Source organism: Mauremys reevesii, linkage group 6, assembly GCF_016161935.1.
Source record: "Mauremys reevesii isolate NIE-2019 linkage group 6, ASM1616193v1, whole genome shotgun sequence".
NCBI lineage: Eukaryota > Metazoa > Chordata > Testudines > Geoemydidae > Mauremys > Mauremys reevesii.
Window position 1 is genome coordinate 92415420 of NC_052628.1, and position 144179 is coordinate 92559598.

General features: G+C 41.2%; 2 protein-coding genes across 2 annotated transcripts in view; one reads left to right on the forward strand and one right to left on the reverse strand.

The window, feature by feature from the left end:
* The first annotated feature begins 7800 nt into the window (after positions 1-7800).
* Positions 7801-74579, forward strand: TMC1 (transmembrane channel like 1). The gene is made up of 20 exons (XM_039542791.1): positions 7801-7806; positions 8832-8910; positions 10570-10948; positions 17026-17166; positions 29430-29520; positions 31093-31174; positions 36389-36495; positions 38195-38293; positions 42866-43008; positions 51544-51688; positions 53780-53974; positions 59007-59186; positions 59912-60064; positions 61637-61765; positions 66374-66441; positions 68496-68735; positions 70496-70621; positions 72562-72640; positions 72748-72871; positions 74305-74579. Exons 1-20 carry the CDS (start codon positions 7801-7803, stop codon positions 74577-74579), a joined length of 2841 nt encoding a protein of 946 aa, XP_039398725.1.
* Positions 74580-99775: 25196 nt separating this feature from the next.
* Positions 99776-144179, reverse strand: part of ALDH1A1 (aldehyde dehydrogenase 1 family member A1) — a 48557-nt gene continuing 4153 nt past the window's right edge. Inside the window, exons 2-13 of the mRNA XM_039543910.1 lie at positions 133917-134021; positions 126319-126459; positions 122359-122488; positions 121236-121297; positions 119844-119972; positions 116679-116792; positions 113987-114089; positions 113079-113263; positions 106277-106441; positions 104524-104681; positions 102979-103053; positions 99776-100351 (exon numbers count right to left, since the gene is read on the reverse strand). Coding sequence (XP_039399844.1) covers positions 100279-100351; positions 102979-103053; positions 104524-104681; positions 106277-106441; positions 113079-113263; positions 113987-114089; positions 116679-116792; positions 119844-119972; positions 121236-121297; positions 122359-122488; positions 126319-126459; positions 133917-134021 — 1440 coding nt within the window. The 3' untranslated portion in view covers positions 99776-100278. The remainder of the gene's footprint in view (positions 100352-102978; positions 103054-104523; positions 104682-106276; positions 106442-113078; positions 113264-113986; positions 114090-116678; positions 116793-119843; positions 119973-121235; positions 121298-122358; positions 122489-126318; positions 126460-133916; positions 134022-144179) is intronic.

Below are 144179 nucleotides of genomic sequence, written 5' to 3' on the forward strand. Positions count from 1 at the left end.
CCCTGTCTCCCCTTTTTTTAAATTACTAGTGATATTTGCATGGACCAGCGTTTTTATGCTTGTGAAGTTCTTTTTTCCTTCTGTTTATTCCTGTCTTATTTATACGTTAGCATGTTTGTTACTTTCTGAGTAACATTTATGTAAAAAAAAGTTTAGTTAAAAAAATGGTTTCCCAAAACAGGTCTAACAAGTTTCATCAGTTTCACATTCATCAGGCAGAGCAGTTTAGGTCACATCTACATGGTGTAAAAGCATTGCAATAAAAGTGGCTTAAGCTGCTATCAACTGCACAACACACATACAACTGCTGCCCAAACATTTTGCAAGCAGGGGATGAGGGTTTTTTTTGCTTTGTCTAGTATCTATTTCTGTGAGATAGGTGAACTCTTGTTTTTGCTTCCTACCATGCCTGCCCTGGGAAAACTTCTGCTAGAGCTGAAAACTGGCCTGAGACCAATATGAGAGCCCTGCATGGGACATGGAATGATGAGGTGTTCCAGGTGGAGCTCACCTACCTGATCCACAAACGGCAGGTCTCCAGCAAGGTGTCACAGAGTTTGGCGAATTGGGAATTGAGTGTAGTGCTAACCAGTGCTGAGACAACATCAAGAGGCTGTAGAACCAATATAATAAAAGACCATTGTCAGGGCTGCTTGAGTCACTGGCACCTCCATCTTGGGCTATTCTATGCAGAGCTTGTCTCCATCCAGGCAATCATTCCAGGTTGTTGCTGCTTGCGTGGGGTAAGGGTGGGGCTGATGAAAATTGCCAAGAATCAGGAGGAGAGAGCAGACAGAGGAGTATGACTGAAATGAAGATGAACTATCACAAGATGAGAGGACATTGACATAATTAACTGTCTTCAGACTGTAAGCTTTTTAGGCCAGATACTGTCATTTACTCTATGTAGCCAAACTGAAGGATGCTCAGTGTTTCAACAATTTCCAGAGGAGTCTTGATGACAAACTGACATCCCACGGACTATTGATCAGTACTGTAACCAAAAAGTGGGACCAGTTCAAGCAGATAGTGACTGACACAGCAATAACATCTCTTGGACCAAAGAAAAGAACACATCAGGATTGGTTTGATGAGAACCAAGAAGAAATATGCTCAGCACTGGAAGTAAAAAGAAAAGCCTTTATTGAATGGCAGAATGACCCCTCCTCAGTCTCTAAAGGGACTATTTCAAGTACCTTCAGAGCAAAACACAGAAAGACCTCCGTCAGATACAAGATAACTGGTGGGAGAGCAAAGCCAAAGAAATTGAGCACTATGCTGAGACTCACAACTCAAAGATGTTCTTCAGTGCTATTAAGACTGTCTATGGACCTTCTAAACTAAGGACCACCCCATTGCTCTCATCAGACAAAACAACACTGATTAAAGATAAAGAAGGCATCAACGAAAGATTGTGAGAACACTTTAGCAACATTCTCAATAGACCATCAACCGTGAATAATAATGTCCTCAATGAAATTCCACAACAACCTGCTCTGACAGATCTTGACTTTCCGCCTACTATAGATGAGATTAAGAAAGCTGTTAGCCAGATGAGTTCAGGAAAAGCTCCTGGAAAAGATGGGATACCAGCAGAGATATACAAAGCAGCAGGTCCAGCAGCACTAGCAGCGTTCCACAGCGTGATCATCAGCATCTGGGAGGATGAAAACATACTACAGGACCTCCGTGACGCTACTATTGTCTCTCTTTTCAAAAACAAAGGCAGCAAAGCAGAATGTGGAAACTATAGAGGCATATCCCTCCTCTCCGTTGTTGGGAAGATCATCGCCCGCATCATCTTGAACCGCTTAATAGCCAGTATTTCCGAGGCAAATCTACCTGAAAGTCAATGTGGTTTCCGACCTGGCCGGAGCACAGTCGACATGGTGTTTGCTGTCAGACAAATACAAGAGAACATTGAACAGAATATGCACCTGCATGCTGTCTTCATAGATCTAACAAAGGCGTCAACAGGGAAGCCCTTTGGACCATTCTAACACGACTTGGCTGCCCAAGAAAATTTGTCCAGATTATACACCTTTTTCATGACAGCATGACAGGTGAAGTATTGTCTGATGGAGCCACATCAGCCCCCTTTAACATCACCAATGGTGTGAAACAAGGATGTGTTCTCGTTCCTGTCCTATTTAACCTGTTCTTTGCATGTGTAAGCGGGGGAATGGTCCTGCTATTGTGGGGAACTTTCCTGGCTTCTGCACTACCCCGGTAAAGTGGGCTAGTGAAAGGATCTGAGTCCTCGCTCCCACTTCCTTTACCCAGAGGCCTCCCTGCCCTTGAGGACTCCCCTTCCACTCTCCTGTCTGGCAGAGTCCTCGTAACCCCAACAAGGCTGGGCCCAGGATTCCTGGGGGGCTCGACCCCCAACCCTGCTGTGGTCACCTAGTACAGGGGCTAAGGTGTCCCCACTCCGGGGTACTCTGTTTGCACTGCACACCTCCCTGACCCACTGATCACATCATACAATTTAAAGCAAATACAAGTTATTTAATGAACACTTAATTTAAAAAAAGAATAAGGAAAAATGGGAAAGGTTAAAGGAAAACACGTTATGCTGCTCTGTGGCAGGGAACATCACAAACAGTGTCTCTGGAATGTCAGGGCAGTTCACAGTCTGTTCCTTGTAGGTCCCAGGCCTCCTTCTCAGGCCCTGGCTGTGCTGCAAGGATGCTGCGGGTCGGACACTTGCTCTGGCAGTGGCCACACACTCTCAGGCTCTGGGTGGCAGGACCCTTCTCCTCAGCGTCACCTCCGGCCTGTCAGGGTTACGATCCCCCTCCCAGTCTGGCCTGCAGGGCCTCTTGGCTGAGGTATCTCTCTGTGCTGGGCCCACTGCCCGGGGTCCCCCTCGCTCTCCCCAGCTGCTCACCGCACCCAGCTCCAGACTGCCCCAGCTCCAGCTCCACTCTGCCTCAGCACGGCTGCTGCTGCTGCTCTGACTTCAGCTCCCTGGGCTGCTTCTCTGGCCTCTCTGGCTCCAGTTGCTACCGCTCTGCTCCCAAGGCAGGGCTGCTCTGCAGGCTGCTTCCGTGACTCTGCTCTGAGCTCTCATCTGCTTCCTGGGCTGCTTGTCTGACCCCTCCGGCTCTGGTTGCTGCAGCTCTGCTCCAAGGGCACGGCTGCTCTCTCTGGGCTGTGCTCTGGCTTTTTGGGCTGCAGCTCCGCTCCCATTAGCTTAGCTTGGGGCCCTGCTCTCTCCTTAGCTCGGCCCCACTCCATCTGACTCAGACAGTTCCAGCTCACATGGAGGACGGGGCCCCCCTGGCCTCCTGACTCCTTGATTAGCCTGCCCGCCCTGTCAATCAGGCTGTCCTGGAGCACTGGCCTCTCCACATTGTTCCTGGAGACTGTCAGTCTCAGGCTCCTGATTTCCCATCGACCCCTCCCTTTTTAGTGCTGGGAGCTAGCAACCAAACACCCCCACTGAATGTTAGTAAGGGGGCAACAGTCCCCTTACACATGCGTCCTTAACCGTGCAATGAAAGATCTGGACCGAGGTATATACTTGAAATACCGGCACGATGGTTCACTTTTTGACCTCCGTCGCCTGAATGCAAAGACTAAGACAGTGCAGAAACTCCTTCTTGACGCACTCTTTGCCGACGATTGTGCCCTCATGGCTCACACTGAAAATAATCTTCAGCACATTGTCAACAAGTTTGCTGAGGCCTCGCAACTCTTCGGATTAACTATCAGCCTCGGAAAGACAGAAGTTCTTCATCAACCTGCACCTGGATCAAATGCTTCTGTCCTGAGTATCTCCATTGACGGCACTAAGCTTAAAGTAGTGGAGAACTTTAAATACCTGGGTAGTGTCTTATCCAGTGATGGATCACTGGATAATGGGATCAATGCACGAATATCCAAAGCAAGCCAGGCACTTGGCTGTCTGCGTGTCAAAGTTTTAAACCACCACAACATCCGAATGTCAACAAAACTGCTTGTGTACAGAGCTGTTGTTCTCTCATCTCTTTTGTACGGGTGCGAAACATGGACACTATATAGGTGTCACATCAAGCAGCTTGAAGCATTCCACATGTGCTGCCTCCGCAACATCATGAAGATCCACTGGCAAGACAAAGTGGCCAATCTCGAGGTCCTCAAGAGAGCCCAGATGACCAGCATCGAAATGATGATCATGAAGTTACAGCTACGTTGGACCGGTCATGTCAGCCGCATGGATGCCAACAGAATCCCCCACCAGCTTCTGTATGGTGAGCTCTCCCAGGACATCTGGCATATAGGTCGTCCACGGAAACATTACAAGGACACCATCAAAGCCAATCTGCAGTATAGCAGTATCAAACCTAGGGACCTTGAGGACGTCACCAGCGACAGAACACAGTGGCGTACAACAGTTAGAAATACCTGCATCACCTTTGAGGAAGACCACTGCCGGCGTCTACAAGAGGCACGCGAACGATGTCACAGAGCATCAGCAGCGCACAATCCACTGACCGCGAACTTCCCACGCACCATCTGCAGCAAAATGTGCACCTCTAGAATTGGCTTGTACAGTCATCAGAGGGCACACCATGAGACCAACAATAGATGATCTGCACAGATTTGTCATCATCGGATCAATGGACTACCAAGAGAGATACAGTGCTTGAGACAATGGATACCTAGCCTGTCTGAGGCCTCTGGGTGCTACTATAATAATTATGATTAATAATAATAGACACATTGTGTGTTCTATTTGATGTCATTATGCCTTATTGCCTTTTTTATTTGTTTGTCCTTGAGGGAAGAAGAATCCCAGAACTAACAATGCCAATACCATCAGTGTAGTACTGAGATGTTTCTTCAAAGAGCTAGTAATAGGTATCCATCTTCATTTGGAAATTTATCAGCCACTCACCATCACCTCATCCAACTATCATCCCAAGATAAAATAGAGGCCTCATCCAGAACCCACTCAGGAAACATTCATGGATTGAAAGAAGGCAAGGTCGGTGTTCAATGCCTGCCTGCTGCACCAGTAGATTATCTTACAGCTGATCCTGGGACGTTGTGCTAAGGGGAGTTATAAGCACTGTGCCCATTTACTGAAATACCAGGAGCTCTTATCTGATCTTGAATTCTGCCTGTAACACTTTCCAATCTTCAGCAGCAATGCAACTAGTCAGGGGAAGCAGCGTCAAGAACTGTCACTTCTGCTCCAGGGTAGGGTCTATGTTGGTGCTCATGTTGATGATGACACTGACTGCACCTGAGAATTCTGGGGTATTAACAAACAACTCTGATATCCTTTAACTCCAAGAATGTTTCACTATGTGGAAATTCTTCTCTCTTATCCCAAGACTACTTATTTTGCTTAAGAGCCTTTGGTGAGGGACCCTGTCAAGGGCTTTCTGAAAGGCCAAGTACACCTATGGAACTCGTTGCCAGGGGATGTTGTGAAGGGTAGATGGTCAGGGACGCAACCCCATACTCTGGGTGTCCCTAATTCTCTGAGTTCCAGAAGCTGGGACTGGATGACTAGGGATGGATCATTCAATAATTGCCCCGTTCTGTTCATTCCCTCAGAAGCATCTGTCACTGGCCACTGTCAGAAGACAGGATACTAGGTTAGATAGACCATTTGTCTGACTCAATATGACCATTCTTATGTTCTTATCTAGTGCAGAGAAGGCCAGAGTGTTTGGAATGAAGCACAATAATGTGTAATTCCAGAAAATATAAAAGGAACTTGTGATAATTTGTCACTTAAATGTTGCTACAATGATTTCTGTTGCACAGTAAATTTGTTCTTTTTTAGAGGGTATCTTTAGGACAAATGGATTTAGCAGGTTTGCAAGGTCTATTTCTGCAGAAGAATGAGGTCATGGAGGCAGCAACTACCTTTCAATCTAATGCTATAAATTGTCGGCTTTTGCAAAAAAACCCAAGATTGCGCAGGGTCTGCACTAAGAACTTACTACTCTTGCAGTTGTGTGATCCATTCTAATCCTCTCTTTGCACTTCCAGGCTAATACAATGCTTTTTCTCACCTCCTTTCCACAGTAATATCCACTTCCATTTGTCTTTATGTTTTTTTCTCTGTTTGTTGTTTAAAATCCGTTATTTAGCACTTTTACTGCTGGCCACATAGATAATCAAGCATGTAAACACGTTGACTTTCTATTATTTGGAAGACCATGGCCTACCTCCTCCTTCCACTCCCCAGTCGGAATGATGAGTGATCCTATTATTTAGTGCAAACATATTGTCTTGTCCGATATGCTGGATTCGGTTTAGCACATTTATTACCTTATGCCACTATATTTAATTAAATTCAATAAATTACTTTCTATTGCATTTAAGTTGCTATGCTGCATAGTGCATTGTTTTTATTTGTACCACATATAATGTTAATTTCTGCATGATATACTATTAGCTCCAGCCCATGATTCAGAATATATTCTAACCCCTCAGCTGTTTGCTTACTGTCTGCACTCATCAGAATCTGCAGTAAGGCCAAGCCTATATCATTATAATGCTTCCTTGGGAATTTCTCTTTGGCTGGAGGAGCTCAGTAAAGGAATTAGTTGCAAATAAAAGACCATGAGCTACTGTTGCATGCAACGTATCTTTTTAGAGATGTCTGTCTTCGTCATTGCAAGCTCTCAATGGCGATGTAATGATCTTTTTCAAATGTAGATCCAGTTACTGCCAGCAACAGAAGGCATATGTCCAGGCCGAACAAAAGAGCACTTATTTTCACATCCCACTGATGATATTGCATGATTAAATTTTTGCATAATCTTAAAAAATTATTATGCAGATGTTGTGCAAATGACAGAAAATTACAAAGATGTTTTGTGGAGGGAATTTAAATTTTGTGCATACATTCCTGTTTTAATATGCCTGTCAAATAATGGATAATAACCCTTTCCATGTTAATACATGGACAGAAACAAGACTTTTTGTTGTTTCTTGTTTACAGCTCTACATATTTTATCATTTTTTGATTTATAATCTCCTATCTCAGCAAAGCTAAGCAGCAATGCCTGATTGTTTGGTTTCAATTTTCACTGGATAAATTAACTTTTACATCATCGTTTAAGAGGTCACAAGCTGCTTAATGTGAGTCCATGACAGAAACTGGGGTGGGGGGGGGGAGGGGAGCCATTACAAGAGCGAGGAAAAGTGAAAAGGCACACAAGGAAGTGAATAATTATGATAATTTTAGTTTTCTCTTGACTGAAAGGTTGTTTTAGAAAAAATGAGTTGTACAACTTACTGTAGGCTTACTGTCCTGACTTTATAGGGAGAAAGTTAGGTAGCACATGTCTGAAAATATATGATATATAGAAACTGAATAACAACTGCATAGTTATATTAATGGACAATATTTCTTAATTTCCTCCTTAACTCTTTCCCACCACATATCATCTTATACATTCCACCGGCATACCTCAAGCCCTCTCCCTCATGCTTCTGGGCCTCCAGACCCAGACAGAGACACCTTGAGAACTTTTCAGGGAGCCGGCTGCAATCTTCTCCTCTTACACCAGTAGAAATCTTTCTGAGGGAACATCACTGGTTGACACTAGTTGGCCAACACCAGGTCACCACCAGGTCACCAAATAGCTCTTTTCTTCAGCTGAACTTCTTTGGAATTAAATACATAGGGTTCCCTACCACCACCACCACTGGTTCAAAGTGCCCCAGATTATTTGGGATATACTCCTGGTTAATTGTGGCTAGCAGGTACAGGATATCTCCTGCTCTACTCATTAGTAATCAGTATTAGAGTGGTGTGAATAATTTGACTAGAATGACAACTCCCATAAAATGAAGGTAGGTTTGTGTGTTCTAGATCTCGCCAGGAATAATAAACCCAGTTCTGTAAACATTTAGGTAACAGGCTACATAACATTTGTATAACTATATATCCACACCCTCCAATCACATCTCAGTAAACAGAGCAACTCAACCAACCTCCTCTATTCATTATAACCAGTGCCCATAAGTGCCCCTCTCTCATTAAGTCAACCATCAGCTTCCTCCCTCACTGCATTACTGGACTCCCTCAGACAGTAACACTGCAGCCATGCCCCTCCACTTAGGACCAGGGACCCCACTCCAACCTAAGTATTGTTGTCCTGGGAGTGGAAGGAGGCTAGGGGTCCTCTCCCTGGAGTCTCCACTCTCTATCTCGTCTCTTGGGGGCTATGAGGTAGGGCAATTCCCTGTCCAAGAAAGAACAAAAACATTTCTTGCCACTTTGCTTAGAGTTTTGAATTCTAAATCTGAAGCTTCAAAAGAAACTCCTTTCTCCTCTTCTGGAAACCTCTATCCATCAGCTATGCTGCTACTCCTAACTTCCATTCCGCCTCCACTCAGTTTTACCAGGAAATGGCTCTTTGTTAAAGCTTGCAGGTTATCTTAGAAGATTCCAGAGCGCTAGTCACTGCTAGTCTTGCACATTTTTAAAGGAAGTTTGAGAATTGCCCAGGGAGGCAGCACTTTTTTCATTTTCCTTCTGCTTTCTCCCAATCAGGAGGTTGCTGCTGGTTACCTCATCTCTCCATGAAACTTGTACCTCTCACATCCTCCATATTCTTTTCTATTTGAAAAAGAAAAACACACTTTTTATTATCACCATTCTCAGCTCCAGTGCTCTGGCCAAAGAAAGGAGTGCCACATGCCACTGTGTTGTTCATACCTCCCTGGTTGTACTCACTAAAATATATATTCTAAAACTTCAGTGTTCCAGTATGTTGGGTTTATGTAACTAAGACCCCAAATATGACACATTCAAGTCATTTCTAAGCATATATTTTAAAAATGTCTTTAATAACTATTCATCTTTCAATGTACAGCACAGTATGATTTCTTTCCTAGTGGGCATTGAAGTTGACAATGAAGAAGGCAGCGCAGCTGAGAGCGAAGATGACGACAGCAAAATAGGTAATCAGTGATGGACAATTTCAATTCTACATTCAGACAATTTCTTGTTGCAGTGCATGACACGAGATGTGGAGGCTTAATCCAGGTCCTGTTCGGCAGGTCTCCACTTAACCAAATGACTGTTTTTAGTGAAGAGACTCAGGCTGGGTTTAAACTAGTCATCTGAAGTGAAGAGTTCTATAGCCTACTACCATTCTTTTGAGACATCCTGAGCCCATAGTTCATGAATTACTGTAATCATGTTTTGACTGTACTACACTCTGAATTTCATGTTTGAACTAATATATTTGGAAAATAACTCCAGTGGTTGAAAGGCAGCAGGGAAGTCTATCAGCTAGGGTGATAATATAATGAACTTGGTATCTTAACCTGTCAGGGGTATAGGATTGTGGTGAGCTGTAATGATAGAATCATAGAAATGTAGGGCTAGAAGGACTTTGAGAGGTTATCCAATCCACCCCTTGCACCACGACAGTACAAGTATACCTTGAACTTCCTTGACAAGTGTTTGTCTAACCTGATCTTAAAAATCTCAATGACAGTGATTCCAAAATTTCCCTGGAAGTCTATTCTGGAATAGCCTTCCAGGGAAATTTTGGAATCACTGTCATAGCTTAACTATCCTTATAGTTAGAAAGTTTTTCGTAATATCTAACCTAAATCTTCCTTGTTGCAGATTAAGCAGATTACTTCTTCAGTGGACATGGAGAAAATTGATCAATGTCCTCTTTATAACAGCACTTAACATATCTGAAGATTTATCAGATCCTGTGCTGGGAATCAGGGGGTTCAGATCTGCTCCCAGCAGCACCACCTGCTGGTGGTACTCTGGGATATGTCTTCCGGCAGTGAGAGGCAGTGGCCACTTTACCCTATTGTGAGAGTCATGGCAACGTCGCCCGTTGGCAAGAGTCAATGGCTGGGATCAGGGAAACCTGGGACCTCCCTGCTCCACCGGGTTCCAACCCAGGGCCCAATGAAGCAGTAATTAAAAAATGTGCGACCTAAGGGGCAGGCGCCCCTACATCTACTCCCTGAGCCACTTCCTACCCCAGCTTCTGTTCCTCTATTGGTGCCACTGGTTTGCTTGTGGGTCTCTTCTGAAGCGCTCTCTGTCCATGCTCCAAAGGGTCTTCCTCTCGCAGCCATGACTTATCATTGCCAATCTCCACAATTGATAGGCTTGTGGTGGCTTGGCGTTGAGGACTGGGCCCAGCCACCTGAAGCCTCAGTGGCTTCTTGGCAGGAGCCTGCAACTGTCCACCCACACTGAGCCAAACTGTTCCCTTTTGAGCTTAGCCTCCACTGTGAGCACACCAACAGGGGCAGCTGGGCGAGGCTTTCTGGGCCCAGAGCTGCTCCTTAATCCTTACTTCACCAGTGTAGGTTCATACACCACCTCACATTCCCCACTCAATAGTTTTCTTTTCTCAAGAATAAACATGCCCAGTTTTTTTAATCTTTCATCACAGGTCAGGTTTCTAAACTTTTTATCATTTGGTTATGTCATGTGCAGCTACAGTATATCATGCGGATAACATAAATTCTGTACGTGTGTGTGTGAGAGAGAGAATTGCTGGTACTGATACACAATATTAACTTTGTTTTTGTCTGTCCCTCCCACCTCCCATCATGATTGTGAAGATGAAGAAGAATCTGAAAAAGAGAAGAAAGTAACTGCCAAAACCAGAAGAGGAAATGCCAGAGGGAGAGCCAGAAAGGATTCAGAGGAGGAAGAGGAGACGAGGACAGCTGGGCAACGCAGACAGAGAAACAGGAGAGCACAGAGGAAACAGGCTGGGAATGAGGACAGTGATTCTGATGGGGAATCCTGCAAAAACAAGAAGAACAGAGCAAATCAGATATCCAAGCAGCAGGAGCCCAGTGATGATGGAGAAGACAATAATAAAGGGGGCAGAAAAGGCAAAGGCAAAAATGAGACCAAACAGGAAAAAAAACCTGACGAGAAAGGGAAAAAGGAGAAGGACAACAAGAAAAAGAAGGATAAAAAGAAGAAAGGTTCCTCAAGGTAATTATTTATGTAATCTGAAACCTACTGAATTTATGGCTATAGTTATGAAGTACCCACAGCCAGCACAACTCCCTTAGCTATGAGAGCCAGTTTTTCAGAAAAGATCAAGGTCAGAGTTTCAGGGACTCAGAACCCACAACTGAGGCCAGATTTTCAAAAGAGCTCAGTTCCCACAGCTCCCATTGTGACACGTAAGGCCAGATTTCCAAGAGCCCATCGCAAGGCATGCTGAGTTATTTTGCAAACCAGTCTACTTATTTAGGTGCTTAAATGGAATCTGAACTCTTCTGAAAGTTGAGCACCCAGTATGGGTGCTGAGGCTTCTGAAAATTCCAACCTTTGTGTTGTTCTGCTAGCAGCCTTGATGCTCTCATTCTTCCACATTCTCTCTCTACCACCTCATGCTTTGTGTTTTTGAATCACATTATTTGAAAGGAACCACCCCCTGGGAAGAGTGCATCATGGAGCAGATGGAAATCGATACATTTACACAGCTGGGAGAGATATTCCACTTCCCTCATTTTTACATTCATTATAGGTGTCGGTGCCCCCAGAGACACCCCAGAGGAACACAGCAGGAATCATCAAAGGAAAGGAACCCATAATGTGAGGCATGTTGTCTTGACTCTCATATTAATTTGTCCCCGAACGCATTTCAATATGCTGCTACTCCATTTCCCCCACTTTTTAGCATTCCTAGAATTTGTCTTTGATCCAGCTCTTCACTATGAAATCCATTATAGCATTATCCTTCCTTTATGTGGTTTCCTGCACTTAAATATATTTTACTAAAATCGTATTCCTGACTGTGCCAATTTATATTCTTCTGAGTATTATTCTTGTCTTCTATTATGAACGTTAAATAGTTATGATAATAAAAAAAGACCCATGGAAAAATGTAAAATTGAATGAAAACAGAACTTTTTGGACTGGATGATAAAGTTCAGTAGAGGAGGATATATTCATTTAGGCTAATTAATTAGAAACATTATACAGGATAGGACATTGCTCACGGGGATAGCAAGGATAACATTTGAGGAATAACTAAAGATAGTTATCTATTCCTGGAGGTACATCAAGAACATTGTCTCCTTAGACAGTAAGTGGGACAACTAACAAGATCACTTTTCCAACAAGCTATTGTAAATAAGGTATGAGCTCTGGGACACCAAGAGTAGAGGGGCTGTCTTTTCATCTGATAGCAGAAACTTATGAGGTATGTCACAAAATGACATCTTAAAGATTTAAAAAAAGTAATTGTAAGAAAGTTGAAATGAGTTAAGGGAAGTTTTTTAAATGACTTATTGTTTAGACAATTCCTTACAACATCAACAAAGGGTGTTTAAAGGGTGTTTGTTTTGATAGGCGAGCACAAATAATGTACAAACAAAGAATGATGTGCTGATGATCAGTCTGACTGATTTAATTCAGATGGAGTATTTGCAAACCTTGGGGGAGGAGGAGAGGCCGGAAGCTATGAGCTCTTTAGTATGTGCATGTGGATTCATCACAACAAAGCCAATCTACTGCAATGGTCCCCAGACTGTGGGGCACGCCCCTGCTAAGCACGCGGAGGAACATTGGTGGGGGCGGGGGGACTTGGGCCAGCCCCCATGGTGGGCGGAGAGGGAACATCACCCAGTTCTGCTCTGTCCCCCCAGCTCTGCTCCAGCCCTGCCCCTAGTCGCAGCTCTGGCCCCGGCCTCGGCCACCAGCTCCTGGCCCTGCTCCCGGCCATGGCTCTGCTCCTTGCTGCAGCCCCAGTTGCAGCCCCACTCCTGGCCACAGCCCTTGGCCCCAACTTCAGCCCTGCTCCTGGCCTTGCTTCCAGATCACGGCTCCCAGGGAGGCACGGATCAGGGAAGGGGGGAGTGACCAAAAAAATGTGGGGACCACCGACCTACTGATTTAAAAGTGATGTATTGCTTCTGGCTTTTCAGGCAGAGTGGATAAGCATGCTGAAAGAAAATAAGATGTTAGGAATGAAAAAATAACAAAGGAAAAGAAAAGCATAATGAGGAACCTTGGAGCATCCACTGCTAACTTTTTGCCATGTTGTGCAATTATTTGTTTTCCCTGTCCATATTTTGTCCATGATAAAGACCTTTCACCTCAAGATTACTTAGATTCCTTAGCAGCCTCCTGTGAAGGACCTTGTCAAGGTCTTTTTGAAAGCTCTGAAAGCCTTTCGTCTGAGCTTGTTCATTATTATAGGGCCAGATTGTGATACTCTTATATGGAATAGCACTTTATGAGTAGTCCCACTGATTTCACATAAGCAGCATTTAAACTGGTTGTAAATAAAAATAGAATTCAGATCTCTTGGTTCCAAAAGTAGAGACCTTATACTTGATCTAAAGGAAAATTCTGACAGTTTTGGACCCAAATTATATTTTTTTAAATGCAATTTAAGTGTAATCAAATTGTTTCACAAAACAGTTTGATTTCAATTAAATTTTTGATTTTTTTATGACAAAATTCCAAATAGAAGAGATGAAACACAATTGTTTGGCTTTATATTGAATTTTGTTTAAAAAAATATTTTTTTGGTTTTGAGGAAATATTTTTTTTAACCAGTGCTAGGTCTGACATTACATCATATAAAGAGAAGCGGGACAAATAAAAGCTTTAATATCTATTTTATTCTGCCTTGTTTGCAGTGTCTCTTTCATTTTGTACAGCATCCTTTCCTCACTGGCTCCACAGTATCACGATTTATTTCTCATACTCCCACACACATTCCTCTCAGAACTAGCTACAACACAACACATAGATTCCCCTGTGTCAACGGGAACTCTCCTCAGCTGCCTTGGTAAGAAAGGTTTCTGGCTGCCTTGTGCTGCCTCGGCTGGAACAGGGGCAAAGGATTTAGCCCCTTTATGATAAATAGTATAATATTCAATTCCTAGTCAGTCCTTCTGTTGTTTTTTGTTTTTCAAAGAGTATTCCCTTGCATTAGGATTCAAGTGCCTCATGATGGTATCCATGAGACATCTTACTTTTGATTTTCAGTACATTGGCCTAGGTCTTTATATAGTTCTTCCACTTGCTCATCTCAACACCAAATAATACATATGTCTGATTGGCTTTCAGCAAGGCTCTTTCTGTCTGCAGAGGTTTGTTTTCAGCAGTGGGATTTTTTTTGTGACACATTCTTGCTGAAATGTTATGGATGATGAGTATAAGTTCTTTAACATTCAGCTCTCTTTAGTATGTAGCATTTGATTCTTTAGTAATTGTAGGCTCCTGTTTTTCTTTTTTTCCGACTCAGTCTAATGCTTCTCTTACAGTCATCTCAAATGCTGTTTTTATATTCTTCCCACATAGCATTTGTTACCAAAGCTAGAGCTGGGTGAGGAGTGAAAAAATATACGCATTGATGTTTTCTAAAAAGAATTTCACTTTGACTGTGCGGGTGTAACTTTTTATTAGCTTTTCATGATCATTCATGTTGGCTAATGTTTTGGTACAAGTATTAATAGAAAGCACATTTTAGGTCAATAACTGAGGTCTGGTTATTCACACAAATCATGGCATTAGCAAATGGAATTTGTTTTGAAGGTAAATCGAAGAAGTTTATAAATCCTTGGTTATCCAGTCAGGGAACAGAAACTACATTATGTGACTTAATCACACAGCTCAAATATCAGATCATACATATCAAGCATTCAAAGATGTAATGGCAGGAAGCAATTTGCAAACAGTCCATAGGCTAAACTTTGCATGAACAAATCATTTCTAAAACTAATTCAAATAGCAAACAATTTCCTAAAGACTTCAGTCCATTCACAGAACATTCAGAACAGGAAAAAGAGCTAAAATTCACTGGATACATTTTTTTGTAAATTCCTTTAGTTGTTATCCTCAGCACTGATTTGTTCACTGAGTTCAACGATTTTTAAGCATTTTCCCCAATGCCACTGCTGCAAAAAATGGTTTCTGTCATACTGATGGTTATCTGTTTGTAGTCATATAAGGAAGAGCAGTAGGTAGTTATTGTCACAGTTCAGGGCAATTGCACCTGTATTTCTCTCTCATGATCCTTCAAGGGCACCACTCTAGGCTCCCAGCTCCTTAGCAGTCACCTCTCTGAGGCAGAGACAAATGTCTCTCTTCCCACTCTTGACCAGGGTTTTTCCAGGCTGCACAGTTTCCTGCCTTCACTGTGATATCCACAGCAAGCCAGACTACCTAAACAGGCCAGCACCTGCACTTTACTTTCTCTTCATAGGCTATGGACACTTGTAACTGCCTGCAGTTATATGTTAACACACAGGTTTTATAAGCACACACATTTATTCTTAAGGCGAAAGCATTACAGAGAAAAAATATTAAAAACAATTAAACACATGCCAATAGCTTGCCTCAGAGATCATCTCCCCCAACTCCACCAAGAACTCTGATAGAAGTCACCCCTTCCAACCTTCTAGAAGGACTGGGGGCCACCCTTGGACAGAAGGTTCTGTCCATTTGCAGGATCAGAAAGAGTATGTTTAAACTCAGGCTATTTATCCAAAAGTCCATTCTTTGTCTGTTGGTCTCTAGAGAATCTAGTGTGAACTAGTATATGCGAGCTACCCAGGAGGTCGTATCTCTCTGCGGGGTTGGGGAGTTACTGAGTTGCCTGGTTGATTTGCCTTAATCACCACACACTGTTTTTTGTTCCTGGTAGAGTTCTGGTAGCCCTTCCTTTTGGAGTAGAGCATAATCATACTATCAACCATGTAGTTAAAATAATGGACCCCAAAGATGGGTGCAGTATTTGTCACATATCCCCCATAGAAAAGATACATACAATCCTGGCCCATAATAATACATAAGCTTAACACCAAAAGGTCTTTCAATGATATTTCAGGAAATTGCCATATCTGTCACAACTATCTTTAGCCATGTTATCCAGTCATGTAGTGGAGGGAATATTACTCAACCCAGTCCCATATCCAGAACATTCTGAGCTACCCACTAACAGCATGGTATCAGCCTAGCTTGACTGTGATAGTGCATCTGGATTTCTATATAATTGGGGATGGCCCACTGCAATGATGTTTGCATCTTCATTGGGTTTAGGCTAGGGTTTAAATTTAAGTTTGATTCAGGGCTAGGTTAGGGGTTTGACAGTGCTGCAATCTCATGACATTTTGCCCCTAAATAGCAGAAGTCACGTGAAATTAGCCGATCTTGTGAGAGTTCTGAGATATGTAAATTTGCAAAATCAATTTCTCATGAAAAATTTTCATACTCTCCTGTGAACTGGTGGTGTCACAAGATTTTGGCCACGTATAAACTGGACCCAGAAATAAAGCCCCTTTGGAACCAAAGACATAGGGTGGGGCTGAAATCCAGAGATTAGAACACAACACTCCCTCCCCCTAACTGTAAAGTGGTTCAGATCCGAGATTCCGGTTTTAGCCCCTCTCTGTATAAAGCATGCATAATTTAAAACGCCATAGGCTCTGCCTTTTTGTATTAATAAGAAGATGGATGGTGGTCATTATTGCAATTTAAAGATCAGAGTATGACTAGCCCTGTTCAGGTGTCGGGGAAGATTGAGTGAGGGTATGGCTCTTCCTACTCCAAACTAGCTAATAGAGATGAGCCTTCACAGGGGAGAAATGGCTCTCTCAAAACTGCCGTTTGAAAAAACAACTCCCTCCTCTTGGTTTAAACAGTCTTTTAAAAAGAACGTATACAATGTTCCGAATTGGGTTTCCTTACATGAACCTTTGCATCTAACAGATTGGATTACCCTTGAGGAGCAGATCTCTTGCTCTCTCAAGGCCTGATCCACAGCCCATTGAAGTCAATGGAAAAATTCCCACTGACTTCAGTGGACTTTGGATCAGGTCCTACAGCTCTGTCTCTGTCATAGTCCAGCTCAGTTTCAGTACTTCAAGCTCCAAATACTTCATTTTGGGTTCAGGGTTACGGAAATTCAAGTTCAGAGTTATAGCGGCAAGACACAGACCTAGAGGATCAAGTTAAGGAGTTAGCACCAAACATCTGCTTCAGTGAAAACTTCTATTACCCTCACGTTTTTAAACTTACTGCATTTATCCCTCCATTTTTGTTTGAAGCTCTGACTCCGACTCTGAAGAGGAGCCAATTACGGAGGAGGAATTGGCCAAGCTGAAGGAAGAGGTAGAAGAGAAAAAGAAACTAATTGCCACATTACGAAACAAACCATGGCAGATGAAAAAGAAACTAGACGTCCTGAAGTATGATCTGATTCATAATGAATAACGCTGTCACTGTGGTGTTTGTACTGTATATTCTTGTTGTTTTTCTCAATTTTATCTTTATTTCTATATCTGTTGAACTTCAAGCAGCCCCAGAGATCAGGCTCTTTTTTTCTCTGAAAGCCCATCCTTGGGACTTAAGTGGCATTGTGTGTCAATGCTCCTTCACCTCCTTAGATCTGGGGTGAAAATATGAAGGAGTCAGATCTGTATTGTAGGATTCCATTACCCACCCTGATCAGACCTTTCTGATCATGATAGTTTCCCATCAATTAGAAAGGTCACTATCTTTGGAGCTCTCTTGAATGCCATATGATGGCTTGGGTGCTGTAATTTTATCATATATTTCAAGATTCGTGGAAAATTCTCTGTCTCTTAAATTGCCAGGGAAATGAATGAAAATTTAATTGAATTTGGGAAAAAGAAAACATTGGGAACATTTTATGCCTTTTCTTGTACGCTGTAGGCACAAACTGCCTTTGGCCTTAGTGAATGTCACACTTCCATTTTCACCAAAGCAAAAAGGTTGTTTTCACTAGCAAATAAGTCTCCAGTGGAAACAAATGCTTACAATCAAAACAGATGAGACGGACACAGGGTGGGGGAAGGGATGTAACAAGCAGAGAGAACAATGTGATGGCAGCAAATGTCATGTTAGTTCCACTATATTTTTTTTTTTGGCAGGGGGAGAGGGGTAGTTAGTTAGAAGGGGATCAGCTAAATGGAAAGAAAAGTGGAGAGGGGACATTGAAGGGAAGGGGGTGAAAGTAGACAGGATAGAGAAGAAGGTGGTAAAGGGGCAGGTGAAGTGACTGTGAGGGAGGGTCAGGATTGGAGCAAACAGCCAATTGGCACAGGCCAGAGAAAGTCCAGTCAAACCTATACAAAGTTCTCAAAATATCCAAACATCCCTACTTTGGCTGCTTCTAGAGTTTCCGGCTGGTTGTTCCGCTTCGTAGTTTTTCTCCAAGGTCACATGGTGAGGGGAAGAGACAGGTGGCACCACCTGGGCTCTAGTGCCCTCAAAGTAGTGGGGGCCTGCCCTGGATAGGTTTAGAAATCCAAAGGAGGCTGAGGTGGCCGCAGCTGGGCCCCATTTTCTCCTCTCCCCTCAATGCAGCAGCCCCTGCTTTGGCTGCTTAGTTTGCTTAGCAGAAATTTATATAGTTCCACTCAGGGTATATAGTTTTGTTTCCATGCCCACTTGAGTCTGTTTCACTGAGACAGGCCTGGGTCTCAGGTATTTTCTCTTGAAACAATCTGAAAAATTCATCTGAAAAAGCTAGAATGTTTATGCCTTGGCTAAACTGGCAAAACACATGAAATACTGATCTTTCTGTTAGAAGCAATTTGGCCTGGCTGAGTTAAGTGACATTTTGCAATCCAGAAGTCAATGCAATTATGAATGAAATGAAATGAACAATCTGCTTCCCTAGGAAACTGTGCAGTGTGCTTTTGTAACCTGGTTTTCTCTGTGCCTGCCAGCCTTCCCTCTCCCTGCGCCCTCACTGACTGCTGGTAGCGTTCTGCCAGTATCTTCCAGGAAAGGGCTTTTGGTTCCATGCTTTTGACTAAGGGCTCCAGGCAGGCACTTCTGTACCCATATAGGTTCCTCTGAATCTTGCGATTCATTTTTCTTCTTTTGGGAATCACCAGCAAAGCTATGCCAGGTATCCAGTACTTCCAAATTATCTTAAGTAAAGAATATTTTGGTCCATAAGTACCTACTACATGGGGAACAGAAATTTGATAACAGAGGGATTTTCAATCTAGCAGAAAAAGAGATAACAAGATCCAATGGCTGGAAGTTGAAACTAGACAAATTCAGACTAGAAATAAGGCACATATTCTAACAATGAGGGTAATTAACCATTGGAGCTACTTCCAAGGGTTGTGGTGGATTCTCCATCACTGGAAATTTTTAAATCAAATTGTGATGTTTTTCTAAACGATCTGCTCTAGTTCAAACAGAAATTAATTCAGGGAAGTTCTATGGCCTATGATATACAGGAGGTCAGCCTAGATGATCACAATAGTCCCTTCTGGCCGTATAATATATGAATTTGTGAATTCAGAAAATGGAGACAAATTTCAGAAAAATCAAAGTTATACAGAATACTCTTTATCTAGTCTAGGACTATAGAATCCTCACCTAGATAGGATAAACCATATAGTTACAATCTTTTAAGCAGGAACACAATTTTCATCTGAAAATTCAGTTCTCTCTTCCAGCATTAACACTGACATGCTCTCTCATTTTATTTCCATGACCCTATAAAATGTAACTGTCTGGGGACAACTAGTGCACCTTTTTTACAGTGAGGGTATTAACCACTGTAATAATATACCTAGGAACGGTGCAGATTGCATCATCTGAAGTCTTTAAATTAAGACTGTATCTTTCTAAAATATATGCTGTAGCTCAATCAGTATTTAAGGGCTTGATGGAGGATCCACTTGCTGAATTTCTATGGCCTGTATTATGCGAAAGGTCAGACTAGATGATCATAATGGTTCCTTCTGGCCTTAAGACCTATGGATCTATGAACTATGTTGTGACCAGGTCCCCTGACTCTATTGCTATTGTAGGGTAGGTGAATATGCTATCCAGTGTCTGTTAAATACCTCTCAGTGTTTCTCTGTGGCTTATGCCCCTTTTTTTTGGTACTCCGGCTGTGGGATTTTCAGTTAGACAAACACTGAGCTCTTTTAAAAATCCCAACCTGGATAGTCTTCTGATGTCTTTTGATGTTATGATTTCAATTTTTTAACCAAGATATTCTTGTTCATTTAACAATTTTAATTACACCTCTACCCTGATATAACGTTGTCCTTGGGAGCCAAAAAATCTTACTGCATTATATCAAACTTGCTTTGATCCACCGGAGCGCGCAGCCCCACCCCCCGGAGTGCTGCTTTACCACTTTATATCCAAATTCATGTTATATCGGGTCGCGTTATATCAGAGTAGAGATGTATATATAAATTAGTTTAGTTACTTAACTTTAAAATTAGATTAGTTAAATTATTCTATTTTTGCTATCCAGACTGGAAGACTGGAAATGTATTAAACTTCATTTTCTCATATCAAAAGGTTTATGTGAATACACAAATATGTACCAATGTGTTTTCTTGTGTCTTTCCAAAACAATGGTTTCTTTTGTGCTGTGCTAAACACACAGCTCTCTTTGAAGTAGGCTTAGGAACATTTTAATAGCTAACCCCAGAAAATATCAGAGTTCTAAGTGGAAATGACAGTTCTTCAGATCAGTTCTTTATACTGAAATGTATTTTTGTAAACCAATGAATAACATTTGTTACCATCTAGCTACATCAAATACATTCCAAAAATAGTTACAATTTATACCAGGCAATCCTACTTTAGATTGTCACTGTTATGTATAGAGATTCATATCTCAGCTCAGCAGAGAAAAAAGAAACAAAAATTAGACCTTAAAAGCTAATAACCAGGCCACATTTTCAAATGAAGGTGCCTAAAGTTAGGCATCTAAATCTATATTTGGGTCCCTATGTAAGTGTCTTGATTACACTGAAATCAATGGAATAGGTAGTGAGTGCTCAGCACCTCTGAAAATGAAGCCAGTTATTTAGGTATCAAAATATGGACCTACTGTAAAATTTCCCAGAAGTGTCTAAATCCCATTTTCAAAAGTGACTTAGGCACTTTGGAGACCAAGTCCCGTTAACTTTTAATACAAGCCTTAGACCTTGTTTACTCACAGTTTTTGTACTGCTTTAACTATGTCACTTTAGAAACCAAAATATTTTTGAACACATGTTGATGTGAAGGTGCTTACATCACCAGAGCTTACTTGTGGGGTGGAGGGGGTGGGGGAGGGAGGAGGGAGGGAAGAAGGGAAGAAACATTATGTAGACTGGCTAAAGTCATCTTTGAAAATAAGTCTTAGGCTATTTAGTAACTTAGGTGCTTTTGAAACTGTTACCTCTAGGTACCTACTTTTAATAATCCAAGTTTGAGAATTCTTAGATTTTAATTTTTATTAAATTATTTCCTCCATCCTTCCCCTGGCTCTTCTCTGAGCAGCTGTACCATCTAACTACATGAGCTGGGAGCGGATTGGTGCAATTCATATCAAATAATTGTTACACAAAGAAGAAGCTGTGTACGCGCCAATGCTCTATAGTTAGAGGGAGGCAAGCTGTTCCATTGTGCTTTCTCCAATCTCTACAAAGTGAGATTTCATTGGAGGTTGTCTCACCATTCTATCAGTTTCCTTTGCTTCCATTTTTCCTAGGGGAAAAATCATTAATGCAGAGGCTTTAGTTATACTATCATGACAGAGTTAGAGTAATAAGTGAGCATCACACTGACCAGAAAAAGTGATCAGATTGTAAAGAATTTCATTCTGTTTTAGAAGGAAGTGTATTGTTTTATTCTTTGCTCTTTCATTTTGTTCTGAAAAATGTATGAACTATAAATTTTTAATATGCAGGTGCAGAATTAGAATTCACATACAAAGACACTTACACTTATGTTAAGGTCTGGCTGGCTTACACCTACAAGGGAGAAGTATAATAGGTTGAAATGTCATTCCTAACTTACACCCTTGTGCCTAGCATTATGCACCCCACATGGCCCTGATTTTTCTCTCAAGATCCATGTGTGGAGGGGACCTTCCAGCAGGCAGAGCTATCCCTGCTTATGATGAATTTGGGGTTATAAATTTCTGTAGCATGGCTCCCCAATCTTCAGATCTCACAGACAACTTTGCATAAGTCTGAGGATTTGCAAAGCGGGAGGCGGCAGGCCAAGGATGGGCATGGAGGAGGAGGAGGAGATAGAGAGAGTTTGTGTGTGTGAGAGAGATACTGAGAAACAGATTAACATCATCCTTCAAACAGCCTCATAAGGAATATTCATGCTGGGATGTCGGTAAGAGCCTATGTAAAGGCTTTGCTTCTTGGGAATCTCAAGGGATCCATAGTGGGTGGCTGAAGCTTCTGCTTAATCTATTTGAGGGCAAAACTTGCCCTTTGATGGAATGATCTGTCCCTTGCCACCCCTTCCTCTATTAATCCCCGCTTCCACAAGTTTTTCTTCTCAACAGGGTGGGGGGGAATCTGACCTATATGGTATGTAAGAGCACAGTTCTCAGTTACCTGGTAGAAGGCCATATTATCTGGACTACCTCAGCATAACTGAAGTAGGAAAGGATGCTGATTCAGCCTTTCTCTGAATTTCCTGGCTTTAGTGAGATTAGACATTTTGCATTTCCTTCCTCCCTTTTCTCGTTTAACTACATGGGCTTTTTCTGGTTTCAACTGGAGTAGGACAAACCATTATTCCAGGATGTGCACTACTCCTTTTGCTGAGTGTAATGTCTAGGACAGAGGTCAGATGGGACCCTTTGGGGAATAAAGCACTTTGTTTATCCTAGGAAAGTTGTAGCATGGGCAGTGTCTGTATAAACTTCTCCAGTTTACCAAGCCAGTGTGCATTAATTCTGAACTGGAGGGCGAGCAGCTGAGGATTAGAAGGTAGGGCAGGCTGTCTTCTGTCCTCGCCTCTTTTTTGGGGGTGGTATTTTCTGTGATATAGACTCTTATCCTCTGGGAACTGGTCTGAGACACCAATATGTTTCACAAAGGCTACTCCAATGGTAATGACCTTCAGTTCCTATCTACTGAACTGCATTTGGAGAAAGTTGAACCTACAATTGATGCTTATAGAGATAGAGATAAAATATTATGGGCCAGATCTTTGGATGGTGCAAGTTGGTGTAACTCTATTGAAATTTACACTGATTTACACCGCCTGAGGATCTGAGACTTATGGGTGTATCCATATCTATCCAGCTACCTTGTTTTTCAAGCTAATGGTTCTTGGTCCTGGGTTGATAGGACCACATTTGAAAAGTGGGCTTCTGTATTTGGTTCTGGAGTACAGTTCCAATTCTCATTATTGACATGGATCAGTTATATTTTACACACACAAAGTATGCATTGTATAATCTACCGAGGTAATTAACTGCTATATAGTCAGATCTACTAGCATTCTCTTATTAAATTACCATGGAATCCTGCAATTATACAATAGCATGCCATGCAACTATAATTCTCCCTTGTTTAAAGTTCTTACTAAATGTAAAAGCTACCCAATAAAGTTAATACCAATGTATGAATTACAATTAAATGAATGACAACAAAATATGAAGGAGATGTCAGGCATAGATCAAGCTTGTATCATTCACAAAGTAGCTTCAAATAAATATGGAATGCAAAGAGAATCACAAGACAACTTGGGAGTGGCTGTAGGAACAGTGACAGTGAACAAAGGATATTTGTGAGGGCCCCTAAAACATAACTGGTTCATATAAAATTAAAAGGAGGAGGGAGAGAATCTTCAGTCTGTACCAAGGCTGGATTTACACCTTATACACCCCTAGGCACAGCATCTTCAGTGCCCCTCCTGCCTATAGCTGCCCTTCGTGTTTCACACCGTTTTAGAGAGGTCAGGTGCCCCTAGAATGCTGACGCCCCTAGGCATATGCCTACTGTGCCTAATTGGAAATCCAGTCCAGGCTGTTCCCAGAATCCTGCAACGGGGGAAGTAGAGACCAGTTGCTGTGCTGGGATCTATAGGCACTGAGCTTGGTTCCATTGAAATCAACAGTAACGCTCTCACTAACCTCAGCGGAAGCAGTTCAGTACCCACCTGTGAACATTTTTTTCAGTGGATTATTTCTAAATAATAGGGGTAGGTGGAAAGGTGGGTGGGAGGGGAGTGTTTAGACTTTGTCTTTTTTTCTCCAGTTGTTTTACTTTCCAATCCAGAGTAGCCATAAAAATAGATTTTTTGTAACAGAATATTCTATAAATGCAGCATGACAAAAAAAAACCAATCACAAACTACTCTGTGAGATGAAGAAGATTACGTTCTTCAGCTATTATCTTCAGACCCTCCCAGATCTGTTGTTATGAACTTATTGGCAGCCACCGAAACCAAATTAAATAACACTGTAGTTCGTCCATTATTGAGCCACTTTCCAAGATAGCTGCCACCTGGCAACAGTTGTGTTGCTGTCAACTTTTAGCCAGTCTTTTTAAGGCTTACTTGGAGAAGTCCAAAGTGATCAATATTAATAGGACATTTCTTTTTAATGACTTTTTACATGTTGGTGACTGAAACCTTCCTGAACTGTTGTTGAAAAACGTGAGCTATCCACTTGAATCCTGTTCACCAGCAGCAACCTCTAAGTGCTGTAATACATCCTCTACTTTGTACATGCTGAACTGCCCTACATGCAATATACCTAGCACTTTGGAAGCTGCAACCTCATACCTAGGATTAATAATTAACCTGGGCTACTTAAGGGCAATACTACCTGGCTCCATGAAATATTTATGAGCTCCTTATGTTGGTAATTAGATTAAGATGTTTTTTCTCAACCAAAAAAGCTCTCACAGTTAGCTAAAGGGGTACACTTTGGCCTATCTTGCGCTATAGATAATTTACCTATAACATGATACCAGTGATTACAAAGCTCACTTTCATCTTTCAGTGTTGTTTTTGACACTTCCTCATTTTTGTGAGGTTCTATCACTTTGCATGTAGTGTGTGATATTTTTGAAGATGCTTCTCAAAAATGTGCAGATGGGATTTAATAAACTGTTGTAATGATAGGACTGCTCTTCCTCTGCTTCTCACTTTTCTTAGCACAAAGTGCAGAGGCGTGTGATGATTCTCCAGGGATGTACAAATAAAGTTCTTATTCTCAAAGCTGAGAACTGAGGTAAAGAGCATTTCAAAATATGCTTAGGAAACAATAATGTGCATAATATACAAACATGTAGAGGACAGGGAAATACATTTATTATCTGTGTACTCACCTGATGGTTGCATGTTGATTTAGATAATGGCATAGAGAGTACACTTATAAAGTTTGTGGATAATACCAAGCTGGGAGGGGTTGCAAGTGCTTTGGAGGATAGGATTAAAATTCAAAATGATATGGACAAACTGGAGAAATGGTCTGAAGTAAATAAGATGAAATTCAATAAGGACAAATGCAAAGTGCTCCATTTACGAAGGAACACTCAGTTGCACATACATACACAATGGGAAATGACTGCCTAGGAAGGAGTACTGTGGGAAGGGATCTGGGGGTCATAGTGGATCACAAGCTAAAAGCAAGTCAACAGTATAACACTTTTACAAAAAAAAAAAGGCAAATGTCATTCTGGGATGTATTCACAGGAATGTGATAAGAAGACATAAGAAGTAATTCTTCCATTCTACTCCACACTGATTAGGCCTCAACTGGAGTATTGTGTCCAGTTCTGGGTGCCACATCTCAGGAAATATGTGGACAAATTGGAGAAAGTCCCGAGAAGAGCAACAAAAATGATTAAAGGTGTAGACAACATGACCTATGAGGGAAGATTGAAAAAATTGGGTTTGTTTAGTCTGGAAAAGAGAAGACGAAAATGATTATCATGTCCCCTCTCAAAGTACATAAAAGGTTGTCACAAGGAGGAGGGAGAAGAATTGTTCTTCTTAACCTCTGAGAATAAGCAATAAGCAATGGGCTTAAATTGCAGCAAGGGAGGTTTAGGTTGGACATCAGTAAAAACTTCCTAACTGTCAGGGTGGTTAAGCACTGGAATAAATTGCCTAGGGAGGTTGTGGAATCTCCATCATTGGAGATTTTTAAGAGCAGATTAGACCAGTGCTTCTCAAAGCCAGTTCTCCGCTTGTTCAGGGAAAGCCCCTGGTGGTCTGGGCCGGTTTGTTTACCTGCTGCGTCTGCAGGTTCGGCCGATCGCAGCTCCCACTGGCCGCGGTTCGCCGCTCCAGGCCAATGGGGGCTGCAGGAAGGGCGGCGAGTGGGAGCTGCGATTGGCCGAACCTGCAGACATGGCAGGTAAACAAACGGGCCTGGACTGCCAGGGTCTTTCCCTGAACAAATGGCAGACCGGCTTTGAGAAGCACTGGGTTAGACAAACACCTGTCAGGAATGGTCTAGATAATACTTAGTCCAGCCATGAGTGCAGGAGAATGGACTAGATGACCTCTCAAAGTCCCTTCCAGTCCTATGATTCTATATTTAGAGCCAGCCAGGACACAGGAAGTTTAGAAGGGAGGGGGGGAAATTTCCTTAGTTTCTGACTTACAAATCACCGAGGGCCTGACTTTGCTCTCACAGCAAGTAAATCAGAAGTAACTCATTTTAATTCAAGGGTGTAACCCAGTAAAAAGCCATTGAGTGTCTCTGGTGGAGGAGGGATGAGCAGGAGCAAGGAAAAAAACACTTTGCAGTAGCTATTTGATAGCTGCAGCATCACATGGGGCTTATGCTTTCCTTATTAGTTTCCTTGAATGCAACTGCACACATATTCTCTGCCTCATCACCCACAGGCCCTCTTTCAAGCTCTGCTCCACCACTAGATGTGCTTGTCATATCTTTTGTTAAATACTGCAGTGGGAATTTTTCATGGAATTAAATTGTTATTGAGGCTTGCACTCAACTACCAATTAAATAGGGACTTGAAATTAGTCATGCAAGTATTCCTATTCCTGGATGCAGCTGGGCTGCGGCAGAGCACAGAATGGCTTCTCTATAGGTTTTCATGTGGCAGGGCAGGGTGCCCCCCATGAGGATGTTATTCACTGGGTCTTCCTAAAGCTGTAATGACTGTACAAGAAAGCTCATTAAAAGCCAGCTATATCCAAACCTGCACTGCCCACTCAAGGAGAAGGCACATATGTAGAACATCAAGTGTAACTTTGACACATAAAGTGCTTTCATTCTGACAGAAGATGGCAAGGTTCTTCCATCTACCCAATAATACCATGTGATACGTATTTCCTTTCATTTGCTGCAGAATGTATGAGAGGCTTTTGAGTGGTTCTTTAACAGGTATGGTGAGTGCTATCAGTACTGTATTCAAGTGCCTCATACTGTGCAAGGGTATTTAGATTACGATAGGCAGATAGTTCAGTGTTAAATATACAGTTGAGCCCTGTTAAAGTGAAGGGTCCCTTTCTATTTAAAACAGAACATCTGCACAAGTGGATAGTAACTAGACTAGATGATTAATTTGGCCCAATGTGATTAGTAAAGTTAAAGCCCTTAAAAAATATAGACAGATTAAATACTGTCATACAGATAAGGGATTTTTGTAACATACTGAAGAACCGCCAGGGACCTAGTCAAACACCTGAAAAGATATGGAGAGGAAGAAAAGCCTAACAGTCAATAAGAATGGGGGGAGGGGAACAAATGAAAGAGGGAGGGGAGGGGAACTTCACTGAGGGAAGTCATGGGAAAATACCAGCAGTAGTCCAGGAAACCTAGTACACTACATCCAAAGGGCAAGAATTCAGTTTGCACTAGAAATCTGCAACCAGCTTGCAGGTAAAAACAGAAAACCCATCCTTGCCAGAGAATTCAGGACTTAGAGAGGAATAAAAAAATATATTCTAATGCAGAGGAAAACACCTAAAAGGCATTTAATGTGACATTCATTGCATTGCAAACAAGCATGCCTAGTTTGAATCCTTGGATTTAATTGAGGGGTTGAATTCATGATCTAAAAGACATGTTTTTATAAACTTTGCCTGTGGAAAATAATTTATTTGTTTTGGCTTAGCCAAACTCATGATCATTTTATAACAGAAAAGAGAAGTTTCTGGAGAATTTCTGTGCCCAGCTATAGATGTATGATGTGTATACTAGAGAGGAAATTTTTTCACATTAGTGACATTGTGTCAGGCTTTTGTTTGAATAGTATCCTTCTGACTTTCTAATCTCCTCGTTTCACTTTGAGAAGTGTATTTTTTTAATTTTGAAGACTGGAACAGTAAAATAAAGTGGATGAATGGCTGAAAGCATAGATTTTAGCCATGCCACTGCATGTTGTGATTTCTTCAGCCCTTTCACAATCTAGGCCCTGTGCTTGGACATAAAGTCTCCACAAATCAATTAGTGCCACAGTAAATGGTGTTGATGGTGATTAACTAGGTGACACTCTTCCTTCTGAATTGGACAAATGGTATTAGAAGGATCAGAGCTACTTCTGAAATTGCAGTCATTAAATTCCCACAATATTTTTCATAGGAATAAGAGAGGTTAGCTTTGGTTCACATGGAAATTTTGAGCTGGTTATTAGTATTCTTCTAACATAAGCATCACCTGCAGTTTTTGTAATGTTTTGGCACGTTGTAATGTAATGCAACCAGAAGAAAACAACTCAAGTCATTTTGTCTGAACCATCTGCATTTTCCAGAAGTGATCTCTACTTAATTCCTGCTAATGTTATCTAGCCTGTTCTTGAATACCTGAAGCCATGGTGTCTTGTTTTGTAATCTAGCCTATTCCCCAGTAGTACTTCCTCTTAAGAATTATTTCTGTTTGTTCAAGCCATTGGTCCTAATCCATTCATCCACTGGAACTATATGACAAGTATCAGGGGGGTAGCCATGTTAGTCCGAATCTGTAAAAAGTGACAAAGAGTCCTGTGGCACCTTATAGACTAACAGACGTATTGGAGCATAGGCGTCTGACAAAGTGGGTATTCACCCACAAAAGCTTATACTCCAATACATCTGTTAGTCTATAAGGCGCCACAGGACTATATGAATTATTCTTCTCCTTAATTTTAATTGTTACCTTGAAGATATTTATAGACTGTAATCATGGTTCCCTTGTGTCTGCTCTCTTCTAGCCTATATATATTTTCACTCCTCTCAGTGCCTCCACATATGTCTTGTCCATTGTTCAATCTATGAATCATTTTCTCATAACTGTGGCTTCAATTGGCTCCAGAAGATTAGAGTTTTGACTGACAAAATTATTAAAGTATTCCCTAGTGAGACAGATAGGACATAAGAGTGAAAGGGAAAAAAAGAGTGAGAGTTCCTTTAAAATGTTTTTAAGGTTTTGTGTAACATCAGCACTTTTAAATGATGATCAGATGAGACCAGTCATTTACTAGAGTCTTCTCCACCCCCTTTTTATTCTGCTTTGTGAGCACAAACTTTAAGACACCAGTGTATGTACTTTTATTGAGGAGAGGTGGCTGCTTTAATTGCTGAATGACCATGTCTGGGAAATACAAAGGATAAGAGCATCACTAAGAAAACAGGGATATATGAACATCCAGCGTGGAGTAAAGGACATGTTTTTCAAGCCTGAAGTGGCAAGAATTCCTGTTTTACCATATCATCACATGAATGTCTTTTTGTTCTGATTTCTCAGGGAAGCCCAGCTTTTTGTAGAAAAATTTGAAGGTGCACTTGGAAAAGGAAAAGGGAAAAAGTTTTATGCGTACAAAGTGATGATGACAAAGGTAAGGATTTTATTTAATCAATTTCATACAATGCAAAGCAATGCACTGTTGTAGATGATCATTCACCACATCCTCATAAATATCATCCCATTCTTCACTTGCATTTTTAACCGCCTTTGCCCCAAATTATCCCAAAGCAGAGTGTGATGGGTTGGATCACAGAAACCCCTTTGGGAGCTGCCACACGATGTGCCCAGACTACCTGCTTTCCCTGCCAGCTCGGGACCCCAGCACCCTGTCTTGCTGAGCCAGACACTCCCGTCTGCTCCAACACAGACCCAGGGTCTGAATTACTTGCCCCAAAGCTGCAGGTTTACCTGAAAGCAGCTAACAGAAGTGTTCCTGTCTTTAACACTCAGATGCCCAACTTCCAATGGGGTCTAAGCCCAAATAAATCCTTTTTACCCTGTATAAAGCTTATGCAGGGTAAACTCATAAATTGTTCACCCTCTATAACACTGATAGAGAGATATGCACAGTTGTTTGCTCCCCCAGTATTAATACATACTCTGAGCTAATTGATAAGTAAAAAGTGATTTTATTAAATACAGAAAGTAGGATTTAAGTGGTTCCAAGTAGTAACAGACAGAACAAAGTAAGTCACCAAGCAAAATAAAATAAAATGCACAAATCTATGTCTAATCAAACTGAATACAGATAATCTCACCCTCAGGGTTAGGTCCAGAATAAAGAAAGCCAATGAAGATCATTCTCCTTGAGAAGATTCAGAATGTTCCAATCTCCTCATTGTAGCAGAAAAACTCATGGCATATGGCAAACATGCACTTTACATATTAGATTGGAATGGTTCCCTTCTCCCTTATACAGTGCTTCAACAGATTGTCCCTTTGCCTCAGAGCTGAGAGAATACTGCAAAAAATCTCTACAAATATTTATTCACATTTTTAAACCAGTTTTGCTTCAACCACGTTCAGTACTAATTTGGCTTCATTTTTTATAGACATTTGTGGAACCACATTTTACTAGCATTAATGTTCAACAATTTTTCCACTTTCACATTCTGAAATATGCCTGGAAAGCCTGATTATATTTTTCCTTCCTTGGTATCCTGCTATTAATTGATTTACCTCCTTATACTGACCTCACATTTGTTAAAGCACCCCCATCCTTTCATGTATTTATACCTACTCCTGTATTTTTCACTCCATTCACTTGATGAAGTGAGTTCTAGCCCACAAAAGTTTATGCCCAAATAAATTTGTTAGTCTCTAAGGTGCCACAAGGACTCTGCATTGTTTTTGCTGATTATAATAGTTACTCTTATCCAATTGAGGGACAGAGACACCACAACTAAGCAATATAGTTCGAATTTCAGATTTGGAATAAAATACGTTAAATGATCAGAAACAGTTCTCAAGTCAAATAATAGTCAAGAAAAAAAATCACAATTTGTTCAGACATTCCACAAACAGGAAAAAAAAAGGCAAAATACAGCAAATTAAGTATTTGATACAAATTCACTCAGTTCTATGCTGGATCTCAGAGTAGTGACTGAGAATGTATATGAGAACAGTGAGAATGCGGCCTCTTTTTCTTTGTGATCCTTTACAGAAATGGATGAAATTTCAACGAGATTTTGAGAATTTTAAAACAGCCTGCATACCATGGGAAATGAAAATCAAAGAGATTGAAAGTAAGTAGTTGTGGAAAACAATACAATTAGCACTTAGCAGCAGGTGTACTCCCAGATGCCCCCCTGAGTCCGAGAATATCTGTACTGCTTTTAAAAATAACTTTCCAGATGTTTTATTCCTCAGAAGAGAAGATGGACCCGCCTTCTTAATTATCAGTGAACCCAAAACTTCATCATTATTCTAGAGCACTGACACCCGCCCCCCTAGCTGTCATGGCAGAGGACACAGCCACATTCTGAACAAGAGATTATGTTTCATGAAACAATCTTCATAGTCAAAGCTTGTCTACACAAACATGTAGCTTGCAGCAAGCTGGAGCATGAATCTGTCTCACATTAGCCTGCCCACATGGACCCTGCTGATGTGTATTAACAGTTTGTTAGCATGCTTTGATCTAGTCCTCTTTGAAATGGGACAAAGAAGCACACCGAGCAAGCCAAAAGGCAGTGTACTGATTGGGCCTGAAGACTAAACACTCCTCTGCCCCTTAAAAAAGGTCTCTGCAGTCAGGGATAAGGTCCTTTGGTATGTTTGTTCCACCTGTTGTGTGGAAAAAAAATTAGACTTCTGTGTTCATGGCTCTCAGTCTGGCATTTTTTAGTATCACTAAATTAACACAACTTGTTCCCTCAAGAACATCAGTTGATCTAAACTGCTGTGCTGATGTATGTGGAAACAGATTATTTTTCAGGTAGCCTATACCCAAACCATGACTTCCGTCATTTTGACTGCATAGCACGTCTTTTATTTTCAAGGACAACTCCAGTATACCATAAACAGTATTGTCACCACTACATCTAATTGCAGAGATCATACACAAAATTGTCATGTTGATGATTTGGTAGTGCAGAATCAGATGGAGAATTCAAATCCCACTTGAAAGAACTGGAAAACAGAAGGTTTCAAATTTGTTGAGAAATTCTTTCAATAAAGTAAGAGAAAGAGCTGCTTATCTAACCAAGAGAATCATAGAATCATAGGCCTGGAAGGGACCTTAAGAGACCTGATATAAGCTTCATCTAGGTTGTATTTCCCTAGTTTGCTTATGAGAAGGTCATGTGAGACAGTATCAAAAGCCTTACTAAAGTCAAGATATACCTTCTCCCCCTATCCACAAGGCTTGTTTACCCTGTCAAAGAAAGCTATTAGGTTGGTTTGACATGATTTGTTCTTGACAAATCCATGCTGACTGTTACTTATCACCTTATTATCTTCTAGATGTTTGCCAGTTAATTGCTTGATTATTTGCTCCATTATCTTTCCTGGTACAGAAGTTAAGCTGAGTGGTCTGTAATTCTCCAGGTTGTCCTTATTCCCCTTTTTATTGATTGGCACCGTATTTGCCCTTTTCCAGTCCCCTGGAATCTCACCCGTCTTCCATGACTATTCAAAGATAATACTAAAATTATTCGACAGTTTTATTTGTACTTTAGTTTTATATCAACTGTGAAATGTCCATTACTTTCAAATGGGAGATGCATTTTTATTCATTGTGACCTACTCTGGGCATGGGGTTCTTTCTGGGAACTATGTGCTGGGTCACTAGCCCCATTCACTAACTAGAGATTCTGAAACACAGACAGGTATATCTATACTTTTAAAAAATCATTGTAAAATGTCTACATTGTATACAGTCTTCTTTTGTGAAAATGTATTTAGCTTGTTAAGGCATTAATAGCTATTAATCAGACATATCCTTTAAAGTCTCAGTTACCTTACAGATAATAATGCCCAATATAGATGCCACTGATAAGTTTAAACCTTTTTCATTACCCAGTATTGAAATTAATTCTGGAAAAGTGCTCTTGGGATACAGCTTAGAGGCTGGCTTTGTTGTTTGCCTATAATATGCTATTTAAGTGTTCTCAAAAGACAACATATAAAATAAAGACAAAAAAGAGAATATGATCATGAATATCACTGTGCATATATAAAATTGCAAAGTACTTGTGGTGAGAGTTGTGGCAAAATTTGAGAACAGTCTTATCATAAAGTAAGCTTTATATTTCATAGGGAGAAAGGCCTTCCAGTAATGAGCTAAGTTATCAACAAATCCGCTCTGAAGCAAACTTGGCTTAACATCACAAGGACTTGAGTGGGAGCCTAGCCACTGATCAGCCCTAATTATAGTGCAAGATAGCTTTACTGAAGGTAGTTTTGGAGCATGCAATAGACAGTGTCAAGGTGGCTATGACCAGGAAAATGGTCAACTGTGAGTTTTAGCTGATTTGTACTTTGTGTTGCAAAGCAATCCTAGACAAGGTGGCACTAGGCCAAAAGAAAGGGTAATTCACCACATAATAACTTGAAACACATGGCATCATGATCAGTAGAGAACAAAGCAGGCTATGCAATCACTAGGGTTTAATTTAGCACGCAGAAGAAGCTGTTGAATAAATGTAGTTAAATCAAATTGAGCAGCAGGAGACAGGTGGTTCTTTTGGTGGGCTGGTAACAAAATAGAATTCATTCTGAGAACCCATGTGAGTGATCCTTCAGTTATATTTGGTAAATAAATGGGCCTGGACTGAATTGTTTTGCCATTAAAACCCACGGCTGTTTCAAGTTACATTAGTAGGACAAGTATGTAAAAATAGAACAGGATAATTAACTGATACTGTGTCTATGTACAGTTTTTTTCTCTCCTGTAATGAAATAAGCTCCTTTTTCTTTTCCTTAGCTTAAAGATGCCTGGACACTCAGAATATCACAGTATAAATGTTACCTTTATAATGACCCTCAATAAATAGGATTGTGAACTTTATCTTTGTAAAAGAAATAAAAAATAAAAATCAAATTTGGACAGAGACCAAGCATGACATGCGTCAGCCCAAAAGAAAACTATTTTGCAACATTCACTATACTGCAAATTAATGTGTTTTTACTGTACATCTAAATTTTAAACCTAGAAAATCAGCAAAGCAAACCATAAAATGCAGTGATGAAATGACTGAGTCAGAACTTCAGAACTTGCTGTCCCCCAGCTAGCACAGCTCAGGGGACGGGTGGACATGAAGTTATTTTTAGGACACCTTTATGCCCGTCTAGCCATCCTTGGGCCACTGGGTGCTTGTCTAGTCCCAATGTGCATTTAGGTCCTTTGCAACATCTGGGAATCAGATGATGTGCAACTTAAGGTCCTTTATATCAGCCAGGAATCAACCACACCTAGTGGCTCCTAGTGCTGATTCTCTTTTCTGCAGCTATGCATAGGGTGACCAGATGACCCAATTTTATAGGGACAGTCCCGATATTTGGGGCTTTGTCTTTTATAGATGCCCATTACCCCCGACCCCATCCTGATTTTTCACACTTTCTCGTGTCACCCTAGCAATGCACCTGTGTGCTGGAGTATAGGACAGGATGGCATAGGAGCTGAGGATTCTCCTCTATTGAAGGGGACCAGTTAAGGTAGCTTTCTGGCTTTTGTGGCACAAAAGGCCAAGATCAGGTCAGAGGCAAAACCTGTCTATTTGTCTTGTTACAATTTTCTACTTAAATGGAGCTACTAGTGGAAGAGTATGGGAAACTAACATTAGAACATATAAAGGCTTCCTCTCATAGGAGCTGAAAAGTTCAATGTGCTGGACAAACAGTGCCAATTAGAAATACTAACATAAAAGCTCAAAGTCTAGATTAACAGGACTAGGTATTTCAGTGCTTCTGCAACAAGGGCCTGGGATGATTCTCCCCTAATTCAGTCCCAGCTAGTGAGAGCTTTAATGAATAACTACAGGTCAATAAATGTTAGAATTAACTGGGGTACAAGGCTAATCTTAACTGATATAGCACCAAGAGGGCCATTACCAGAGAAAATAGTAACAAAACAGTTTATGAAATCATCAGGCACAATAAATGCTCACATGTCCTAAACCAACAGGAGCCCCTTTAGCAGTAAATAAAAAGGTCACGTGACCAACATTTTCAGTTACAGCAGCTACACCTCCAGAGCATGTGAGGATAAAAATCTTCCCTTTAATCATAAAGTGTTTGATTCTTGATTTCAGTGGAAGGTTTCTTCACATAAGTATTGCAGAATCAGGTCCTAAACTTCTATTATTTTATTATTATTAACGTAGTAGTAGTACCTAGAGACCTCAACCGAAATCAGGGCCCAATTGTGCTAGGCGTGGTGCAAACACAGAGAGACAATTCTTGCCCCAAAATGCTTACAGTCAAAATGGACAAGGCAGACAAAGGGTGGGAGGGGAAACAGAGGCAAAAGAAATGAACTGACTTGCTCAAAGTCACACAGTTGGTCAGTGGCAGAACTGAAGAGCTCATAGCTCTCAATTAAATACTCTGTCCCCCTGATCAAGCTACCTCCCCTGTTCTTTCCTACCTAAATCTTTCCCATTTACAATAATAATTTTTCTCACAGTATGTACTTGTTTCCCTAAACGTTAATTTTAAACCATCTCTTGTTGTCATTGCTAAAACTTTTATACTGGTGATGCATAGACTAATGAGCCTGTTGTGAAGAATCTTTTGTATTGAGTAACTGTATACTCCTGGTCCTCAAGGTATTCTGCATCTGGTGTTGTGACAGACACCAGTCTGTTAGTGATTTAGTATAAAAATACCACTGTATTCTATACAACAACAGCAATCGTAGTATCACCATTGCAAATGCTGGTGTTTTAGACCACTGCTGTAGAATAGTGTGTTTGTGTTTTTTTAAATTCAGGAAGTTGTCTTTCAAGCAATGCTTTGCTTTCTCCCTGGCTAGTAGGCCAGAAACAAAGCATATGTAGAAAGGCACTGATAAGCTCTAGAGACCATGATTTCAAAGGTATTTTGCTGATTTCAAGTGGAGTTAGGTGCCTCATCTGTTTAGTCACTTTTGAAAATCTCATTAGGCACCTATCTGCATCCTTAGGCAACCAAATACCTTTGAACATCTGGCCCTAGGAGATTATCCTGAGGTTCTATTCCATTGTATTGGTGTCATGTTATTTATATTCCTTCAATATACTTTGGTAAATGGTGTCTTGGCTTCTGTTTTTTAAAATCATTTCAAGGAAGTGAATGCTAGTCTGCAATCTTGAAAAATTACTAAAATGATACAATTATAGGTATTAATATAGAATAAAGAAAAATCTGATTTTTTGTATCTTCAGCACTCATGAAAATGCTCAAGTAATCTTGTCTCAAAGTAAGAAGACAAGAATATTGACTGATCTGTCTTTTTGTCACTGCAAATGTTTTCACAGGTCATTTTGGCTCTTCAGTAGCTTCTTATTTCATATTCTTGCGCTGGATGTATGGAATAAATATGATTCTCTTTGGATTGACGTTTGGCCTTGTAATGGTGCCTGAGGTGAGTGAGAATGCGTGATTTGGAATTTTTTTAAAATTGGATTTCTTATTTCTATAGGGGAATAAAATGTCACTGAGAAATGTTGCTTAAAACTTTTACCTTTGTTACTAGAACACTTAGGACAAGATCTCTACCAATGCTCCAGCTCCTTTAAGCCATGAAAAGAGAGAGAGTGGTGTAAAACAGATCTAAAAGCCCTGGTTCTGCTCAGGGAAGCATTCATGGCACAAGCATTGCAGAAGACAGCTATAAGGCTGCCTCCCAAGAACTTAACACCCCCTGGCATGGGGGCTGGGTGGGTGGAGCATGCCTGAGCAGGGCTGAGCATGAGACAAGTGTGGGGGGAAGGGCTGCATCCTGCAGTGCTGTGACTCTTAGGGCAGTCCATGAAGTCTGTCTAAATTACAACAGGGGCATTTCCACTCTATAACCTGGAGCAGCCCAGGTTTACAGTGGAGGGGGGTGAGGAGCACAAGGTGGTTTAAAGCTACCTTAGCCCGCATCCCCTGGACTGTGAGTTCTGTGCTGCACCTCTAACAGTATGTCTATACTTTAAGCTGGAGGTATTATTTCCACCTTGAGGAGACATACCCCGTGCCAGCTGTGATCAAGAGCTAAAAATAAGGTGTAGCCACAGCAGCACAAAGAGCAGGCACCGCTAGTCACCCCACATATGTACCTAGCATCTTGAATGGGATGCTAGCCTCTTCTGCTCACGCTGCCATGGCGAGACTCCATTTTTAGAGTGCTAGCTTGCTTAGAACTAGCCTGGGGTACATGTCTCCTCAAGTGGAAATTATACCTCCAGCTCGAAGTATAGACGTATCCTTAGACATGCAGCATAGAATCTCATCCATAAGGTGGAATTCAACTCAAATTGAAATTATCCCATGCAAAGGATGAGTATAAGACTTAAGCAGGGCTCAAAATAGGATTTAAATGGAATTTAAGTGGCTTGGGCTGGCCCCTAAATTTCCACCATAGAGAATATCCTCTTGATTACACTTACCTCCAGTGTGTACATGTAAGTGAGTGCAGCAGATAATGTCAAGCCCACAAGATTTATTTAGGATATGACATTTTCCAAAATTTTTCTAATGGATGGGCCAAATTCTGCTTTCATTAGAGTAGAGTAATTGAAGCCAATTGAGTTACTTTGGATTTACACCACCTTAAGAACCTGGTTCTGTGCCCATTGAAGTCAAGAGAAAAACTGCCATTGATTGCAGTGGAACAATATCAAGACTCAAGTGGGAGTAGAATCTGGTCTAGAATCCTGATTGTCATCATCTGAAAACTATATGCATGTAATGACCCAATCTATTTTCTATTAACAAAAGCAACAAAATCAATAGCACAAGAAAAATGAATTTGCATCACTGAAAGAACTCACTGATCTGATGAATATTTTTAACTTTTGTTGCTGCTGAATATAAAAGATACAGCTTAACATTCCACTGATTTTTAGTAGACTACCATTTAATAAAAAATTGCAGTGACATATACTTCAGGAATAGCGTCAATCACGAATTAAAAGGCATGAAGGCAAAAGATTTGGAGAGATGGATTGCTATCAGTAGGGAGTTAAGGAGAACACAAAGCAAAATCTCCAGTGCAGTTGTTCGCATCTGCATTTTATACTTGGTTGTTGGTGTTGTGTTTTGAGCTGTTATCTACATTCATCATATTTTGACTACAGGTACTGATGGGGAAACCATATGGCACGTTACCTAGAAAAACTGTCCCGAGAGCTGAAGAAAAGACTGCTATGAATTTTGCAACTTTGTGGGACTTTAGTGTAAGTGTGCATTATCGCAATACTGCATATTATCATGACTCTTTTGGCTCTAAAAGGCTTTGATTTCAGTGATCAGTGCTTCACTGTTCAATTTCAGTAGTTTAATATGAAATATGTCAGGAGATCAGTCAAATGGATAGAAATCAATTCAAATCTCCTTTTCATTCATTCCGAGTATAGATGTTTTCTTGATCTAAAAACAGAATGTATGAAAATTCCATGTCCATTACTGTGTCTTTAGGAATAAAAAAGGAGAGGAATTTGGGAATAAGAGTCTAGACTGATGTAGTCTCTGGTGTCATTCCATTTGCTTCAGTAGAGTTGGACTGTGGATGAATTTGACCCTCTTGGATTATATGCATTTAGATTTCAAATTGGTGGTGCTGTGTGAGTTCCATGTAAGACAAAACCTCGTACTTTAGGCCTTTTTTTAAAGATAGACTAGAAGCAAAATTCTGTTTTTTAAATTTGCAAATATTTTAGCTGTAGTGGGATGGATGGCTGAATCCCTTATTGTTTCTTTGAAGCTCATCGTATCCTTAAGAGATGAACCTCCTCAACTGAAAGTCTGAAGGTAGACTTCTAAATACCATAGAATACTTTTATTTATTGAAACAATATTTTCACCACCTTTCACACAGGGCATGCCTCCATAGCGTGATTACTTTTGTAAACATGAAATAAATTTAAGATGACTGTATTGAGGATAAATTCCATATTACAATGAGTCCAGACAATGGTACGTTGGTTGTAAGGCAATGAAAGTCTCCACATTGTCTGTCAGGCAGCTGCAAAGGTCATTGTAAAGGATTTTGCACAAACAAAAAAGATGGAATCATCCAGTTATAGGTGTTCTCCAGATTAATGGGAACAGCATTCAGATAAGGGTGACTTTGCCGGAAGCTTCTGTACAATCTCCCTTCTACATTTAGGCCTCAGTCCATCAAATCTTTATGAACATGCTTAACTTTAAGCACTTGTTATGGATTTCAGCAAAGGTAAGTATAATAGAAGATGTGGGAGGTGAAACTGGGAGTCTGTTTCTTTGAACAATTTATAGCCAGACATGGCAAACTCAGTAGAACAGTTCATTCTCTTTATACTCATAAGCACTAGGAGAAGTGTTAAAAATAACTCAGAGGATGAAGGATGAAACCAAAGTTTCCTTGGTGCGGACTGCTGATGCCGGGAAGGGTGATGAGGGCTGTGGACAGTGTTCCACTGCTCACCCTAGGAGTTCTGCCAGCTGGGGGCAGCTGTAAATTCTGGAGCATCCTAGGAGCCCTGCAGATAGAGGCGGTGGTAGGGGTTCACTGAATTAGCTCAGCCTTTGGCCATTCCTCCCATCAAGCATTGCCCACTTTCAAGCATGTGCTGGCTGCCTAGAGAGGGCCTCAGCCTTGTGCCACTTCAACCCCAGGTGGATTTTTTTATTAGGGGCCTTACCTCTGGCTCATGGCTTATTCCTCTGGTACAGTGCCTGGAACAGTGGTGGGCAACCTGCGGCCCGCCAGCTGCATTCAGCCCATCAAGGTAATAAGATTGCGGGCAGCGAGACATTTTGCTGACGTTGACCGTCCATAGGCATGGCCCCCCTGCTGCTCCCAGTGGCTGCGGTTCACTATTCATGGCCAAAGGGAGCTGTGGGGGGCCGTGCCTGCGGATGGTCAATGACAGCAAAATGTCTCACAGCCCGCAATCAGATTACCCTGATGGGACACACCACTGGCCTGGAATGAACTCTGGCTCTTTCATTTGTTTCTTTGGAGAGTTTCAGCCAGGTAGCAAGTTTTTAAACTCTCAGTACACAGACTGAATACCAGACTGGATACATTGATCTGTATGCTGACTTCCTGACTTTTAATGCAATACTTCCAGGCTGACTCACTGAAACCCAGTGAATTTTTAAAATTTTAGTTTAATAAAGTGTTCAAAGTAACACATTTACCTCTCGCCACATTGCCTGATGTAAAGTGGTAACTGACCAGATGACCTGACCTGATTTCCTTTAGCCACAAAGTGATGACCCCTTTTTAGATCCATGAAAGGAAGTCAATGTTCTTTTTTGGGTGAGCTCCTGGACCATTAGAAGGAGTAACTCAATAACATTCTGCAATCACTGATGTATGTCAGTAATTAACAGAATTGAACTCCATTGTATTTGGATGATCAGGAGCTCCAATGGTTGAATGGTAGTAGCAGGAGACACAGCAATGAAGTCAAGTGGTGAGGCCTATTTAAAAAGAGAGGAAGTACTGCAGCAGAGAGGGACCTTGGAGGAGAAAAGTGAGCCTTGTAGCAACATGGAGGCCCTTTTAAGAAGAGTGGATCCTAGAAGAAGGGGAGAGATGTTTATACAATCGTATGGACAAGGTGAAAGAGAGAAGACTTGAGAGAAAAGAGATGGCAGCAAGAGAGGGGAGGCTCCTAGCAACTGAGAAAGAAACAGGATCTGGCAAGGGACAATGAAACCTTTATCCAGACAAGGATGGGAATGGGGACTATATAGCTGAGATAATTTTAGAGGCAAAAATAATTTTCTCAGGTCCAAAATAAAATGATAAACATGTTTTGTTGTTGTTGTATTCTGGAGTAATTCCCCAATAACATTTATTTCAGAAATAATAAAAAAGGGCTCTAAAATGTGTAGCAAAACATGAAGGGGAAATTGTGCCTGCCCTGATCATCCTTGGGAATGTGGCTATTTTCATCATGCAGAAATTGCTAAATTGCTGTTGCCTTTTGTATTTTAATCTTGAACTGAAATTTTTATATTTATATAATCTACAGCTCAGACCCTACTCCACAGCAATCAAAATCCCACAGCTCATTATAATCATGCATACTACTAAAGAGAATATGCTCATCTATCTTGTGTTAGGCTGTGGGAAGAGCGTAGAGGGAGACCCTATGCTTATGGCTACCACTTCATAGCTAAAAATATATCAAGCTTCACAGTTAAATACAGTAGGCAAAGCCCAGGAAACAACATCCTCAATTACTCACAGTGCAGGGCTCATCTAAAGGCTTTAAAACACCTATGACAATACTGACTTAGCAGAGCACGGTGCCTTTAAAGATATTTTAATATGTAGTGTGATCTAAACAGCCATCCAGAAATGTATGAGGCTATGAGCAACTACAGATTAGACAATCCAAGCCCAGTATAAATTCTTACATGAAATTACACCATTTCTTAATAGAAGTGTAGTAACTAAAGACAAACCTGCTCACTTTTGGTGCTATACAAATAAATAATAATATTCCCTTTCTCCTAGAATCAGATACCTAATATTGTCTCTCCTGCATGCATATCTCTATAGCTGTTCTGATCCCAATACAAATAAGGAGATGCATCGATTACCAAACGAAGAAATCTGTAAATATTACCTTTAGTTACCATATATTAATATTTCATTTTCACTTTCACAAGAATTGCAAATGAGGTTCTGAAGACTGTGTGTGACTCATTTCAGACATTTAAAAAACTCCAATAAATCAAATGCATGATTTGTGATTACACAAAGCAGAAGGATGTTATTCTATAGATATTATAGAATATGATGGATTAATTTTAAGAAACGCCAGCAGCTAAACAGAAGGAAAGTAAATGGACCTTTTAATTTAGGAGGACTAAAGCACTCTGCATTAGCACTGTCAGCTCATGATCAGCACATCTCATATTCATCAACAGTATATCAATAAATTACACTTTCGCATGCTGAACTCTAATGTTTGATTTGAGTTAATTGTGCCCATTTGGAACTTCGCTGCTGCTCTGTATGTGCTATGCTGTTCATCAAAGGGGTTTAAATACACTGTTCTCCTCTCCTCTGACCAGGCTAAGCCAACTATCTTGATTACTTTCAGACTCAAGCAATTGCCTATTAAATTATTTTGAAAAAATAACAATCCAAGCCAAGAGAAACTTCATTCATATGATTTGTTTTAAAGAAATGCAGTTTTTTCAATACCAACCTAATAATTTGTTTTATAAACTGTAGATACAAGAATCATTTCAGTATCCAATGAAACCCAACCATCTGCTGAATGAAATTTATCAGCTGTTAACCAGCACACAGCAACACTACCCAGTACTTTAGAACAGAAATGAAGAATTTTATACCAAACTGGAACTGGAGGGAAATTTTAAGAACATGGAATATAAGTAACCAAACTTTCTGTTTTGTTGAAAAGCCACTTTCTGTTAAAACACACACATACAACCAACCAAAAAACCCACTTGGATGAAAAAGCTTTCAGCTGCTACATTGTAGATGAAGTGTCCAACCTCTAAAGTATCTGACAGGATATGGACCTGACAATCAACATGAAATCTTTTTCAGAGCCTCTTTAAAGGCTCCAAAACAGGGCTGTTCTGAATTCTCACAGAATAATCAGGACCCAGCTGTCAGGTTTACCATAATGTCATCTGGAGATGTCATGAAGGCATAAAAATTAATGTCTTTTTGGTATTCACTGCTTTTGGTGAAGTTTCATGAGGTTTAGTGTGTGTGTGTGTGTATGTATATAACAGGCTAGTTAAGCTGTTACCTGCCATTTACTTTTCAGGGCCTTGCACAGTATTCTGTGCTCTTTTATGGCTATTACAACAACCAGAGAACAATTGGATGGCTGAAGTTCAGGATGCCTCTTTCCTATTTCCTTGTGGGAGTTGGGACCATTGCCTATAGCTACATGGTTGTCATCCGAACGTAAGTCTCTTCTGTCTTTAGGGAAGTAAAGAATGAATTAAAATAAATGCAATTCTCTTCACAAAGGATGCACTGTCAGAAATGATAATGTAGCAGTTTTAACAGCAGGATTGATGCAGCTCTGGTGGGGCAAAGCTGCAAGGAAATGCTGGACTATGTTAAAGCCATTTATAATTTCTTAGGCCAGTATTTATTTATTTATACCAGAAAGTGTGTCTCAGTCCGGCAGAGGTGGGAAAAAAAATCTTTACTGAAATAACATAACACTTTCCCTCTGCATCTTAAAGGTGTAAAATGAATGCGTAATTCAAGGAACAAAGCTCTCAACCCCTCCTTTTATAATAGTCTGCATCTAGCACAATGTCAGATAACATCCAGGCCATTCAGTTGCTCCTCTTTTAATCATACCTGGTGTGAAGTAAATTTAAAAAAAAGGAAGAAGAGGAAAACACCTGACAAAAACTTCAGCTGTATAAGTCACAGTGAGCAGTAAATGATTCTCAGCAAGATTATAGTGGTTAGTTCACATTTGCACAATGGTGTAGCAAAATTAATACCATTGGTCATGGTAAAAGATTAATGTCCTATGACAGACAAAATAGTCTGTAGTTGTGCTTTCTCCATTAAATTATATTTAGAGCACAGTACTAAAAACAGTAGGAAGACTATGGGTAAGTGGGAGAAAGGAAAAGGAGGCTAGATAGGTTAGTGCACTAGGCAATTACACTTCCATCTCTGGAATTCTAGGTTTAAATCCTGGCTTACATCCAGAGTGAAAATGAGTTTGGTTGTCTTATTTTAGGGCCAAATTCACTACTGGTATTAATTGGGGCTATTCCATTGGTGGTACGCCAGTGGTGATTTGGTCCATAGTACCTATTTGCTCACACTAGAAAACCCCCTAACATAAGCCCTGGTCTACACTATGAGTTTAGGTCGAATTTAGCAGAGTTAGATCGATTTAACCCTGCACCTGTCCACACGTCAAAGCCATTTTTGTTGACTTAAAGGGCTCTTAAAATCAATTTCTGTACTCCTCCCCGATGAGGGGATTAGTGCTGAAATCGACCCTGCTGGGTCAAATTTGGGGTAGTGTGGATGCAATTTGATGATATTGGCCTCCAGGAGCTATTCTAGAGTGCTCCATTATGACTACTCTGGACAGCACTCTCAACCCAGATGCACTGGCCATGTAGACAGGAAAAGCCTTACGAACTTTTGAATTTCATTTCCTGTTTGGCCACCATGGCAAGCTGATCAGCACAGGTGACCATGCAGAGCTCATCAGCACACGTGACCATGGAGTCCCAGAATCGCAAAAGAGCTCCAGCATGGACTGAACAGGAGGTACTGGATCTGATTGCTGTATGGGGAGACGAATCTGTGCTATCTGAACTCCGTTCCAAAAGATGAAATGTCCAAATATTTGAAAAAATCTCTAAGGGCATGAAGGATAGAGGCTATAACAGGGACCCACAGCAGTGCCGTGTGAAACTTAAGGAGCTGAGGCAAGCCTACCAAAGAACCAGAGAGGCAAATGGCCACTCTGGGTCAGAGCCCCAGACATGCTGCTTCTATGATGAGCTGCATGCCATTCTAGGGGGTGCAGCCACCTGTACCCCAACCCTGTGCTTTGACTCCGTCAATGGATTCTCACGCAATAGGGATGTGGCTTTTGGAGACGAGGAAGATGATGATGAGGAGGAGGTTGAAGATAGCGCACAGCAAGCAAGTGCAGAAACTGTTTTCTCCAACAGCCAGGAACTATTTTTCACCCTGGATCTAGTACCCTCCCAACCCACTGAAGGCGGGCTCCGACCTAGAAGGCGGAGAACAGACCTCTGGTGAGTGTACCTTTGTAAATATTGTACATGGTTTAAAAGCAAGTGTGTTTAATGATTAATTTGCCCTGAGGACTTGGAATGCACTCGCGGCCAGTACACCTACTGGAAAAGTCTGTTAACGTGTATGGGGATGGAGCGTAAATCCTCCAGGGACATCTCAATGAAGCTCTCCTGGATGTACTCCCAAAGCCTTTGCAAAAGGTTTCTGGGGAGGACAGCCCTATTCCGTCCTCCATTACCACGCCAGGCCACTAGCACGTAGTCTGGAATCATTGCATAACAAAGCATGGCAGTGTATGGTCCCGGTGTTGGCATTCAAGTAACATCTGTTCTTTATCTCTCTGTGTTATCCTCAGGAGAGTGATATCATTCATGGTCACTTGGTTGAAATAGGGGAATTTTATTAAGGGGACATTCAGAGGTGGCTGTTCCTGCTGGTCTGTTTGCCTCTGGCTGAACAGAAATCATCCCCACTGTGCGCCATGCGGTGGGGGGAGGGGTGAAGTGATCATCCCAGAGAACATGATGGGGTGGAGGGGTTTAGCTGGGTTTGTGCTGCATGTTAACCTGAAAACCGTGGACCCTCCTTTTAAATGGCCAACCCAATGGGTGCTTGGTATGGGACATGAGGGCGCTGCTGTTTGAAACCATTCCCACATGTTATGAAGGTTAAAGAAACCAAAAGACTGTGGCTTACCATGTCTGGCTGCAAGCCGAATTCTGTTGCTTGCTGGCCTGCATGTGTGATCTCTCATACTAAACAGGCAGGTCCTCAATATAAGAGGCAAAATGCAACCTTGTAAAGAAAGCACACGTACTATGTTATGTTAACAGCTTGGTTCATCATGAAAGAGTCTACCTACTGTTCTCTAAAATATGTCTTTTTAAATACTACTCTCCCTTTTTTTTCCCTCCCACAGCTGCAAATGTTTCAATGCTCCCCATATCATCTCCATCCCAGAGACTAGCAAAGATTAGAAGGCGAAAAAAACCGCACTCATGATGAAATGTTCTCTGAGTTCATGCAGTCCTCTCACACTGAAAGACCCCAGCAGAATGCAGGAATGCACAAAATGAATGTGAGGACAGGTGGCGGGAGCAAGAGGAAAGGTGGTGGGATCAAGATGATAGGTGGCGTCAGCGTGATGAAAGGAGGCAGGAAGCAATGCTCAGGCTACTGGAGGATCAAACTGATATTCTCCGATGTATTGCTAGGGTGCAGGATGGGCAGCAGGAGGAAAGACTGCTGCTGCAGCCCCTGTGTAACCAACCACCCTCCTCCCCAAGTTCCATAGCCTTCTCACCCAACATGGTGGTGGTGGTGGTAGGGGGCCTCCAGGCACCCAACCACTCCACCCCAGAGGACTGCCCAAGCAACAGAAAGCTGGCATTCAATAAATAAGTTTTGAAGTGCAGTGTGGCCTTATCCTTCCCTCCTCCCACCTCCACCACCCCACCTGGTGCTTTCCTCCTCCCCTACCCATCCCGGGCTACCTTGGCAGTTATCCCCCTATTTGTGTGATGAATTAATAAAGAATGCATGAATTTGAAACAGTAATGACTTTATTGCATCTGCAAGTGATAATCAAAGTGGGGAGGGGAGGGCTTTGGGCTTACAGGGAAGTAGAGTGAACAAAGGGGATGGGTTTTCATCAAGTTGAAACAAAACAGAACCTTCACACTGTAGCCTGGCCAGTCATGAAACTGGTTTTCAAAGCTTCTCTGATGTGCAGCGCACCCTGCTGCACTCTTCTAACTGCCCTCGTGTCTGTCTGCACATAATCAGCGGCCAGGTGTTTGCCTCAACCTCCCACCCCACCATAAACATCTCCCCCTTACTCTCACAGAGATTGTGGAGCACACAGCAAGCAGTAATAACAATGGGAATATTGGTTTCCCTGAGGTCTAACTGAGTCAGTAAACTGTTCCAGAGCACTTTTAAATGGCCAAAGGCACATTCTACCACCATTCTGCACTTGCTCAGCCTATAGTTGAACAGCTACTGTCTACTGTCCAGGGTGCCTGTGTATGGCTTCATGATCCATGGCATTAAGGGGTAGGCTGGGTCCCCAAGGATAACTATAGGCATTTCAGCATCCCCAATGGTTATTTTCTGGTCTGGAAAGTTCAAACAGCTGTTCAAACAGACCAGAGTTCCTGAAGTTGCAAGCGTCATGTATCTTTCCCGGCCATACCACATTGATGTTGGTGAAATGTCCCTTGTGATCCACCAGTGCTTGCAGCACCATTTAAAAGTACCCCTTTCGGTTTATGTACTCACTGGCTTGGTGGTCCGGTGCCAAGATAGGGATACGCATTCCGTCTATCACCCCACCACAGTTAGGGAATCCCATTGCAGCAAAGCCATCCACTATGACCTGCACATTTCCCAGAGTCACTACCCTTGATATCAGCAGCTCAGTGATCACATTGGGTACTTGGATCACAGCAGTCCCCACAGTAGATTTGCCCACTCCGAATTGATTCCTGACTGACCAGTAGCTGTCTGGCGTTGGAAGCTTCCAGAGGGCTATTGGCACTCGCTTGTGAATTGTGAGGGCTGCTCTCATCTTGGTATTCTTACACTTCAGGGCAGGGGAAAGCAAGTCACAAAGTTCCATGAAAGTGCCCTTACGCATGGGAACGTTTCGCAGCCACTGGGAATTATCCCAGACATGCAACACTATGCGGTCCCACCAGTCTGTGCATCTTTCCTGGGCCCAGAATTGGCATTCCATGGCGTGAGCCTGCCCCATTGCCACCAGGATGGCCAAATTGCCAGGGCTCGTGATTTGAGAGAAGTCTGTGTCCATGTCCTCATCACTCTTGCCACCACGCTCCTGTCTCCTCCTCGCCTGCTTTTGCAGGTTCTGGTGCTGCATACACTGCAGGATAATGCGCGTGGTGTTTACAGTGCTCATAACTGCCACAATGATCTGAGCCGCCTCCATGCTTGCCATGGTATAGCGTCGCACGGAAAAAAGGCACAAAACGATTCTCAGCTGTTGCTGTCACTGAGGGACGGGGTGACTGACAACATGGCTTACAGGGTTGGCTTACTGTACTGTTCCCACAGTCTCTGCCCATTGGAATTCTGGGTTGTGCTCCCAATGCCTGATGGGGCAAAAACATTGTTGCGGGTGGTTCTGGGTACATGTTGTCAAACCTTCTCCCCCCCGGTGAAAGCAATGGCCAAGGTAGCCTGGGAGGGGTGGGAGAGGAGGGAAGCACGGGGGTGGGGTAGTTGTAGCCCTAGAATGGCATGCAGCTCATCATAGAAGCAGGATGTCTGGGGCTCTGACCTGGAGGGGCCGTTTGGTAGGCTTGCCTGATTCTCTGGTTCTTTGGTAGGCTTGCCTGATATTCCAGGCAGGACTGAATCTCCATTAGATGAAACTTAAAGAAGGGAATGACCTGGAGTCACTCCCATTTACGTCCAGGCGCCCTCGACTGACCTCACCGAGGCTGGCCAGGAGCACCCATGTCTGCCCAGGAGCCCCCGACTGACCTCACTGAGGCCGGCCAGGAGGAACCAGGAGACAGCAGCAGACACATACGGCTGCTACCCGTTTTTGCTAACTTGCAAAGGCAAGGAGTTGCTGCTGTGTAGCACTGCAGTACCGCATCTGCCAGCAGCACCCAGAAGACGTACGGTGACAGTGAGCTGAGAGGGCTCCATGCTTGCCGCAGTATGTCGTCTGCATGAGTAACCCAGGAAAAAAGGCAAGAAATGATTTTTTGCCATTGTTTTCATGGGGGGGGGGGCCTGACAACATGTACCCAGAACCACCCGTGACAATGTTTTTGCCCTATCAGGCATTGGGAGCTCAACCCAGAATTCCAATGGGCGGTGGAGACTGCGGGATAGCTACCCACAGTGCAATGCTCCGAAAGTCGACGCTAGCCTTGGTACTGTGGACGCACTCCTCCGAGTTAATGATTTTAATGGTCTTAAGTGGGGACACACACAATCGACTGTATCAAATCGATTTCTAAAAAAAAATCAACTTATATTAAATCAACCTAATTTCATAGTGTAGACATACCCTAAGAAACAACAATAACTAAACAAGCATACTGAAGTGTTTCTTTAGACCAAGCTCAGGATCGGAAAAGTCAGAACATCTCAAGTCAGGATTATCTGGCGCTCTAGTGCAGCTGGGTAGCAGAAACTCACACAAATCCTTCATGTGCTGTATCAGGTTGGTTGTTTTTCACTTTCACAAGCATTAGATTAACTCAAACAATACATGGTTTCTTGGATAAGGTAAGCAGCATTCCCAGACAAAAAAAAATGGCCTCATTCTTTTTGTTTAAAATAATGTGTGTGTTTGGAGAAAGAACAAAACATTTGATGCAGCAGGCATAGTTTTTGACCTAAAACAGCTTTTAAAAATGTTTCTTTGATGGTATATCCCTGAAGATTAGAAGATTCTTCTCACTGAATCCTCTCAGGGAATTATATTTGAGTGGCTGTCAACCAGAAAAAAGAATCCTTATAACACAGAATCTCTGAGGCCAAAACAAAAGGAATATCCTTGGGGAAGCATATACCATATGTGCTAAATTTCCATCTTGCCACAGATACTAGTGCTAATCCACATTTAGGTAACCCTATATAATCTTCTGCTTAAGGCCATTTTTTCATTGCAATACAATAAGCACAGAAGTTAAAACCTAGTGCCATTAGGATTGTTGTTGTTTTTGCTGATGGTTGAGGGCAGAGAAGAGAGAGAGAGAGGAGTTGACTATTACATTTATAGAAACCATTTTGAGTTAGCGTACAAATCAGCAACTCCCTCACTCACTGAGCGGAAAAATCCGCAGCCTTAAGGTTGCAGAAATCACATATTTGAGATAATTTTAGCTTCAAACTCTTAAGGAGTTTCCAGTGCATCATGCAGTTGAGGCCAGATTTGCCTGTCCAAGGAGTGGGCAGGAGGTGTGGCTGCCCATACCTACAACTATTCTGAAACCCATAGGTGCTTTCTGCAGTTCTTGGGGCATCCTACAAGAGTCTGGGCATTCACCCAGGCCCAGAAGCTACATGTTACTCTCTGGGCCCCCTGTCTCCATACAAGAATGCTCCATCTGGATTGGATGGTCAGGAAACAAATTACAGAAAGGTAGGTATGGTAGGGTCAAGAAATTGACACAAGGAAGCTGTTGGATTTGAAGAGACTATTGTGCCTTCCCTCCTTCCTCTTTTTCTTCTCTGTAATGGTAAACAGTGGGTATATATATCCCCTATCTAGTTGCTGCTTGCTTTAATAATGACCATGCCATGTTTCCATATTCTTTAAATGCTTGTGGAACATAATACTGGAGAGTATTTTCCCAGATGATTTCCAAAAGAGAAGGGGATTATGAGGACAAGAGGTGTCAGAAGAAATATTCACAACAAGTTATTTTCATGCAATTTCAAATGACTAGCAGAGACCGTGCACTGAGAAATCTGTGCCTCAGATACATATATGGTAACAGACTCAAAATTAGCTGCCTAGACTCACATGTAATATAATGCATATAGATACAAAACAGTAATTGCACACACAAAATGTGCATTTTAATATCCAAATTCCCATGGTACTTTGGCCAACTGCATGTTAGACCAAATCCTTCCAGCTTACATACACCCCAAACACTGAGTTGTTCACCAACTTTCTTTTTGAGAATTGGGGAGAATGAGATGTTGTGAGAGGATTCAGAGCAGCAGCAGGGCAGAAGCTTCACAAGGCCCACTCAGAAGCCCTTTGTGCTGTTCGTATTTTCCACCACTCCTACCCACGGTATCAACTCCACACCAGCTCAGCTGCCAGAGACAATGCCATCCCCACAGATGAGAAAGCAGGAATGCTGTATAGCAGACACAATTACCTGGGTTAATGCATATATGTTTTCTTGTGTATCTTAGGAGTTTTGTGGTTCACATTGTTTATTTCTAATAATATGATTCTGCTCCACAGCATAACCTTAAAATAGAAATTGTTTTTCCCTGAGCATGAAATTAATGAAGTATCCAAGGCCAAATTTATCATTCCCTAGTAATGTGCTCCTTTCCTTGTGCTTTATGAGCTGAATTAAGTAATACAATCTACAGCAACCTGACCATCAACATTACAAGGCTGATAATACCTTGAAATAGGGAAGTTAGCAGTCCAAGGTGAAGTCAAGCCACTGAAGAAATAATTTGATATTGGTGGATGCTATTATAAATCCAGTTATAAGCACATAACAGACTAGCAGCATAAAAGAAAGCAGCATTTGTAATTTGTTTATTCGGTGCAACCAGGTTTTTTCCTGGCTAGTTATTATACTTTATTTTTCTCTTTGTCACACCTAGGATCTGATCAGCAGCATTGTAGTGTGTTCTATAGGTTTCTGTTTAAGATAACTTAGTCCTCTCTCGATATCTTGTTTCCTGCTGAGTTTCTCACCAACTGAATGTCTCCAGTGTGCTACTGAAGAAACAAATAAGAAATTATATGGTGAGAAAATGAATGGACTTCACTGGATATGCTCTATCCATCATTTCTTCATCATCATGGGATTGGAGTGTATTTCTTGGATTTGGGATGACATGAAATGATATTATATGACATTAGGAATGTTTGAAAATCTAAATCACTTAACAGAGCCAGCTGCTTCTTTTTAACCCTAGTTTCTTTGTACATCTTTTTGGCCTTTACAGAATGGCAAGGAATGCAAATGAGGAAGGTGGTGGGGATGATACAAGTTTTAATTTCAGCTGGAAAATGTTCACTAGCTGGGATTACCTGATCGGCAATCCTGAAACAGCAGATAATAAGTTTGCCTCAATCACAACAAGCTTTAAGGTAAGATATAGCTCACTAGAGAAAGAGAACCTGATTCTCCCTTCACACCAGAGTCAGTCAGTCAATGGAAATATATCGCTGTAAAATCAGGATGAGAGTGGAACTAGGTATTGTGGTATCTCACTTGCTCTCTCCTTCTAGGACTGCAGGTAAGTGGTACTAGTAGCAACGGCTGTTTTTTTATGGGATTGCTGTCCATGTACTTGCAAAATGATTCCTGTGAAAAACATGTTTTTCTTCTCCTCACCTTTCCTAGCTTCCAGTTTCTATGGTGCTTTTATTTAAAAAAATGTTTTGTTTGAAAAATGCTGGTGACATTTTGCAGCACTGACACTGTCATATTCTCTTGCTACTCTGAAGAGATATCATTAGACAGCAATGTCATTGCCACAAGGGCCCATTTGGCATGTCAAAAAAAACTGATTCAGAAGTTTGACACCACACCTGCATCTCAGTAAGATAAAAAAAGGTCACTTCGTGTTTTCTCACAACAACAAATGTTTTATTTTCAAGTGAACAGGGAAACACAGCCCAGTTCCCTGTGCAATACAGCACATTCACTGACCGGACTCTAGATTTAGGACTGTCTGGTGACTTCAGTAATCTCTGGCGTGCTCATGTGTGTGTGTGTGAGGGGTAGTGCAACAGCTGCATTGGCTGGAGGCATTCTGCCTCTGGAGTGCTGAGACAGGCACCTTAGGACATTCAGGATCTGCTTTTACCATGCACTTCATTTGGGAGATGCAGCATGCACTCTCCTCCATTGCTGGTGTGCAGAGTGCAGGAGGCTAGGGCTGTGTTAAGGAATTAGAGGAACAAGAGTGCCACTAATTCCACACTACTCAGCCAGCCACATCCCCTGTGCTTTCTGGAGTACTGTCCAGGGTGCTAATAATCCCCCCCCCACTTTACGCATAAAGGGCCTCTCCTCCCCCATGCAAGGATACAAGTAATTTCACTGGAAGTTACTCAGGTCCTGTGGGTGGAGAATAAGGCCCAAGGCGCTCAACCAACAGTGGCTCTTTGTGCAGATTCCCATGGGGGTTAGAGGGCTGTGAAGGTCTGTCTGTGTCCTCTCCTCACATTCTCCTATACCTACGCGGGGGCAGCCAGGATCTGGCATGAAAAGAGTGAAAATCACTTGAGAGAGAGAGAGTAAAGTGCTTGATGGATATCCCATGATGCAACCATCCTACCTTCATTTCTATGAACAGGCCGGGAACTGAACAGTCAAAGGGTGAATTCCTGGCCTCACTGAGCGCAGCAAGAGTTTTGCCATGGACTGCAGTGGGGTCAGGGCTCCACCCAAGCAGAGCCACATAGAGCTATTAGAAGGCAGTAATCCAGCTGCCCTACTGGGCAATCGATACATTTATGTACAGTGAAGTAAGAAGCTGTAACTAAACTCCCGCTCCACAAGCGCCTCTTGGTGACAGTGTGAGCTCTTTCTGCTGATGAAGCTAGGAAGGGGTGGAGGTAAGGTTAGTTACTCAAGAGCCCTGAAATTCATCTGCACTCTACACAGAGTAATGTTGTGCAAACGTTTCATTTCAAAATCTAAAATAATCCAGCCTTGGTATAGTCTGGGGTTCCTATACAGAAACCCTTCTCAGTCCCCCTGAATTGCAGACCCTCAAAATGAAACCTTGCTGTCTCCAGAGACACACATTTTTCAAGTTTCCCAGTTCCTTAGCAAAAAGATTTCTGACAACTGGTCATACACTTATCCTTCTGGGTCTCCCAACTCACAGCACCTTGTGAATTCATAGTCAGTGCTGGCTTTGTTTTGAATCACAGCTTTGGCATGTGAGTTCAGATGTAAGAGAAACTCAAAATGAAACTCAATGGGGACAAAGCCATAGAAAATGAGCCCGACGATACCCATGCAAGCCAAATCCAGCAATGTCCCACGGCTCCAACAGAGATTTTGATACGTCACCTTCTTAAGAAACCTGATGCCCAGGAGTAAAGTCGATTCACCACAACTTGTTTAAAAAGACTCTGTTATCTAGTAGCTGCACAGACAATATATAGCCTGATGCTTTTAATGCTGCTCACTTACAGCTACACTTTTGTTTCCAATAAGTGCAGGAAGCTATTTTGGAGGAGCAGGAGAACCGAAAAGAAGAAAACATTCACCTAACACGATTCCTGAGAGTTCTTGCTAACTTCCTGGCCCTGTGCACACTGGCCGGGAGTGGTTACCTCATCTATTTTGTTGTGAGGAGATCCCAGAAGTTTGCCCTGGAGGGCCTGGATAACTATGGCTGGTGGGAGAGAAATGAAGTTAGTCCCAGTACATGTTATGAAATAGATGTGGTTTGAAGCCACGGTTCTCTCTCTCTAGCTCTCTGCTCTGCTGTCCATGGTTCTTTTTTTCTGGTAGTCTTCTAATTAGGGCTTGGATGGTAAATGTGTAACAAGGGGGTTCCCTTTCTTTTCTCTGTTTCCCATATTCATTAAGACAGTCATGTTTTGTTTTGCTTTTTAAAATATCTTTTCATACTGAGCTCCCTCACTTCAATTCCAGCCCTGACTATAAACTCCTATTCCTCCATGCCTAAACCTCTCTAATTTCTTGTACACATTCAAAGCAACTAGTGACAGGGCTTCACTTACTTTATTAATACAGCCTGTTAATGGCATTGTGTGGATTAGCCAGAAAGATGGATGGGGTTGAATATTAACACTAACATTTCTGTTTTAAGCCTTTGTTATTGGTTCCTGCAGGTAAATACAAGCAAAGAGAGAAGTCATAAATCACAGTTTCAAGCAAAATGAAAGTAAATTCAAGGACATAGGAGAGTTCCATTAAGTCTTTGGTTAAACATGACATGTAACATTCACAAACATACACACACACAGGTCTGGGTCTGACAAATGTAGCACACTCCCCCACAGCACAGACCAAATAAAAGACTTTGGGCCGGATTGTCCTCTTGCTTACACTGATTCTATATTGGTGTAACTCCACTGTCTTTGCTGTTACTCCTGATTTACACTGGTGTATGTGAGATTAAAATAACAGATTTCGTTACAGGTAGCTGAGGCAAAATTCTTGTTCTGCCACAAAAAGGGAAGAGCATCAGTCGGTGCTCTATAGCATTTACTCTACTTAATGTTGTCTGGCTTAACTCACAGGTCACATTCACAAACCAGCCCCTGACCTAGCAAGGAACTGTAAACTATGATTTATTAAGAAGGTTTAGTACCTTATTACAGCAAACCTCTCACTGACTCCATTGGGAGAATTTTCAGAGCAAGGGGTGATTAAGGAGTGATGAACTATGTCGCCTAGTGGATAGTGCAGTGGACAGAAATTCAGTAGACTTGGGATCTACTCCCTGTTCTGTCAATGGCCTGGTGGGTGATGTGGGCAAGTTACTTTACTGCTTTGTGCCTCAGTTTTTCCATTGGTAAAATGGGGATAATAATCCTTACCTCCTTCGTTAAGTGCTTGGCTATCTACTGATGCAAAGCCTTTTATAAAAGCTAAGTATTATTATTTGGTAGAAAATAGGTAATGGGAAGAAAATTTACATCCATAAATTCTCTCTTTCTATCTGTTTGTCTTTATCTTATGTACTTGCAGAGTGTCCATACTACCTAAGCAATAAAACTACTTAACAAAGGGCATATAACAAAAGCATAAAGAACTTGTGGGAAGACAGACTGATTCAGCCAAAACAGAGTAATTAATAACACTTGAAAGAGAAGGCGGTCTTATTATATTAAAAGTCTTTCCAGCAGCAAAAAATAGATTTTGCATTTAAGATCTTGCAAGCTCAAACACAATGGATTTTTGCAAAAAAATACCTTCCAACTTTTTAAAGAGCTACCAGCAGTGGGGATAGAGTAGATCACTGCATTTATATTTAAGGTATCGCTATGTCAACGTTCAGTTTTAATTCTAGACATCTCAAGGTTTTGCTACTATAAAGTATAAATCTTCCTCTTAATTAATTGTTAAAAAATTGTTACATTATTTGAAAATACATGAAAAATAGATCTTTATTACTGCCTTCAGTAGTAGACAAGGCTATTACTATTGCATTCAGCAAGAATGGAAAGAGTGATTTATATTTACTAAACTGTTTATTCTTAAACTTATAATTTAAACAGCAAGCAATCAACATTCAATATTCATTGCTGGCATGATTTACGATGCTGGGAGCTTGTGTTTAGACTTCACTGCAGTCACAGCACTACTTACAAGATTCATAACCTCCTTTAGCAGTGGGAAACTCAGAGCTGCTTGTGCAGCTGTTACTTTCTAGACCTTAGAGTGCCATGGAAAGGGTTGCTCACTAGAATAGCTGACTTCTCAGTTAGGGGAAAGGATATGTTTGGAGCTACAGTTTTCACATTAGTTAGAGGGTATCTGGTTATTATTGTTCCGTGTGTACCTACAATCCCAGCTCCATAGGGTAGACATTACTTTTGAAGTTCACTTCCTACTCTTTGTCAATTTTTAATGATTGGCAAAAATCCAGCAGCTATGAAGAAGCGGAATATGGGAGGAGGTGGGTATCAGGGTTAATTCACTCGTGCACATGCACCTCTAGGAATGGAACACCTGATTTTCCACTACATTACATTATTGTTATGCCAGTGTAATTCCACTTAAATTACTGCAGTTACCCCAATGTAATATCGGTGTGAACAATAAGGGAGAATCTGCCCAGTATCTTATCCTGAAGCAGAGCAAATGTCCAGGGTGAATCCTTGCTCCCTTCATAAATATATATTAGATGTAGCTAAATTTGAGTTTTTGAAGAAAGTTTTCAATGAAATTATGAATTTCAATGAAAAAAATGTGAAAACAATTCAAAGAAATTTACTTGAAAAAGTTGGCATTTTCCAGAACGCTAGAGAGGGCTTTTTTTTAATTTTTACATTTTGGTGAACAATTACATTCTGCCTACCTAAATCTCTTTTTGCATTTTCAATTGCCCACCATATTCTTCACCTTCTGACTTAAACAGTCATAGTGTTTCTGTGTATTGTTTTATGACTTACACCTTCCATCCCACAAATGGCTGTGTTTCATTGATGATTGCAATTAGCTAGAAGGATATTGTAGAATAAGAGGAGGTTCAGAGACAGGAAACCAGAATGATGGGGAGTGGAAAAACACTGACATGCAAAGAGATTGAAAAGAATGGGATATTTTACTGTAGAAAAGAGGTTAATAAATGGGGGCATGATAAAAGTATTTAAAATAATGGATGGTAGAGAGAAGGAAGTTCAGACACTTCTGTTTGTTTACCCCATCTCATAATAGAGAAACAAGGGAAAAATCAATGGAATTGAAAGGTGGCAAATTCAAAATTGACAAAAGAAAATACTTTTTCAAATAGAACACAATTGGAATGTGGAACTCATTGCCGCAGAATGACATTGAGGTCAGATTTAGCAAAGATTTTGATTTAGCATGATTTAAAAAGAGGGATTGGACATCTATGTGATTAACAAGAGCACATGGTTATGATAATAAACACTAAAAAGAGGGAAGAATTTTGGAAGGGATATAAATCCTCATACTTCAGGGTTTAAACCAACCTCAGATTATTAGTGGTTACGATGAGATTCCGTTGGGTGCCGGATTATTCTGTAACTGCCTATTGGGGAGCTGCTTAAACCCTCCTTTGGCACATCAGGTGCTAGACACTGTCAGAGACACGTTACTGGACAAGACTGGCCACCAATCTGATCCAATATAGTAATTCCAATCTACCTATCACCTGTGGTTGCATGTATTTCTCTATCTATAGAGATTAGTTCATTGATTCCGTACTGACTCAGAGGAGTGTAAAGTTTCTTAAGCACTTCTGAAATTCTCTTGGATAGTCTATTGTTATCAACATGCCTGTTTTGTTCAACAGCAACATCACCAATAAAAAGTAAGGACACCTCACAATAATGCAAAACATAAGAACCAATGTTCAGGATTTCTATCAAATTTAGGTATACCAAATAGGTAGGCACCTAAGAACAATCATCTGTTACATTAATAGTACACAGTGGTAAACAGATTCCACCTTCTTCAATTATAAAGCCAGAAGCTGCAAGGGATGGCAGCTGCATACTTGTTAAAACTGAACAAACAAAAAGTAAGTGTGATTTCTTTATGTTAGAATTAGTTGTTTAAATAGTGATAATTAAACACCTTTCTATATTTATAGGAAACAGCTTTGAATTTCTATCATCATAAAACCTCCTGCTATTCAGAGAGATTACATGGTGCTACAAGCCCCATACAGAATATGCTACTGGTTGTCTATAAATATGAAAATCCAGTAATTAGCACTCATTAAAATCCAAAAATAGAAAAGCCGCAAATAGAAATGCCATTTATTTCTTACACTGTTTCCACTGATGAAACTCTATGAGACACCAGTGCTCTGTAGTTGCAAACGCAAGAGGGTAATTTTTCTTGCCTGCGTAGTCCCTTTCTGGCATCACATTACATGTGCAAACAGAAGTGTAACCTCAGCTTTCTACCCTTTGTTGTTAGGATGTTGTAAATGTATTGCATTCTGTTTAAGTTTTGGCAAGAGTGGGCACAGAAGAGGTTAATTCCAGGGCAGCCCCAAGATATCTGCAAAAATCAAACAAAAGAATAAAAATCTATTTCACCTGAAGTCCAGCAAGCAACTCCTTATGAGTCCAAATGGAATTAGATTCAGTTTGTGGAATGTATAATCCATGTTGAGTTTCAAAATTATTAGCAGATATCTTTATGCTCTAGGACCATTCAACTCAATACACTTGCATACAGTTATATAGATAAGTGAATGCAGCTACAGAATGCTAATCACAAAAGGTAGAAAGGAGAGGACAGGCTGGGTTTGCACCTGCAATGTGGACAATCAATTACAGATAATTTAAGGGCCATATAAGGGCCCAGATACTGAGTTAGTGGTGCATTGTTCTAAAAATACCTCTTTGTTTAAACCCAGATCCCTTTGGCAGTCTATTAGCCTTAACATGCAAGAGGAGTGGATATTACATGAAAAATTATTGAAAATGGGAAAATCCCTCAGATCTGATACAGAATTTGGCCTGAAAATAGGTGTCATTTAGAATAAAGTAACTAATGTTTTATCATCTTTTTTCAGAACTTTAAAAACAGAGATATCCATTTACAGTAGATTACAGCTGATTTTTCCCCACCTCCATCCCCCATAAACACATCTTATGTGAACTCCCACAATAAGTTTTGTTTATGTACTGGCTGAAATGCCAGCTAATATGGCAGGGGAAGAGCAAAAGCCCAGGACTCGTCTCTAACTTTTTCTTGTGTGATTCTTTGCAGGTGAACATGGTCATGTCTCTCTTGGGAATGTTCTGTCCAACTTTATTTGATGTAATCAGTTCTCTGGAAAATTACCACCCTCGAATAGCCCTGAGATGGCAGCTGGGGCGCATCTTTGCTCTCTTCTTGGGCAATCTATACACATTCATCATTGCCCTGATGGATGAGATCAATCTCAAGGCAAGCTAACCAGGAAGTCTTCCATCACCATTGAATGTGTGTGTTTTTTCAAATGTCTAATGACTGAAGTCAAGGGTTCCCAAGATGGGACTGTGACCTACAGGGAGAGCAAACAGGTGTTAAGAGGTTGTGACTACAGCTGGGCAGGAATTTTTCAATGAACATTTTTTTTCATCAGAAAAATGCTGATTTGTTGAACCTGAAACTTATTGGAAAAAGTTGTTTTAAACAAATTCCTCAACTCAAAAAAAAAATAAAAAAAATTTCTGAAATTAAAATATTTCATTTCGACAATTTCAGAACATAAATCTCTCATTTGAATTGACGATGTTAAGAAAATTAAGCTAGTTATAGTAAACAATTTAAAGAAATGGTCAAAATCAAAACAAAACATTTTGATTGATGCAAACCTAATTATTTTTCATTTTTGTTTTGCAATTGTTTCTCCAAGATGTTTACTTTTCATCGTGATTCAGGATGTTTTGGTTTTTTTCCCCAAAATCTTAAAGACATTCACAGGATAGGTAACTTTTCCCAACCTCCCCACAACCAGCTCTAGCAGTGACCATGCCACCACACCCATATTGTTCCCTCCCACTTATAAGGGAGGGACATTCTAGGGGGTTGGGAAGGTCTAGGAATGGGAAAGATTGAGAACCTCTACGTTAAGTCCACACAGTTGATCTCCTGTTTATTAAAAGCACATCTGGGATTTCTTTTTCTAGCTGGAAGAAGAGAAGATAGTGAAGTATAACATGACAATATGGGAAGCCAGCCTCTACAATGGTACAATACCAGAAAATGCCACTGCTCCTCCAATACAAGTGGATCCTGCAGACGTCCCTAGAGGGCCATGTTGGGAAACAATGGTAGGGCAGGTAATGCAATTTATTTAGGATAATAGTGAATCTCTCAGAAGATTTTAAATCAGCACCACTCTTTGTTTCTGTTGTCACTTGGCATTTCTCTGAAGTAGGAAAAGACTTGGGGATTGGGGGAAGACAGGGTCCCATGTCACTCCTTAGTTAATGGGCAGAGAAATACTTATTCCTTTTTTGAATCCTCTTAGGCCCTCACAGTTCCCTTTGCCCCCACACATTGACTATAGCTTGTAATGATGCCTGGAAACATTTCTTTTCTCCTCTATTTTTCTATTCTCTTGTCTTTCTCTCTGTCTTGTACAGCATATTTAGCACTCATGAAAGGTGATGGATTTACCATGTGGAAGATGAGTAGCATCATTTTGCTTGGAATTTTGATCATCCAAGACCAATTTGTGACAGCAAAATGAGTGTAGCAAAAAGTACAAAATGTGTAGTTCAACAAGGCAAGTCTTACAAAATCGTGACTAGCCATCACTGCATTTAAGAAGTTATTTTACCATATTTTATGGAACAGGTGCAAGTGTTGCAATTTAAGACTGTGGGCAGTTTCAGGCAGCACAGTTTAGTGATGGGTGTACCTAGCAGTTGAACATACATATCCATCTTCGCTAGCCATGTTCTATGTGGCTTCTGTGATCTTCCCGCAGCCTGTTTTCCTCCTTTTGACCAAGTCTTATCTCTCTCTCTTAACTTTCAGCTTTTTCCTCTCTCTGAGACAGAATCCTCCACTGAATCCTAGCTTTTGATGCTCCAGTCACACTGCCAATTTCCCTATCTGGAAATCAGGATCTTCACTGGGAAATCTTACAGTCCTTTTAAAAATTCCACGGGAGATGTCACCAGTAGGGGGCAGATAGCCTGGAAAATACTAACAGTTTAGCAGGCTCTCTGCTGGATGTACTGGTGAGGAATTACAAGCTGTGAAACTCAATCTGTTGTGTGCCTCAGAGGAACAAAGGTTTTAATTCAGCAGCATTTGAGACCCATCAGCGACAGTGACAGACTTTCTGGAAACCACAATAATAGGACCAAAAATTGAGGGAAGAGTAGGTCTGGGGTGAGGCCTGATAAGTGGTGAAACATCTACTGGGGCCTCCTAGAGGGATGTGGGCAGGGAGAAACGTTTATGTTGGGATTTTACCATCTTCCTCCCTCTCCAACTCCTGTGGGAACTGGGGGGAAGGAAGAGAGGATGGTCCACCCTACATGTTTGAACACTTAGTGTCGGGGTGAAAAGGGGATTTAGGATATCATCTGCAGAAGAATTCCACTGTTGCAACCCTTCTGCCTCCCAGAATAGGGGGTTGGATTACACTCTGGCAGGCCCAGTTGGTAATGGTCACTTAGCAGGCTGTTATCCACCATGTTACAGCAGTCCTCGGACTGTTCTAACATCCTGGGGGCCAATTTGGCTCCTGGAAGCCCCAGGGATCAGTAGGGGTAGTAAAAGGGCAGAAAGTTCCCCTTTCTTCTAAAATGTGTTGAGCACATCTGGGGATGTCTCCCAGTATTATTTATTTATTACTAGCCTAAACGTTCTCTTAAAAGAAAACATTGCGTCAACAGGAATTTGTGCGACTGACGATCTCTGACACTATGACAACATACATCACAATTATAATTGGGGATTTTCTGAGAGCCGTCTTTGTCAGGTTTTTCAATTACTGCTGGTGCTGGGACTTGGAGTATGGATTTGTAAGTATCTCTCTCGCTCTTAATTCCATTGTCAGATTATCACTTGACATGTTGGTAGTAATTTGTATTTTCATCTTGAGCATCCCAAGTTTAGAGAAGACAAGGCCCATCAGCTTCAAAATCCCTGAATAACGTTAAATATTATCTTTTTCCTCTCCTGCTACTTTGCTTTGCTTATACACATTTCCATTTTAAAGGATCTAATCTATATCCTACTGAAGTCACTGGAAAGGCTTCTGTGAGCTGTAAATCAGGCTTTAAATGGTTTCTAATATGACTAAGCCCCTAGTGTAGCTAGTCGGATGGGGAAAAGCATCGAAGGGCTGGTTTTAGATACGTTAGAAATTGTTTTAGTTGGAACACTGTTTTAATTGAAATTAATCATGATCACATAACATTCACCTGATTAGATCAGTGACTCAATTTGTTTGGTGACAGGTGCATTCGGAATATCTAGAATGAAAGCCTGTGGCTTCATTTAAGTCTTTGGCAAAATCCCATGGACTTCCACGAAGCAAGGATTTCATCCTTAATCTGTAGAATGTTTTCTAAGGCCAGTTCTTTCCTTGTATCTGAAGAAGTGAGGTTTTTAACCCATGAAAGCTTATGCCTGAATATATCTGCTAGTCTTTAAGTGCCACTGGACTCCTTGTTGTATTCAACAATAGAAAGCATTCAGAGTTGAACTTGATGTAAACTTAAGTCTGTGTCTACACTAAAGACTTCTTCTGGCACAGCTATGTTTGTCGTGGCTATGATCCCTGTCTGACTAGATATGCCCGCAAAAGCCCCTAGTGTAGATACAGTTATACCAGCAAAACTGTGCTTTTACCAATATAGCTTGCTTTGTTCAGGGAGCAGGTACACTAGTAAAACATAGTTTTGCTGATATCAGCTGTGCCAACACTAGGAGTGCTTTTGCTGTTATAGTATACAGGTATAACTATACAGTACCGGTAAAGGGCTCATAGTATAGAAAAATTTTAAGTGTAAACAGAGTTCCCTTACACAGTTAATTTCTTGGTATTTCTAATGCACCCATCCTGGTAATATTTAACACCAACACAATAAATAGAATGCAGTGTGTAAAACTAATATCTTTTCATTCCTCATCCATCCCTCTCTCCTCATATTATGCCATGAAAGTATGCGTGGATTTATTATTAATTATATTAAGATTTATCTTCAGGGGAAAAAATGACACTGAGCTATTTAGTCAGACTATTACTCAGGGACAGCTAGTGCAAGGTGCTTGCCATTCTAGTTTCTGGTGGAAGAGTTCCATAGCTATGAGCCAGCCACTGAGAAAGCACTCTGCTGTGGCAAGTTTCAGCCTTAACACTGTTAACACCAGCACCCCCCTGACAAATGGAGCTGTTGTGGTTGGTCTCAAGAGAAAGGCGGTTCCTGAGATAACCAAGGCACAGTCTCTGTAATGTCAAAGCCAGACACATAAATGAAACTCAGTGTTGGACAGGGAGTCAGTGCGCCGACTTCCTGAGGTCCCTTCCAACCCTGATATTCTATGATTCTATGAAGCTCTGGAATGATGTGCTCTCATTGCTCTATACTACTTAGTAGATGGGCTGCTGCATGTTGGACCAGCTGGAGCTTCATCAGTCTTCAGATTTACCACAGCCATTGTGTTAGTTGAGCCTGAAGGTGAGGAACGCATGAGTCATTGTGGCCAATCTCACATCGCACAGAAAGGGGCACAGACTCCTCACCGGCCAATGGTAGCAACAGGTGTTTTGGGTACTATGGCTATTAGGGGACCCAGGAGCAGTGAAAAGTCCAGAATGACTCCAAGCCTTCATACCACTCTGATAATTGGAGAGCAGATGCCATCCATTTAGAGTGATGTTATAGGCTTGGCCTGTTTCCCTCTTCCTACAAACTGCTTCTCTGATTTGCCCAGTGTTAAGAGCAGCCAGCTGCTCTTCACCTACGTGCTTATCTCGCTGAAGCCCTGGGAAAGGTGGGAGGTGCCAGAGTCTGATGTGAAGGAGATATAGAGCTGAGTATCATCTGCATATTGCTTTTACCAAAGGCCGTGGGAGCAGATGTACTGTAAATCTTGCTGCATGGATGATAATCACAGTCCCTGAACCAGAGTGGCAGGAACACCTTTATTACTCTCTGCAGGAAATGCTAATGTCATTGTTGGCTTTAGAAAAAAAGATGAAAAAAATGCCAATTTGCTTCCTGGTGGTTTCTAAAGCCTGGCCAAATGCAAATAGTAAGAAATGTCACTTGTTAGATCATCATGATTACCCCAAAATATAATGCTGTCCCGGATTCCTGGGAAAGATGTTACAGGTACTGTTTAAGAACAAGTGACAATGAGGTGATATAGGCTTAGGCCAAACTATGACTTTAAGCATGGGAATAATCTTACTAAAGTCAATGGGCTACTCACCCTTAAAAATGGTGTGTGCTTAAGAACATTGCTGAATGGGCCCTCAACTTGAAGCAAGTCCTGTTGCTCATTGTGCTCCACCCAATGCCCTGGAGCCGTTGCACCCTACCAAGAGATCATGTCTCCTGACCCAGTGACTTTGGCCATGCTCCCCCTCCCTCTTTCCCTGACTCATAAAAGATGTCATTTAGCCCTCAGAATAGTACAGACATGGCTTTACTGGATATAAAGTATTAAACTGGCTGGTCTTAGTTTCTAGTTTTTATGCTTGAATCAGGAGTTCTAGTCAGCCATTTAGCATTTCAATTGCTCCAGTTAGTATTTCATACCACTGCCCAATTTTTTGCTTCCCCATTGCTTTTAGCTACCTTCTTGTATATTAAAATAACAACAAATAACTCAATAAAGCATAGGTTGGATGGACAAGAGCTCTAATTAAGTGTGTGGACTAAAAGAGCAATACCATGGCTCATCCCTTTTACACTTGAGCAGGCCTGCCATGCACAGCTACACTTTGACAGGATAGTCACACACTCTTGATTACTTGCCTGGGATATGCATTGTCAGTGATCCTGGGGCAGCCAGCAAATGGGATGCTCTGATAAAATGTTAATGAATGTTATGGAACGTTTCCTTGGGAGTAAATGGATTCCTTATTTTTGTTATTGATTATTATTCACTAAGTGCCACTAATACATTTACTGGTTGATGAAGCTAAATGAACTAGCTATGGATAATTCAAGGTCACATTTAAGAGATTTGCTCAGTTTACAAGTCAAAAGTTAAGGGCCCAGATTCACCAGTGCAATCTAGATACTTTGTGCAGCCCTAGTAATGTAAAGCAGCCAAAATCCAAGCTAATTAAGCAAGGTTTACAGATGCTGTTGGAGCACACAAAGCAGCCAGAATTTACTGGTGAATCTGCCCCCGATTTTCCCACTGCCAACCCCGTTGACACGATTAAATTTGAAAAAAAAAATCAAGCTGTGTTCATTCTACCTCTTCCATCATCACCAGTAGTAAACTGATAGTTTTGTTGATACTGTATGAAGTAAACTAAAATCCACTTTACTTATCCATAAAATAGTATTCTTTTACTTTAGAGCAAAGGCTATCTAAACAACATACATATCACAGCACTATATATAGACATGTATATTTCATATAAAAAGCTATGTTAAGAGAACATTAAGGTTGCAAAGTCAAGAACACAGGTTATGGTGTTTCCTAACGGTGCCTGTGCAACCTTTTCCAGCCTTCACCTAGTTGCGCACCTCCCCAAACATTTTCTGACTAGCTCTAATACATACATACACACTTATACCTAGATAAGTGCCCAAAGGTGACCATTACTGGAATACTATGTCCAGTTCTAGAGTGCACAATTCAAGAAGGTTGTTGATAAATTGGAAAGAGTTTAGAGAAGAGCCATGAGAATGATGAAAGGATTGGAAAACGTCCTCTAGCAATAGGCTTAAGGAGTGCAATCTCGTTAGCTTATCAAAGAGAAGGTTAACGGTGACTTGATCACAGTCTAATTGCTTACATGGGGGGAAAAGTTGATTCTAGAGGACTCTTCAGTCTAACAGTCAAACAGATAAGAAGATCAATGGCTAGAAGCTAAAGCTAGACAAATTCAGGCTAGAAATAAGGTACGCATTTAAGATAATTAGCAAATGTTAACTGGAACAATTTACCAAGAGTTGTGGTGGATTCCCCATTGCTAGACAATTTTAAATCAGGATAGAATGTTTTTTCTAAAGAGTTATCCTCTAATTTAAATGGGAATCAATTCAGGGAAATCCTATGGCTTATGTTATACACAAGGTCAGACTAGATGATCTCAGTTGTTCCTTCTGGACTTAGAATCTATGAATCACTGTTTTAAAAGTTCAAAGCATATCCAATAAGAATGGAACTCTTTGTACTTTCCAGTAGTACCTTCACCTCTTCAAAGAGCTCAGTAAGATTTATAATGAAACATTGCAGGCTGTAATGAAGGAAACACATTGATCTTGAGTCATATTCATTTGATTCATGACTCATTGTTAATATGCAACAGAAGGGTCTTGAGAAGACATTGCCAGTATGTTGTTGCTATTGTAGATGACAGTTTTAATCTACAGCTCTGTGTCAGTTTAAAACATTATCTGCAAGCCTAATGGAAGCATTTGTGCCTTTTCTTTCAGCCTTCCTATTCAGAGTTTGATATAAGTGGAAATGTGCTGGGACTGATCTTTAACCAAGGCATGATCTGGTAGGTGTGGCAGAGAACATGTATGGTATTAACAGCTGATTGTATACGAGGTCAGCTTAGCCAGCAGGGCTGTGTGAATTTTTTCACATTGCCTGTGAAATCAAGCATGAAACACAGAAATTCACATATTTGTCACTTCTGAAATGCTGGGCTTGATTCACCACTGTAGTACATCAGTTTTATGCCAGTGTAGCTCAATAGGTATCAAACTAGATACCTTGAAATCAATGGAGTTAAGTCAGCAAAGAATTAGGGTAACAGTGGGAGTCAGTCCCAGGCTAAGGTTGTGGGACCAGATTCAGCAATATCTTCTGCTATCTTTTGCACTGCTCCGGTGACACACAGCAGCTGTAAAGTTAGGTTTATAGCTGCTGTGAATTGTCAGAGCAGCAGAGCATTCTGGAGACTCTGATCTGTGGTTTTATATTGAAAAATAACAATGTATTAATGTGGCACAAATCCAAAGAGTTTCTCAGTCAAAAAGCTGTTTCCTTACCCCTGTATCCTATGAAAAAAACCCGGCAGAGATAAATAAATACCTAAATAAATATATAAAAAAATCTGCCAGTGTGAACTAACGGATCACTTAATGGTAGTGTTCAGCTGTGCTATATGACAGACCTGAGTTTGAGACTCATTTCTGGTCTTCATGAACTGAGCTAGTAAGCGCTGGGACCACTGTGGGGCAGCATGCTAAGTCTCTTTGTGAAGTGATTTACATGACTCAGGAATGATCCCTCGCTCCATTATTGGGGCAGCACTGACATATACTGCTGGGCATGCCTCTCAACCCTCACTTGTAAAGACAGGGACTGACTATGCTTTACAGTGGTTTTACTCTGATATAACGTAGGCCTTGGCTACACTTGAGAGTTGCAGCGCTGGTGGTGGCTTTATAGTGCTGTAACTCACTCCCCGTCCACACTGGCAAGGCACATACAGCCCTGTATCTCTCTGGCTACAGCGCTGCCTGTACTCCACCTCTGCAAGAGGTTCCATGTTATTGTTTGCTAAAATACAGATCAATCTGTTCCTGCCCCCTTTGTTGCCAAAGAATGGCCACTTGACCAGTGACTGCTAATCAGCTTTGATGATACCAGTTTAGTGAGACTTGTCTGGTAACACATTGTAATCATAATTTCAGTTTATGTTCATACCTCTTACTACACATTCCATAGGTACATTACACAAGAATATTAATGTCAAGTGTCAGAGGGGTAGCCGTGTTAGTCTGGATCTGTAAAAGCAGCAAAGAATCCTGTGGCACCTTATAGACTAACAGTCGTTTTGGAGCATGTGACATGCATCCGACGAAGTGGGTATTCACCCATGAAAGCTCATGCTCCAAAACGTCTGTTAGTCTATAAGGTGCCACAGGATTCTTTGCTGCTCTTAAAGAATATTAATGATCGGTATGTTATTAGTTTTTAAATGATACCCTACAAGGCATATTTTACACAAAGATTATTACAATAATCTGTAGTGTGTGAATACAGGAGTGCTCTCGGTCACACCATGGTAACAGAATAAGTGAAATAAATGTCAGCTCTGGAGACACCAAAAATATTAATAAGACAACAGCAAATTAAATTAAGACTTGGCTGGATTATGATAAAACAAGCTACTCATCAAGCCTGTAAGAGATTATGGGGTATAATGTTTGGGATTATGTGTTCTATAAATGAATGCCAATCTATCTGAGTGGATTTGAAAATGAAAGAACAATTTAAAGAAGAAGAAAGTGAAAGGGGGAAATCAATAACAGTTTTCTGACTGGGTTGTTAAAATTCAATTGGAGAAAGAAAAAGGCGAGGGGAGGGGAGCCTTGAGAGTTGGAAAGACATGATTTAAAGAGTATTTTAGCCATATGCCATGAAGTCAATGGAAGAAACAGAGCCAAGACCAATAAAAAGAGTTAAACAAGGCTTCATAAGCTGCAAAATGCATTGTGTGTGGCTGCAAAACAAGGGGATATGAAAGCCCAGGGTGGGTGAAGAGTTATGGTGTATCTAAGGCTGCAGAGTTTTACAGAGCACTTTCTTGTTTGTTTCTAGGATGGGTTCTTTTTACGCTCCAGGCCTGCCAGCTATCAATGTGTTCCGTCTCCACACCTCGATGTATCTGCAGTGCTGGGCTGTGATGTGCTGCAATGTTCCCCACGAGAGGGTCTTCAAAGCCTCTAGATCCAATAACTTCTACATGGCCATGCTGCTCTTTATTCTCTTCCTCTCCACTCTGCCTGCTGTGTACACTATTGTCTCTATCCCACCATCCTTTGACTGCGGCCCATTCAGGTCTTTCACATTTTATATCCGTCTCTTCCCTGACAAATAGGTTATCTCATGGTATAACTACTGTACAGTGAATGACATAACTAAAACCAACTTCCTTACTAAGTATTGGAACTTTATAAACTATGCTAATTTTACTTGTGCATAGGACCATAGTCTCTGAAGATGAATTAACTATGAGAAATGATTAATTATTTGAAAAGTATTCACTAACTGGTAAGACAGAAATTCTTTTTTTTAAATAAAGTTTCATACTAGTGTGATCAAGTCTGAAATTATATGTAAGGAACAGAGAACCATTCTTTAGAGATACATGCTCTACCTGTTTGAGATGATCTGTTAGAGGGTAGAACAGTCTCATTGCTTGGGAGATAGAACATTTAGAATAGGCTGCAGCAAGCACTAGAAAACATACTGCAGAAAGAGATGTGGCAGTAGCAGAGGGGAAGACTAGATGACCAAACAGAGCTTTTCCATCTCAAATTTCTGAGACTTTCTGCAGTACTTCAGGGAGTTAGATTCAGTAGCACTGTGATAATATATTTCTGGTGCTGTGAGTCATCCTTTGAAGTTCTCAATAATGATGGAAAGAAAGGGTGTCCGTGTTGACAGCAATTGTGTGTGTAAATCCATGCACATTGAAATAAGAATAAACAATATCCCAGATAACGTGGCCTACATTTTCAAAAGGGACTAGTGATTGTGAGCACCTCAGTTTTTGGGTGCCCAGCTTGAAACACCTGAAAGAGAATTTTCAGAAGGTGCTGAACACCAACTCTTCAATAATCTTTAAGGTGTCTCAAGTTAGGCATCCAGAATCACTAGTTGCTTGTGAAAACGATGAGCCTGCATTCTCCTGCAAGCAGGTAACAGCAGAGGGGAATATAGCTATGAGGACACCTGCCCATTTAAGAACCAGCTGATCCCATGCCTTATTCTTCACCCTGTTCATTGCAGAAGTGGAATATCAGGGGAGATATCTTCAGCATCTCTGTTTGCCATTTAGTGTGACATATTACATTAGAAAGCAAGCAATAGTTAGACACAACATTTAGATTTTAAAATGTTTGAGTCTTTGATATCTGCTAGCAAAAATGTGTTAATGGAGAGTAAAAGGAGCAGTAAAATGGAGATCCGGTTTCCAGTGAATGGCTTGAAAAATACATTAGTAAAGTGATCCTAGTGCATCTTCTGAAGGCACAGAAGTCTTGATGTCTTAGCTCTAAAAGTTCCTTTGGGGATAGGCAAATCAGGAAATGTTTTCCAGACACTCACTGTCACTATGTGGGAGAAATGCATGAAATACCAGCAAATCTGCTGAGACATAAAACTGGTTGGATTTCACAGAACTAGTACAAAGCAGGTGATACTGATTGCCAATTTTCATTTAGTAAATCAGATCATAGAAGACATAGAGGGTGACATCTGGGGACTGGTCTGTGTAACTGCAATCCCAAACCATGTGTAATTCAGGATTAGATAAACTAGAACATCTTCAGTAAGATTTCCTCTGCCCTATGCCCCAAGGAATGAACAAGCTACCCATTTTAATTTTTTCTGTGCTGCTTTAATCTGTTATCATGCATAAAAAGTTATGTTTTTCTTAAAATAGACTCAGTAAAGAGCATTTAGATAATGTGAATGACAATAACTTATTGTTGAGCCCAGCCCTGGTCTGATATAATCATGTTGTATGCTGATACACAATGCTACACTGGCATTGGCAAGGTATGTGATACAGTGTTAATTTTTGTTTTTAACAGTGGGAAAACTAGAATGTTTGAGGTCATTTCAGAAACCTTAGAGAATGACTTCCCTTCCTGGTTTGGGAAAGTATTTAGTTATGCTTCTAACCCTGGACTGATCTTGCCTTTCATATTGCTTATGGTGTAAGTACAGTATCTTAACTCAGATCAAAGCTTTCCTATATGAATCTCTACCCAATCCCTTTCATGTCAAGCCTCCACAACCGTAGGTGTCCAATGGAAACACAGTCAAGTACAACACTGACTGCCTTGTGTTGAGGGAATTGAAGAATTCACAAGTCTTTTGCTTGATCATAATTAATGTGTAGTTGAACAAAGGGCAGGCTTCCCAATCTCTCTCTTTTGTTCATGGCTTAATTTTTGTCTTGTTTTGTTACCATAGTGCCAAAAATCATTAAGAAGCAAAAAACCCCAAACAAATAAAAACAAAAACAACACCCCCCCCCAAAATATATGGGGTCCAAAGCAGAGCGAGTTTAATCAGTCTGTTGGGCAGAACCTCACATCATAAAACCTAGCATGTTTAGTACTGAACTCTCAGAAGTGCTATTCCCCTGATACAGGGCTTTCTTTAAGCCTGTTCCTAGGCATCTCGGGTTTTGCGTAATAATAAAGAGGCGTGAAAAGCAGCAGAACTACCATCATTTTGCTAAACTAGGTGTGAGGTAAGAGTTGGGGGCATGTAGCAAAGAACCCACATAGAGGGCTTCCAAATCAGATTCTTTGTCTAAAACCCCAGTGTAAGTGGTGTTCAGTAAGGCATGATTGCTACCCCCTTGTACTAGAAGTTCCCTGTCCAAAGTCCACTTTCTGAGGCTTTGGACTAGGAATGGACGTTTGTCCATAAATCAGTCCTGAATAAGAATAATAATCCTGATACCTTTCATCCCAAAGGACTTTACAAAGGATCACTTTATAGGATCACTTAGCACACACAAAAGTGCAGCTACCTCTTGGGTAAGGTGACCAGATAGCACGTGTGAAAAATCGGGATGGGGTGGGGGGCAATTGGCGACTATATAAGAAAAAGCCCCAAATATCAGGAGGTCCCTAAAAAATTCGGGACATCTGGTCACCTTACTCTTGGGTAAAATTCAGTCATGATTTAATGTCACACAGTTATACTGCCAAATATTTTAGAAAAGGAAGTGAAAAACAGTTAAGTGTAATAGAAACTGCAGAAGGAACTTACACAGGCAGAATGCAATTTTGAGATGAAATTTGGCAAAGACTTGCTGACAATCATACTACATACAGAAAGACTCTCACTGGAGAATATGGGTAGCTCCCATTATATATATTGTGCAGTAGGGGACTGTGGCCCAAAACAAAGGCAAAGACAATACAAGGCAAATCAGAGACAACAAAACAGAGAGAAGATTAATCACTTATTTCAACCAAGAGCATGACATACTGTTAACATCACTATAAGACATCACATAGCTGGATCTCCAGTTAGAGTTTCATTAGGTGAGAGTAGGGGGTGAAAATGTGCTAATTTCTTACAGTTATTTAACAAAGAAAATTATGCCATGTAGTCGTGATTTTGTGTGCTAAAAGATTGTGATTTAGAACAAAAATCAACTAGTTTTCCATGTTTTTGCTTGTTGTCTTTCCTGTCACTACAGCACTTAAATTTCCTATTGTGGTGCAAGTTTAAAGGATTTTTTTAAACAGTTGAGCATTTAAAAATACATTATACATCTTTTACAAGTCAGTTTTGCAGAACACCCATGTTATGGAAGAACAGCTGGATGGAACTGCCTCCTTAACACCGTAACTGAAAGGAGGGTTCTTAAATAGGGAAAGTGAATTTTTCAGTTGGGTTGTTCTGGGATCTCAGGTAGGGATGTACTTTCTTTCTCCTGTGAGGGAGCACATAACTGAACTGTCAAAATGTTAGTGTTAATAAGACTGGGTAGTGGAGTAAAAACCACTCTTCATATTAACACATTATAGAGGATAGGGACAACCTATTTATTGTAATGTGGATTTATTAAGAATTATGTTAGATTTTATAATTGTTACCTAACAGAATGTATTTTTTTTCCTTTAAAATTAAGATTGAGTATCTATTATCTCAATGCTACTTCCAAAACCTACAAGGAAGCTAACTTGGATCTCAAAAAGAAGCTACAAAGTGTAAGGATGCCATAAAGAGGGTAGAACTGTTACTTTTTATTGTTGTGAAACAGTAGAGAAATGATTTAAGTAATTAAGGTATGTCTCCTTCTCTCGCCTTTGACTAGCAAGCTGAGGAAAACAAAAAGAGAAACAAACAAAAAGCACAACAGTCACGGGAGATGGAAGAAAACTCCCTTGAGACTAAACCCAAGCAGCAAGGAAGCAAACAAGACTCCGCAGCAGATCAAGGTGCGACTGCTCTGACGATGTCTATATATTTGCTACCATCCCTATACACTGTCTCAACTTCTCTACTTACTGTACAGTGACACCCTGAGAGGGACAGTCATGAAAATTAAACAGTGCAAATTAACCACAGTACAGAAGCTTGCAGCCACCAGCTTAATCTTTATGGCATTGGTCTTTCTCCATCCCTTATAAGAAATATTACAATCTCCTTCAATAACTATCCAGTAGTAACAAACTGCAAGCTGTATTACTTTGGACTGTTAGGCCCCAATGCAGCAAAGCACTTAAGCAGGTTCTTAATGTTAGTGTTAGCTTAAAAACTAAGCATGTGCATACATGTTTGGTAGACCGAAGTTCTACTGCAGAATACTACAGTAATTTTTATATTGGAATATTGAGGGCCAGGTTGTGTTTTTTAAGTCCAGGCTCCTGTGGGGTGGAGGGTGGGCAGTGAGTCCATGATATAGTAGGAATCCTCAGGAAGAATTCTGGCTTAGTCAGCCAAACTTCCTTGTAGGCATGGTCCCAGGCTGCATATGTAGCAGCTCTCCCTGCCTTAAAGAGGGTGTGGTGTGCTCTCCCCTCTGCACTCAGGCTAGGGTGACTAGATGTTAAGGGGAAAATATCAGGACCACCGCAGGGTTTTTTTGTTTGTTTTTAAACACGCACCCATCCGGGAGTTCGGTGGCAATTCGGCAGAGAGCCTTTCAGTCGCGGACGGTCTTCAGCAGTATTTCAGCGGTGGGTAATAAACCTTGCCGCCAAAGCCACTGAAATACCGCCAAAGACCGTCTGCGACTGAAGGACTCTCTGCCAGATTGCCGTCGAAGACCAGGAAACAAAATATCGGGACAAATGGCATCCCGACCGTACTCTGGTCAGGACGTGGGACAAACTCTTTAAAATCAGGACAGTCCCGATTTTATCGGGATGTCTGGTCACCCTAACTCAGGCACTACTGTCCTCATTTTCCATGCCACAAAACAAGCATGCAGTTTGGCATGATTGGCAGCAGGAGAAGTCAGGGCTGGAATATTAGGGAGGTTGTAGGTCAGGAATGAGGCACATCAGCAGAGCTATGTGGGGAATTCCAAGTGCACCCTGCTGAAATTGGCCAGTTTTATAATGAAATTGCTGAGTTTTGCCATCTCTCTCACCACCCTCACTGCCCCAGTAGCCCTAGAAACTGCCTCCACTTACTTGGTGCTGCCTTATGTAATGCGGGGGAGGGCTTCTACGTTCCTTACTTAAGGTCTTGGAGGATGGGAAGGGCTGGCTGGAAAACTTCAGGGGAGAGCTGCTGAATCATTCCCCATAACCTCACTCTAAGAGATGGGGTTGGCCGGGTAAGTGCTGAGCTTTCTGTTGCTCCTACTGCTCTAACAGGCAATCTCTGTTCTATGGCTCAGTTTGTTTTTCTAAATACATTTTAGGTATCCAGAAAGGACGAGGTGACAAAGAGTCTAAGAAAAAGACCAGCCACCAACAGGAAGGAAGCCCCTCTCAGCAGCACGGCCCTGGCCCAAATGCTCATTATGCCTCACATGGCAGAGGAGGAAGCCTTGCTCCGCCCCCACACATAGCTGTGACTCGACCACCAGTGCCAAGAGGATATGGCATGCCTGGCTACCCCCCCAGAAATCCACGCTTTGAAGGTTTTCCTGGAGGATACCCAAGAATGCCACGGGGCACTCCTAACTATAGATAATAATACTGTTCTACACTTTCCTCTAGTAAGAGTGAGCTACAGGATAATATGGTACAATCCTAGCAAATAAATAAATAAATAAATAAATAAAATGGCCCTGATTCAGCCAATAAGTGAGGTGTCCCATTGATTTCAGTGCAACTCCTCCTGTGCATGAAGTTGCTCAGTGTATTTTCAGGATTGGGGGCTTCAGTACCAATATTTAACAGAAACCACTGCATTAGTCTTCTTGTTAATTTGAAGTCTGGGAAAGATGTATGTTGTCATGAGTGTCAAAGTGTTTCTAAGTATATAAATATTTATGATGAGAAGGTAAATGTTAGTTTATTCTTGCATAAGTTTCTCAGTGTGTTTCTGCAGCATCTCATTGTTACTTCATTTATTTTTAAAACCACAGGTAATTGTCAATATAATTGCTTTGAAATTATATCTGAGTCAGTTTTACTTGAGCAGCACACACAGCTTGTGCTGGCCATCTGCACAGGAGTGAGACTCACCTGATTAGTTTAGACTGGAAATATATGGCTACCTTTCAATAGCCAAAGCATGACCTTTAAATACCTAGAGATATTGTGCAGCCTAGTGTTTGAAGTGTGTGCTTTCTAGTTCAGAGGCATTATGCAGCTGAGCTTTTAATTTTATTAAAATCCCTATTTTTCCTGTCAGTGCAGTAATAATTCTTACCATATGTAATATCATACAACCACCTCCCCAAGCACCTGTTCATGGCCAGAGGTCACTCTGAAGCACCTTCCCTGTTTCCATCTCTTCAGGACCCTTTAAAAACTCACAGTTCAAAGGTAGTTCAAAACAACTCCACAAAGAGTCCTGATTATTTAGTCCTCTGATACATACTGGCCCTCTAGGCCCCAAGCAGTTCAGCATCTCTCCCCTGATGAACCCCAAAATAACACAAAACACAAACTCACAGAGAGTCTCCATCCCAGCTGGCCTTTACAGGATCTTCTTTGCTTGGACAGGGTCCCTCACAGGCCTTCTCCCCTGAAGGCCTTCTCCCACTTACTCCTGCTTCTACAGCTTTTTTTCCACTGCTAAATCAGGGACCTACAAACATCTGCTGGCTCTCTGGAGTTACAATTTCCCTAGCCCCTGCTCTCTTAGAGCAACTTCTTGCTCTTTTTTTAAATCCTGGGAATCACCGTATTCAGCCCAGTTGCGGCTGACCCTGTAAACAGGGATGGTTTAGCCATAAACTCTCCAGCCCATGGGGCAAGCTGCCCTGTTACATCCCTTGTTAAGAAAGCATTTCATATGCAAAAAGAAACCATATTTGAACAAAACAGTTCAGCCCAGTCCTTCGGTATCCGCCTCCAAAGTGCTTTCCAAGGTTGGAGTGCTCTACATGGGGGCCTTAGGGACAGATAATGGGCACTTTCTATTAATGCTTAATTATTATTATTTATTTGTATTGTGGTAGTATCTGAGAGCCCCAGACCCCATTTTGATAGGTGCTATCCAAACACAGAACAAAAAGGTGGTCTCTGCCCCAGTATTTACATACACCTGTTTGAGAGTAGTTACACAGCTTTACTGCATTGGCTAGAATTTGACCCACGATATCTATAAAAAATGTAGAAAAGGTTAGTCAATGCAGCTCTGTTTTGTAGTGTAGAAGGAATGTTAACTCTGTTTCATAAGGCAAAGCCTGGGGCAAATCTGTGACATCATGAAACAATTTAGGCTACCCTTAATTATGGTGTAACTAAATAAGGGAGTCTGATCATAATGGTACCTTCTGGCCTCGAAATCTATGAGCTGTGGCCCCTTGTCCCAGGGCTGAATTTGTTCTGGAATATTAAAACCAAGGGCCAGATCCTCAGTTGGTGTAATTCATCATAACTCCATTGACTTCAACAGCCATTGGATGGCCTCATACCATAGGTGAATAGTGACCTTGGAGGTGAAAATCTATTTCATAATTATCAACCCCTCTAGGCAGCCGAACCCTTTGTCTTTCTACTTTGTTTCCCTCATGCTCTCACCTGCCTACAAACTGGCTCCTTTCCCCACCATGAAGACTGAGGTCTTGGAATGGACACTATATCTGTGCATTTGCATTGCTGTACTCATGCAGTTCTGGATTAGCATTCTGTGAATAATTTAAGGAAAAAATATAATGAAGTTCAATTATGGCTGACACACAGATTTCCAAATTCATGTGAGTAAATCTCCTTTGATGAGTTTTTCTATGGGAGTGATTATTATTGTGGAAGAAAGGGTGATCCGGAAGCTAACCTGGGATGCAGAAGACCCAGTTGCAATTCCTTCTTTCCCCACAGACATTCTGTATGACCTTGGATAAATCCTTTGTTTTCTGTTCTTCAGTTTCCCCATAAACTAGTAATAACAGTTTTATAGGCTTTATTGTCCTAGTGTGGAACCCTGCAATTCTCCCCCTCTCAGACTAGGTCTCAGTCTAGATCCTGGTAGCATTAGTGAGTTAATATTATTTCCTGGGCTGTAAGCCTGATCTCTGCTAACTAGACTGAAGGCTGTAAAAAGATCTCTGAGCAAACACATTTTAACATTTCTATGAATAGTTTATTTTTCCAGCTATTTCTGTGGACCCCTCACCAGTGTTTATAGGGGCATTCCTGAGTATAGTTAATGTCCACTGAGTATGGAAAAAAAAATTCATGTGTTTGCCAACAATATCTGTAACTGTATTAAGAAACACACTTTACAACGCTGCTACAGTGCTTCAGTGAAGACTCTGCTATGCCGATGGGAGAGCTTCTCCCATCAGCGTAGTTAATCCACCTCTGTGAGAGGCGGTAGCTATGTCTGCGGGAGAAGTCTTTCCGTTAACACAGTGCTGTCTACACTGGGAGTTAGGTCAGATTGTGACCTGGCTTTCCCCAGTACCCATAATCCAGTTAGCAGGAGCAAGCAGTAACATGTAGGGGACGAGAGCAGCCTCTATGAGAGGGTACATTCCCCACCCCACGTGAGTGGCAGGAATGGGTAGGGTGGGATGAGGTGTAGGCAGCTCCCCCCGCCCCCAGTACACTGGCAGAACAGGGGTACTTCCCCTGAATGCAACAGAGGGAAATTGCAGAGCAGAGGGTAACTCTCAGAATCATTGCTTCTTGGGCTGCTTCTGAGACTACCTCTTGCTCAGGGCTGATGTCTAAGCCATGACTGAGCCCTCAGGTTTGTAAGGGAAGAACACTGATTCAGTGTCATGCTTCCACAGCAATAGCTTATGAGAAACATGAATATTAGGATTCATTGCTATACTATATACTAAATATCTGATGTTCCCTAAATATTCTGTTCTATATAACTCAGTACCATTCTGCAGCTTACGGCTCAGCCTGTGGGGTTTAAGCCACTTGCTGCATGTTGGGGTCTTTGAAGTGGCTGCACCATGGAGTGGGGTAGGGGCACTGGAAGGAATTCTGGCTGCCTCAGAACTTCACTCGGAGCTGCCCATGTTGTAGCAGCAGCTCCACCTTCCTTTGAAAAGATGCAGCTTGTGCTCTCAACTGAGCCAGCCCTGCTCTGCAGACCAGTGCAGAGAGATAGAGTCACCCTCCCTCTCCCTGATCCCCTTTGGGAGGTTAGTGTCCCTGGCAGTACAAGCCATGAGCCATTCCTCCATGCCCCAGTGAATCTGTGCTCAGCCCTGAATGTACAACTGCACACCAGTACAAAGCCAGGCACAATATAGTCCTGACTAGGCAAAGGTTACGCCAAGAACCTGTCTAAGCCTGATGCTAATCATAGCCAGCAGAACTGAGTCAGTTCTTATGCAGTGAGTTTACATAAAGGGTTATATTCCCTGTTGCTAGCACTTCACCCTCTATAGTAAGCCCACAGATGCAATTCAGCTCAAGATGGGGTAGGGGAGGGGAGCTGACTGTGGCTGGTGGGATTATTACAACCTATTTCCTCATCTAGCAGTTGCAGAGCAGCTCTGCCCGCACTCCACAGCTTGGAAGAAGGACGTTGTCCTCCTGGATCCCCATAGAACTCTGTTGTCCTGTGCCGAAGCTTGTTTACATGGGCTTTGTACAGGAGAGAGGATTTGGGCCAGTTTAAATAACTCTCTAAATAAACTTATCCAGAGGGGTTGTCGGTAACTAATCAGGGATAGAGTGTGTGTGAAAAACCCATGTCAATGTCCGAGGAGAGCTCTGTTCCTTTCCTTAATCAATGTGTAAAGAGTGGAAGGGACAAGTGGTAGATCCTATTGGAGGAGGGTGAGTGGAAAGCTCTCCTCAGAGTTGCGGCTCCCTCCGTCATCCTTGCAGAATGATGTTTTACTGAGACGTGTTTGCTTGCACTTACATTGTGAGAGAGGATTTTTAGGTGAATACAATTTTAGGATAGACATAGTGAATATGAGTTTGCACTTGCCATTTAAGGATTTGGTTGCATGGACTTGATTAATTTGAATCCTTCATACAAACTTTCTCATTGCCTCCTCTTTGCTTTTTTCAGGCAGGATTCAGCAAACATATTCTCAATGATCCACACAAAGAAGGGAATGCCTTGCTCTTTTTAAAAATAGAAACATCTGTTTTTTAAATAAATTGTCATACACAGCACCCTCAGAGTTGGGTAGTAACTTTGGGCTGCTTTCTGTAGGAGATACTGATGGAAATGCAGCAACCCTGGGGATTCAACAGCAGGCTGAGAGTGCTAAAGGCCCTTGATATAAAGTGTCATATTTAAAAGATGGAATAATGTAACCAATTACAAATCTGCATATTGCTTTATAAATAATTCATACAGAAAAATTGAGGTAACCCTCTCTCTCAGAATCAAGGTGACAACAATACCCTCCTTCAGCTTAGAGCAACAACAGCCACAACACCTTGAAGTATCTCAGGTGGCCACTCTGCACAAAAAGAAGGTGGTGGTATTTAAAAACTGTCTTTCAATCCTTTTATACTTGGGCTGCAAGTAGATTTAAAATCTGATTTTTTTTAATTAGCCAGATTTTCTACCCCAGCCAATGTGCAGAAAGCAGATATAGTTCTGTCTGAACAATAAGTGCTTTAATTTGCGGTGAGGATCAAAATGAAATGATCTCCAAACCAAGAAACATAAGAACACAAGAATGGCCATTCTGGGTCAAAACAATGGTCCATTTAGCCCAGTATCCTGTCTTCCAACAATGGCCAATGCCAGGTGCTTAAGAGGGAATCAACAGAACAGGTAATCATCAAGTGATCCAAGCCCTGTCATCCACTCCCAGCTTCTGGTAAACACAGGCTAGGGACACCATCCCTGCCCATCCTGGCTAATAGCTATTGATGGACCTATCCTCCATGAACATACCTAGTTCTTTTTTTAACCCTATTATTATTTTGCTGAACATCCAACAATAAAGTCATGACAGCTAGTAAACAGAGGCAGTTGGGAAAGACTGTTGTCTCCTAGACCTAATCCTCTCATTCCTTCAAACTTCACATCCTTTTAAATAGCACACCAAGGGCCACATTTTCATATGTGGTCTCTAATTCTCTTCAGGAATTTATCTATTTTAAACTAAAGAAGTATAAATATATACTGCATTTTTCTTGCCATAAGCTGTACTTATTTTTCCTAGTTAAATCTTGTCCTTACATCCCCTGTTGGCTTTTCTCCACCTTTAACACTCTCCTTAAATCCTCTCCCACTCCTCTCTTCTCTTTTTACCAAGAACTTGCTGATTTGTTCAGGAGAAGATCAATACAACCTAGATTCCACACCATCCACATCAAGTTAGACACACAAGGTGGATTCCGTGAAGGGAGTTAGGCATTGCAACACTGCAGAGAGATGAGTATCTAAGAATGTGATCCACAAAAGCCAGTACACACTAGGTGTGCAACCACCTAAGCTAGCCAATGGGAGATGCCCATGTGCTAAGCCCTCCTCAACTCCCCTCTTTAGAATCATAGAATATCAGGATTGGAAGGGACCTGAGGAAAAGTGCCTCAAAGTTAAGTGTCTACGTCCAGACTGCAGGGAGGCACCTAGTTCTGCTAGCAATCGATGAACAGGAACCCCTTTCCTGGCTTAGGTGCCTATGTAGTTTCTTTTAGGAATGAGTTAGGCACCTTGCTTCACATAAATGACTGGAGGAGGAGGAGGTGGTACCCACCTTATAACTTTTAGATCTGGCCCCCTGGGCTAGTTAGGTGGCTAAACTCCTGTCTCTCCTATTCACATGTTTCAGTGCCTACTGGGTTCAGCGGGAGTTTTGTGGATCACAGTGGAGGATTAAGGTCCCTGTGTAACTTTGTGAATCAAGCCTTATGGCTTAATCCAGCAAAGCATGTAAACATGTGCTTCACTGTAAGGAATGGGTAGTTCCACTGATTTCAATCAGACTATATATATGTTTAAAGTAAAGCACATACTAACATTTTGCTGAATCAGCCTATGCACACCTATGCTAGCCTATGAACACGTATGTTTTTATTACTGTTACCCTTTTCCTCTCTCTCTCTCTCTCTCTCTCTCTCTCTCTCTCCTGCTACTGTTTGTTAAACTCATTGGTTACATCTTGTCTTAAACTAGATTGTAAACTCTTTGAAGCATGGTGTGATGATTTGAGACTATCTGTACTGTTTATGAATTCTTTGTAAGATTGTGAACTCCCTTTGTATCTTTACTAAGCTGAAAACTCCCTTTTGAATGTGTGGGCTAGTTACCCTCTCCGTGATCTCCTTTCTTCCATGCTGGACTGAAATTCCAAGGTGTAGTGATACAGAGCTGACAAGAGCCTTTTGTTAAGTACTATCAACACCTGCATAGGCCTTATCTGGGGAGAATGAAAAAGAGTAACTGCATCCCAGGGGTAATCAACTTTCTCCATCTTCCCTCACCAGGGGAATAGGGGCAAACATTCTTCAAGCAGGACAAAGAGACAGGGACCAAAGCAAGAAGATATAAAAGGACTCCAAAGCGGAAGACTCAGAGAACCACACAGGAAGTTTATTTGGGAGAGGGGTGGGGGTCTGGGGGATGGACCTGCCAAGGTACAGGAGGTGAGCCGGAGGGAGGAAAGCTCCATGTTTCAAAACCCAAGCCAAACACTGTGAACGGAAAGACCCTGCCTGGCCTCAGACCACTCTGAGTCCAACCCAAATAATTCTCTGGAATGTTGAGGAAACTGTGGAAGGGAAATGTATACAAGGTTTATTATTTTTGTATAGATCTATGTGTTTCCCTTGCTATTTAATAAAGAGCAATGGTGGTTTAGAATCTTGTGCAAAGTCTGCCTATCTGTCTGTGTTATGTGCTATGCCTTATCACATGCACGTTAAAGTGTAACCCAGAAGGCTCACACCTTTAATAGGATTCTGGGAGAGGGTGTGTTTGTGCTTCGGGGTATCTAAGGGGTCAGCACTCATTCCAGAGTGCTGGGCATGGTCTGTATTCTCAGGAAGGGGTCCTAGATACAGGATCTGCACCCTAAGAGTGTGCCTAGCAACCCTGAGACAGAGACAATTCAGACTCTGGGAAGATTAATAATGCAATAATAAAATAAAAGACTAATAAACAGGCAATTTAAAGTTAACACTAGTGAATGAATACTTAGCTATTACTTATATTCTGATAGCATGTCATCAAGTGTGGGTAAAAAACACATCAGTCTGAAAACTAAATCCACAGAAGAAAGCACTGGGAGAAAATATATGTTGGAGAGAACACAGCAGAAATCCTTCTATTTTTTCCTTTTATATTTACTGATTAAAAAAAACATCTGGTTCAGAGTGAAAATACATGTGCATTGGTGTTTTTGCCAGCAGAGGTCACAGCAACACAACACATTACAGTAGTCATAACAGAGAAGCTACGATATTGAAAGTTAAAACCAGTGTGATTTGTTTACTTGAAACCTGACCATTTACAAATAATTTATGTTCAATACCTTGTATTTGTTTTATGAGGTTTTTTTAAATAATGTTTTTATTAACCAGAACAAATAATTAATTAACAGAAATGTGAGGGTTTTGTTGACAGTGTTCAGTGTAATACCAGCACACTAACACTGTTGTTCTGTGGCTATATAAAAAGAAACTGAGGAATAAGGAACTGAAAAGGTCATGTGACAAATCTAATGACTAGAACTGGGCAAATTCTACAGCAATTTCTCTCTAACATTTGTTTGAATTTTGAATGAAATTATTTCAGATGTGTTCACCAGGGAATGAGTTTACTGGCCTCAGTGTTTCATAAATTGACAGGGGTCAGATGGACCATTAGGTAATCTAGTCTGACCTGTGAAACACAGACTATTGACTTTCATCTAGTTACTCCTATATTGATCCCAGTAATGTGTAATGTTAATAGAAACAGCAAACCTCACTAAAATATTGGCAAATATTCACAGAAAGCAAACTTTCAACTCATAAACATGAGCTTTTGCACTCACAACCTGATTCTAAGAGTTACACTCATACAGTCAGGGAAGAGGAACAATATGCCACTTGACCAATGTCCAAACTAACCAATCAGTTCAGCCTGAATTTTACATTTTGCCTGATCAGTACTCATCTCCAACCAGCTACAGACTAAGAATCATTCCCAGAAACGATATCAGTTTCCAGTAACAAATAAACAAACTAAGCCACTTTCAGAAAATTCATAACCAGAAAAAGATGAAATTCATCGTGTAGGCTCATCCTTATGACTTATGCACCAAGTTCTACAAAGAACACAGCAGTGTTCTAGTTCCAGTTAACTGTTCCCAGTGGCCCAAACAAACATCACCCAAAGAGATTGATTAAAGTGAAGGCTGAAACTTCTATTATGTATGATGTAACAAAGCTAGGAGAAGAACAGCCAGGTGTCTCCCCCCCGAAACTACCCAGCAAGACAAGTCCAGTCCAGTTTCCAAACAAACCACCCACCATCAAAGCAAAGAAATCCTAAAGAGGAAGTAGCTGCCAGCCCCTTCCTATGAAATCTATCCAGGGATCAGGACCAAGACCCCCCAGATTCCACCTTACCCTTCCCTCATGCAAGGGATAAGTATTGAAATGTGAAATGCCTCTTTTTGCAACTGAACACTGAAGCCCTTGCCTTGTCATGCAATACACAGCAAGGGTCCAGCCATATGCTACCCAAACAGGGACTGCCATGGCAATTCTGACTCCCTGCTACCTCAGGAAATCTACACTAGATACCTGCCAAACAGTTGCAAAAAACAAACATCCCTCCCACCCCCTCTAGCCAAACTTCCTGTGTGCTGTAAGAAAGACTAATAACACCCCACAGCTAGCTGTCAAACAAACCCCAGAGAAGGGTGGATGGGACAAAGGGCTGGTCCACACTAAGAAGCGGGGTCGAACTAGGGTACGCAAATTCAGCTACGTGAATAGCGTAGCTGAATTCGAAGTACCCTAGTTCGAACTACTCACCCGTCCAGACGCCGCGGAATCAAAGTCCGCGGCTCCAAGGTCGACTCCGCCACCGCTGTTTGCAGTGGTGGAGTACCGGAGTTCGAACTATCGCTTCCGGAGTTCGAACTATCGCGTCCAGATTAGACGCGATAGTTCGAACTCCGAGAAGTCGAACTCACCCCGTCGACCCGGCTCGTAAGTGTAGACTAGCCCAAAGAAAGCAGGTATGAATGGCAGCCCATACCCAGCAAGAGAAATACAGGTTGCCTGATTGTTAAGAGATGAAGTAGTGAACTCTGAGATATTAAGATAACTGTTTTATTATTATTGTCTCCATTTTAGTCTTAAATGGGGCTGTAATTTTAGTATTCTATGATGTGCCAGAGATATATCGCAAAATCCCATCACCCTGTTTTTCTATATCTCTGCCTAAGCAGTGGCCATTTCTACCATGTTTACAGTACAGGCTAACATTTTTGAAGCTATCCTCCATTGTTTGAAGGTATCTTTGCATTTTTGTTCCTTGTTCCAAGGCCCCTACATAGCCATCCTGTTGGTATCCTCAGCTGCATGGCCCAAGATTCAGTGCACACACTTCTCCCTTCTCCACATCTGCCCCACCCCAGGGGTACAGCTCAATGAGGGATGGAATGTAAGGGGGGGGTCACATATCCAGAAATGTGAGTTTAGGGACAGGGGAGGAAAAGGGGAAAATTGCATATGACGATTTCCTGTTAAATGGTGTAGCGTGGCTTGGTGCTGTGCTCTAAAACAGTGGTCCCCAACCAGGGGTCTGGGGCCCCCTGGGGGACTGTGAGCAGGTTTCAGGGGGTCCTCCAAGCATGGCCAGACTCACTGGGGCTCAGGGCAGAAAGCCGAAGCCCAACTGCATGGGGCTGAAGTCCGGGGCCCTGAGCCCCGCCAACCAGGGCTGAAGCCAAAGCCTGAGCAATGTAGCTTTGCAGGGCCCTGGTGGCACAGGGCTTCAGGCAATTGCCATGCTTGCTACCCACTAATGCCGTCCCTGGCTTTTATATGCAGAAGAACAGATGTGACACAGGTAGGGTGTGGAGTTTTTATAGATTGGGGGATGGGGGCTCAGAAAGAAAAAGGTTGAGAACCCTTGCTCTAAAACATCAGAAACTTGCCCCCAGTTGAGATAATTGGATTAAATATATTTGTATTTTATATAGGGAAAGTCCTCCCCTGCCTTCAAAAGAAATGATATCCCCATTTCCAATGCATGGCATTTCCCTCCTGTGCTGACAAACCAAACGAGTTAAAGTAATGTCACACAATCCCCTGCTGGGAGGCTAAGATCTCCTTTTATATAAATCCTTCTGCAAATATTCCTCTAGTCTACTGATCTGTCTCTAACTATTGCTGCATTTTTGTTGAGCAATGTATTTCTATTGAATTATGTCAAAGTCGAGAGTATATAGAGGAAATGGTAAATAAAATCAGCTTGTCCTGGATTTGGAATCAAATTTCAACTGGATAAGTCACTGCTCTGCTGATTTCCCCTTTGAAAGCCTCATTGCTATGTAGTGCTGTGTGCCCTGAACATTGTGTCTCTCTCACCTGGCCACAGTATTAGCTTCATTTTAATGGCAGATGAACTGATCTCTTGTGTAATGAAGGTATTTCTCCTGTACAGACAGCCGGAGAAAGACATATGCAAAATGTGAATGTGTCTTTAAAATTCAGTTTAATCTTATCTGGCACCACACACTAGAAAATGTTGTCGTCATAACTATATGGCTATTGCAGGATGCCACTTCAAGGCAGTTAAGAGTGGTTAGGTGCCTTATGTGGGTGCATTTCCATAATTTAACATGTCAGGATTTCTTTTAAGTTTAACCTTAATCCTGAATTTCCCAAGTTTGTTTTGAAGATTACTACAACATTCCTGTAATCTCTCTCCTGCCCCCACCCCAGTTTACTGATACATATGCTCAATTTGTACTTCCATTTAATGTAGGTTTTCCTTGGGATTATAGAGAGAGAATCTATAAATATTGAGGTATTGAGCTTTTGGATGAAGGTGGCTGATACATGTGAAGTATTATTATAGGTTCGATAGATGAATCTTGTGATTTAGTGACACATCTGAACGTTGCCAGCACTAATAATGCAGGTTAAGCGAGAGAGAGAGAGAGAGAGAGAATGTGTGTGAGTTTGCATGTGTAAAAAGACCACCATTGGCCTCCGTTTCTGCCCCTTTACACAATCTATTGATATGTACATCTTCTCTACTGCATCTTCTATCTTCTGGAACAGCTTTTGTGCATCTTTCTGCCTTATCAATTCCCCACTGAATTTGAAAACTTATCTGAAAACATATCTTCTCCCTGGCCAGTAGGGAGTCTTGATTTCTTTCAACCACTCCTGTTTATTATTTTTTTACTTTGCAACTTTATTATTTAAGCCAGTAAGACAGTTAAAATATGAACAAGATTTCTCCCTGTGTATCTTATCCACATGAGAAATCCCATTGACTTCAGCCAGTTATTTGCATGCAGAAGGTGAGCGGGATTTGCCCCTCCTTCTGTGCATTCTATGCGTGTGCGCACTCTTTCTCTCATGGAGTGATGGCCTTTTTGCATTGGTTTTTCAGCAGCAAGTGATTTCACAACTGCCGCGATGAGTAAAATTTAAACAGATATTTCCTGTTTAATCATGTAATGTCTTATTTATACAATGAGAATTTTAGTTTTAAATATTTAACTTGTTTCTGGATTCACTCAGCTCTTGTGCTCTTTGTTCTGCCCTCACATTTGTTATACATTTCCCTGGTTGGATGCCATTATTAAAAGTCTCAGCTTCAAAATAATTTATTCTACACAACATTCAAAAAGAAAGGTTTGTTTTAAAGATGACCAGTTGGTCTGTTTAACAAAAAGAGAACTAATTGGAATCTTGTTGGTTCACATTTCAATTTATTCCAAGCCTTTCAGATGAAATATGCTTCTTAAAATGTAAAACAACAACATTCCAGAGTCAACGAAGCAACAGAACTCAGTGGACAGTTCATTCTTCTGCCTAGAGCTTAGCAAGACTCAAAGGGGATTGGATATTCATATGATATGAATATCCAGAATTATTACAGTTTAATTCTAATAACAGTTTGGGAAGGGAAGAAAACATCATGTGTCAGGGCTTAAACCAATTCTAATTATTAAGGATTAAGATGAGATCTTCTTATAGAGCAGATTACCACACATCTACCTTCAATAGAGTTTGTTGCAGCTTCCTCTGGAGCATCTGGATCTGGCAACTTTTGGAGACAGATGGACCATGGGTTGGTTTCAGTATGGCACTTCCCATGTTCCTATATCAGCCCAACTCATGTGCCTAGTCAGGGACGGTGCCCAATTCAATACTCACTGATGTCACTGGCAGTATCTCCATTGATTTATCTTGGTGTAGAATGGGGCATTTGGTGAAATGGCTGCTTGAAACAACTTTGGGAACTTCTAGCATTCAACACAGTACACTGCCCGAGAGCATTCTTAATGATCTGTAATAGTTTTTATGCAAGTGTTCCAATGCAAAAAGAGTAATTTAAATGTCTGGGTCAAATCCAGTCACCCAGCTCTCCTTCCAAGCAGCTGATCTGGATGCTAGGGAAGTGAAAAGAGGAAGGAAGGACAATCTGAGGATGCAGTAAATGTCATGGCCTTAATAGGTACCCTGAGGTGGGAGGCGAAGGGAAGATCGGTCCCCCCCTCACCATTTGTCCATCATTACAAACACTTCCTTTTTTCCAGAGCCACATTATCAGGATAAATTATATGTCATCCCCGTCTGTTCTGATAAATAGATTCCACTGTATCTATAACATACCATATAATAGAATAGGATTATTGATACATAAATTATGTATATATGGGTCATGGGCAATCGGTACTTATTCTACATTTCATCTATGTGCACCCTTTACAAGATAGTACAACAAATACATTAATTAAAAATAAAAACCTTTCAGCTAAAGAAGGGACTAGCTTAAAAAAAAGAGTCACCTGAGACATCTGTGGTGCTACATGAACCAATAGTACTATCCCTAGCCACAAAGTAACCACCTGGAAACCACAAGAGAGGGATCAATGCCCAGTCATTCCAGGCTTGGTATTTAACAAGGTACGGGGAAGTGACAGATAAAACATCAAGGTTTAAAAAGGGTTCTGCTTGATTAGTTATAGTGAGTACAGCATCCATGCAAAAGAAAGTAACATCATGCAATTATTGAGACAGGAGCATATGATCAGACATGATCAGTCTTACATCAGTGTGAGATGTAGCTTACACTTACCTGTACCACTGTTACTGAACCTGTCACCCAAACTTTCCTGTGTTTTACTGTGCACCTGGGATCAGAAAAACCTTAGTCTGAACATATGTATGACTAGTGTGAAGTTAACAGGAGCTACTGAGTGATCAGTAATTTTGAATTTCAGGTCTTTTATTTAAGTGTCGAAATATAGATTTAGGAGCTTAAATTTAAGCTTTTTTAAAAATCATGGGTACTGTGGTAATCTGAAGTGCAGAGACAAAATCGCTCACCTGTCTCTCACTAAAACACCTGCCAAAAGGGAAATGATAGAGTGATATGATAGAGAATATATAGTAATTAGTATATTAGAACTGAACAAGTAATTTGCAGCGAGTAATTTGCTCTATGAATTTAGAACCTTTCTCTTCATGAGGAATGTCTGCAAACTGATCATGATTTCCTTTAATGTATTCATCATTCTAATGTATTCATTAAATTATTTCTATCCTGTGGATTAACCATGCTGTACATGTTTGATACCCAAAACTGAAAAGCTGGGCTCTATTGGTTAGTAATGATTGATTGCATAAGCCAACTAGCATTGTTTCTGTTCCCTTGTTTCTATTCCCTGATTTGGTGACCCGGAGCGCCTGAAGAAGCTAGTGCGGCCTCCAAGGGGAGGCAGACATTCAGGGAAAGGTAGCAGATAAACAGGATTAAGGATTCCTTTCTGTGCCAATCAGGCCATCCCTGAGGCATCATTCTTAGAAAAATCAGACTAGTTTAAGTATTGTCTGGGTGCAGTGTTCAAATCTAGTTTTCTAGCTTCAGTCAGTAATTCCATGTACCCGCACAGTCCTAGCTGTAAAGGACACAGTCAGATCCTTGCCTGGCTCAGTTGACTGTCTCCATTCCATGAAATCCTGTCCAGTCCCCCTTGACGCAACCAATCTCATAAATTAGACCACACCCAGTGTGACTACTCTCATGCTTGAGTTTACCTTGCCTGTCTTCAAGTACTCAAGTGCATGACCTTAACATACACATCCATGCCTTTTATTGTGAGTAAAACTGATCATTCACAGAAAAACAAAAAGGGGACGTGACTGTGGCTCCATAGGATTCATTTTTCAGTCTGATTGAATATTTGTAGGCAATTATTGTGGAATTCTCTAAACTCTACAATTTATCGAGTCCCTCTCTATGGTAGTTTCTCAGAAATCCATTTCTTATTTTGATTTATATATACAATGGCTCAAATTCTGTTGTTAATGTGGAGTAATTCCATTGATTTCAATGAGATAATAAACCTCATGCTTAAGGATTTAAGGCAGTCTCTAACTACTAGCCATACTTTGCATGGCAGGTTATTCCACATCTGCCTCTTGTGGAGTTCTTGAACCTTCCTCTGAAGCATCTGTACGAGCCACTCTCAGAGACAGAAACTGAACTAGATGGACCATGGATCTGATCCAGTCTGGTACTTCATAGACTTTAAGGTCAGAAGAGACAATCATGATCATCTAGTCTGACCTCCTGCACATTGCAGGCCACAGAACCTCGTCCACCCACTCCTATAATAAACCCCTAACTTCTGGCTGAGTTACTGAAGTCCTCAAATCATAATTTAAAGACTTCAAGTTACAGAGAATTCATCATTTGCACTAGTTTAAAACTGCAAATGACACATGACCCATGTTGCAGAGGAAGGTGAAAAATCCCCAGGGCCTCTGCCAATCTGTCCAGTTGGAAAATTCCTTCCTGACCTTATATATGGCAGTCGACCCTGAGCATGTGGGCAAGACCCACCAGCCAGACACCTGGGAAAGAATACTCTGTAGTAACTCAGAGCCCTCCCCATCTAGGGTCCCATCACCCACCATCGGAGATATTTGCTGCTTGCAGTTGTGGATCAGCTACATGCCATTGTAGGAAGTTTCATCAGACCATTCCCTCCATAAACGTATCAAGCTCAGTCTTGAAGCTAGTTAGGTTTTTTGCCCCCGCTTCTCCCCTTGGAAGGCTATTTCAGACCTTCATTCCTCTGATAGTTAAAAACCTCTCTCTAATGTCAGCCTAACTTGTTGATGGCCAGTTTATATCCCTTTGTTCTTGTCTGCTATGTTTAATGGAGACACTCCAATTTACACTGGTGCAAATGAGAAGAATTTGGCTCAAAACTTTGTTTACTCATTCCCATCCAACTATGTTCCATCTATCTATGCAACTTGTCCTTTGGACCTACTCAAATTTCTGATTTCCCCCAATGTGGATTCAAAATATTTGTTCATCTCACTTCCCATTATGTCTACAAACAAGCAATGTTGCAGATGAAAATTTTGGTTGAAGTCTCTCCTCTATATATTAAACTGTTAAATCACTTTGTGAGATCTTACATACACATCTTGAAAGTACCAGTCTAGAAAAAGTAATGTATTTTCTTTCCATTCTGACTCTGAGGTCACATGAGAACCCTGGAGCGATGTCAGAAACGGCAAAAATCATTACTATACTGGATAACGGAGGGTTATTAATAATTTTCCCTCTTGATGCCAGATGACTGTAGTGCGATTAACTCAGATATTAGATTGGGCTTGTGCATTTATCTTTGAAAAAAATAATCAATAAATGGACCTGAACCTAAGATCAAGTGAGAAAAGGGCAGTAGCTCAATAAATTTTCATGCCCATTCATCTGAACTAGAAATCCAATCAAACAGATATTTTAGCTATGCTGTCTCGTGGCACTTAACAGAGCTAAGAAAAGTTAGATCTCAAGCCCATTTTCTGTCAGGAGTAGTCTATATTTAATCCTCCTCTTCCTCACATGCCCCATAAGTAGCTGGGGATGTTTATCAATTGATAAGATTTCTTTGTGGATCAAGAGGGGCAAATTTTGATAAATAAAACCCCTATTAAATAACTTGTTTTCACCACTCCACTTTTCCTGATTGAAAATAAGGGGAGAATTATTCCTCCTATTTGTTTCTAAAAGCTTTAGGTTAGCATTGGTTAAGAATTTTCCATCTAAGTTTTTTCAGTGGAAAATGCAGTTTCTGAAAAGTCAAAATTTTCTGCAGGAAAATTTCATATTGAAACAAATTAATTCAGTTCAGCATTAATCTGTGTCTGAGCTGCTGTAGTGCCTCATGGGAATTTTAGTTTGAGAGACTCATGCCCCTGTTCTCCTCTGTGGGCAGTGCCCTGTCTGGACTACTTTTTCCATGATGCACTGCAGTCTCTCCTTTGGTAGAAATTCCATGGTGCTTCATTGACTTCACATGGTCACTATGCATCATGGGAGATGTAGTCCAGTCAGGGAGCCCCCAAGCTGGAACCAAGCCAGAACAAAATGTTTTAATTCAGAAATGTCTAAATGTTTCATTTTGATTGAAAACATTAAAATAAAAAAAATGATTTTCCAAAAAAAATCTTGATTCAGAACTTTCCGTTCAATGAAAAATTTCAATATTTCAAGTTGAATCCCAATTTGAGATGAAAATAAATTTCAGAATATCAGAAATTCTGATCTTTTACCAGCTCTATTATAGGTACATTATTTGCTTTTATACAATTTGGAGAAGCCTGAGTGCAGGATGATCTCCAAATAATGAGTGCAATCTTAGGACATGAACAGAGGTCAGGGCTATTTTTAAGTGAATCATTAATCTTGATTTTTTTTTGCAATTGTGGACTGATATATTTTATGAACTGAATATTTATATTAGATTCAAAGTTTTTGGAACTGACCTAAAGGGATTACATTTGCTTTGTTGTTGTAGCCATGTTGGTCCCAGGATATAAAAGAGACAAGATGGGTGAGGCAATAGCTTTTATTGGACCATCTTCTGTTGGTGAAAGAGACAAGCTTTCAAGAACTCTTCTTCAGGTGACCTTGGGCAAATCATTTCACCTCTCTGTGCTTCTGTTCCCCCACAACCTCATTTTTTGCCTCTCTTATCTATTTAGACTGTAAACTCTTCAGGCCACAGACTGTCTCTTACTACTTAATTGTAAAGTCTTTCACATAATGGGGCCCTGATCTTGGTGGAGGCCTTAAGTGCTAAAAATAAACGATAGAGAGGTATTTGTTTCACCACTAGACCTCAATCTTGCAATGAGCTGTGAACATAGACCCCTTTCCTCATACTCAGCCTCATTAACTACACTGGATCTCTGGGCAAGTGCAGGGACTGGATCCACCTGCATGGACCTCACAGCAGGATTGTGATGTAACAGGTCTTAATACAAATGTAGATTTCCAGCATCAGCTGCTTTATTATAACTAATGATTTATTATTGATCACTTATATAACTCCTCAGAGTGTGACACAGCTTTGTAGATACATACGACAACAGATAGATCCTTGCCCCAGAGAGCTTACAAGCTATGGGTTTGATCCTGCAAAGAGATCCTCATGAATGGACCCCGACTTCCCACACAGGGTCTCACTAGAGCCAAGGGGACTGTGAATGGGATCTGGGTCTGAATGTGCAGATCTTTTTGCAGGACTGGGCAAACACTGAGAAAAAGGAATGAAAAAGAAGTGGGAAGAGATGCAGAATGAGCCCTTTCCCCGCTAGCATTTTATGGCCACTGTGATGAATAATTGGAGCAAGGAACAATGAGTCACCTTTGTAGTGGGCCCTGCTTTTAAATGGGCCGGTCACCCAGTGACAAACTGAGAGAGATAGAGATGCAGCAAACAGCAGCCAGTTATATCATGCCTGTGTTAGAGCTGCAGTTGTGTCTCTCTGCCAGTTTTAAAGCAAGCACTGCTGGGAAAATTTACACATTGTCTTACACGTTCTTTTGGTTAAATGCATGAGCACTCTTCAGTCTTTGAAAAAATGCTGTAATGTTGGATTTTTGGGGGGATATTGTGGAAAGCAGCAAGAGAATTTGCTCCCTACCTTAATCTCTCTAAGCCAATTTGGGGTCTGAGTTGCTCTCTTGGAACTTGAAATTGGCATTTGGGCTGAGGTCTGTGAAAGAGAAGACAGCCTGCATGCTGTTTGTGACATCTCTGATCCAAAAAACAAGTTGAACTGAGAACATCGCTCATATAATCTCAAGTGGGAAGCCAACTTGCAAGGCCCTGACATCTGATATCATTTGGCAAGGGGAGTTCTTATCAAGAACTCCCCTTGCCAAATGATATCAGATGTCAGGGTTTGTTTCAAATGGTTTGTTTCAAAACATGTAATGCTTAGCTAAAATCATCAGATTATTCTGAGTGGCTGGACTCCTCTTTTGATCAAGGTGCATCAAGCATTCAGTCATAACTGTCAAGGAGTTTATTATTTAGTCATAATAATAATAGCCTATATTGAACAAATGCTGGTGCATCAGGAAGCACATGCATTCAAATATTTACTCTTCTTCAGTCATATCATAATAGTGGCTGTTTGTCTGTCCTGTCTATGAGTAATGTTTGTTTCTGATGAAACATGAAAGAGAGCCCGCAACACATTCAAACCCATTTCTGGTAGGTAGGTCTCACTGGAGTCAGCTCCATACCAAAACGTCCAAGGGGTTTGTCTCCTCTAGTTTGCCTGTTTCCAAAGCTCTCTCTTTGGAAAGTTTTGCTACTTTAGCAGTGTTCTGCCCTCTACCCGCAAAACCCCTGTTGTATTTTGGCTTGCACATCTCCTAAATCTCCCTGTTCGCTGTATGAGCTCTGGTAATAATGTGCAAAAGCAGCTGTGGGTCTCTTCTGCTTTCTAGGTCAGTTTATTATACTGTGGGTGAATCATCATTGTCACTGCCCTTTGAGGACTGTTTCATTAGCTGGAATATCAACAATCAACCCATTCTATTCCCAGGTCTGTTTATTGGACCTGTATGCCTGTCCCATATTTCATACACCAAGTGATTTATGTCTTTCCTACAAGACTATGTAACACTTTGACTGAATCCATTTGTGTTGGGCTTCCAGCTCTTTAATTTTTTGTTTCCAGAGCAGTTTATTCGTCAAGCCCCAGTTTCTTTCTCTGCCAGGCAAAGGCTATAATTCAGCCTCTGAAAATGTTCTTTAGGGCCTCCCACTAAGTTCCCAGAGAACTATCATTCCCAATTTTCAGAGAGCCTGCTTTCACTCTGACAGTGACTTTAAAATGGGCTTTTCCTTAAAAGGAATGATTTAAATGTCAGGTTTTAGTAAATGGGTATTAGGTAGCCTTCAAGCCAGCAGAACTGGCACGTGCCTTGAATGAAAAGAGGAGACATTGCAACAATCATGCAGGTCCAACAGGTGGATTTTTCAGGAGGAACCTCTCCTGGAATGGATACTAGGGACTGCTGAGAAGCAAATTTTGTGGCTTCATCTTTCATAGCATTAAATTCAATCTCCTCATCCTCCCCTGGAAAATCCTATATAATCTCACCCTAATCCTTAGCTCTGTTCTCATTTGGTCTTGCTTCTTACATTCCTGCAATTTCTCTCACCTTCTTTTTCTCCCATGTGGCTTTTATGCAGCCCCCTAAACCTGGATCGGTTTCCCCTTCCATCTCCTTTTTGGCTACCAAGTTCTTCAAATCTCTCCATAAACCCTGCTTCATCAGGGAATTATCTTTTTAGCCATACCCAGTAACCCCTGCACGCTCAGTGTCTGGTGTGTTTTTTTTCCCCCCTCTTGCCTTATATCTTAGGATCTGAACTTCCCACAGCTTGGGTACTAGGTAACCAGGGGATGCTAAGAGCTACATTTATTTGGCCCTAATTGGCTTGCCTCTCTTGCTATGTTATACTGCCACAGGTGTGGTCAGCAGCAGCCAAGCTAGATCCTCCTCATTATAAAAAAGAGGGGGCAGCTGGCAAGGTGTTCTCTGGCAGGGCTGCAGGGACTCTCTCTCCCACTTGGTCTGAAATAGTCAGAATTTGGTGATGTTCCAGGCATACTACAAAAGACAGCTATTTGAGAGAGCTGAGGGTATGCTTCCTATAATGAAAGAGGGGTGGAAAGGAGCTTTGAAGGTAGCTGGCTGGCTACATTCCTGTTTAAATGATTACTTGAATGCTGCTGCAATTGTATTGCATTACTAATGGTGTAACATGGCAGGGCTTCTTGCCAGCCCAAGCATACACTGCCATGCCCAGTCTCCTTTAACAATGTTTATTGTCCAAACATAAGCAAATAAAAACATTCCCTTAACTCACCAACGGTCTGAAGTGTTCACAGCTGCCCCACCCAGGGTCTCTGGTGATCCTGCTTTGAGTCTCACAACTTCCCAGTAGCAGCGAGCTCCGCTACCTCCCTAAACTCCTAGATCTGTGGTTTCTACTCCCCAAGCACAGCCTGTCCCACTTACTCCTCCCTTTCCTGCCCTCTGACAGGTCTCTATAGCCCCAGGGGTAGCCCTTCCCCCTTAAATTAGCTCAATTGGGCTACCAGCTCTGACAGGAGCCATGTCTGGTCTACTCAGAGAGACTAGCTGTTCTGTGACAGTTGAATGGGTGTCTTTTCATTATTTAAATCTAATATATAAAATAAATTTGGCAGGGGCCCCAGGAGCAATCAGTTTTCAGCTTTGAAAACAGGCAGCTAGACCACCTCTCCTGTGAACCTTACTCTAAAATGGTGGACACTTCTTCACAAACCTGCTAAATAACAGATGCCAGTGAGAGGCCTGATCAGCCATTGCCCTTCTCCTGTTGTATACCATTGACTTCAGTGGCCTTGCACTGGCAAAAACCAGGAATAACACAGTAGTGAATGAGGGCCAGAAAGAAAGGGTTTCTTTAATTGCCTCTGCTATACTTGTAAGCATAAGACCTCATTTATGCATGCACAAACGAAGTAAGTACAAGCCATTATTATCTATTTGAACATGCCATTGACAAAGGTTGTGCATGTGGATGGATGGAGTCCATAACATTGTGGCATAGTTAAGGAAACCCTTTGAACATTTCATTGAAAGTGCTATGCTCTCATGTAGCCTCCAATTCCCCCCGCCACTCCCAGGCTCCTGAGGACAGCCTTAGACAGGTTGTAACCACTGCAGTTCTGCTGCATGGGTGGGGAGGGATAGAATACCAGGAGCTGACTCAGGGGATGTGCCCCTTATGTGCTCACAGAGTGAAGCCTTGCCCAGGGCTTCTAGCCTGACTGCAGTTAGAGGCAGGGTGGGTTGTGGCTGCAGGATCTACTGCTCTGAACATCCTCCAGTTTAAACCACTCTCCCTGCTGTGGAGAGTGCAGGTACAAGGGCCAGGGAAGTTGTAGTAGTGTCACAAAGTGGCTCTGCTCCTGCTCTGTACTCTGGAGAGGACTCCTCCAGTACCCAGCTGAGTTACTCAAACTGCATATTGGGGCAGGATTTGGACCTTTATGGGTAAGACCTTCCATATATTCTGAAACTCTCCTGAGTTGAATGTTTTTGTCAGACAATGAGACCTGACTGACCTTATGTTACCTGGGCTACAGTACCTTGGTTTGCCTCATTCAGACATATCTCAAATACTTTGGACAAACACAAACACGTTTAGTCTTTTTAGTCTTACTTAATTGCCAAAAGGTGTATCTCTTTACATTGGCAGTCCTTGAGAATAACTTCAGCACAGTATCAGATTAACCCAGTGTTAGACATGGCTCCACTGGAAAATATTGTTTATTCCTCTTTGGCTGAATGGCAGAGTTTGCCTTTACATAAACACACACACTCATCTGACCCTTCTGTCTTTGCAAACACCCAAGATGTTTGCAAAGACAGAAATAAAGCCTGTGTGAGATGCCAGCTAGCTGTGTATGTCCAATTTTCAAATGATATTTAGTCATTGAAAGAGGGCACTTTTCATCTGCAAAATTGGAAACATGTTCAGATTTCTTTTGTGTTAGAAACTGCCAAACCACAAAACCAGATTCAAAATACTGCATAAAGCTCTAACATAATTTTTAAAAACTGAAGGCCAGGAGAGAAGCATGCATATATCTGAGGGCAGATTTCAGCCTCTCCAATAGCCCTCTGTTTCTATGCCTTCTTTTCTTTTTCTCTTTCTAGGTTGAAATTTCAGAAAGGTGGTCACTGATGGCTTAATTTTGCTCCAGTGGGCCTTTTGCCACTGACTTCAGTGGGAGCCAAGAATCATAGCTTTATAAAATCCCACCTCTAGACTCCACTTTGCCTTGTATCTTGCCAAGTCTTTAATTCTTTTTAGTATCCATGTTTCCACTGACTATTTTTTCTACATTTTTTTCATCTTTAAATGTTTTGCTTCATTTCCCCCTCCTGAACCCCTCCTTTCTTTCTTTTTCTTTCTTTCTTTCTTTCTTTCTTTCTTTCTTTCTTTCTTTCAAGGTTTTCTTTTCTGATTTGGCCTCTATTTTACCATCAGTGTTTTCTCTCTTGCTCTTTTCCCCCCTGTACAATCAGGGGCGGCTCTACGTTTTTGGACGCCCCAAGCAGTCATGCGCGGGAGGCGCCCCGGAGCCGCGGGAGCAGCGGACCTCCCGCGGGCATGACTGCAGAGGGAGCGCTGGTCCCGCATGGCTCGGCTGGACCTGCCGCGGCTCCGGTGGCTCCGCTTGAGCTGCCGCAGTCCGCCGGCCCAGCCAGCTGCCCCCCCCGGCTGCAGGGGACGCCCCCTAGATTTTGCCGCCCTAGGCACCAGCTTGTTTTGCTGGTGCCTAGAGCCGCCCCTGTGTACAATCTCCCTCCACCACTATCACCTTGCATTTCTATTACTGTTGATTTCCCCTCTACTTTTCTCTCTGCTCAATTTCTTCTACAGCCCCTTAGTCTTCTGCTGATGGGAGCTGGAATGTGGATCCTGCTTATTCTCCAAATGTGGGTGGTGATGAGACTGTTCTGGAGCATGAGTGAGTTGATTTGGGGGTATCATCTTCCAGAAAAGGATAATACAGAATCCTGTGTAGAGATAGGTCTGGCCACCAAGACAGGATCCTGATCTTATCTTCCCCATAGTCCAGGGGAGTTTGTTAGTATCTGGCGAAGGGGCCAGATGTGAAGTTCCAATCTGGGTTTTGGTTGCACTGACAAATGTATCACAAGCTATGTCTACACTGTAACGTAAGCCCAAGGTTAGTAGAAATCAAGTTAGCAGACTCTAGGTTCTATAACCCAGGGCTTCAGTGTCTACACTCATCTGTAACCCCAGGTTAGGAACTGGTGAACCCTGGGTCCCAACCTGGGCTCCAGAATCTACATTGCATTATGCAGGCCCAAGTCCAACCACCCATATCTCAGATGTCCGAGCGCCTTCCCAAAATATGGCTGCTCTAGCCCTTTGTTTGTGGTGCAGTGTGGGAAAACTTGACAGTTCACCAAACTTGACTGTGTAAAGGACAAAGAAAATTGACCTGTGGGATACTTTTGGCAGATTCCCAGAGCAAGAGTCCAGTAGGGCTGAGTCTACAGTGCAAAGCAATAGGGCTCAAACCCAGGGTCTTGGCTTGACTCAAGCTCAGACCATCCACACCATTGGAATCCTGGTCTGAGCCCTGGGTTAGCATGATTTGTGTGTAGACAGAAGGGGAGTTAGGCTTGAGTCTGAGCTCAGGCCCTGGGCTTACACTCCAGTGTAAATACACCCCTAATAAATAAAATCCTCTTCCATTCTGTACTGTGCAACACCCTCTGTATTGTACATATTTTGTGTTTTCTAATGTACCATATCCTGGCTAATGGACAGACTATACTTGTAGGGCTGTCAATGGGAAGGGAGAGCCAGTGCAACTGCTCTGGGTCTTGACTTCAGCAGGGTTTAGGACCACTAAGCATCTCTGATAGCGGGTCTGTGCTGTTGCAGCACTCTCTGTGCCTCACATGCAACTCCAGGTCTAGCTAGTGGCTGCTGGTGTTGCTGCAGGCAGCCTGCAGTGGGAGGGTGTGGGCAGAGGTGCTGAATGATAATATCAACACACGGTGCCTCCACCACATAGTACGAGGAGCCCTATTGTGTGAGAGTAAAAATAGGGGTGAGAGAGGCTGAGAGAAGAAGATGAAGAACAACAAGAGGGATCAGGAAGAAGAGGAGGGGAAAATAATGGAGAGATGAGGTTAAAGAGAACAGTTGGAGAAAAACATTGAGGCGGGTGTGTGTACACAAAGTGGAGAAGAGAAACAGGACAGAGAGAGAGAATGCAGGTGTACCACCCCCAAGGAACCCTGCTTCTACTTCTTGTCTGTCTTTCTAGGGGGTTATACCATGTTCATGACTGCAGTCCTTATTTGGAGCAGCTCGCCCCTCCCACTGCATTGCCACACTCTATCTTTAGCATGGCAGCTCAATTAGAGCTAGTTTGAGTATGTCACCTCATGTTGCAATTTACACCTCCACTTCTAAGTGTAGACATACCCTAAATGCTGGACTTCGATTATCCTGGTCTCTGTGCACCTATGTATTTGTTACAGTTTTCTTCTATAAGCAACATTGTCAAAGAATTAGGCAGTTTAGCTTTCCTAGAGCCAACTTAATATACTTATGACTTAAGCACATTTGGTTGAGAGTACTGCTATTCTGTAGCATCCAAAGTGTACTGTACAGTGCTCAGTGAAAACTATTGCCATTTGAAATGTCAGTAAAAGAAACAATATTAGATTTGAAAGTAGATTTTAATAAGGTTTACATCCAGATTACATGTGTGGAGTACTTAACATGATGAACAAATTCAGCATTCTTAGAAATGGATCCAGAACAAATCTATGATTTTCCAAAGAGACAGAGAAGAATATCGATTTGATAGTAATTTCTAAGTGCTTTTGCTAAGGTCCTGAAATGTAAAGCCAGCTTGCCATCTAATATTTAGAATAGCACATTAAATCAAACTGCACAAGCTGTACGTATTGGAAAAAAAAGACATTTTCATAGCACTACAGATATCTCTCACTGAAAAAATAGTCCTTTTTCAATAAGAATTTCCCTTTCTCAGTTAATTACATGTAAAGTTTCTACATTAATCTTGATCATGTTAATGTAAGCAAATTCCTTGTTTGCAAGTTAATGAATAATTTGGGATGTAAAAATTTTCACAACACAATTAACCTTTGCAGATTTGCTTAGCATTTTGAAGATGCTAAATTCCGCCCTGAAGCAACATTATGAATTCTTCTGTGGAATTTTGATCGTGACAGTCTTAACTTCTGTATATTCGTGAATGCCATATTCTCCCCTAGATAAACGAGAAACAACAATAGCACTCGCTGCAATGCTGATCATATTAGTGATGTCTCAGAATGGATCTGCTATAGCACTGTGCAACTGGCCACATTTTCTTGGCCTCCTTGGAAGTTTTCAGTATAGCTAGGCTTCTGCTGGATGCTATTTTCAACAGAAAAGCAATTGCTTCCCAGGAAAAAATGTGTCAAAGGACTTCCATTTTGGTATGAAACAATGTTACTAAAGAAATTTAGCACATCATTAAACTGCATTTCTGAGCCCCAAATCAGGAACTTGTCACAGCATACACCCACATGCTTACAGAGTTACCTTGCAGGGCCTTCCTCAGTTATCTGAATTTTCCTAAGATTCTTATTCTTGGGTGAATGAAACACATAATTAAACCATTATGGGAACTTTTAGTTAGTGAAGAAACTGTATACAACATTATGTTTAAATATTGTTCAGGCTTTGACATAAACCAACAGAAGTCAGGAAACAAAGTTAAATCAGACTGACCCTTAACCTATCATGGTGGCACATTGTGAAATCAGGATGGCCTGTATATGCTTTAATTTCAAATTTCCTAGATGTTTTACATTTTATGCCACACTGTCTAGATAAATTGATTGATTGTACAGCATATTAAGCTAGACCTTGCTACAATCTAATTATATCTTGGCTCCTATAACCATACTATTAAGTATGCATATGAGAAAAGCTAAGATTTATCAACTATCAGGACCCTACACTGAGAAATCCTTTACTGAGATTACTTTCACAAGGCATCTTGGCCATTCATAGCATTCATTTATTTACTTTAACAGCCAAATTGTATAACCTTCACTGTAATGGTTACCCACTAAGTTTTCTTTTAGCTTTAGTTCTAGATATAGCCTGACACATTTACTTTTTTGTTCTCTGTGTTATTTATCACACATTTGCTTGTTTGTGTGTCCGCTCCTTGAAAATGTTTTTGCCAAATGTTGTGTATAGAAATGTAACATAAAATTGTATTCCTTTCCATATGACTTTTCTCCATAAATTCTCATTCTCTCTCTCTCTCGTTTGGCTTACTTATGACTCAGATTCCTACGTTAGACACCCAAGCCAATGGAAATGTTGCCTCCTGTTTATCCTTTTATGTCACTCCATTAACTTTCATGATGCACTCCTACACAACATGAGGGAGGAGATTTTCAAAGGCACTAATGGGAATTAGGTGCTCAACTTCCTTAAAAACCCTTACTATAGAGAATACCAGTGTTTACATTATTTTTGTACAATTTCCAGTGGTGAGATCTTTCTCTAATAACTGTATGTATCTCCTGATTTCTGGAAGGGAAAAAAAGAGTGGTTTCTAAAGACAGTGGTTCAGAAATGGCTGCCTCAGGTATTTGACACATACCAGATTTAAAACAGTCTTTAAGCAATAGCTTAAATCATCATTTGTTCACTTTGGGTGGGATTTTCAAAAGGGCCTAGCTTTGGCCTAGCTGTTCCATTCAAAATTAATGGGAGTTTTGCCAAAAGAAGCAGATTGAGGCCAATACTGAGTGCTTTTGAAAAACCCTACTCGTTATCTCTAGAACGAGAGCATTAACTCAGATGCAGTACACCTGTACGTATGTTGTTATCAAATTAATTCTGTTATTCAATGCAAGTATCTATCATGAGACTTAATGAAAGGGAAAATATTTATTGTTTTGGCTTTACCCTTCAGTTAACAAATTAATGTAGATGGAACATTGCTGCTGTGATATATTGGTGTTCTTTAGAAACTTGCAAATGGCTGCTCTCAATGTATGTTCTGAAAATCAGAAGGCATAATGCTATTTAATGCCACAGGCTTACATGATGTCAGGTGTTTCATGATATTATTCATTACATGACTCATCACATCTGCAAATATTACAAGTAGGGATGAGTGAGCTGGCTCAGATAAACCAACAAGTGATCCAAAAGGAATATGAACCAAACTTCAGTGATTCAAAAGAGTTTGGTTTGCTTTTAATTTGTATGTACCTTTCCACTTTGTGGTTTGGGTCAAAAACAGAGGTAGAAGGACTGAAAGACTGTGAAAGGTTATTTCTGTGGCTACTTTTGAGTAAAGTGGAACCGGGAAGCAATTTTAAAATGTTGTTGCTACAAGCCTGCAAACCTGGAAATGTTCATCTAAACTAAAATGAACCTCCAAAACTTTTGAAATGTGTGCCTCACTAGTTACAATATGCAGGATGGGTTGAATTTTCAAAAACTGAGCACCCAAAGTGGAATCCACAAATTATACATGAGCATTCAGGTAACTGTATGAAAACATTCCTGTGTGCACGCAAAATGGAAATCTGCACCCACAAATACCAATTTTGCATGTACACGTGAGCCCTTATACCTCACCACAAGTGCCCATTCTTTGAGACACTGGCTACCGTGTCAATAATTTAATTACTGACATTTATGAAATGATTTGCCTGATGCTATATGTAATAACAGGAAAGCTCTGAACTATATGACACTACAGACCCTAGGTAAAGCGTTCTAGTGAGAAATGGTAAAAGTGGTCCCCCAAAGTTGAGTTTTGGAATTCCTGCGAATGTCATGTAGCTAAACCCCAGTGTACAGATCTGAAGCATTACTTACAGTTCTCGTCCATTTCCTGACATTTTAAATCCTCCAAAAGGACACTGAGCAGACACTGCACTATAGCAGTTAACCCTGAAAAAGAAAGATGATTTTACACATCATGGGCCAGATTCTCAGCTGGTGAACATCAGTATAGTGCCTTTGATTTCAGTAGAGCTATGGTGATTTCTACCAGCTGAAGATCTTAAATATACTTACCAGGTATGTCGTTCATAGTTCAGTGAAACGGTAATACTTGCATTTACAGTAGTAGACACTGGATTTGTACTATAAATTTAGGGTCTTCAAGGGATAATGATGATTTTATATTTGTAACTGACAACTATAACAAATCTCCCTCCTATTGAAAATCTGTGAAGTTCTGGCACCATTTTTCAGAGCCCAAGGAACAGTCAGGTTTATTCTCAGAAACAAAATCTAGGGTCATTTCACTATTCACTCAGGATATTCTGTTGGATTCTGCATGACAGTTCCACTACACTATATTATTTGCTGTTGAGGACAAGAAGCCTCAGTAGAAGTGTAATTACCTATGGCAAAAATTGTAAATAGGGCTGAAAACTAGCAGAATTAATAGTGTGGGCAGAGGCAGCCTTCTACTGGTTCAATTGATTAGTTGACTCAGTCCTCCAGGATTTTCAACTGAGAGATTCTTCATTTCTACATTGTCTAATTCCCTTCTCTTTCACTGCCAGGTCCCACTGACTTCAACACTGGCAAGTGAGGATTAGGAAGAAAACAGAGATTTCAACAGAGAACAACATTTATTTGAGACAAGAATTTTTTTTTAAAATTAGTCTCTTTAAATGTTTTTTGTTATTGACTACTGGGATGCTTCACATTGGTTCTCTCTCTAAAGGGTTTATATAATTTTAAATAATCTAAAGAAAAATACTTACTCTTGAATCAAAACCCTAAAATTACATTTGTAAGAAGGTGCATTTGTTTGGGTTACCAGTAACCATACATTAGTCACAAAAGAATACAAATCTAATCGGACAAGGGACTGGTGCTAATTGTGTGGTGTTTAAGATCTAACACAAAATAAGGCCAAGCTTTGGGTCCTTGAAAAATCTGTCTACCCCTTTCACTATCTTGTGCCACTTTACTGGTGCACCAGGGCCACTCTCAATGTGGAGAACTGCATTATTTGAGTCTTTCTCTCCATTCAGCTCATCCCCAGGGTGCCACTCCACCAAAGTTGATGTCTGAAGCATTTTAAGAGAATGGGCTTTTTAAGGTAACGTGGGAAACTGAGTTTTATGAACTGAGTTTATATTGTGCGACCACAGTATTGTGTATGGAGAGTTCATCAAGTCACCTGGACTTTCTAACTGGCAGATTCATGAGAAATACTACATAATAGCAAATGAGGTATTGGAGGGCAAGGGGATGGAATCTGCCTCCCTAGAGACCAGAAAGGTTTAGAAGAAAAACATATAGTAAGTCACACAATAAAGTGTTGTTGAAATGGCCTCCTATTTCAGCAGAGGCTACTTATAAATATTATCAATGAGGGATAATTAAATCATTGTTACATACCATACTGTTCCAGCCTGAAGAGCAGTTGCAAATGTCAATGCTTTATCAAGGTCTTTGGTAAAAACTGCTGCTGCTAACCCATAGTGAGTATTGTTTGCCCTCTTGATAACTTCATCTACAGTTTTAAACTTCATGATTTGCTGCACTGGCCCAAAAATCTATTTCAGATCAAAAAATAAATAAATAAATAAATAAAAGTGGTTAAAATCTGTGGAAACGTCAGCAGGGTTTACTGTTTGAAATAATTTATTTCAAAAGTATTTATTTCTGTCAGATGAGTCTTATTCCTATGTTATTAGTCAAATCAAGAAAATAGACTTTAGGGCATGATAACTAAATGCTCAGTACTATCCTAAGTGTAAGTGAAGTTAGAATAATATGGAGTCTACAATTAATTAAAGTAAGATGATTGTAAACAAGAAAATAATTAAAGAGAAACAGAAGATCATTTAATACCTAACATGAAGTTACAGGATGTTACCAGATCTGTTCAGTGTTCCACTGATCTCTTAAATTACTTATTTTTTTTGTCAACTCCATTTTTTAAATTGAAAAAGACATTCAACTTTTCCTCTCATAAACTTTGTCTTAGCGTTTTATCTCCACAAGTGCCTGTGCAACTAAACAGGCAAGCCAAGTAAAATAACTAATTCTACTCTCCTTCTGGGTGTTACCTATTACACTGGAAAATATTCCATTAGACTCAGCTCTTCTTCTGTTATTGGGCAATTCATTTAGCTCTGTGTTCTCAGCCAGAAATTGCAATGCTGCCTCATTCAGTACTTCTGTAACTAGGGATAGAAGAATAGTACCACATAGGCTCAGTCTTGCTCCCACTGAAATGAATGGGAGATTTGTGCATAACTTTACTAGACGCAGCAGCTAGTCCTAATTTTGCAACTAAGGCTATATGAATTGGTTTGGATAAAAGAAGCAGGCACCTGAACATCCTCCCCCCACCCCCAAATTAAAATTGAAAGTCAACCTCTGAGGTTCAAAATTGTAAATTAAACTTTAACATTTTTAAATTGTCTCTGCCCATCCTGGTTTCATCTAGATCAGTGCAGATAACAGAGAGGCTATTCTTGCGGGAGTGATGCCCTACCGGAAACCAGTAAAACTGGTGAGGAAGTATGTTTCTGTGAGACTTCCCATCTGACTTCTAGACAAAACAAACAAACAAAGCTACCAAAACAGCTTTCAAATCTATTTGACTGAGAGGTGATTTTTAAACCACTCTCTTGTTGCTCCTGACCCCTCAGGATTCATTCTAGAGGCACCAGGGCTTTTTTATTCCCTTTACGTTAATCTGTTGACAGCCAAATTGTGAACCCATGGGGGAGCAGCTACTCAACAGAATAGTTCCACGGAAGTCAGTGGGACTACTGCAGCAAATAGCTGCCCCTCAAGGCGTTCACAAGCTGTCCCTGAAAGATTTGTTTTCTCTGTTATGTGTTACCCTAGCTCTGGCAGCAACTAACAATTCCAACCACTGTACCTGTTGTCTCATATAGACTCTAACTGGAACCTTTTTTAGCCAGGCAGATTATTCTCCTTTTCCAGCACATTTCATTGAGTTGACTAAGCTAATGTAAGTAACTAAGAAAGAGATTCTAAACTGAACCACCCTAGAATGAAAAGATTTATTGCGAAAAATTTTATCTACCAAATTGACCTTTTAAGTGGATATTTTGTACAGACATTTAAGCAGAGAACTGCGTGTGAAAGTACAGACTGTCATGAATTTATTTACCTCTTCTTTGGCGATGCGCATATCATCTGTAACATTAGAGAAAACCGTGGGCTGGATGAAGTAACCTTTGTCTCCCCATGGACCTCCTCCACATTCCAGTTTGGCTCCTTCTTTTTTCCCACTCTCAATTAGGTCAAGGATTTTACGAAACTGCTCCTTATTAATCTAAATGAAAATATATTGCAGGAGAGATAAAAGTAGCATGTACTGATAGCAATCCCTTCCCAACCTATTAATCGCTCCTTAACAATGCTGTAGCTTCATTAAATCTTACATGTTGAAATGAAACAGCTGGAAAGACCCATAAATTTTTTTTGTCTTTAAAGTCTCAAAACTTTACAGTTTTTTTCCATATACCGGTATATGTGTGGAGTATTTAACATGATGAACAAATTCAGCATTCTTAGAAATGTATCCAGAACATATACCGGTATATCAGTAATTAGAAATATAAGCATAGTACAAAGGGTTAAATGTTCTAAATGAGCTGATATTCTAGTTGCATAAAAAAAATAAAGATTCTCCTCTATAAAATACATTAATTGCAGACTTTTTTCTGTACTCTGAAATCTGTGGAATTACTATTGGCCCATGCAAGTGGGCATCACTGAGACTGATCCTGCAGTCCTAATACAGGGCCCAATCTAGCACCCACTGACGTCAGCGAGATTGTTTGGGATCAAGCCTTCCCAAGAATTGCTGGACTGGTCACATTCTTCTACTAACACCAGTAGAGGGGGAAAACACAGCAGAATTTGAATTCCGTACTATTTCATTTTGTTCTATCACTGGAAGTTGCTGGAATACAGAATAATTGTTGGCATTGAGCTTGAATGGCAGTTTATCGTGTTACACCAAAATCAAAAAACAAATGCAAGCAACGCCAAGCATATATCAGCTTGGCAGGTCCATCAGAGCGAGATGTGGAAGGAGCAGGCATTTACAATGGGAATGCAACTGAGACAAGCCATTCCCAACAAAATGGCAAAGTTGATAACAGAAAATAGAGTTGTACCATGTTAGAAAGTTATTATTGTAGCAGCAAAATAAACACACTATTGTACAAAATTTTCCTACAGACAGGAATGGACAAGTAACTCTGTATAAGTTTCAAAATATAAGACCAACAACACAACTTGTTTCTTATAGGTGAGAACCTTCCGATCTTGTCCGTTTTCTCTGAGATCTTTTTTCTGCATGTTTTTGAAGTTCAGCCCTATATGAAGACAATGAGAGACTACTCCCATGAGTACAGTTACCCCTATCCATTAGTGTGGATAGGGTCCTTACTCTGGACAGCACAACACTCAAGGTGAAATCCTGGTCCCAATGAAGTTAGTGGCAAAACTCCCATTGATTAAGTTCAGTTAGGCACACTATGTTTACTTTTGCCCAGCATTTATCAGCATTCTTATTGAGCAGTTTTGTCCATTATTATATCATTTTGCTGGCGGGTGGGCGGAGGGAGTTCTATCTTCTTGCTTAAGATGACACACACAGTACTTTAGAGAGACAAGGTGAAAACTAAACTCTTGCTACAGAATTTGACTTCAAGCCAAATCTCATTGTAATACTCACATGATTTGTCCAGTTCTTAAAATTGTCAACTGCTAAAACCATTGTTTACAGTTGTGTTTTAAAACCTTACTGGGAGAGTTTCTATGTAAACTCTTACTTAGTTGAGTAATAAGTAAACTCTTTAGCTAATAAAGTATACACAGAAAGCTTTATCTGGGAAGCAGTTTTTCTTCTTTTTTCATTCTTTGCGGTCTCGTATCACCATGGATGTTTTGCACCTCATCCCTTTTCCACACAGTAGAGAAGGGGACCGGAGAGTTGACTAAGCAAACAGAAGGACAAAGCAGGAAGCCAAACACTTCAGCTGAATCAGCTCTAGTATTATCACACTCATTCCCATCAAACAGTATTTTTAAAAGGCTTTGGAGAACCCTGGGTCAGTTCAGTCTATTTTGTAAGGTTCCAACCTACCCAATGGTTCAACAAAAGCTACAAGAAAAGCTGGAAAATATTTATGAGGATTGAAGTCTAACAGTTTTCCCACCTTGGCCACCCACTATACTTTTAAGCAATTGCCTTATTGTACACAATAGATATATAAGGTTACTGTTATCCTCATGGGCAAAATATCTTTGATATGTGCAACATCATGAAGAATAAAAAATATTGAATTGAAATAGCTGGCAGTTGTGTCCACTTTCCAAATTAACTCTTTGGGGACTACAGTTATAATGTAAACTAGATTGTAAGCTGTTTAGGAAAGACTCTGTTTCATACTATTTGTTTGGACAGCAACCAGCACAATGGAGCCTTAATCTGATGGAGGCCTCTGGGCCCTATAGTAATACCCAAATAAAAATAAGTGATGATAATGTGTGAGTCAATGTGCATGTACATATGAATGAATATGTGATGATATAGTGTGCTCCCATGAGTACCACTGTGCAGGACCTCCCAAAATAACATCAAGTGTCACAATAGAAATAAAAGTGTCATGACCAGGTCCTTCCAGCGTAAGAGACAGGTTTCACTGAGAAGCTGGGAAGCTCCGCTTCCGCATGGAATAAAGCTCTCACTCTTAGCCCTACATGGCTGTTTGATAACACTCTTGGAAATGATAAGACTTTTGCACACAGAATCTCAGACAGAAATCTTGCCAATCCTGGGAATTGGGTTAAAGAGGGAACATTTCTCTAGCAGGTCAATTAAAAAAATAAAATAAAATGAACCTGTGTCTCCTACATGTTAGAGTTTGGCTGGAGACACCGATGGTCTACATTCTGATTGGGTCCTTTTAATGACATCACACCTGCACACAAATCTCCAGTGGAGTCCAGTGGGACCAAGATTTTCCAAACTGGGCCCCTCATACACCAAAATAAGTGGCCTATATGGGAGCTGCTGGGTGCTCAGAACTTTTCAAAGTTAGGCCTCTTAGGGTACCTCAAAATGGACATACAAACTTTAAGCACCCCCCACTTTGCAAAATCTTGGTCCTGGTACCTCAATAATGTAAAGAACAAAACACACACATCCCATGCTCATTATATTTAATGGATATGGGGGAGGAGAAACAAGAAAAATAAAAGCAGTGTGAGAGGATGAAGAGAGGCAGCTAGAGTAGGAGGGAAATGGGCAGAACTAAAAGTGAGAATTTTAAGCTACCTCCAAAGTGCACAGCTACTCTTTCAACTCCAGGGTCTGGCCCACCCGTCACTTTTAACTCACTTTCCAATATAAAAAATGTCAATATTTCAATTGGAGCTCTTGGTGAGTTGAAAGAAGCAGCTGCGTCACAAACTGCTGCTGCCTTTTGGACTCCGAAGAGGTCTAAAATAGTTCAAGGAACTTACAGAAAAAAGGGAAGGGTCTGAAATAATTATTAAACAATACTGTTGTTACTGTCTTGAATGTGTGTAACTGTTGTTCACCATGTTCAGCTGAATCCAGTCCATCCCTTTTTCAGTTCAGTTTTGGAAAACAGTGTAAGCAATAGTATAGCATACTGATTCTGGGGATAAAAGCTCTGCTGGCCTGGGAGGAAGATAAGGGGTGATGGTGAGCTAAGAATGAAAATGAGGGCCAGGGATATGGTGGGAGTGGGAAGAAAAGGGTTTTTTATTTTCCTTTTAAACCTCTTCAGAAATGTACCTTTCAGCAGTTTCACCAGTACTTTTGATTGTCGTAGGTTTGTTTTCCTCTTTTATATCAAGCAGGAGCACTTAATTTTAAACTCAGTACAGCAACAATAACATGAGGGTGGCTTTGTGTTAGCTCAGTATTAATCACACACTAGACTAAGAAACACACACCTTAATTCTCTGAAGTTCATTGTTATGAACACCACGTTCCTTGGCCTTGGTGTTTATTCAACCCAGGATATCGTTGTTACTTCACTAACAGGACACACCTTTCAAACTCCCCAGCTAGGATGGTTTTGGATGTATTTTTCCATCTTTTGGGATGTCTTTGATTATTCCAAGTGTCAGTACAGTTGCCAGGAAGAGGAACATTTTATAATCATTAATTTTGGGGAGTTTTCTTTGCTCAGCTCTAGCTTTATCATCTCTGAGGGCTTGGCTACACTTACAAATTTGCAGCGCTGCAGCAGGGTGTGAAAACACACCCTCTGCAGCGCTGCAAATTGCGGCGCACAAAGCGCCAGTGTAGTCAAAGCCCCAGCGCTGGGAGCCGCGCTCCCAGCGCTGTCCGTTATTCCCCACAGGGAGGTGGAGTACGGACAGCGCTGGGAGAGTTTTCTCCCAGCGCTGGCGCTTTGACTACACTTAGCGCTTCAAAGCGCTGCCGGGGCAGCGCTTTGAAGTTTAAGTGTAGCCATAGCCTAAGAAGATACTTTTATTCTATAAGTAACCGAAAAAGAATCTTATCAGTTGCATAATGTTATATTTTAAAATATGCTTAATTGGATATTTATGTAACAGGCTAAGGTTCTGCAGAGCAAATTGGGTCACCACCAAATTGTGATACAATGTGTTTAAAATTTGCAATATTTTGGGGAGCAGCACTGGAAGCACAAGAGCCTTGGAGGAGTGGGAAAAATATCAGTAACTTTGACTTCTGCACAGCTGTTCACTTATAATACAGTGGTAGTACTTGAATATATTATTGTTAGAGGTATCTGATTAGTATATATAAGTAATAATTTGAACTTCTACAATGGCCTTCATCTGAGTTTTCTCAAAGCACTTTGGCGGGGAGGTAGGGATTATAGTATTATCCCTATTCTATAGAAGAGGGAACTGAGACAAGGAGGTGAAGTATGTTGCCCAAGAACTTTTAGTTAAAGATAGTAAGGCATAAAATGCCGGTCTCCTGGTATGTAATCCTCTCCAGGACTCTAATTTGTGATGTTGCACCCCATAATGCTTTATGGAAATATGCTTATGAATGTAAATATGACATAACTGGAATATGATATATGCTACATATGTCAAGTAACATATCTCTGCAAAGGCTATGATCTACTGAATATATTCATCCTATTTATATGCATGTATCATTTTTGTATTCAAAGTTATGAAATTGGCTGTGTATTTGCTTGATTTTCGGTAGCCTTAGTAAGGCATTTGGTCAGCTTCTTTAGAAAGGAATTTGCAAGTTAAGTGCCCAGTCAAGAAACACTTAATGGACAATAGACCTAGGAAGACTCCAATCCACATAAAAAGTCTACCTGGGGACTTTCAAGATAGCATGTAAGCAATGGCTGCCACCTGTAAAGTTCTGAGTCATGCATGGACATGTGACTTGCATGTGACTCCAAAACGCCACTTTGCAGCTGGATTCTGCATAGGAGAGAGGAAGGGGTCTCCACCCACAGCAGAAAGTCTATTTAAGCCCCTGGGAGACCCCTCCATTTTGTCTTCAGCTGGCTCAAGAGAGAGAGAGCCTCTCCACCCCCAAAGGATACCTGAAAGAAACTGGAACAAAGGACAGTAACCACAGGGGTGTGACTGATTGCTGGACCCAGACTAGAAGGAGGCTAGTCTGAAAAAGAAACTTATTGGAACATCTCTGAGGGTGAGATTTCATCTGTAATCACTTTCTTACTGTATTAGGTTTAGACTTGCGTGTTTTATTTTATTTTGTTCGGTAATTTACTTTGTTTTGTCTGTTATTATTTGGAACAACTTAAATCCTATTTTTTGTATTTAATAAAATCACTTTTTACTTATTAATTAACCCAGAGTATGTATTAATACCTGGGGGGGGGAAACTGTGCATATCTCTCTATCAGTGTTATAGAGGGTGAACAATTTATGAGTTTACCCTGCATATGCTTTATAGAGGGTAAAACAAATTTATTTGGGGTTTGGACCCCATTGGGAGCTGGGTATCTGAGTGCTGGAGACAGGAGAACTTCTTAAGCTGTTTTCAGTTATGCCTGCAGCTTGTGGGAGACGTTGTTCAGACCTGGGTCTGGGTTTGTAGCAGGCTAGCGTGTCTGGCTCAAACCAGGCAGAGCACTGAAGTCCCAAGCTGCCAGGGAAAATGGGCTTAGAGGTAGTCTTAGCACATCGGTTGGCAGTCTCAAGGAGGTTTCTGTGATCCAACCCATCACAGTAATTAACAATAGAATATATTTTACAGTGTGGTGCCTGTCACAGAGGCCCACTCACTCCAGGAACCACAGCCTCCTCTTTGTGACTCAGCCCTCCGGTCAGGTCACTATGAGTGTTTCCCCTTCCGGGGCAGGGTGGAAGGGTGAAACAAAGACTTTCCAGAACAAATTGTCCCAGGCAGTTCACTGGCCTCTGCCTGGCCTGTGCCACGTCCACAATGGCTGGTAGGGGAAACCGGGTTCACTCTCTACTCCGGGTTCCAGCGCAGGGCCCCTCTAAACAGCAGCCAAGGTCTACACTCCTGTTCTTTGCTGCTTTTCCTCTGAGACGTCTCCTGTCTTCCTGGCTTCCCCCCTCTTTGGGTTTGCCAGCCTCCCAACACTCCTCCCAGGGAATAACTGTGGACTATCCTCTATAGTCCTAACATACCTCTATTCTCCCAAGGAGTGACTGCAGCCTACTTCCCTACAGCCTCTTTCTGTTGCCAACTACCCGGCTTTATTCAGGCCCCTCCTGTTCCTATCCAGTTGAGCCTCATAGCTGATTAATCACTCCCTGCTCCCTGGCTGCTCCTCCAGGTGCTGCCTATAGGTTAATTGGGCCTAATATACCCTCTCAGGGCCAGTATGGGGAGTACACCCCATCCCAGTGCCTCTTTGCCATTGCATTACAGGACCATAAAATGTTAGATAAGTATAACCTACCTGGGGACCTTGATTTACACCACAAGACAGAGGATCACCAAGGGTAATTTTCTTAGCTCGCTCAACGCTCCTGCGGACAAATTCTTCATAAATAGGTTCTTCCACAAAAATCCTAGAGCCTGCTATGCAGCATTGACCCTGATGGTAGAACAGACCAACGTGTGCAAGTTCCACAGCATTGTCCACTGCAATGAAATGAATATTTAATCAAGTCTCATTTCTTTACCATCTCTACATATACTGGTTTTGAATGCTCAGAACATGTGGAAAAGCTGCCTTGCCTCCCTTTGTCATGCCACCTCATTTGTAAAATTTTCCATTATGTGGTCTTTTAAGGCACAGATGATCACCTGCTTACATATATCCAACGCTACTATTCAAAAGACAGCTAAATATGATATACTTAGATAAGTGCACCTTTGAGTACATGGTACAGAATTTTCATTCCACATTTTCTCATGATGCTGGGTCAACAGTGCCAAAAGGAGGATTCATTTGTGGTAGCTGAAAATGATCAGCTTTCAGATATCCATCTGCCTGAATTAGCAGCACTCTTGCCATTGGTCCAGAATCTTACGGATTCGTGTCCCACAACTGAAGTTAGTTTTGTACCCAAAGGTGATACTACCACACAATACTAAGGGCTGACACACTGACAAAAGTTCTGTCCTTCCATGAATATCAGACCAAGGTCCTTTTTTCCAATTTTTAAGTGAAAATTAAGTTAAAGGTCCTGAGGCATGACTAGAAAAGAATGAAAGATCCCATATGGGTACTGGACAAATGCAAAATGTGGTACGCATAGAAAAGAAATAAAACAAAAGTGATTTAGATACATTTGTCTAAGACCAAGAAGCAAAAGAGGAAGGTAGCTATAACAGGAAAAAAAGATAAATAGAACTACTAACAATCTGCATCTGCAAATATGATATTAGGACTTTTCCCTCCAAGTTCCAATGTAACCCTCTTCAGATTACTCTTTCCAGCAGCTTCTTTGATCAGTTTGCCAACCTAAAATGTAGCACAAAAGAGAATTTCATCTAAACATTTTCATAACAAAACACATACATTTAAAAGTGTTGTTCCATCCCCAGCTCTCACTTTCCCAAAAAAGTGAAGGTCAGGTTAGTAACTGTCCAATACGAGAATCATTAAAAAAAAATTGGGGGGGGGATCAGATGGTGGGATGGATCCCTGAGTTTTATGTCCCCCAGGAATTCCCCCATCATCAAACCAGAGATAAGCCCAGCTCCCACTAATGCATCTTTACAAAAAAGCAAGGGTCTGAGCTAATAGTTGCCCAGTAAGGGCATTATTTAATTATACTTTTTTGTAAAGTGAAGAGTGGGTTATTCTGTGGCTCCCTCATGTGGCACAGCACCTCCCTCACCAATCATGTGCCTGTCTTGGAGCAGCACTGAGCACTAACATTACCCCCACCTCTGTAACACAGGCATTCTGAGGTAGGGGGCAGGAAAAGCTGCAGCCACAGGGCACCAGGGCTCTGATCTCCCACCTTCTCCCATTCAAGCAGCCTTCCTGTACTCCAGGCAGTGGGAAAGACTTTTGAAGCACCATATGTGGGAGGGGAGCTGTGGAGAGGAGAGCTCTGTCTGCACAGGCATCCCTTCCCTCGTCCAACTTCTACCTCTTCAGCAGGATGAGGTAAGGAGGCCCAGAGGGGACTAGAGAATATGGGAAGGGCAGACACAGCCCATGGCACCATTCTGTTTCCCCTCCACCTATTGCATTATTAAGGGGACTCCCTTGCAAACTGGACTGGAGAAGGTAGGGTGGCGATGCCAGTTTCAGTGTGAGGGATAGAGTGGGTAGAGTCCTGTCGGCTTTCGTTGCAGCTGGATAATTTGGGGGAATTGATAGTGCCTAGATCTTCTTGCTTCCAGGAACAGCTGCTCTTTCTTGCTGATAAGTTACTCTGTGAGGAAAGGAATTGTCATTGATTCCTGGCCTGGCCTCCCATGACTGCAGGGTTTGGGGGCTTCCAAGCCAGCTGTAAGAAGCTCTGGAAAAGCTCCACTTGCTGCAAACTAGCAGCTAATGGGAAGAGTTATGTTGCCAACCCCTTACTGATATCCATTAGGAAGCTCTGTGAGGGTTCTTCTAAGACATAGAGATTCCTGGGAGGAAAAGCAGCTATTGCAGTCAGTGGATATGGACCCTTGTCATATGACAAGCGTGTTAACCTTTGGATGCTACACCCATGATAGGTAAGTATATTCAGTCTCTTACTCACAGTCCTGTGTGGCACACTCTTATAACATTGGTGTTCTTAAACCTCCCACAGAAAACACATACAGTATAATTAAATAATGCCCTTACTGGGCAACTATTAGCTCAGACCCTTACTTTTTTGTAAAGTGAGGAGTGGGGAAATTATCTGCAACCCCTCTTTAAATACTGAATGGAAACATTATCAAATGCACTTTTCTTCTCAATGAAAATTTCCTTTGATATTTGAGTTATTGATGCCATCATTCATTTATGTCATGGTAAAGGCCTAAGCAGGGGCAGGCAACCTATGGCACGCGTGCCGAAGGCAGCATGTGAGCTGATTCCTGGGTCCTGGCCACCAGTTTGGGGGGCTCTGCATTTTAATTTAATTTTAAATTAAGCTTCTTAAACATTTTAAAAACCTTATTTACTTTACATACAACAATAGTTTAGTTACATATTATAGACTTATAGAAAGAGACCTTCTAAAAATGTTAAAATGTATTACTGACATGCAAAACCTTAAATTAGGGTGAATAAATTAAGACTTGGCTCACCACTTCTGAAAGGTTGCCAACCCCTGGCCCGTGGCATTAGTGATCATCTACACTAGTGGTTCTCAAACTTTTGTACTGGTGGCCACTTTCACAAAGCAAGCCTCTGTGTACCACCCCCCGTATAAATTAAAAACACTTTTTTTTATATTTAACACTACTATACATGCTGGAGGTGACGCGGGGTTTGGGGTGGAGGCTGACAGCTCGTGACCCCCCCATGTAATAACCTCACAACCCTCTGAGGAGTCACGACCCTCTGTTTGAGGACCCCTGATTTAAGCAGAGGCCCATCCTGTAAAGACTTATGCATAAGTTTGACTTTACACATGTGAGCAGTCCAATTGACCGTAATAGGATCACTTATGTGCATACATATGCATAAATCTTTGCAAGAGTTGTGTCTAGATTTCAGATGGTTATCCCTACCAAAATGCCATTGTTGAAATTAAATAGTAGAAAGTTCCATTTGTTGCATTCTCAAATTTATAAGACAACCTCACCCCCCCCAAAAAGATTTGAGAATAATATTTTAAAAAAGAAACCTTAAAATAGTACTGCTATGTTAGATCCAATTGTATTTCATTGGATTCCTTTGTCTGAAGAGGCCTTCCTACAGTACAAACATTGTTTAGATAGGTTTGAAGTTTTCAGTAACTAACAAGTCATTACACAGACTTTGTTTAACAAAACAGCAGCCAAAAAAGAAAAAAAGTTAAAATAATTACCTAAAGAAAGCTAGACACTAAATCATTACTGAGAATCAGAGGAGCAGAGCGTTCCAGTTTATAGTTACTTGCATTCAGAATAATACCTGTGTAGAGCCTGTGAAAGACACTTTATCTATGTCCATGTGGTGAGAAATTGCTGCTCCAGCCGTGGGTCCAAAACCTGGCACAATATTCACTACCCCTGGTGGAAATCCAGCCTAAATTGTAAAAACCACCAGAATTATGAGTTAATGATGAAGAATGGACGAGCACTTCTGTTACTCTGATTAAATTGTTTCTGTTCTACAGCTCCCCAATAATTTTTCCCCAACCACCCAATAACTCATTCCCACCCCCAACTCAAATATTTTTCTATTTGAAAGTTCTGTCTTTTTTGCTTTTCTTGCAGACTAGGTATCTTGCTCCAATCCATTGCAGACGTTCTTTTGGAAAAGCAGACTCATTTTCTGTCATTATTTCAATGCTTTTGTCAAATGGTGAAACAGCATTAATTCAATATGCCCCTCCCCAAGTCAGAAAATGTTTAATGATGTGAAAACTGGTTAATATCTTTTTCAGCTTCATTAAGGCTATTCCATTCATTTGACTGCTGATGTAGAGTGAGATTCTGCTCTGGAAAGTGACTGTAAAAATGTCATTGAGGTGTGCCACACGGAATGGCTTGCTTCTTTCCATTGGCACAACCTGAGCTGTAGGTCTTTGGTGGTGGACTGCTAGCAAGGAACTTTCCAATAAAAAGTGGGTGGATCTGGCTTGTGAGGAGGCATGTCCTGTGTACCTAGGAAATGTGCTGTTTAGTCTCCCTTTAAAAGCTTCTGTTCAATGCTGTCCTCCTCCCTGGTGTACAGGTTTTGGCTTGACTCAAACCCATTGTCTCTCAGTGACTCCAGATGAAATTTGCTCAGTTTAGAAACAGAATATGTCTCTCTCTCCTCCCTCCCACCCCAACTGCCCACAACTGCCACCCCAGCAAACTCCCACTAGGGTCTGAAAATCAAATTGGGTTCCTTTCCTGCTCGTGAATCCTCACTGCTAACTTAGACCCAATTGAGGTGCACGGTAAGTGTAGTTAGGGTGGGCCTCAATTTCATAGAATGGGTCTGCAGGGCTGGCAGTTAGCAGAAGATTTTTTTACTTTACATGAAACAAACGTGGCATGGAATCACTGAAGGTAATAAACCTGGATCCCTTGGTTTGTCACTTTAACAGAATCCCTTTTTAAAGTAGAACTGGGACTTTGAAATAAGAAGCCTTTGAGGCACTTAATAGTGCAATATAACTCCCAGACAGACATGTTTAATTAAGAATACCACATAACTGAGACTCATACACATATTGTATATATTTTTAAAAAGTTATTTCATATTCCCTAACATAATAGAATCCAGACCCTAGTTAGCTTCTAGGCCCTGCTACAATATACATATTATATTATATTTGATATTATAATTTAACAACATAACATATATAATATAAGCAGGTTTTTTATTATTTTTTTTAAACTCAGTCTTTTAAAGTGCTCATTAAAGGTTTCAGATTGACGTCATTGGCAACTGAAGTCCTCTGTTTAGCCACAGAATGGGTCTGCAATAATGAAATCTTCTCCATGCTTCCTTAGCTGTGTTTCATCCCTAACCTAAAAGGACCACCGTTGGGCGGGGAGGAATGACAGTGTAGGGTTTATAAATCTATTCTGTCTCTGGTCTCCATAATGAGACTGCCAATGAGGGCATCAGTTAGTGCCAACTGTGACTATGTTGTATTCTGATGTGAACACTTGTCCATGAAGACATGAATTAGGATCACCAATTGGTTTCACATAAAGCAGCTATCAGAGTAACAACTTTTTGCCAGTACTACTAGGCTCAGATTTCAATAGGCGATTCAGATGCAAAAGCAGAGCTGCAATGAATTTTGGGTCACAAATTTGGACTCAGAAACAATTTGACAACTTTGATAAGAATTTGCACATTTTAATGCCCTATAACCTATATAGGAACATCCATCAAAAATATTCAATCCGGATATGTTCAAACTTCAGATATACCTGAGCTTTCAACAGGTGAAATTTGGATAAAGAAAACAGAAACAAAATGAAAAATGATAAAACTTTAATTTTGTAAAATGAAAAAAGTAATTCTACTCCTTTCTGCATAAAAGTGCCATAGTATTTTATCAGTTATACTCTGTTGAACAACCGCACTGAGATTTTGAATACAGTCGACTCCTTATTGCAGGAATGTTAATCTTATATTTAGAGAGAGATGTCACTTCATCAAGGTCAGGATAGAACTAAGTTAATTTCTCTTTTATATTGCTTTTCAATGGAGCCATCACCTTTATTTTTGCTGTTTAAAATGAACAGTTGGAATACTTTGAGCAGTAAAAGCAATTCCTCCAAATTGTATTTTCTAGTAAAGTTTTCCTATGTGACTCACTATGAGCAGCCTTTGGCCCTTTTGTGAATCAATTCCACTTCATCATATTTTTATGTTTGCCCTAAATGTCCTATGGGCTGTATTTGTGATGAGTCATTGTTATGAGGCAGAACACTACAATGTGCTGAGTCAGGGCTGCTAGTACTTGGGGAAGTTACTGACCTGGTGATTATTGACCTTGGTGGCAGTAATCACATCTAGATAAAGTTTTTAGTTTGTTTTTTGACCCTAACGAGAGGCAGTTTAAACATTTCACCACCCTTCTCTGCTTGGTGACACCCAGTAATATTACTTTGAAACCAATGGAATGTTAAGGACTACTGTACTTGGGAATTCAGAAGCACAGGAGGTGTATTATACTTGAACATATTGTACGTGAAGTTTGGCAGCAGTCAAGCAGTCTAATGTTATCCTCATTAATCATAAACCCAGGTGAACAAAATATGTGTACCATAAAATCACCCACACAAACGGATTTGTTACTAAGATAAACTTGATGATAAACTAATCACCACTCATTTCCAAAAGCTTCTTGTTTGCTTTGAATTTTGAAAGGTATGATGCTGTTATAACACAGTCATTTGCCAAGAAATTTAGTTTACTAGATTGCTAATGTGATGGGATTTTTTTTTCAATAGGCTAGATTGTAAAATATGTAAGCTTTTTACCCTTCAGTTGCTTCGGTGGATTGCAGTAAATTCCACAGTACAAGGCTAGATATGCTATTTGCTCTTTTGGCACAGTGCAACCTAGTTCTTATACTGTACTGGCCTCTTCAAAAACTGTAGTAGTCTGCTATGGCAAACTTACCTCTTTAATTAAAGATCCCATGTAAATAGCAGTCAGTGGAGTTTCTTCTGCTGGTTTGACGATCACTGTGTTTCCACAACAAAGGGCAGGAGCGATCTTCCAGACAAACATAACCAAAGGGAAGTTCCACTAAAAGACAGATGAGAAGATGTATCCTATTTCTAATACAACATTGTATTGCATTTGCTTTCCCTTCAACAGACGCATGAACTGTCACATAGGCTGTGCAAAACCCACTGATTTGGGTTTATGCGATTTCAGTGCACTCAAACTGGCAGTCGGAGATCAGACGAGGCTGAAAATATCTAATGCAACTCAAGCAAAGCATGACAAAAGTTGCCAGTTTAGTGATGAAACTGGTGAATCTTGCCATCACTTTCTCCCTCACCTGAATTGGCCTACTGAAGGGGATGGGGTTGTAACTTGCAACCTCTCACCTCCACATGGCTTTGGTGAGTGGTTGATTGGTTCTCTCATTCTCAGGAATCTTCAAGGAGCAGCTGGTTGGCTTGCTCCCCTTGCTGTGCATCTCTGGAGAGTCAACTGATTGGTTTGTTGTCTCACAATCAACAGGAAATAGCTTCAGGATCACTAACAGTCTGTCCCTCCACCCTACAACCTGCTGAAGCTGGTGTTTGAAAAGGTTTACCTTCTACTAGCGTTGGTATGTACTGCTATCATAGGGAATGAACATCATGGGGTACATAAAGAGTCTTTAAATCATCCACACAGCACTGGAGAAACATCTCCTGGTCATGCTGCTGCAGACGATGTAGCTGGGGCCAGGTGGGGCAGCTGTCTGTTCTTTTGAAAATACTTCATCCAGGCAGGAGGCAGTGGGTCTCTGTGCCTGCAGCCAGGGACAGAGGAGGGTACAATGTGCCAACTGGCCATCTCCGAAGATCTGTGAGGGGTGAAGTGGCCAGTGAATACACCAAAAGTTACTTGGAGATTTACAACTTATTATAAGAGATAATGCAGATTGTTTTGTTTACTCCTCGTCTGCCTGTATCCATCTGTTATTTCTTGTCTCATACTTAGATTGGAAGCTCTTTGAGGGCAGGGACTGTCTTTTTGTTCTGTGTTTGTACAACACCTAGCCCAATGGGTCCTCGTCCATGACTAAGACTCCTAGGGAAATAATTTATTTTACATTCTAGACTGTACATATTTTAAACCCCTATACTTTGTGAGGGGTTTACCCTTCATGTGCCAAACTCCTTCTGATTTTAGCACAGCTCCTCTCAGGATCAGGTCCAGAAATGGTCTGGCCTGAGAAGGAAGGTTCTGATGGTTAAAGATCCATACATTCATTCGTGCAGAGATAATTTTGAAAGCAACTCCTTTTAAATAAAAAACTTCCTTTTTTTTTATGTAAAGGCTTCAACTCACAGGAATAATTTGGCCACACACACCAATGGGCTCATGTCTCGTAAATGTGAAAAAGTTTCCATCTAAACAAGAGGGGAAAAAAAAAAGAGTACGCTCAGACAAAAGCTTTTGTGAGAAACAGCTTGAGTATAAAGGAGATAAACTTAGTTACCAAACACAGCTACATACTCTTGTACTTATAAACGATATTTTCAAAATCTTAAGTATTCAACAAAAAATACATCTGGATTCAATCTGGACCTTCCCTACATGCCTCAGTAAAGCAGGCCCACTCAGCATTTTTAATTCCTTCTTCTCCCCCACCCCTTTTTTTGAAAGTGTTTTTTAAAAAAAGTGACTCACAATCCTAGGTGCTTATCAGACATTTTTTAATATTAAATTTTAGCTGACATGAAATCCATTAAGTATAAAATGCCCTTGGTTTCAAATAAACATGTGTTCCAGTAAGCCTAGTATAGAGGTCTGTGTGATGCAAAAATCTCTGAAGTTTGAAATATTTGTCACTCTAGTTTTTCCTAATTCCTCCTTCATTACAAATCTATCTTTCTTAGAGAGAAAGCAGGGCAGTCAAATTCCTTAGAGTTGATAAATGGAAGGGACAACAGAATGGGCTTTGAGCTAAATCAGGTGAATTTCTTCCCTTCCCTTCTTCCAGTCAGACTCTTCCTCATCCACCCTCAAATAATGGAATCAAAGAATAGTAGGGAACCTCACTTTCTTCTGGCTTCGGTCTTAGTCTTTATTGAGCCAAAGTCCTTTTTTAACATCTGGTTTCCAATATTGTTACACTGTTAGGTGTAACCTCTACCACTAATATTGCCCATTTAAAAAAAAACTCTTCATATTTACTTTCACATGTAGAACCTAATATTTCTCTAGTAAATAATTAATATTGTTTAGTTGAATAAATACCAAAAATGTAAATAAGTAAGTTATGTTAACTGTGCCAAATGTGTAAAAAGAGGCATCTGATAAGGCTTAACCAATCCATATTAATGTTTGGCTGAAATCTTTCCCAAGGCAAGATATTTTTCCACATTACAGAATTTTTAGCAGGAGGCAGTTCAAAGGCACACCACACTCATCAGTTCTGGCTTGAAAAGTCTCTCTCAAAACTACTCACCCATTGGAATGGTACGACCTTGAACTTTATCAGCCCAGCCTGCACAGTAGCGCAAAGTTCTAAGGCAGGCTCCTAAATCCATTAAGTAGGCAGCGGAAAAAAGTTTCCCACCATCAATGGCATCCATTGTCTAGAAGAAAACATATCAGCCATGTATTAATAGTGGCAGTTACTTTTTATATCTATCACTTGTTATTGGCTGCCCAAATTATAGATTTGCAGCTCTGGTATATTCACTTTCTAGAAGACAAATCACTTTCTGAAGGAAGCAGAGCCACTGAAAAATCAATTTGGAAATCTGCAAACGAGACTTTTCCCTAGGGTTTTACTCTCAGTGATTTATGCAGATAATTTGATAATGGTGCATTTTAAATGATGCAGGTTCTGGGGGAAAAAACAGATTTCTGTTAACTGAGTAAGTGAAGCTGCTCTAGTTTAGACTGAGTATTCTACTGGTATGTATAAAAAGAGCTACAACCAGAAGCTCCTGGCTCAGATGATACGAATGAATCCATAAATACTGAGCCAGTGGGCGTACTCAGTCTGCACTCTCTGCACCAGCTTATTCAGAGCTGGTTAACCCTTCTCAGTGATGTCCAAGGAATGCAGAGGCTCCCAGCAATGGCAACACCACTCAGGTGTCATTGCAGTAGGATATTGTGGTTCTTCAGTATTGTGGGAGACCTTTCAAGGACCCTCAATGAAAGAGTGAATAATCTGCAAATAATATGAGCAGGGTTCCATTGTGGAGGGCTCCCAGGGCAGAATGGCATCCAAAACCAAACCAAAGTCTCCCAGTCTGCATATGAGAGGCCTGTACACATGAGGAGCCTTTGATGGAGGGCATTTCAGTATGGGAAAATTAACACCTCCTAAACAACGGATTGTCTTTTATTGGCTAGCTACATAGTGGTAAATGAATGAACAAAATCATCTAACTTGGTTTCCACACTCAAGCCCTCCCTCCACCCCTGGCAAATAGCCATCCAAAACATTAACTCTCAGAATGACAAGTTAGTGATTCCAAATCTGTAACTTCCCACTTGATCATGGATGCCCATAATCAGCTCGACATGAGCTGACAGTGCAACACTGTGACCAAAAGGGCTAATGCATAAACAGGGGAATTCTGAGTAGGAGTATAGAGGTTATTTTGCTTCTGTATTTAGGACTGGTGCAATTTCTCTTTGAATACTGTGTCCAGCTCCGGTGTCCACCATTCAAGAAGTATGTTGATAAATTGGAGAGGGTTCAAAGAAGAGACATAAGAATGATTAAAAATCATGCCTTATAGTGATAGACTCAAGGAGCTCAATTTATTTAGCTTAACAAAGAGAATGTTAAGGGATGACTAGATCACAGCGTTTAAGTACCAACATGGAAAACAAATATTTGGTAATGGTCTCCTCAATCTAGCAGAGGAAAGTATAACATGATCCAATGGCTGGAACTTGAAGCTAGACAAATTCAGATAGGAAATAAGGTGTAAATTTTAAGTGTGGGTAATTAGCCATTAGAATAATTTACTAAGGGTCATGGAGAATTCTCCATCATTGATAACTTTTAAATCAAAATTGGATTTTTTTTTAAAGATATGCTCTCGGAATTACTTTTCAGAAGTTCTATAGTTTTTGTTATACAGGAGGTCAGCCCAGAGGTCTTGGAATCTATGAATTTATGAACACTTCCTATCTAAAATGAAAAAGGGATCCAATATCACGTGGAAGGTGTGGGAAATAAAAACAAATTAAGGAAAACAGAGATGCAAAAGAGGTTTTGGTAGGGGAGGGAAGGAGTAATTAGATATTATAGGATCGGCAAGTAAAAAATAACAAATCTGACTGCTTCATCTGTCTTGTGGAAGTAGCTTATTTTCCTTTTCTCTTCAAAGAATCATAGAACTAGAAGGGACCTCAAGAGGTGATCTAGTCCAGTCCCCTGGACTGAAGGCAGGACTAAGTATTATCTAGACCATCCCTGACAGGTGTTTGTCCAACCTGCTCTTAAAAAACCCCAATGATGGAGATTCCTCGCTAGGCAATTTATTCCAGTGCTTAACCAACCTGACAGGAAGTTTTTCCTTATGTCCAACCTAGACCACCCTTGATGCAATTTAAGCCCATTGCTTCTTGTTCTACCCTCAGAGGTTAAGAACAACGTTTTTTTCTCCCTCCTCCTTGTAACAACCTTTTATGTACTTGAAAACTGTTATCATGTCCCCTCTGAGTCTTCTCTTCTCCAGACTAAACAAACCCAATTTTTTCAATCTTCCCTCATAGGGCATGTTTTCTAGATCTTTAATCATTTTTTTTTGCTCTTCTCTGGACTTTCTCCAATTTGTCCACATCTTTCCCGAAATGTGGCTCCCAGAACTGGACACAATACTAATCAGCACAGAGTAGAGCAGAATAATTACTTCTCGTGTCTTGCTTACAACATTCCTGTGAGTACATCCCAGAATGATGTTTGCTTTTTTTGCAACAGTGTTACACTGTTGACTCTTACACCTCCATAGGCTGTACTGTATGGCAAAGATACAAATATCAGTATATGTCATCATTAAAATTGGTATATAAAATCCACATCAAAAGTATGACTCTTATAAAATGGGTAAACCACTAGTTCAAATAGTGGAAGGCTCAAAATGTAGCTGCTTCAGTGTTTCCCAAGACGTGTGACAGCTAGTTCTTCTGTTAGGTCTGACAGGACTAGTTCAGAGTGGGTACTTTGTTGAAGAAAAGTATATGTTCAGATCTGATTTTTGAAAAAGAAACTGCCCAAGACACTAGCAGTTGCCAACTCTCAAGTGTGAGCAAGTGACCACCTATAAATCTTCATGTTTGGGTTTAAAAGCCTTTCGGAATGTAGGCAAGTGTTATTTAAGAAGACTCTATAGCCAGAAAGAAAGGGAAGGGCAAATGGATATTTCTTTGCAGATATTTATGTATTTTTGTAGGCTAAGTATGCTGGTTCTGTTATATTAAATTGTTGGTGCCATCTGCAGCTGCTGGCTGTATAGTTTGAATGCTGTGATTAAATTACTCTGGGTGATGTGTTTAAATCATTGTGTCATCTTGGATGTTAGCTACACTGGATGCTGTGGCTAAATTTCGGGCACCTTTGGCAGCAAAAGACTGTCCCAGCTCAGGATTTTGTGAACAATTACAATACCTGCTGGTTATTTTTTATGTAGCTAACTACTATAAGACCATATCTCTAACAGTGCTTGCAATAGCAAAGTGAACGACTCATTGACAACAACAAAACTGGGTTACAGAGAAAGGTGTAGGTAAATATTTTGGACTGGGTACACAGCTATTTGCAGCACTGATGTAAAATTTTAAAATGCATTAATACAAGCTGTCAGCAATCTGATTGTTAAAATGGTCCAGTAAGGAGCACTCTGCTAAATATTCAGAGTTAGGTGGTCCTCTATTTGCTCACCTTCTCACTGTCAACAGCAAATATGTTGCTGCCTTTGGTCTTTGATTCAAAATTTGTCGGATACACGGGGGGGGGGAAGGGAGGAGGAGGTGGCAGTGGCAGCGATGAAAACGGTGCGTAAATGAAATCCAAAATCCCTTCCATCTTTAAATAGTATCTACTGTAATTCTCGAAGAGCAGAGCTTCGCTTTTAGGCCCTGATTTAGCAATTTTGAGCATGTGCTTAAATACCATTGAAGTTACACTGATGTTAGTGGGAAATGAGTATGACTTAAAGCTGAGCATGTGCTTAAGTGCTTTGCTGAATGAGGGTACAAAAGTGCAGGTCATTTAAACATGCCAATTAGCAATACAAAATAAACCAGTCAGAGACTTGGCTGAAAACAAGCACTGACATCACCTGATTTTCAGACGGGCTGAGCACCAACTTCTCCCACATATTCTGAGTCCTTTGAAAATCATGGCATCAATACAAGACCGCCCTTTCCCTTCTCTCTGTAAATGCTTTATACTTACAGCTAAGAGTAGACGATCTCTTTCAATTAAGTCAGCTAGTTTATTTAAGAGCCTTCCCCGTTCTGAAGCATCCATTGTACGCCATGGTGACCCAAGCTGAAAAGCTTTTCTCGCTGCTTTAACAGCTTTGTCTATGTCCTCCTGTGTGTGAAGAATATGGAGACTTATTTGATTGATATTTGATTCTGTCATATAATTCTGCTTTTTTTTCTATTTGTACAGCACCTAAAGTGTGCTAGGCATTTTGCAGAATAAATACAAGAAATCAACCTTGCTGCAAGCAGCTTACAGTCTAATTAGAAGAGAACAATTATTTTACATCTCTTTTTTTCAAACATGCTCACTATCACTTGAAACTTTCCCAGTTATATGAAGGAAACAGGTGAAGTCTCAAAGCCCATACATAGAAGTATATTAAGGAACTCCACTTTTAAGTCTAGATTTTCAAAAATGTACCCCCCATTTTAGCACCCACAGGTATTTGCAGTTATATTTCAATGTCCAGGTAATTGCCACAAATCAGGCATCCAAACATCTAATGTAGCCTAACATCTGGACATAACCCCTCCCCCCGCAAGGTTTGGGTAAGGCCAGATTCAAAATATGTCTCTTAAAATATTTCCTATGATGACCACAGATGTATTCTTTGGAAAACAAATCATCTTTGTTTTTTTAATTGTAAGTGCAGGACCTAAGTACTCTAAATCATGGAAGTGTCTGATTAATTGACCAGGTTTTAATTGCCAACCCTAAGCACTCCACAATGCTGGCACTGTCTTTACATTAAGCATGTTAACTTGTCAGCCTATGGCAGTTTTTATAATACTGTTTATTATTAATCTTTTGACTTTCACAACAATGGAGCAATGTATATTTCACTGTGTGCAATTGTATTTACATGGAGGGTGATCTAGGATGCAAAAGAAGCAATTAAAGGCCTACTTAGAAATGATTTTCAGTATTTGGGAGTTTGTTGTACTTCACACATCCTGCTGCTCCTTTTCCAAGTAAAATACAAATGCAGGTTCAATTCGGCCATTTGGGTTTTTTTGAAAGCGTATTTCTAGAAAAAGTAGGAATCTATCTGTAGCACAATTTTCTGTGCAATTTGCATGTACAATTTAAGCAGCAACTTCTGAAAATTTGTCCCATACTGTTATTTGCCTGATTCTCCTCTCACACTGGTGTAAATCAGGAGTAACTCCACTGAATTCAACACTACGGTAAAATTGTTGTGAAAGGAGAATCAGGCCCAATATTTTAAATCATTATTGATAACTGAAATTGAATGATCTTTGTATGACTTAATGAGGGACAAATCATGTCACGAAGAGCCCAGAAAGCAAAAGAACCAGTGCAGACTTGCTATGCAGGCAGGGTCTTCCTACAGTGGGTACCTACCATCACAGCACAGACAGCTCCACAGTGGCTCTCTGTGTCCACGTCAGCATGAGGTTTGGGGGCAGGATGAAAGAAAGGAGTGTGTGGAGCAAGTGGATTCATGACCATGTAGCTCTGCTGGCCAATCCCACCTACATGGGAAGGCACAGTAGCTGTGGGGAATATTGAGGCTACAATAAAGCTAAGAGGTAGTTTCGCTAATATTTTGTAGCCTGATGGAGATGGAGAGGATTCCTTCCCCAAGGTACCAGTGGAGCTACCACGTGCATAGCCCATGTATTTGGACATTGTGAAGGGATAAGGATTTGATCCCAAATTGAACATTTATACTTTATCTGTCACAGATGAAAAAACTATATACACTGTATGATGGAATGTAATCCACATATTGATTTAGATGTAATGTTTTCCTACAAGTGTAAAAATATCAAAGGTAAACAATGTCTCTACGGTATTATGCCCCACCCCTTCACTCAGCATGAATACCAGGGGAAATGCACAGCAGAATGAGGGAACATCCACCCCACAAGCCCATGGAGTGGCCTTGCAACTCAGCTCAATGGCTGAAGTAGCCCCCATGTACCCTTAATGTGGCTCTGCTTTGAGAGAGAGGATTGAATGGTCTGCACAGTGGCAAAACCTCTTCCTCACTCCCACAAATTCACGACCTATCTTATCCACACATAAGCCCATAGTGAGTTGTGGGTGCTCAGCACCTCTGACAATTAGGTCACTTATTTAAGTGCTTAGTTTAAGGCACCCAAGGGTGAAAATCTTGGCCTAGACCATTTAAAATTGTCTCAAATGTGTCTCAAATTCTCATTTTAATTATTTGTGGTTCCAATATCATATAATGGATGGAATGTGCAGATATGGTTGTAAAAAATGTAAATATGTTCAAGACATTTTCCATCATACTTGTTGAAATTTCAAAATTCTTCCATGCACTCTATCAGATATTAATGACCCAGAACAACTGTATAAAATAATAATTAATGCCGTTTAATTTTATGGTGCCTATCGGCCTAAGGATAATAGATGCTTATAGTCTATATATGATCAAATGCTTATTTTTGCAGGGATCTTTTCAACTATACAGTCAAAAATAGCTAGTTAGAATCCATAAAACCAGAAAGCTAAACTTAAATTCAACTAATTAAGTCCTGTGAGAAAAAAATATAAAAGCCTGCTCTGTCAGTTGTATGACACTAAATTTAATATAGAAATCTACACCAAGAGACAGAGACAGATAATTATGCACAGGGCCAGGCTTACTAGGTTATTTTTTTTACACTTGTTATAAATGTGCATTTACTTTACATCTCACTGACCATTTGTTAAATAAATGTAGTCATGCTTTATTATTACTAGGGGGCTTCAGGATTAGTGAGCTTAGCCTGAAAGAGCCATCTAACTGAAAGGAAAACAGCTCCCATCCACATATGTGTCTGTGCTTTGTCACTTAAAAAAACCCAAAACACCACTGAAAGGCAGTGTACAGCTCTTTGTTAACTCTATTGTACACACAAATTAAATTCCTAAAATCTCTTGGCTCATTATCTAAAGACTAGACTCTAGAATATTAGGTTTACAATGACTGTGTAATTTACTAGATTTGTACATTTCACTAGACAATTTAGTTAATAGCAGTTGTCATTACACATTGGCTTACAAAATTACTGTACATGAAGCAAACCTGTATGCTGAACAGCATTCTCTTTATTTAAGGAGTTGTTAGATTGCTTGAACAGAATGAAAGCTACAAGAGTTTCAAATGTTAAGTGAACAGTTTCAGGTCATGAGTAATTTAATTTGAGGATGATCAAATATCAGGTCAACCTGATTTGCAATGTAACTTGATTTTTAAATATTAAAAAGAGAAGAAGTAGAAGGGTAGCACTTTACAATGCCAGTGACACACAATCAGACAATCAAGAGTGGTTATGAAATTCTTTGGATAAGGACAAAAGGAATGAAAAATGAAGACAAAGCCACACGGAGCATCAGCTTCAGACCACCTGGACTGGAGAAGGACAAGAATGAAAAATTCCAAGACCAGATTTCATAGGGCCAGATTTACTAGTGTTTTTTTTAAAATGAACACTTGTTATAGATGTGCATTTGCTTTACATCATACTGAGCATTTATTTGTTCAAGAAATGCAGTCATGCTTCCTACATCATGAGTCTTCCTGAGATATTTGAAACCATGGGAAACCATTGTCATGAGAGACTTTATCTAGCCATCTGTTATATAAGAAATAGATCCAAACTTGCATAGCAAAGATGTTCCAGACATTGCCAGGTATCTTACAATCAGCTCTTGTGCTTGGACACCTATCAGACAAATCACACTTGGACCTGAATCCTATCATCAAATCCATGGTGTAGGTATCTTGTAAAGTCCTGAAACCTGTAACTTAGAATCCACAGAATTATGCTTCAGACAAAATATTTTATGCTGGATTTGGATCTGTACCATATTAGGGCCAAATGATTACTGGAAGGGGATGGGAAGCTGAGCAACAGAGGCACTGAACTGTGCTCGTATGTATTCAAAGGCTGAACACATAATAAAGTAAACAAATTATTTGGTCTAGTAAAAACCAATAAAACTGGGAGAAATCAGAAAAAAATTAAAACAGGGACATTTAGGCTAAATATGAAGGGGTTTTTGTGACAGTGAAATTATGGGTATGACACTCTGCAATTTAAGTCTGGGCCCAGATTCAGGCTTGACCCCAAACCCTCTTCTGTCTACACACAAATCTCTCGGGCTCAGACCTAGGTCCTAGGATCCTGCAGGAGTGGAGAGGTTGAGCCCATGTCAAGCTAAGACCCAGCATTTAAGCTCTATTGCTTTACCGTGTAGATGCAGCCTCCTTGGACTTGGTCCTGGGAGTCTGCCAAAAGTATCCCACAGTTCCATGGGATAATTTCCTTTGTCCTCAGCATCTCCAATCCACTCAAGGGAAACAGACACAATCCCCATTGCTGTAATGCAGCAGCTTGGTAAGTCAGTGTTTAACCCTTCCATTGTCTTCCCAATGCCAAGCTACAAACACACCATGACAGAGCCTTCTGGGTTTCCAGTGAAAGCTCAACAGAAGCAGTCTTTTGCAAAGCGTGCTGCTTCATGGTCATGAGAGCACAGCCGGATTTGGATAAAACTCTGGTACAAAGCCAGCAAAACAGTGGACTTTAGTCAGAGTACTTGGAATGACCATGCATACCAGCAAATAGCAAAGAAACTGGCAGCATTGCAAATTTACTGGCTCTGTGACCAGTGCAGGGAGCGGATTAATCATCTCTGACCAGGGACCAGAACTGCACCTTGGGCAACTCACTGGCATCATGCCCATTTTATGAGGAGTGTAACAGGTCGGACTCACCCCCGCGGCGCCTCCTGCTGGTGACTCCGGGGAATTAGCTCTTTCCAGCCCTGGAGCGCCCTCTGCAGGCCGGTGATCCACCTGTTTACTACTGGCCCTGTGTCCCTCCCAGGACCCCAGTGCCCCTTTAATCTTTACTGGGTTACCCCTTCCCAGGGGGAACCCCCACCCTACTATCCCCACTTCGCCTCAGTAGTGGCTACTGCCCAGTCTCTATCTAGCCCCCATTCGCTGGGGCAGACTGCAGTATCCAGTACTCATCATCGGCAAGGGGGTTTGGACCTGCTGCCTTTGCCTACCCCTAGGTTGCCCCCTGCAACCCCCAGTACCTTTTGCCCTCCGCTAGGCCGCAGCCTGGGGTTTTCTAGGCTGGAGCTTCCCCAGCTCCTCAGCCTTTCCCCAGCCCTGCTTCACCCTAGGTACCTTATCTCCGCTCCTAAGCAGCCAGGCCCATCTCTCTCTATAGCCAGAGAGAGACTGTCTGGCTTCTGGCTTCCCTGCCTTCTTATAAGGCCCTGTTGCTCTGTTTGGGGCGTGGCCCCCAGCTGCAGCCACTTCCCCAATCAGCCCAGCCAAAAGCCCCTTCCCAGGGCTGTTTTAAAGCCCCAAAGCGCAGGAGCGGGTAGCCACCCCGCTACAAGGAGTTTGACTGGAAATGGCTCCATTCAGGAGGAAATGACTTGCCTCTGGCTTTGCAAAGACTGTGAAGAGCACAGCAAGCCACAGTACAGCACTGGCATCTGACGAAGTGGGTATTCACCCACGAAAGCTTATGCTCCAATACGTCTGTTAGTCTATAAGGTGCCACAGGACTCTTTGTTGCTTTTTACAAATCCAGACTAACACGGTTACTCCTCTGATAAAACACAGACACTGGAATCCAAATGGGTCATAAACATCTTCAATGGGATTTCAATCTGTCAAAAGCACTTTCAACAACCATTCTACATCAGCTGATAACGTAATTAAACCATCTTTTGCCAGGGCTTCTGAAAACAGGGTGCAGTTTCATAAGCCAAGGCAAAGGGGTTACATGCGGTCCTCCAGAATAATGGTGGGGGCAGACACTCCGTTGATGTCAGTGTCATTTGGTGGGAGTAGTGTCCCAGCGTGTTCATCCTCTAAGTCACAAAAGGAACTGACCTAGCCTCTGGCCATCTCATGGTTTTAGGATAATTGTGAGCTTCAGCCCAATAAGCATTTCTTTATGGCTGTTGACTTAGTGGGAGTTATGTAAATACAATGAAAGGAGGACTGGGTACTTAGTATTAAATCAGGTGATAAATATTTTTAATGAAATGCAAAAGCCTTGAAAAATTGTGTTTTCTGTTATTAATTTCACCACGGACCCATTTATATTCACAAAATCATTATTTGTGTGTGAACTTCTTGAAGCAAAAATGGCCCAATTTTGAGGCCAAAAATGATGTCACAAATGAGAAAACTTTATAGAAACAGAAAAAATGTGTGCCTGTATGTGCCTGTGTATACGTGCATGCTTGGGAATGAACATACACAAAGGCAAATATTTGCATGAATGAAAACATTAACAGATAAAATGAGTAATTTTTTCCACAGGTCTAGTTAAAAGTTTTTCTACACTTGTCACTAGAAATAGAACACTCGCATCTCAGGCTTCTTTTTAGAGAGTTCATCCAAAAAATGTCTCTGGTCATCATTTCTAAAACGATGGAAACAAAAGAGCTTTCTATATTTAAACGTATCACCCTGTACTTGATAATGTGCACTGAAACTAGATAGTATTATTAAGCGAAGTCTTTTCAAACAGAAAATTATACAAAATTATGAAAACATAGGAAATTTGCTCTTGAGTTCTTAGGGTTCCATTTCAGATTTTTGAAGTTACTGTCTATAAGTGTATCTTTTTTCCCCCCAAGTGGTCTTATACATGGCAAAATAAGTACATTTCTCTTCAGCTATAACCAGCTTTTGCAGTCCTCCCATCAAATCTTAACAATTAAGCATGTATGAGCCAGCTCTGTTTCGCAGGAACTGGTGCTGGTGATTCAGCAGGCGGCATTCATCACTGCAAATCTGTATTAAATCAATGACCAGCTGTGCTGTAAGGAAGCACTATCTTACTGGAAGTGTCATCATTCACAAAAGACATACATATAGAGTTGTGACCACTTGTTAGCAAAGATTCCCTGGCATTTTATATAAAAGTTAAAGGATTAGTGTGGCCAAATAGCAGTGTGGCTGACTACTGTAACTGTACTTACATAGCACATGTGCTTAGTGTGAGTAGAACTGTTAAGAAAGGCTTTCACAGTAAGCAAAACTTTGAAATAAATCACTCAGTGATGAATAGGTAGTATCCCACTTATTTTCATGGCATCAGGTATATCATTATATCTTTACTGAAGGAACAATCAGAACAAGGAGCTGGGTAGTATGGGAGAAAAGAATTCAGACATAAATAGTCAGAATAATACTAAGATGAATCAAGAAAGCAATTAGCCAAACACAGGATTTGGGTTTGGGGCTTTGTTTCTAAAATGTTCTCTTTTTTTCAAGTTTATTTAAGTGACTAAATCCTTCTCCAGTGTACAGTAGTTTGTGAATCTGGAGTAGTGCCCGATACAAAGATCTTGATCCTGGTCTCAGCGTAATCAATAACAAAGCTGTCATGGAGCCAAATGCTCTGCTGGTGGAAGCTGGTATAGCTCCACTGAAGTCGTGGAAGTGTGCCAATTAGAACCAGCACAGCATATGTCCCGTTGCCTTGCAAGTGCTGGATTGGATACAAAGAAAGCCGTGAAATGGCGAAGCTTTAAAAACCTACCTTGTCTCCTTCTTCTACCTCACAAATTTTATCTCCAGTTGCAGGGTTATAGACTGCAAATTTTTTGCCATTAGTTGCATCATGCCATTCATTATTTATAAATATCTGCAAGGAAATAAGGAAACAAAGAGTGGAACATCATCAATAACACAGAAATAGTCATAGTTTATTACCTGTTTCAATGAAAAATCAACATGGTATCACCCAATAGCTGAGAGCTATCCAATGATCCTTTTTTGTTTTAGGTCCCTATGCATCAATGGGGTATAGGTCCCTTCGATTTCTGCAGAGTAAATACAGATAAATAAATGTGGAATTTTAAAGATTTTGAAAATTTCAATAACATTCACCTATCTGCTTTGAGTCACCATTGACTTAAAAATGCAGCCATTCTCTCATGGTTTTCATCTCATATAATAAAATAATTGCTTCTTTAAAATGATTGGCACTCAGGGAACTAGCACAAGTGGATAGAAGGCAGCATATGACCTATGGAGTCTTCTATCCACTTTCACAACTACTGCAGCTCCTCTACTATTAATATACCCTTTCAACATGGATAGGGATGACAGATGGAATTATGTAGCAGTATAGTCTCCTGTCCTGCTCCGCTGGCATACAGGGATCTCTGTGCTGCACAGGGAATGTAAATTCCCTGTATAGCCCTCTTGAAATCCTGTCTCCCCTTTGCCCAGCAGAACCACACAGGTTTTGCTGCCAGGGGAGCCTTTTTGCCTCAGAGGCAGACAATTTGTCACCTAACAGAAGATGACAAACAACTAGGTCAGAGTAGTTGTAGATGTTTTGGAGAGAGCAATTTTATTTAACCATTTATCTAACTTTTCTTTCATTTCCTTTCAAACAACATGTGTCTCTGAAGTGAAAGACAACACTAAAGAGCTGCAGACAGTTTAATGAAATCTACAACAAAGAAGGAACCATTGAGGCATAGTGCAAAAGCCAGAAAATGTGGTTTGTATACTTCTCTACTTCCATGTCACAGGAGAAAAATAAAAAGGAACACTAATCTCTGTGATTTTATTTCCAAATCTGGCCTGCGGATTGGTGCTTCATTAAATATGATCCGAATAAAAGCTTATTTAAAAGCAGAAATGTAATGCTATTAATCTTTTACAGGAACTAAGGGATCTATTTCATTTCATGGAGGAGTATCCGCACATCAAGAGGCATTTACTAAAATGACACTGCTTATTTAGCAAAATCATGGATTGTTTTTGTAACTATTAGATGGATCTTAAAGACACATTGCACATATATTTCAAAATGCAGGCAACAATGCTGGAAACTTATTAAAGCTGTTACAAAACTATAAATTGTTGTGTTATTTAAGTGAAAACATTGTGCAATGTGATATATTTTAAAGCTTAGAAAGTTTCACACAAACACAAAGTGAAGCTCTCAAAAGTCTGGCAATGCAAAAGTGAAGGCTGTATATATGCATTACAATAGTATGAGCCTATTTTTCTGCTGGTGCTGAGCTGCACCAAATTTACACCAACAAGGAACTTGGCACATGGTCTTTAATTACGTAACCACATAGTATTTTTAGACAAGATGGCTACCAACTTTAGTTCCTAGGAGATCTCCACATTGCAACCTTCATGTTCTTTTAATTTGGGGTGGGGGCTGTATGAATTTTAAAACGTATCTACGTATCTGCTATAGTGTTATATATTTTGTGAAAAGGGATTTCCAATCATAGGAAATGAGAAAAAAATAAAGGTTTTCTGATATACAATAGTTTTTTTGTGATTATGTCACCACCCACTTTGAGTGTCTTTACTGGATCCCCGTAATCCACCACATCAGATTAGCATTTCTTGCCCTCACATTCAAGGCCTTACACAACTTCTCTCCACCCTATATCTCTGATTAAATCTTTTATCATGTCTGTCTCACCATTTTCCCTCTACAAATGACACCAGACTTGATGCTCCATGTATCTCCTTCTCTCACACATTTCTCTGTGCCTTATTCCATGCTTTAGCCTTTGCCTGGAATACCTTCCTCATCCCAGGTAACCAAACCAGCAACTGGTTTTCATTCCAATGATTTCTAATGACTAACTTCTTGCACAGTCTGCACTAGAAGTGGGCTAGTAACATTTAAAAACAAACAAATCAAACCAATAAGCTATTCTCCCCTCTAGGTATTGTGACAGGGTCAGGCCAGAGGGATACAGGAGAGTGTTCTTATTGGTAGCCAGGAAGTGGGCGGGCAAATTAAGGCAGGCAGGCTAATTAGGACACCTGGAGCCAATTGAGAAGAAACTGCTAGAATCAATTAGGACAGGCTGGCTAATCAGGGCACCTGCGTTTAAAAAGGACCTCACTTCAGTTTGTAGCGTGCACGTGAGGAGCTGGGAGCTAGAGGCACTAGGAGCTGAGAGTGGATCCACAGGTCCGTGATACCAAATAAATACGGGGGACAACTAATGAAAAAAACAGGATTGGGAGTGAGGTCATAGGGCTAAACGAAGGGAACCTGATAGGGACACCAAGCAAAGAACCCTGGACAGTGCCCACTGCTCCTCGAAGGCATCAAGGGAGCCAGCGGACGCCGCCCAGAGGAACTCTTCCCGGATGCGTGAACAGATGGAGGAGCGGAAATAGGCCCCACAGTCGCAGGAAATCCCATCAGCCAACCTCCTTTCCCTGGTTTTGTAGATGGCCAGTTTGGCCAGAGCCAAGAGGAGGTTGACAAGGAGGTAATACAGGAGAGTGTTCCTATTGGTATCCAGGAAGTGGGCGGGTGAAGCCTGCCCACTACTAAAGGACCTCCCCCCAGCCTAAGGGAAAGATCCTCAGGTCTGTGACACCAAATAATTGCGTGGGACAACCAATGAAAAAAACAGGATCGGGAGTGAGGTCATAGGGCTAAACGAAGGGAACCTGATGGGGACACCGAGCAGAGAACCCCAGACAACGCCCACTGCTCCTCGAAGGCATCAAGGGAGCCAGTGGACGCCGCCCAGAGGAACTCTGCCCGGATGCGTGAACGGAGGGAGGAGCGGAAATAGGCCCCACAGTCACAGGAAATCCCATCAGCCAACCTCCTCTCCCTGGTTTTGTAGATGGCCAGTTTGGCCAGAGCCAAGAGGAGGTTGACAAGGAGGTAATACAGGAGAGAGTTAGAAGGCAGATATATTAGTCCCAGATTAAGTAGATCCCTTTTCCCTGGATAAGGTAACATGGGCAGTTCCAGAACAAGCTGGAACTTGCTGGAACCAATTAAGGCAGGCAGCCTAATTAGGACACCTGAAGCCAATTGAGAAGAAACTGCTAGAATCAATTAGGACAGCCTGGCTAATCAGGGCACCTGAGTTTAAAAAGGACCTCACTTCAGTTTGTAGCATGCATGTAAGGAGCTGGGAGCAAGAGGCACTAGGAGCTGAGAGTGGGAAGGTGTATTGCTGGAGGATTGAAGAGTACAAGCATTATCAGACACCAGGAGAAAGGTCCTGTGGTGAGGATAAAGAAGGATAAAGAAGAGTCCATGGGGAAGTAGCCCAGATTGTTGTAGCTGAAGCGCAGCTGTTCCAGGAGGCACTCTAGACAGCTGCAGTCCACAGGGCCCTGGGCTGGAACCTGGAGTAGAGGGTGGGCCTGGGTTTCCCCCCAAACCCCCCAACTCCTGATCAGACACAGGAGGAATTAACCTGGATTGTGGGTTCTACCAGAGGGGAAGGTCTCTGGGCTGTTCCTTGACCCACATGGTGAATCTCTGAGGCGAACAAATCCGCCAATAAGTGCAGGACCCACCAAGATATAGGAGGAACTTTGTCACAGTATCCTGTCATATTGATTTGTCTTTTTTATTTTAAGCTCTTATATAGTACTGAGCATATTGTTGGGAATTCACAAACATAATGAATAACAAAAAATGTACTGTGGCCAGTATAAACCAAAGATAATCAAACTGCTTTATACCGCAGCCTTAAAACTGCTGAGATCACCATCCAAAGATTATTTCATATTTGCCAGGAACTGCATTACATATGCAGATTTAACCTTTATACAGGCAGAAAGAGCAGCGTGTGCCAATTTCCCTTTTTATAGCTGGAACAACCACTCTCTTGCACAGATAAGAACATTGAGATATCCTGGCGCACAAGCACACTTTAATAAAGCTAGATGGAATGGATATTGTTATCCATTATCAGTATCATTAAAATCAAGTCACTCACACGGGAAATGATTTGATTATCTTATTAGCAAATTCACTCTTACTCTGGAATAATCCGCTCCAAGAAGAATTCCTTAGACTGTCTGGATGAGAACAGAATAAAATGTGAGCACTTTCTTCAAAGACAGCAGAGAAGGTTCAGGATTGGCAGGGATAAAATTGCCACTCAATCTTATCTGCTTTTTACTCTGAATTTTGTAGTCTGTTCCATATGGCACTTTCCTTCTCTTTGGTATTAAGCCACACCGATTATCCTGAAGCTGACTGCATATGTTCTAAAACTACACAAAATGAGGATTTCATACATGGGTAATTCTGTCTCTCTCCTTGGTGTTTAGTTACTTGTAAATACTGCTTGAAGGTTAGTACAGTCGGTATAAACAATGTTTCCCTATAAAATGCTGTGAAAGAAACCACAGCAGTTGCTATCAAAAAGTCAACATTTACCTACAATTACCACCAAGTGGTATTGGAGGTACTGCAGTTATTTTCTTTCCTAACTACAAGGAAAAATTGACATCTCACATATCACCATGGTATATTAGGGTAAGCGTTTTTCTTCATGGTGAACATAATACCCTAGTAAACTGATTATAATAGTTCTGCATCAAATACTGTGATCTCTTTTGTGCCTTTAAGGCATAGCCTCTTTTCGAGAGAGGTGCAGAACTGGACTGGCCCAGCAGTTGCTAAGAAAGTGAAATGGGGAAAATGCTTCCTCATATATGTCAGATCTGTAGGGTTCTAACTATTGAGTGCCTGTAAAATCTTAACATTGATATTGAATTTTAAAAGAGCCCAGTGGGAAGTAAGTCACTCAACAATTGGGTGAAATTCACGGTACTGGTTTCTATATAAATGTTAACTAGAACAAGGTTTTGTTTATTAACTGGGCAAGATCCACGCTTCATTAAAGATTTCTTCACCAGCTCTGAAGAGCAAATTTTTCTTTCACAAAAAAGTCAACACTTTTTGGTGAAATACCTCAGAAACAGTATATAGTTTGGTTTAGAAAAGGAAGTAGGAAAAACATCAGGAAGGAATACTCTAGTGGGTAAAAAGATTAGTGCTCACACTGGTGCTTGCTGTTATCTTAGCTATTCTTTATTGTGGGCATTATTCCATAAGAGGACCAATAGTAAATATAAGTACCATCCCCTATCAAGTCTTCTCCATTATCTGTGGCTCCAGATCCCTCACTCTCTGCATTACATTTTGCAACAAGCTCTAACTCTACCATTGCTGTTCCAAGTGGAGGTTTTTTAGTGGGCATATCTCTATGAGCATAGCTAAAACCATCACCTCTGGCACAAAGATCCTCTGTCAGTCCCTCATATTATCACCACAGAACCAAAATCAGAGGGTGCAGAAGGACAAGGCTGCAGCAGAATGAGCATTTCCAATATCACTCTGTTCTGTAGCTCAGCCTAGTAGGAATTTGTTTTAACTTGCTTGATTTCCCACAGGGCAGAAAGCAAGTAAGGCAGTTGTAACAGCAGGATAAATGTATTTATCACATGGTCTTGCAATTTAGCATATGGATATCACCACCATATATATTATGTAACAAAGAGTTTAAATTCATTTGGGAGAATGGAGATTTATTTACTCAAAAATAGATATATTACTTAAACTGACTGTGACCAAAAAAATGGTAAAGGTGGATATTTTGATAGGGAAACCTCAAGTCCACAAAAATATTTCCTAAACTGGGATGCCTACAATTCTACAGTTATATTTTTGTATACATTTTAGTTTATTTGTATAGGTATCCAAAGAGAGATATGCACAGCCACATTGATATCTTCAGCCAACAGTGCCTGAATCTCAGGCTTGTCAAAAGTTGTAAAGATAATAAGGTACTATATGACTTCCTAGCAATTTCACATGGTTGATCCTAAGGAGTCCATATGAAATTGTGGATGCTGTGAGGGGGCACAGATGCACAGCAGTCAGGTGGCTAATAAGAAAAACTCCTATGTAGTCACTAGCTATGCTACCAAGAAAAGAGACAAAGTAAAAGGGAAATATTAATGTAACAGTGCTGTGTGATGCTACAGTATGCCAAATTCATATCTCTCTGTGAAAGGAGTAATAGTGAAACATACCTTTCTTGGAAGTTGTGCAAATATTGGTTTAAGTACTGCATTTAGAGTACTGACACAATGGTATTATTTTAGAGTCCCTTACTTATTATTGTTCCTAATGGCATTTCCTCCTAATCCCAACCTTTCACGATGTACAAACCTGTACAATGTACAAGAGAAGTGAAAATTGCATTATCCAGACATCTCCCTTAGGATACATTATGATTTTGCTTATACAGGTATGAACTAAAGAAAATGGTGCAAAAAGCCAAAATCCAATCTATACACAATGTTACATATGTTGTAACATTGGGTATATTCCAGAGTATGTTGGCAGCTATGCTCGTTTGGAGTGTACAGCACATGGACACATGGGTTGCGGTGTACTGAAAACAGAAACAGCTAGTGCACAAGCCAACGTGAACAGACACTGCCACAAAGATCAGCCTCTGGCTTGCTTGAACTGCAGTACACTCGTTGCCCATGCTTACGAAAGCAGTAGCAGTTATCTTGCATCATGGTGTGGTAGTTTGCTGTCAGATATCCAGGTCTTCCATAGTAAGGTGTTTCTTTTGCCAGATGTTCATCCACTGTTGCACATGCTGCATGGGTATTTACCTGTAAGGACTGGACATGACTCATTGGGTTTAAGAGTTTTGACAAGTCAAATCTTTGCTGCAAGTAACTTTTTACTTAGAAATGTTATGGTGTGCACTGTATAGCTATTGTTTTCACTGAGATCTTCAAGTAAGATGGCAAGTCTCATAATGACCATATGAAGAGCTGTCCTTCACACTCCTGTCCTTGCCACTAGAACTAGAAATCAACATTTGTTATAGATGGATTCTGACATGGTTCTACGATTCTGAAGCTTCATATTTAAAAATACAGACCCAGATGGTAGCTCTATGGAGGCTGCAAACAAAATCTCATCTGATTGGCATTCATCTTCAGTGAAAGTATAGTAAAATCCTGATTCTCCAAACTGCTTGGGTTACAGGAATTCATTCCAGATCATCAGAAATGTGGGAAATTGGCAGCTCTGCAAGGGTTTCGCTTCAGCCTTGTAAGGTTTAGGCAAGATTGAAGTCTTAAGTTTCTTGTCTGGGGATTTTATTCTAATGCTTTGGGCCCCCTTGCCCTTTTCATGGCTCAGTTTCACAATCTGGACAATATAGATAATATTTCTCCATCCCACAGGTGTATTGTGAAAATTGATTAGTGTTTGCAAGGCACTCTTAAGACAAAGAGGGCTGTACGACTGTTATTTATCACACACAGACAGCATTTGACCCACAGAGGGCTTGGTGTGAAGTGGAACTTACTGCAGCTCTGCAGAAAGAGAGAAGGTTTCACAGGGTTGCACACTGTGCGCGTCTACTGTATGCTGTGGAGCACAGTTCTGCAGGACCTCTTTATGTGCGTGACCAAAGGTCTCTTTAAGGGTGGCACAAGACAGGATTATCTGCTGCGTGAATCCTCTGGCAGTTGGTCCTCAACTGGCAGCTGGCTACTCTGCAAAGGATTCAAGCCCCGAAGGCTTCAGTAGCAATTGAGAAGTGATTCCTAAGCTACTCTGTGGCTTCGGTGAATGAAATTCCTCATCCCCAGCTCTGCAGCAATCCTCAGTGTGTACCCATGTTACTCAAGCGAGCCTCTACAAATTGGATTTACCCCATGTTTATCCTTTAGCAAGAAAGATTTCCATCTAACTAGATATAATTGTTGCCCACTGTAAAATAGTGGGCAGATATGCCAGCTAGGGAAGGAAAATTACGCCTCCCCTCCCCAAATAAATAAACCAGTTCAATCCAAGGTTATTTCCTCAAGAATGGCTTCTATGATTACAAAAAGACTCAAAGCACAACAGCAAAACAAGTTAAAACACCTGAACCTGGCCAGCAAGTCTCAGTAAGTTGGGAAGGGAAGAACACACTCTTCCCTACAGGTAACCTTTGCTAGGTATCCTATAATTCCTGTCATGGAGAGACTCTCTCTCTAAGAGCCATCATATTCCCCCACAGTGAGCTAACTGCTCAGGCTACCCATTGTATTGTTCCAAAGATGGTCATGTACCCTCTAGACTTGCAGTCCCTCCCAGGAAACTACATTTCCCAGAATGCCTGCTCTTAAGAGGCCCAAGGGTTGTAATAGGAGCACTGTGCCCAGTTACACTAACATTAAATCAAAAATTTGAAACGCAATATTGAAAAAATAGCTGGTATCCACTCGTGTACACTTACCAACTGTGATAATTGCTCCAAGTTTATAGTCCTGTACTAGGGTTGCCAACTTTCTACTTACACAAAACGGAACACCCTTGCCCCGCCTCCTGCCCCACCCCTCCTCTGAGTCCCCGCCCAGCCCCTTCTCTGAGGCCACGCCCCCAATCACTCCATCCCCCTCCCTCTGTAGCTCACTCTTCCCACTCTCACTCATGCACTCATTTTAACCGGGCTGGCTCAGGGGATTGGGGTGCGGGAGGAGGTAATGGCTCCAGCTACAGGCTCTGGGGTTGGGACAGGGATGAGGGGTTTGGGGTGCAAGAGGGGGCTCTGGGCTGGGAGGTGGAGCCAAGGGGTTTGGAGTATGGTAGGGGGCTCCGGGATGATGCAGGGGTTGTGGGAGGGGGTACGGACTCTGGGCTGGGGGTGCAGGTTCCAGGGTGGGGCCAGAAATGAGGGGTTCAGAGTGTGGGAGGGGGCTCCAGGCTGGGGCAGGGGGTGCAGGCTCTAGTGTGGGGCCAGGGATGAGGGATTTGGGGGGTAGGATGGTGCTACTGGCTGGGACCAAGAGGTTCAGAGGGTGGGAGTGGAATCAGGACTGGGCCAGGGGGTTGGGGCACAGGAGGGGGTGAGGGCTCTGGCTGGGGGTGTAGGCTCCAGGGTTTGGCTGGGGATGAGGGACTTGGGGGGAAGGAGGGTGCTCTGGGCTGGGATCGAGGGTTTCGGAGGGCAGAAGTGGGATCAGGGCTGGGGAAGGGGGTTGGGGCATGGGAGTGGGGTGGGGGTGCAGGATCCGGGCAGCGCTTATCTCAAGCAGCTCCCAGAAGCAGCAGCATGTCCCCACTCCAGCTTCTACACGGATGTGTGGCCAGGTGGCTTTGCGCGCTGCCCCATCTGCAGGCGCTACCCCCTGCAGCTCCCATTGGCCCCGGTTCCTGGCCAATGGGAGCTGCAGAGCTGGGTGCTTGGGGGCGGGGGCAGCGTGCAGAGTCTCCTGGCTGCCCCTATGTGTAGGAGCTGGAGGGGTGACATGCCGCTGCTTCCGGGAGCCGCAGGGAGCCTGCCTTAGCTCCACTGCACCACTGACCGGACTTTTTATGGTCTGGTCAGCACAGATGACTGGAGCTGCCAGGGTCCCTTTTCAACCGGGCGTTCCAGTCAAAAACCAGACACCTGGCCACTCTATCCTTTACATCTGTGGGTGTTTGATATGGTATGAATGGAAAATCCCACCAATTCAGCTAAACCTAAAGAGTTCCTTGGACCATCAAAAACCAGTCAATTAAACCTGAAACACTATTAAAGGGAATCTACAGGGTCTGATCTTTAGTTTGTGCTAGATCCACAAAGTGACTTAAGTATTGCAATGCTGAGCATGGTAGTGCCTCACTTTTAGGCCTCTTGCTACCCAGTGAAACCCACAGCCCCAAGTTAGGTGCCTAGGCCCTATACAATGCATAGGGAGAGTTTGGCATCTAAGATTGGGACCCACAAAAGCCAGCATGCTGCGCGGGGAGCCACCTAAGCTAATCAATCAGAAATGCTGAGGAGATGGATATAATACAAGTTCTGCCCCTCTCAGGGAGTTAGATGCCTAAATTCTGGGATTCTTGGCCATTAACTCTCCGCTGGAGTTAGGTGTCTAAACCATGTTTTGCAAGAAATGCCAAGGAGGCACACAGGTGAGGAAAAAGGCCTCCCTCATACATTTTAGCACTCACCCCAGACACTAGCGACTTTGGCTG

Excerpts from the sequence above, each read along its gene's own strand:
- TMC1 (XM_039542791.1), top strand. Across the intron at positions 10,949-17,025 it reads AAGAAGAAAGGTTCCTCAAG|CTCTGACTCCGACTCTGAAG; the intron begins GTAATTATTTAT and ends TTTTGTTTGAAG. Across the intron at positions 59,187-59,911 it reads TGGATGAGATCAATCTCAAG|CTGGAAGAAGAGAAGATAGT; the intron begins GCAAGCTAACCA and ends TTCTTTTTCTAG.